This window comes from Saccopteryx bilineata, chromosome 2, assembly GCF_036850765.1.
Source record: "Saccopteryx bilineata isolate mSacBil1 chromosome 2, mSacBil1_pri_phased_curated, whole genome shotgun sequence".
NCBI classification, from domain to species: domain Eukaryota; kingdom Metazoa; phylum Chordata; class Mammalia; order Chiroptera; family Emballonuridae; genus Saccopteryx; species Saccopteryx bilineata.
Window position 1 is genome coordinate 346,913,591 of NC_089491.1, and position 121,896 is coordinate 347,035,486.

The 121,896-nt window shown below is 49.7% G+C and overlaps 5 protein-coding genes and 4 non-coding genes across 13 annotated transcripts; 2 read left to right on the forward strand and 7 right to left on the reverse strand.

Annotated features, from left to right (window-relative positions):
* Window positions 1–5,375: 5,375 nt before the first annotated feature.
* PDIA4 (protein disulfide isomerase family A member 4) lies at window positions 5,376–25,461 on the reverse strand. The gene is made up of 10 exons (XM_066262537.1): window positions 25,117–25,461; window positions 19,030–19,204; window positions 17,609–17,814; window positions 15,506–15,644; window positions 14,196–14,401; window positions 13,922–14,080; window positions 12,092–12,243; window positions 8,801–8,957; window positions 8,274–8,507; window positions 5,376–6,843 (listed from the first exon to the last, which is right to left on the reverse strand). Exons 1-10 carry the CDS (start codon window positions 25,202–25,204, stop codon window positions 6,428–6,430), a joined length of 1,932 nt encoding a protein of 643 aa, XP_066118634.1. The 5' UTR covers window positions 25,205–25,461; the 3' UTR covers window positions 5,376–6,427.
* Window positions 25,462–39,107: 13,646 nt separating this feature from the next.
* Window positions 39,108–52,084, reverse strand: ZNF786 (zinc finger protein 786). The gene is made up of 4 exons (XM_066262544.1): window positions 52,004–52,084; window positions 48,927–49,053; window positions 44,449–44,601; window positions 39,108–42,209 (listed from the first exon to the last, which is right to left on the reverse strand). The coding sequence occupies exons 1-4, from the start codon at window positions 52,019–52,021 to the stop codon at window positions 40,111–40,113; spliced, it is 2,397 nt and encodes a 798-aa protein (XP_066118641.1). The 5' UTR covers window positions 52,022–52,084; the 3' UTR covers window positions 39,108–40,110.
* Window positions 44,311–44,387, reverse strand: TRNAT-GGU (transfer RNA threonine (anticodon GGU)). Its single transcript has one exon. It is a non-coding gene; the product is annotated as a tRNA-Thr (tRNA).
* A 994-nt stretch (window positions 52,085–53,078) lies between the features above and the next one.
* Window positions 53,079–73,442, reverse strand: ZNF783 (zinc finger protein 783). Its single transcript, XM_066262550.1, has 7 exons — window positions 73,284–73,442; window positions 69,335–69,736; window positions 69,125–69,251; window positions 68,834–68,962; window positions 65,429–65,551; window positions 64,296–64,406; window positions 53,079–62,528 (listed from the first exon to the last, which is right to left on the reverse strand). Exons 1-7 carry the CDS (start codon window positions 73,305–73,307, stop codon window positions 61,666–61,668), a joined length of 1,779 nt encoding a protein of 592 aa, XP_066118647.1. The 5' UTR covers window positions 73,308–73,442; the 3' UTR covers window positions 53,079–61,665.
* On the forward strand, window positions 54,613–54,684 carry TRNAC-GCA (transfer RNA cysteine (anticodon GCA)). Its single transcript has one exon. It is a non-coding gene; the product is annotated as a tRNA-Cys (tRNA).
* On the forward strand, window positions 55,441–55,512 carry TRNAC-GCA (transfer RNA cysteine (anticodon GCA)). Its single transcript has one exon. It is a non-coding gene; the product is annotated as a tRNA-Cys (tRNA).
* LOC136327879 (U6 spliceosomal RNA) lies at window positions 72,141–72,247 on the reverse strand. Its single transcript, XR_010729938.1, has one exon. It is a non-coding gene; the product is annotated as a U6 spliceosomal RNA (small nuclear RNA).
* An 8,397-nt stretch (window positions 73,443–81,839) lies between the features above and the next one.
* On the reverse strand, window positions 81,840–92,126 carry ZNF212 (zinc finger protein 212). 4 transcript variants are annotated; one of them, XM_066262541.1, is made up of 6 exons: window positions 91,980–92,109; window positions 90,164–90,291; window positions 85,879–86,268; window positions 85,665–85,791; window positions 84,604–84,693; window positions 81,840–83,837 (listed from the first exon to the last, which is right to left on the reverse strand). In XM_066262541.1, the coding sequence occupies exons 3-6, from the start codon at window positions 86,128–86,130 to the stop codon at window positions 82,993–82,995; spliced, it is 1,314 nt and encodes a 437-aa protein (XP_066118638.1). In that variant the 5' UTR covers window positions 86,131–86,268; window positions 90,164–90,291; window positions 91,980–92,109; the 3' UTR covers window positions 81,840–82,992. The 4 variants fall into 4 exon arrangements, with proteins under 4 accessions (XP_066118638.1, XP_066118637.1, XP_066118635.1 ...); XM_066262540.1 differs by lacking the exon at window positions 90,164–90,291 and having other exon boundaries at window positions 91,980–92,126; XM_066262538.1 differs by lacking the exons at window positions 90,164–90,291; window positions 91,980–92,109 and adding an exon at window positions 91,261–91,447 and having other exon boundaries at window positions 85,879–86,312.
* Window positions 92,127–97,656: 5,530 nt separating this feature from the next.
* Window positions 97,657–119,030, reverse strand: ZNF282 (zinc finger protein 282). 2 transcript variants are annotated; one of them, XM_066262546.1, is made up of 8 exons: window positions 118,706–119,030; window positions 116,133–116,552; window positions 109,552–109,678; window positions 108,395–108,514; window positions 106,608–106,721; window positions 105,139–105,252; window positions 103,241–103,354; window positions 97,657–100,007 (listed from the first exon to the last, which is right to left on the reverse strand). In XM_066262546.1, exons 1-8 carry the CDS (start codon window positions 118,868–118,870, stop codon window positions 99,241–99,243), a joined length of 1,941 nt encoding a protein of 646 aa, XP_066118643.1. In that variant the 5' UTR covers window positions 118,871–119,030; the 3' UTR covers window positions 97,657–99,240. The 2 variants fall into 2 exon arrangements, with proteins under 2 accessions (XP_066118643.1, XP_066118642.1); XM_066262545.1 differs by having other exon boundaries at window positions 106,608–106,727; window positions 118,706–119,027.
* Window positions 119,031–121,896: the final 2,866 nt, after the last annotated feature.

Genomic DNA, 121,896 nt, shown 5'->3' on the forward strand with positions numbered 1-121,896 from the left:
CAGCACTCACAATGGGCCATGGAGCTGCAGTAGAGCACACTGACAGTACCTTCCAGCCCTGTGCCATTTGGAATAGTTGGACATGCCCGGGGCCAGCTCAGCAACTTTGGGCAAGCCCGTCTCTTCTCTGGGCCTCAGTTTCCTAAAAAAGGAGGGAATTGGAAGTGTCAAGGCTTTGGTAGGAACAGCAGGTTCAAGGGGACTAGAGCTCAGCTAGCCCTGTCCCCAGGGAACTGTTGCTGTTTCTATGACCCAAATTAACTCTAGGGTGGCCAACAGGCTGTGATAAAATGTGTAGCAGGTGTCCATGGGGTGTGGCCTGAGGCGATCAGAGAAGTCACAGCAATGATTGTGACAAGCCGGCCCCACCGCCGCTGTGTCAAGGTGTCCCATCACACAGAGCACTTCTGCAGGCCAAGCAGCCACCCGTGTTCAGATGTGATTCAAGCGTGGCCCACATTGGGGACCCAGCACCCCGTCCACGTAACCCGACTCAGTCCAGCCTCTGACACCAGGCTACATCGCCCACTTTCCTCAAGGAACTCAGTTTTTAAGACTTTGTCCCACTTGGGCAGCCTCCGTGCTGGTTCGTTTCTTGTCATAGATAACACAATCAGCAAAGAAAAGTGGGTTTCACTTAGGTCTATAGTTTCTAACCGAATCTGCCCTCAAATGTCATTTCTCTGGCCCACAAAATAGATGAAACAATTTGAAATAGATCAGGCGATGAAAAAGTGGGAGGATTTCACACAATGTCTGGCTTTTCTTGAACAATCTGAACAGCAACCGCAGGACCAGATTCCTATGGACGAGCACCATGCTCAGGCAGAATGCAGAATTTCAAGTGTGCCCTGGTCACCACCACTCCCTATCACCCCCATCAAGTCCTGGATGGTTAACTTAACTTCCGGGGTTCCCTGAACACTGGAATTTTTAATCTTAACCTTGAAGGCCTCTCGAGTCTCTAGCACCTCAATTCCCTATAATTTCTGAGGACACTTTTGTAGCAGGTGGGGTGAGGGGAGGATTTGATTCCTGTCTCACCCATGGTTGAGGCAGCGGTTTGCAATCTAACCTGAGCTGAGCCCACAAGAAAACCCAGAAAGACGGGAGGGCTCCTTTCCCACACAAGTCTTTCTTCAAGCCACTGCCACTGCCTTCTACAAGGCTCCCTTCTCAGTCCTTACAAGTGGTCCTTTGTCCTCTTTCTGCCAGTTATCTCTGCAATCTAAGGTGGGAACATGCTGAATTAGAGAACTGTGCTCGGTGCAAGGTGACAACTCTCCACAGTGCTCTGTTACTATGTGCTCGGCACCGGGGGGCTCCTGCCTGGCTTTGGCTTTCCCAGCCCTCCACTTGGCCTAGCCAACTGTCACGTGGGTAACAGGGTAGACTATCAGAAGGAGGGTTCTTAGTTACAGGTCCCACAGAGTGAATTTTAAATACCTCTGGTTCATTATAATAGGAACCAAGGAATTACATATAGTACTCATGCCCTCTCAGGGGTTAATCCTTTGCCCTGCCTGACAGTAGCTTTGACCCTCAAAACGAGCATTTCAGGCTCTGCAGAGGTTTGAGTTGGTGTCTGAGGATCTGTGTGCCAATTTCCTGTCACACACTGGGAATCACATCGTCACTCAGCACACCCTAGGTAAGAAGACGGCCACTCAGAAGATGGCTGTACCTTCTTTAGCCAGAACACCAAGCCTGGGACTCAGCTGTTCCCTGTGGCACCTGGAACAACATCCAACCAGCACCCATAATGACCACAGGCCAAGAACAAAGCTAAGCCCCGTGTCCACATTATCACATAGAATCCCTACAAGCACCCCGTGTGAAGAGGTCTGTGACTTTATCTTACACATGGGGAAATAAACTCCCAGAGTAAAGTAATTTGCTCACAGTCACACAGTAGAGTCAGCTTGGATGGAAGCTCTGATTAATAACCACACACACCAGGCCTGATTCCTGGCCTGGTCTTCACCCAGCAAATGCCATCTATTGTCAGTCTTCTAAGACCTGGTGCCATTTTCTATGCTCAGCTCTTTTCAGGTCTCTACCGCCTAGGCACACCAATGGGACAGCGACAACCGAACGTTCCGCACAGAACACAACTCAATGGATCCAAATGACCCTGTGTTGTTTCTGCAATGAGTTAGAGCTGTGGGGACAGAACTGCTCTAGAACAAGACTTAAGAGATAAAGGTGCAGATGCTATTTGCTGATGATTCAAATAGACCGATTGTAAAAAAGTGTTTCTGAGAGAATTAGGGAAATAAAGACGGGGGACTTGATGAATTATTGTTTATTTTGGTAGCTAAGGCACTGTAGCTCTGGAGGAAAATGTGTTCTCAAGAACAGGAGGGTGGGCCTGACCTGTGATGGCACAGTGGATAAAGCGTCGACCTGGAAATGCTGAGGTCGCCAGTTCGAAACCCTGGGCTTGCCTGGTCAAGGCACATATGGGAGTTGATGCTTCCAGCTCCTCCCCACCTTCTCTGTCTCTCTCTCCTCTCTCTCTCCCTGTCTCTCTCTCTCCCTTTCTCTCTCATCTCTAAAATGAATAAAAAACAAACAAACAAAACATGAGGGTGACAAGACATGTCTGAAAGTGTCATTAAGAAAAGGGGGAGAGGGCCCTGGCCGGTTGGCTCAGCAGTAGAGTGTCGGCCCAGCGTGTGGAAAGTTCTGGGTTCGATTCCTGGTCAGGGCACACAGGAGATGCACCCATCTGCTTCTCCACCCCTCCCCCTCTCCTTCCTCTCTGTCTCTCTCTTCCCCTCCCACAGCCAAGGCTCCATTGGAGCAAAGTTGGCCTGGGCACTGAGGATGGCTCCATGGCCTCTGCCTCAGGCGCTAGAATGGCTCCGATTGCAGCAGAGCATCGCCCCAGATGGGTATGCCGGGTGGATCCTGGTTGGGTGCATGCAGGAGTCTGACTGCCTCCCTGCTTCTAACTTTAGAAAAATACAAAAAACAAAAACAAAACAAAACAAAAAACAAAAAACAAAAAAACGGGGAGGGAGGAACATGAAAACGCAGCAGATGTTGGTAACCATCCGAAGCGGGTGAGGAGTAAAGGGGTTGCCTATACCAGGGGTCCCCAAACGTTTTACACAGGGGGCCAGTTCACTGTCCCTCAGACCGCTGGAGGGCCGGACTATAAAAAAAAAACTATAAAAAAATCCCTATGCACACTGCACATATCTTATTTTACTACACTTCATCTTAGCCAAAAGGCCGAGAAGCGATGCACATATCTTATTTTAAAGTAAAAAAACAAAACGGTAACAAATACAATATTTAAGATAAAGAACAATTTAAATCAACAAACTGACCAGTATTTCAATGGGAACTATGGACCTGCTTTTGGCTAATGAGATGGTCAATGTGCTCCTCTCACTGACCACCAATGAAATAGGTGCCCCTTCTGGAAGTGCAGCAGGGGCCGGATGAATGGCCTCAGGGGGCCGTAGTTTGGGGACCCCTGGCCTATACTATTTCCTGTTTTTGTGTAAGGATGAGTCCAGAAACCTGGCTGCAGGTCAGCTCTTCCCCGGGCCTCTCCCCCAGCCTCAACTTCCCATCAGCCCCAGTCCTGGAGCCCCTGTCTCTCCCTGCTAGGGCCCACCCACTTGCTAATGGAAACAGGAATCCTCAGTCACTGGTGCTCCCTCCCCACCAGAGCTGGGCTCTGCACTTGCAGATATGGGGGAAGGGGGGGGGGGCTACGTCTGCCCCTGCAGCTGTAATACGAGCACACAGAACCCACCTCAAAGATCACTCCAATGGAATAATCCAGCAAGCTGCTCAGTGTCTGGCTTTCGCTAAGTGCTCAGTACAAGTTAACTGTCACTCTCTTGATTAAAATCTGAACCAGATGTCACCCTCCCCACAAAGTTCTAGGACAAGGCCAGACTCCTCCCAGCAAAAGGACCTCCACCTCTGGGCCCCCCCTCATGGCCATTCTTCTATTGGGGGTTCTTCTCTCACCTCGCAGCTTGATGCCCCTCCCTTTGCACCTGCTATGCCTCCACATGGAAAGTCCACACCTCTCTCCTCTTAGCTCAGCACCCCCCCCCCCCCCAGGGCCACTCTACGCTCCGGGCTGGGAGTTTCCTCTGGGCGTCCTGCCTGCACTCCTCTCACACCAGACTAACATGGACTTGCTTGCCCATCCCCTCTACTGGCCCAGTGGCTCCCTAACCATCCGGGGCCTACATTCTGCAGTCAACACAGGGATTGCTCACTCTGGACACTCCCCGGTGAACTGGGTTTTCCCACTGTAATTAATTCAGGAGAGGATGTCTATTGACTTCTGCCTCAGACCCTTGCCAATGTGCCCATGAAATTGATCTCTGGGATATCCTTAAAATGCAGGTTCAGGTTCAGCAGGTCTGTGTGCCAGCCTGAGATTCCCCACTTCAGGAAGACCCTGGGGAGAGCTGTCGCAGGGGCCCGGGGCCACAGAGAAGCGAACCTCACTTGATCCTTTCCTGAGCCTATGCTGGCTCCACCCAGTCTCAGCTCAAATGTCACCTCAGACACAAGAGCTTTCCCAACACCTCATTTCAGTGAGATCCTGCTGCTCCTTGCTCCTGGCTGCCCCTTCCTCGTGGCCTCACGCACACTGTGTGGGACACTTCCCTGAAACGAGACTGGGAGTCCCAGGGGAGAGGAGCGACCTGCTCTCCTGGTGGTGCAGTGGAAGAAAGCCCTTGAGCCCCACACCCACATCTGTTCCTGTGAGCTTCTGGCATCAAGTCCCCGGGGAGAGAAGAGGGGCACTCAGATGAAAGAGGACATTGAGGAGGGTACAGATGACATCCTGTCACACTGGACTGAGAACTTCCAAGACAGGACTTCCCACAGCTCCCAGTCCACCTCAGCCAGACTCAACTATGGAGCAGCTCACCTAGAAAAGTCCCCGTTGGCTGCTCCCACCCAGCCTCCATGACACACAAACCAGTCCCTCTGAATACTGCCAGCTCAAGTGACTTCCACCTCACCACCTGTTTCAGTCAAATCGGGAGGTGACAGGGCAGGGGAGATGGCACACCTGGTGGGTCACATCCCGACTGCGCAACCCGAGGAAGGGCTAGTCCCATCCCTCTTCCCGGCCCCACAAGTCCTCGGTGGGTCCCTTGTCCCTCATCCTCATCCCCATCTTGACGAACAGGCCACTGCTCACCTCCATACAACCTAGCAGAGACCACAAAGCCCCTTGCCTGGGTTGCGATGACCCACCTGCGCCCTGGATGTTGTGTCAGGCAGGAGAGCCCCCCCCCCCCCCCAGCCCGCCCAGGCAGGGCCTGTCCATCTTCAACTCAACTAAGGCTCCAGGAGGGGCGGGTATCCTCTGATAGTCATGGAGGTTCACTTTCAGCATTTCCTTTATTCCATCACGACAGCCTCCCCTACCCTTCTATTCCCCTAGATAGAAAAGTGTCCTGGGTCATCTCTTCTCCAGCCAGGTCAATTCTGAAGAGGCGAGGCTGCACCTCAGACCGACCTTGAGGGGCGTGGGGACCTGGAGGAGGCTCCTTGTCACACAGTCCTCGGAGTAAGCACAGCAGCACCCAGCCCCTCAGATGTTGCTCCTGGCGGGACCAGGCGGCGGCTTGGTGTCAGGCTGACGTGGCATCCTCCGCAGGGTGCTAGCCAGAACAGGCTTTGTGCCAGCCAGAACAGGAAGAAGCAAAAATTCAGAGCCTGCCGGCCATCTACTCCTCCCCAACTAGTAAGTCCTCAGACAACAAGATAAATGGCAAAAATCAACATGATTTGGCAAAGGTTTTTAAATTTTTTTTTTTTTTTTGTGGCAGAGAGAGAGAGAGAGAGTCAGAGAGGGACAGATAGGGACAGACAGGAATGGAGAGAGATGAGAAACATCAATTCTTTGTTGCAGTTCCTTAGTTGTTCATTGATTGATTTCTCATATGTGCCTTGACCAGGGGGCTACAGCAGACCAAGTGACCCCTTGCTCAAACCAGATGAGCCTGCGCTCAAGCTGGCGACCTCGGGGTCTCGAACCTGGGTCCTCCACATCCCAGTCTGACACTCTATCTACTGCGCCATGGCCTGGTCAGGCTAAATTTTTAAATTAAAAAACATAATTCACACAGAAGAGATTCAACTTATCTGGTTTTAAGAAATATATTAAAGAATGCGGAGGGTTAAAAAAAAAATCAAACCCCAAATAATGATAAAAATAGATTTATCCTCTGTAAAAATCTGGACTATCTACTGGGTTATTCATATCTAGTCAGTACTCAGAGCGTGAGGTGAAAAACCAGAGTATAAAAAAATTAAAACAAAACCAAAAAATTGCAGACACTGCCTTTGTGCTGACTGGTGCCTCTGGAAGATGACCGGGGCTGCCGGAAGCTGCCGCGTCTGGTCCTCCTGCCCGTGCAGACCTCAGAGCTTACAGCTCTTCCCTGGTTCTGCTCGGTGTTGTGGCATGTTCTTCTACAAACTTGCTCAAATGTTCCAGATCTCTGTTTCCATCCTCAAACTTAACTGGGTTCTTTTTGTCCCCACTGGGTGCGAAGTAGATAGTAGGGAACCCCTCAACTTTGTAGCGGTCGTTGGTGATGTCGTTGGCGGTGGCATCCATTTTGGCGATGACCAGGTTCTTGTGGTTCTTGTACTTCTTGCCCAGGGCGGTGTACACGGGTTCCAGCTGCTTGCAGTGCCCGCACCAGGGCGCATAGAACTCGATTAGGACATCCTTCTTGGGGTCCATCACAATGGAGTCGAAGGTCTTTCCCACCACGACCCTGACTGGCCCCTTGTTATTCTTGGGCACTGGCTGGGATTTGATGACCGGCTTCAGTTTTCCTGTTGAGGAAAGCGAGGGGTGAGGGGTGTGAGTGATGGACAGGCCCCGGTGGGTCCGCCTGAACCAAGCAGTACCTTGTCTCCAAAAGCCCAGCCCTCAGCTTCCTGTTCTCCCCCAACCTTTCCCTCTCCCTGTCCCTGCAAAGCCACGGCCAGTGCAGGCAGTCCATGGCAGGCCTGCAGGGCACTGGGTCCTGCCCAGTTAGGCTGTCACAAGAGAAGTGTCCAGTGAAGAGGGCTCCAGGGAGCACCAGGCCTGCAAAGCCACATGGGAAGAAATACCGAGCAGACTCAAAGACAGCGATCCAGGAGGTCTGCCCACAATAGGCTGGTGCTGGGGAGCGGGCCATGTGCTTAACAGACCAATAAACACATGCGTCTAATGCCGTAAAGCGAGTTCCACAAGCACATAACTTAATACAATCACCAAGCGCCTATTTAAATTTTTTTTTAATTTTTAAAAAAATTTTATTTATTTATTTTTACAGAGACAGAGAGAGAGAGTCAGAGAGAGAGAGAAAGATAGGGACAGACAGGAATGGAGAGAGATGAGAAGCATCAATCATTAGTTTTTCTTGCAACACCTTACTTGTTCATGATTTCTTTCTCTTATGTGCCTTGACCATGGGCCTACAGCAGACCGAGTAACCCCTTGCTCAAGCCAGCGAGCTTGGGTCCAAGCTGGTGAGCTTTTGCTCAAACCAGATGAGCCCGCGCTCAAGCTGGCAACCTCAGGATCTCGAACCTGGGTCCTCAGCATCCCAGTCCAATGTTCTATCCACTGCACCACTGCATAGTCAGGCTAAAATATTTTAAAAAGTAGGCTTCTTGAAATTTCCAAGACACACCTGCTCTTTTTATATATTACCCGACCCCCCCTCCCCCCCGCCGCCAAAACCTGGCTAGATAGCTCAGTTAGAGCATCATCCTGATACACACAGGTTGCCGGCTGGATAACCCAGTCAGGCCACAAACAGCAATAGAGCAATGTTTCTATCCCTCTCTAAAATCAATGATTAAATAAATAAAATTTTAAAAAGCAAAAGAGGCCTGACCTATGGTGGCGCAGTGGATAAAGCGTCGACCTGGAAATGCTGAGGTCGCCAGTTCGAAACCTTGGCCTTGCCTGGTCAAGGCACATATGGGAGTTGATGCTTCCAGCTCCTCCCCCCTTCTCTCTCTCTCCGTCTCTCTCTCCTCTCTCTCCCTCTCTATCTCTATCTCTCTCTCCTCTCTAAAAATGAATAAGTAAAATAAAAATAAAAAATAAAAAAAAGCAAAAGAATGGGGACTCTCCATCTATCCTCCCCAAGGTCCTCGGGAGAAAAGCAGGATGAGGCTCAGGACAAGCGACGGGAAGGAAGAGGCACCCAGTGCACCCACGGCCCACCCAGACCCATGCAGAGGAGGACTGGCCACACGCTGCTCACCTTTTTTGAAAGCTGTGACAAACTGGCGGAGGGTGTCGGAGTCAAAGTCGTCGGGCTCCATGGCGAACCGCCGTCCGCCAGCGTCCAGGACGGCAGCGTTGACGTCCTCCCCACTCTCGCTGAGCCCCAGGTCCCTCACCTCCGAGGCAAAGTCGTCCTCATCGGCCACAGCGAAGGTGTACTCGGGGAAGTCCTTGGCCACCTCCAACACCTTGCTCCGCCAAAACTGAGTGGCTGCAACAAGAGGGTGTGAGCTGTGGAGGTGAGGTTCACAGTTCTCTCCCTCAGATCCTCTGCTCGGGCTCTGGCCTCAACTGAGAAGAAAAGCATTTCTGAAAACCCTCTCGGTGAGCGGGAGACCTCAGTCAAAAGCTCAGTGAGACCAAGAGGCCTGTGCCTGGTGTCCCTGCCTGCCTGAAGCGCAGAGGAAAATGACCCCGAAGCCGTAAAGGGACACCCAGCTGGCAACTGACCGCAAGGGCCTGGGGCTGGAGTCCTAGCCCACATGCCTGGCCAGGGTCCCTCACCTGCTCTGTAGTCAAAGCTGAAGTCCACGCTGTAGTAGACGACGACCAGAGGGCGCTGTGTGTAGCGCTTGGCATCGTTGGAGGGCTTGCGGTGACCCACCAGGGGCAGGGCATGCTCCAGCACGTAGTCCTTGACGGCCGAGCCCTCTGTAGACCCCTGCACACAACCAGGGACAGGTGAGGCCAGCCTGACAAACAGGCTCGGCAGACACGCCCACCATTTACTGACCGACTCAGTGAGTGAAGATGGAATGGGCGGGGGCAACAATGATAGACTCTGAGCTCGCCCCCAGTCAAGCAACCCCAGATTTTCTGTGATCTCTAGGACCCCCTTTCCTCCAGTGAACCTTAAGTGAGCTTGTTGAGCCACTGCAGGAGCCTGACAACTATTAACACGGTCCTATCAGGACAGCTCACAGACGACAGGAAAATGGCACGGAGAGAAGGGGCCCAAGTGCACACAACTGGTGAGTGGCCACGCTGGGCTGTGCGTGCTGCCCGAAGAACACCCCGTGACTGCCTGCCACGCTAAGCAGCATGGTCTCGGGCAAGAGTGTGGGTGTGTGCTGTCCAGAGAACACCCCATGACTGCCTGCTGTCCAGAGAGCACCCCGTGACTGCCGCCACACCAAAGCATCATGGCCTCGGGCAAGAGCGCGGGTGCGTGCTGCCCGGAGCGCACCCCGTGACTGCCCGCCACACCAAAGCATCATGGCCTCGGGCAAGAGCGCGGGTGCGTGCTGCCCGGAGCGCACCCCGTGACTGCCCGCCACACCAAAGTATCATGGCCTTGGGCAAGAGTGCGGGTGCGTGGTGCCTGGAGCGCACCCCGTGACTGCCCGCCACACCAAAGCAGCATGGCCTTGGGCAAGAGCACGGGTGCGTGCTGCCCGGAGCGCACCCCGTGACTGCCCGCCACACCAAAGCAGCATGGTCTTGGGCAAGAATGCGGGTGCGTGCTGCTCGGAGCGCACCCCGTGACTGCCCCCCACACCAAAGCAGCATGGTCTCGGGCAAGAGCGCGGGTTCACGCGGCCAGGAGAGCACCCCGTGACTGCCCGCCACACCAAAGCAGCATGGTCTCGGGCAAGAGCGCGGGTGCATGCTGCCCGGAGCGCACCCCGTGACTGCCCGCCACACCAAAGCAGCATGGTCTCGGGCAAGAGCGCGGGTTCACGCGGCCAGGAGAGCACCCTGTGACTGCCCACCACACCAAAGCAGCATGGTCTCGGGCAAGAATGCAGGTTGGAGCTGTACAGCGGGGCAGCAGCTTGAGACCGTGGCCAGAGACGGAGTGATATGCAGGCTCGGCTTCCTCTGGTACCCAGGTGGCTCCTGGGTGAGGGGGATCAAGTGAGACAAGCCCAGCTCTGAGTTATACAGCAGTCGTGACCAACCGGGCACAGTGCAGTGGACACTGAGACCTGGCTGTCAGAGGTGAGGTGACGGCCCTGAGGGACATGTAGCGTGCCCTGACGCAGGGGCTCCCACCAAGTATGAACTTGAGTTAGCCCTGCAGACGCCAGACTCATAACCACCCGAGGGTAGGCACTGCCAGCTCACATAGACGGAGACACTGAGGCTCAGCAAGGTTCAGCTGCTCTCCCAAGGCTGCACAGCAGGACGTGGTGGACAGACCCCACATTCCTCCCCTAGAGCCTGAGTCCCCTCTGGATGGGACAGTCAGGGAGGTGGCCCCATGCAGTGCTGGGGATGGGCAGGACTTGCCATGTGGGAGGAAGAGCTGGAGACAAAGCACTGAGGGTCTGGTCCAAGAGCACCAGGAGGGTGGGAGGAAAGTGCTGGCAAAGCGGCGAGGGGGGCGACTGGAACCGCACCCCGGAGGCAACCTCAGGAGTGAAGTGGCAGGAGCAGCGGGGAACCTGCGCTGGAACCGAGCGCACACCCCAGGGGCCTCGGCCCGACTCCATGCGGGGCTGCCTGCTCATCTGCCGGCTCACAGACAACCTGTCCTCTCTCAGCCACTCCAGGTGCTGACCCACACTTCGCTTTACTCACCTGTCCTGCCCTTGTCTTTCCTTTGTCCTGATTTCTAAAGCCACTTTAAAAACACTGCATGTTATTGTACTGTATGAGTTTTCACAAAGTAGCCTCATGTAGTTTATGGAATAAAGGTAGTATGTAAACAATATCAATCCATTTAAAATTTAAAATGTAGCTAAAGGAAACCCAACAAGTGGCACTAATAGATATGAGACTGGACAGCAAGGGTCTTAGCCTTTCTGAGGTCAAGGACCTCTTCAAGGATCTGTCAAAAGCTACAGACCCCCTTCTCGGGAATGTACACACCACACAGGGCTGTGCCTGACTCCCCAGGGCCACTGCCCCACATGCACAGGGCCCCTTTCTGGACAAGAGACTCTGAGAAGGAGAATGGGACTAAAGACCCCGGGAATCATAGGGCCGCCTCCAAGGCTGTCATGTTGCCAGTTCACAGAAACAGACCAGAAGGAGCATGGCTGCTCCCTGGCACACGCCCAAGGGACTCAGTGACACACACGTCCTGCAGGTCGTGTGAGAGCCCTTGGCCCAAGTGCCGAGGGTCATGGCCCGAGGGGGCACCCTAGCCCAGGAAGGACACCTGCATCCTTCCCTCCGTTACTTCTAACTGGCTGTGGGACCCTGGGTGCGAGAGTTCACTTCTCTGCATCCCAGTCTATGAAAAAAACAACAAAGCTTTGAATTCAAGATCTAGGGTCTTTTCCAAACCTGAAGAACTGCTCACTGAATTGTCTGGAACACTGAGTTGAGAAGTCCCTCTCCTTTCTAGAAGTGGCACACCCTTTAAGAAGGTGGGGCTGGGGAGTTGTGGAAAGAAAGGCCCCGTCCACGACCCACGCCGCTCAGCTTCACATGGCGGAGAGGCCTGCAATGCCCACAGCCCCCAGTGTCTGGGCCCGCTAGAAAATGAGGTTTAGCTCCCAGCAGCAGCACATTCTGGCCAGAACCAACAACAACCCAGGCCAGACCCACAGTGGGGGGCACCAAAGGGAGGCTGGTACCAGAAGGTACGAGTGGAAGCAACTCTTCTGGCAAAAGCAGGTGGAGCTCTGCCAGGGGCCAGGGCCCTGCAACTGCCCGATATGTGAGTTGCCCCAGTAAACCCAACCATGAACAGTCTGCTGGCTGTGCTCCAGGGCCCAGAGCCTGCAGGGACAGAAATCCCCATGCTCCAAAACCCCCGAGGTGGGAGCACCGGATCCTCATGACGGCTGGACACCCAGTAGCTGGCACTTCAGAAGGGCCAGAGACCCAAGCCACCTCACCCACCTGGATGTCCATCACATGGCTCCTCGGCTCGTATTTCGACTGGAACTTGTCAGGCTGCATCATGACCAACTTCCCAGGAGAGACTTTCAAGAACTTTGCTATTTCAGTGCTGAAAGTGTGATGGAATTTATAATCTTCTCTCAGGTTGTTAGCTGACAAACAGAATGATAAATACACAGTTTGTTCAATTGCTTCAACAATCTAGATTTAACTCATTACCAACATCAACCACAAGTGTCCAGAAAAATAGTGTAATGACCATTGTGAGTACTGTGTGGACCTGCTTCAAGCTTAAATGTTGGATTTCAAAACTTAGTACAGGCCTAATACCTTAAAATCTGTGTCCTGATGTTTGTAATTTTAACTGAATGTTCAGAGAAAAATTTAGAACTAATGTGTCAGGAGCTCCGGCAGACTGCTGTCTCTGAGGTCGGGGAGCACTTAGCCCCAGAGAGCCAACCTGTCCTGAGGAGCCAGCGAGTGGCACACCTGCTATGTGTGCAGGGCGAGTCTCCACATGTGCCCCTTCCCAGGGTCGAGCCTCTCCTCCTCAAGGTGGGGGGTGGCGTGCTGGTGGGCTGGGCCCCTAACTGTGATTCTTATACTATATATAGTGTATTAAAATCTTGTTAAACTCCCAATAAAACCCCACTGTCTGGAGATAATCGAGAACAGAGGCTGGCAGACTTTTTCCAGAGAGGACCAGACAGGAAACGCCCTTGGCTTTGCAGGCCACGCTGCCACAACCACTCCACTCCGTACTCAAGTGTGAAAGCAGCTGGACAGTGTGTGAACAAGTGAGTGTGGCTGCATTCCAACCACCACAAAACCAGATGGGGCAGGTCCGTTAGCCCCTGCCCTGGGCCTGGGGTGACCACACCTCAGGCCCTCCGCTCTGGTCCTGCTGAGGCACCCAGACCCCTGCAGGGCAGGCCACCCTGTTCAAGCCTCCAGGCGCCCCAGATATCAGCACCCGGCTATGGGTGAGGAGACAGAATTGCCTCGAGAACTCCGTTAGCCGCCTTGCATGCTCACAGACCCCCTTCTCCCGTTCTCTGTAGACCACCCTGCATCCCTGGGGCTCTCTGGCTATCCACGCAATCCAGTAAATGGGCTGGCACACCGGGCCCGGTGCCTCTCACCTCTGCCTGCAGCCTGCCCAGACTGAGCCACGTGAGGCACACGTGTCCGACTTGAAGTGTGGTGCCTGGACTGGCAGTGTTGCCACCACCCTGCCCCTGCCCCAGGCCTGGACTGTCACAGACCCCGACGCCAGGATGCGCATGCAACACAAACATGACTTGGGTCTGGCGGTCCCTCTGCAAGGTTCTTCCTGACTAGTTAGGAGTGGATGACAGGGTTACCTAATTGATAAAGACCAAGGACGCATGACAGGAATTTTGCTAATCTGCATTTGACATCTGCACAATTGTTACTGCGCAGCACAGAAGTTGGCTGATCAGGTCACTGCCTGTGGTTGGTCACAGTGCTAACAACTGGCAGGGCCAGGACTCAAACCCAGGTCGAAACCCTCACCTTCCGCTGAAGAGCCCCCCTTTCAGAGGGGCTTGGGAAGGGGACCCTAGAAGGTGAGGGAGATAGAAAACGAACTTGGAAGAACTTGACTGTGCCCCTCCCCAACTCTCCATGGGCAATTAAGGTAACAAGGAACTAACCTCCAACCACTGACCTGTGTGAAAGCAAGCCTGCTCCCACAGAGGCTACGGCAACACATGCAGTCGTCCCCTAAATGTTCACCCAGGGGTGTTATGCAAAAGCAGCAGGCTCCCCAGGGGGGCGTTCTGTCCAGTGCAGAGGACTACTACTCACCAGCATCCTGGTACAGCTGATAGGCCGGGTCACTCTCTGCCTTGAAGACCCCAACAATGATGACATCGTCCCCGTCCTTCAGGAACTCCTGAACCTGCTTCAGGGACGATATCTCCTTGGAGGGCGGCCCAGACTGCTCAATCATGTAGTCCACGATCCCTGGGAGCAGAGCACCCGCCTGAGGAGGGGCTGGGTTCCAGGGTACTCCACCCACACCCACATGTGCCAGGGAACCTCTCTGTCCCATTGAGCTGAGAGAAGGAAGCGGCCATACCGTACTTCTCCCGTGGGCCATTGTATTCAAAAGGCTTTCCCTTGCGAAAGATCTTCAGGGTGGGGTAGCCCGAGACATCGAACCTCTTGGCCAGGTCTGTTTCCGCGATGGCGTCGACCTTCGCCAGGGGGATTGGGGGAGAGCGCTTGCTCAGCTCCTTGGCAGCCTTCTCGTACTCGGGAGCCAGCTTCTTGCAGTGCCCACACCTGTCGGAGGAAGCCAGTGCTGTCAGTGACCTGTTCCAGTGTGGACACAGCCTTCCAGCTACACAAGGTGCCGAAGCCCAACCTGTGTTCTTGAGCAACTTGGTGAGACTCAGCCAACCTCTGAATGGCTCCCGGCCAAGGGCGCTGGGCCAGGGCCTCAGGAGAGCCAGCACGACCTGGCATTCACCCACTGGGGACACAATGAACAAACAGACACACACAGGGACACAGACCAGAGCATGACTATGACGTGGAATGAGATGTGGGAAAGGCCAAGACAGACAACATCCTGAGAAGGGGAATTTTCTTCACTGGAGAGTTGGGTCAGGTATGGAGACAGTCAGGGACAGCTTCATACAGGATGTGATAGCTGAGCTGGGCCATGAGGGATGGATAGGAAGTGGGCAGGAGCTTGAGAAGGCCAAGGGGAGGGACACAAGGCAGAAAAGCTGTAGGAGCCCTGAGGCTCCAGTGTGAGAAGGGGACACATCTCGAGTGTGGAGCAAGGCTGAGGGTCACCTTCTATTCACTCTGAAACAGCCAGAAGCATAGATGAAGGCAGCTGAAACCACGGTTCCAACACCTCGGAAGGGAGACAGCAGGGCTAGCGTGACAAGGCTGGGACAGGAGGAGCGAGGCCATCAGCTGCCACGTCCCCTTCACTGCTGGGGCCTGTCTGTGCTTTCCCCACCCCAGCCGGAGAACTCCCATAAACAGCATTTCCAGGCCTCCTACCGGAGGTGAAAGATGTCACCTCATTGCCTAGAGGGGCACGGCTGTCAGACAGCCCTCACATGTTTCCTCAGGGATGCGCCTAACCCCACACAGGACTCCAGCAGGCACAGGCCTGTGCTCAGCTGTGTCTTCCAGTCTTGGGGGGTCCCAGGTCACCCAGCAGACCTCCCATGGGGGTCATGTGGGCTTCCCCCCCTCACGTCTCAGCCCTGTGTTCTGCCCGATTACAGCCCTCAGGAACAGCCTGTAAAAGAACCCTGAGCAGCTCCACTTCACCCTTAGTGCAAGGGGGACACGCTGCACCCACCTGGCTCGTTGGTCACCTCTGCTACCCACCCAATGCCAGCAGGCTACCCAACACCATCTTACCACGGGGCATAAAACTCCACCAGAATGATGTCTGCATCGTTCACCACTTCATCGAAGTTATCTTTGTTTAGCACAAGTGTGACTTCTGGGGGGGGCATCCAGTTGGGCTGGGAGATCTCTTTGACTTTGGCAATAATTTCTGCAATAAACCCAAGAAGATTGAGCACAGGCAGACTTCTTGACAGCCCAAGACTGGCCGCTGAAGGAGAACCAGCCTAGGGTCCCAACGGCACATAAACCCCAAGAGGTCATCTCCCAGTGCTATGACCAGTGTGCTGATCAATGGTCCTGGCAGCTGTCCCTTCATGTGGACGTGTCTACCACCCGCATATCAGAGCATCATGCAACACAAGCAAGAACCGAGAAAAGGAAGAGAGCGGCAGCTCCCACTGCTCAGGCTGCACTGGCGTCACCTGTTATAAAATGGCCCGTTTGTGGCTTCAGTCCCCAGAGGTGGATTCAATGACAGGAATGGGACACAGAGCATATTCTCACAAAGCATTTTCCAAGTGGTTCTTAGGAACAATGGTAACAGACTTGTAACACTTCCTTTGCTTTTTTGACTATGGAACCCACGAAGAACCAGGTCTGAGAGCCACTCCTGCACAGCACAAGCTCGCAGACTGAAAGGTGAATCCACTGCGCAGGACACTGTCCCATCCCCACCTGGAGCCCCACGTCCATCACTGTGGAGGGCCCAGAGTCCACGTCAGTCACTGTGGGGGATGCCCATTTATGAAAATGCACTCAGAGGGCCAGTAGAAGACATGCTCTTGTGGAAGTCTACCACCATCTTCTTTGTTCATTCATGTAATAAAATGTATTTAGTGCCTAATGAGAGCCGGCAGGGATCCACGGGCCTGGTTCAAGACCTGCCTAGTTCCCCACACTACAGTGCTCAATGTCAAGTCTGGGCCTGAAGCCTCGGCACCCCAAGCATTTGTAAGAACTGCACTGAACCTGACCTGGAACTCACTTAACAAGCAACGTGGGGATGGGGCTCTGGGATCTGTCTTAATGACACCCCCCCACCCCCCATGATTCTGATGTAAGCTGAACATTAAGAACCACTGGTCCAGGCCCTGGCCGGTTGGCTCAGCGGTAGAGCGTTGGCCTGGCGTGTGGGGGACCCGGGTTCGATTCCCAGCCAGGGCACATAGGAGAAGCGCCCATTTGCTTCTCCACCCCCTCCCCCTCCTTCCTCTCTGTCTCTCTCTTCCCCTCCCGCAGCCAAGGCTCCATTGGAGCAAAGATGGCCCGGGCGCTGGGGATGGCTCTATGGCCTCTGCCCCAGGCACTAGAGTGGCTCTGGTCACGGCAGAGCGACACCCCGGAGGGGCAGAGCATCGCCCCCTGGTGGGCAGAGCGTAGCCCCTGGTGGGCGTGCCGGGTGGATCCTGGTCGGGCGCATGCGGGAGTCTGTCTGGCTGTCTCTCCCCGTTTCCAGCTTCAGAAAAATACAAAAAAAAAAAGAACCACTGGTCTAGAACAGCGATTTCCAACCATTTTCATCCCACGCATACATCAACTAATTGCTAAAATTCTGAGACACAGCCAAAAATATATTTTTGGCCAATCTGACAAAAGTAAAAACAGTATAATTAAGATTCATTCACACTGAATGGCTACTGTTGTGTTGGCTGTTGTCATTTTTTCATTTGACAATCTAAGGGAAGAGAGGTCAGTGCCCCTGACCCAACAGCCCAGCACCGCGTGTTTTCAATGCTCCTGTGGCACACTGCTGTGCCAAAGAATCACCGGCTGCAGACTGCTGCTCTAAAACGCCACCAAGAACCCCCACCTCCTGTATCACTTCTTTCTTTTTAAAATTTTCAATTACAGTTGACCATATGCCATTTTTTAACACATCCACCCCAGATCTTGTTTCATGGTCTGAAATGGGAAGATACCGCTCCCACCCAAGGACAAGTTTATTTTGATCTTGGTAACCTCGAACATTCCAGGAAGGAGCACTCCCAGAAACTGGTGCCCAGGGTCACTCCCAGTCCCCTCAACTTGTCTTCCTTCCTCTTATCGAAATTCCCCGTCCCAGGGGACAGAGCCCTGGTCTCAGCTTCCCCCAACAGCTCGAGCGCCGCTCACCATCCTGGGTCCTGGAGCCCTCGTAGTCAACAGCCTGTCCCTTCTTGAGAACCTTGATGGTGGGGTAGCCGCTCACATCAAACCTGCTGGCCAGCGCAGACTCCGTGGTCGCATCAATCTTAGCTACAGGAATGGGAGGGTCGTTCTCCTTCAAGGCACTGGCGATCTTTTCATATTCTGGAGCAAACTGCTTGCAATGTCCACACCTAAGGATTCGGTTTGGGGAAACAAAGGCTAACTGTCCCTGTGGAGGCTTAACTCCAAGACACACACAAATGGGCATCAGGACTGACCAGGCAATGGAGCAGTGACAGAGCGTCGACTTGGGATGCTGAGGTCTCAGGACAGAAACCTTGAGGTCGCTGGCTTGAGCGGAGGCTTGCCAGCTTGAGCGCCCCCCCCCAGTCAAGGTATACATAAGAGGCCATCAATGAACAACTAAGGTGCCTCAACTACAAGCTGATGCTTCTCATCTCTCTCCCTTTCTGTCTCTCTCTCCTCTAAAAAAAAAGGGGGGGGGGACATCAGGATAGGAAATATCTGCAGTTAAGAGGCAAGACACAACGGAACATCACAGGAGGTCAACGTGGCTGGAAGTCAGAGGTCAAGGTTCAATGTCCAGTTCTGCTTTGGACACATACAGAGTTTTCCAGAGGCTACCCTAAAAATGATGTTAACATGCAATGCATTACTGTTACTTTTCAATTTCCCAGTTCTAATGTGGTAAAGACTGAGAAACACGACCCACATGCGAGCTATTTGGGGCCCTCAAATTTTAAATGCTAAGGATCCCAAAACTAAAAAGTTGGCAAACTACTGATCTATAAAATAGAAATAGAACCTCAAAGACATGTTCAAAGTATTGTTGAAGTGTTTTATATAAAACAGCTCTAACTGTTCTTGAATATCAAGCACTGCGCACACATGAGTATCTGGACCATGACTCCAGAGTAAACAAGGGAGGGTGGAGCAAAAGGGAAAGAAGGCATTATAAGACAACAGGAGATGGGGGAGGAATACAGGCCCAGTTAGTACTGCATTGTGAGGGTGAAGGATGGTAAAGGGGGCGGACGGCAGCTTGCCCGACCACTGACAGGAGAAGGGACATGGGTGGCCTCGAGACGGGTCAGACATGTCTGACACCCACAGAGGTTTCTGTCATCATCACAGCTTGTTAAATACCACCCCCTTCCCAAGTGTAACTATCAGAGGACCTGTTCACATTTTAGACTACTGGGGACCGTGTTCTGAGAGCGCTGGCTCATGGGCTGCTCCGCACAAACTGGTGGAATGCTAAGCCCCAGGGATCCTGAACCAGGGGCTTGGGTTCCTGCGCCCCCCACTATCGCCCAGCCGGGGTCAAGCTCATGAGCAGAGGAACCCCTCGCCCACCGGAGAAGAACCGGAACATGGGTCCTCACCACGGAGCGTAGAACTCCAGCAGCACTGTGTCTTTGTCAGCCACAAAGTTATCAAAGTTGGCGTCACTTAGGACTAAGACACCATTTTCTTCCTTAACATCCAAGTCATCCTCCTCCTCCTCCTCATCTTCCTCTTCTTCGTCTTCATCCTCAATGGCCTCTTCTTTATTAGAATCTGAGTAGAAAATATGCAGACTGGTTAGAAAATTTGTGACTCTCCTCCTTAAAAATTTCCGAAGAACCTCCAACCCTTCAAAATGTGTTGTGAGTCCTGAGTAGTCCATGGGGGCCCCACTAGACAGGGTGGTGACATCAGAAGTTCCTACCTCGGCAATTCTGCTGTAACTATGCATGAGTGGCCACCTGAGATTTCACTTAAAGGGAGGTCATGGTTAAAAGATGTCTGAGGCCTGACCAGGCGGTGGTGCAGTGAATAGAGTGTCAGACTGGGATGTGGAGGACCCAGGTTCGAGACCCTGAGGTTGCCAGCTTGAGTGCAGGCTCATCTGGCTTGAGCCAAAAAAAAAACTCACCAGCTTGGACCCAAGGTTGCTGGCTCCAGCAAGGGGTTACTCGGTCTGCTGAAGGCCCGCGGTCAAGGCACATATGAGAAAGCAACCAATGAACAACTAAGAAGTCCCAACGAAAAACTGATGATTGATGCTTCTCATCTCTCTCCGTTCCTGTCTGTCTGTCCCTATCTATCCGTCTCTCTGACTCTCTCTGTCCCTGTAAAAAAAATTAAATTAAAAATAAAAAAGATGTCTGAAAACCACAGACCTAGAGTTTGAAGTCTAAATGCTCCCCAGAGGTAGCACCTCCTGTTCTTTCTCCCTGAGAAGAGATCCAACATCAGCTCTTCTCCCCCTCTGCACTGAGATCTGACCCATTATCCCTCAGAAACCCCTGCAGTCTTTCCAGGCCTTGCCCTGTAGCAAGACTCCTCTACCCACAGCCAGCACTTTGCATTTTAGGAATAATACCTCATTATATGGTTCCCACTGGTCTGTGCTCCAGGACAAGGTTAACTTTCAGTGATGTGCTTCCAGCCTGGAAGCAAATCTCTTCCCAGAACACAGAATCTCATTACATCTCATCTCAACACAGAATCTCATTACATCACAAGTACATCTCATTATCAAGATCCAGTTAATTTTTTGCCAATCTACAGACTGTGGAACTGCAGTTCTTATTAATCAGGTCCCTCAGCTTCAGTCACATCAGCAAGTGCATTTGAAGCAAGCGGGAGGATTTCATAACTCCAAAGCCAGAATGTTCCAAGGGGCCAATTATTCCTATTAGGACATGCTTCCCAGGAGATAAACCAAGACTGACTGACAGTTACTGCATTTGGGGCTGAGGATGAGGTCAGGGCATGAAAACCTGCCTTTGGGATCCTGCACCGCCTGGGACTTGCCCAGTCCCGGTCCCACCCCTAACTACTCCAGGCCTGGCCCTGCAGCTCTCAGAGGGGCCAGGAAACTGGTCTGGGTGGGGCGGGCAGTTTTGTTCATTATTGTTAACACTACCAATCTGAAAACAAATTAAAAAAGCAAACAAAAAACCTACCCCCCCCCCAACCCCACCAGCCGCTATCTTCAACCATGTCCCTTTAAACCCCTCACTGCTGTTTCCTGATTTCTACATTCCTTTGTCAGGGGAGGGAGAAACAGCTCTAAAATCCCAAGAGAAAACCTACCAATTTGAGAAGTACGAACTGAGCAGACTCCCATGCTTCTTGGGAGAAGTTCGCACCCCTGCCATCACCTTTCCTTCCGGTCCACTCCCTGCACTCCAGGCCACAGCTCCTCTGGGGGGTGGACATGCCCAGAGGCGGGCCTCAGGCCCTCAGCACTGTCACCGGGCAGCAACAGGAATGAGGCTTTCTGAATGTGAAGGGGCCAGGACGCAGGGGAAGACAACCTCACTTGCATGTCCTACCAAAATGACCTGCCCGAGGGCTGCAAACCTGAGGCTCTATGCGGGGTTCTCTGTTCCAGCTGGGGCACCCTGGCCCAGATCTGGAAGCCCACTTGGGCTGCACGGCCGCAGTGGGCAGCTGGGCAGGGCTTGCGGGCCACACATGTCCACTCGCCCCACCTTGCTAGTCAGGTGCACCAGCAGAACCAAATTTACCTGCAAACAGCTGGAAAGATTGGAGGAAGGCTAGAAAGAAAGCAAAGAGGAACTCCGTCTACTCTTCAAACTGGGAGACATAGCTGGGGCAGGAAGAGGGACTCTGTAATTTGCTCAGATTAAGGTGAATTTTACAAGGAAAAGAAAAGATGCTCCCTTATCTGCACTCAGCCTGAAGTGGCCCAGCAGCACTACTGGTGACAGGGCTCTCAAGATTAAATGGGTATCCATGAGTTACCAAGGACCAGAGCTAAGAGAACTCCTTGATTTAAAAAAATCTACACTTTCCATAGCCCTGGTCGGGTAGGTCAGTGGGTTAAAGCAGTGGTTTTCAACTGCCGGTCCATGGACTGGTATCATTATTGGGTCTATAATCTTCATACAACACAAGGGTGGTTAACTTTTTCGCAGGCTGGCACGAAATTTCTGGTGGACAGGCTGTTGAAAACCAATGGGCTAGAGCAGTGGTCGGTAAACTCATTAGTCAACAGAGCCAAATATCAACAGTCCAACAACTGAAATTTCTTTTGAAAGCCAATTTATTTATTTATTTATTCGTTTTTAGAGAAACAGGAGAGAGAGAAAGCGGGGAGGAGCAGGAAGCATCAACTCCCATATGTGCCTCAACCAGGCAAGCCCAGGGTTTCGAACCGGTGACCTCAGTGTTCCAGGTCAACATTTTATCCACTGCACCACCACAGGTCAGGCCGAGAGCCAAATTTTTTAAACTTAAACTATAATTATATAGGTAGGTACATGGTTATTAACTTAATTAGGGTTCTCCTAAGCTGGCCTTTGCTAAAAACATCTTCAATCTGATTGAGCCGCATGTGGCTTGCGAGTCACGGTTTGTCAACCACTGGACTAGCACCGAGCCCATATGCCAAGGTTGCAGGTTCTATCCCAGATCAGAGCACATACAACTATCAACCAATGAATGCATAAATAAGTGGAACAACAAATCAATATTTTTTTCCTCTCTTTAAAATCAATAAACTTACTACACAGACACACAGACACATTCCATTTCTCCTCCACTCACAGACAACCCAAGGGCTGATTTCTCTGAAATCTGAGAAGATGCTGGCTCTATATTCCCACCTACAAGAAACCCATATTTCAGTGAGGAGACCACTATTAAAGGAGACTTCACTTTAGAGTTGGATGTTTTGGGGTAGAAATACATCCACAGCCTTCCAGCACCTTCCAGACAGGTGCCATCCTCCTCACATGAGGCCTCTCGGATCCTCTCAACAGTGCTCAGCCCACATGGTAAGGCCACACTCCTGAAGTGGGGGGCCCTGCCCCTCCTCTAACCAGGTCAGTGCAGTCCCTGCCCACTCCCACCAGTACATCTGAAGAAAAGACTGGGCCCCTGTCCAGTCTGGATGCTGGCTGCTCCTTGCAGGATGTCCTCACCTACTTTCTTAGCTGGGCATTGGCAATCCCCACTAGAGATACCCCTATAACAGGTGGGTAAAGTCTACCATTAGGTCAAGCCCAAACAGTTTATATTAAAAGTGGAGAAGAGATACTTGTTATCAGAAATAACACTGCAGCTGATATGGTTGACAGGACTATACCAACTTTTAAACATTCTCTCATCCCTTGAGGGAAACACATCACATGCACTTTACAGGTGATGAAACTGAGGGGCAGAAAGCCTCAGTCCCCTGCCCAAGGGTCACACAAAGCTCCTCAGTGGTGGTTTCTGACCACTCAACTGCTATTCTATGCCGTTCTATCAGATTTTTTTTCCAATAGGCCCAAAGTTCTACATGGCGTCGTTTGACAATTACTTCTCAGGGATCAAAAGAGAGAGACAATTGGAGAGTTTTTTTGTTTTTTTTTAATTTTTTTTTATTTTATTTTTTATTCATTTTAGAGAGGAGAGAGACAGAGAGAGAGACAGAGAGAGAGAGGAGAGAGACAGGGGGGAGGAGCTGGAAGCATCAACTCCCATATGTGTCTTGACCAGGCAAGCCCAGGGTTTCGAACCGGCGACCTCAGCATTTCCAGGTCGACACTCCATCCACTGCACCACCACAGGTCAGGCCAGTTGGAGAGTTTTATTAGCACTAGATCCAAATGAATTTCCACTTACTTTACAATCTAAACCAATCCCCAATAAGAGCAGGCATCAAAATATCTTCCTTCACTGTTAACAGGAAAGATGCGTAGCATAGAAGTGACTTCTAACCAGAGACATGGAAAGCCCTACAAACTGAGGCTTTAGTCCTCAGAGCTCAAGTTCTATTTAGTAACCATATTCTTAAGATGGGGGGGGGGGGATTTAGAACCCAGACATCCCTGTACTGTTTGAATCTAGAACGTAAGGGGGAAAAAAAAGTAAAGAAAGCTAACAAAACTAAAAACCCTGCAGGTTTGGAATTTCTAGGGCAAAGTGGGACCCCACAATAAATCCACAAAACAAGTTATCTGTGATAGGCATTAAAAATGAAGGGCTAGGGATGCCCATGGAAATGGGAAAGAGTCAAGGTTCGAGCTAGAAGCCCACCCCACCCCAGAGGACGCCTTGGGAGACCTGTCTTGGCCATGACAACCTCAGAGGTTCCAGGGCTCACCCCAAAGGCAACTGCTTCCCAAGGCCTCCACTGCATTAGTGACCCAAATGATAAATGCACTGGTTATTAGTAGTCCTTGGTGTCCAGGCGATTTTGCTGTTTAGCTACTGTCCCCTCCATCCCCACTGATCCTCAACCTTTACTGTGCTCCCCGAAGTTTGTTCTGCCTATGAACCCATGAAGAACTTGTTTAAAGTACAGATCCCGGGGGGGGGGGTCCCCCCCATTAGCCCTACTTCTGCTTCGGTATATTTTTGGGACTCTGTATTTAAATAAGCACCAGGTGATGTGGCTAAAGTTCCCAGGTCACACTTGAGATCAAGTTCCTTTCGGCAGGTATTTTTTCCACTAGGTGCTTGGCTTTTGCTTCCTTTCCTATTCTGGTCAAGATTTTTGTCTCTGTGACCCCTGAGAAATTCCTCAATCTGTTTGAACGAGTATAAAGGTCACATTTCCCCCTACACATTAATATCAGAAAAGAAGTATTATTTATATTGGAACAAACTCACTGGGGGGAGGGCGACCCCCTAGTCGTCGGGAGAAAGGCCAGCGAGGAAGAAAGCAGAGACTCACTAAAAGGACGCCCGGTTCTCTAGGAGCGGCCTTCTTTCCTTGCCTTGTACTTTCTCATTTCCAAAGTTCTCTTAGCTTTTTGTTCTGAGCCAGCTGGTTGCAAAGTAAAATGCAGGACCCAGGACTAAGGAGCTGCCTAGCGTTCCTGGGAGAGCGGGTCCACGTCTCATCCTCCGCTCCCGGAACCCAGCGCGGTGACGGGCACGAATTAGGTGCTAAGTAAACGCTCGCCGAGGGACTGGCTTCTCCGAAAAGATGCAAACCAAGCCACCCCTTTCTCCCTCGAACCCTTGGGTCACTTACTTCCAAACCCACGGACATTTTGTTGTAAATGCTTGCTGCTCGCGGCTGCCCCGGGCTCCCACTCGGGCCTTCCCTGAATCCTGTTTGGAAAACAGGGTCCCCTCTCCCCATTCCTCGGGCGTGTTCGCCTGGAAATTTTAAGCAAATCTCAAACTCTCCTCCCCAGGAGCCTCGCCTGGAGGAAGATCTGAGCAGAACCGGGACGAAGGAGCCAACAGCAAAGGAGGCACTTGGCGCTCTCGCCGGTCCACGCCGCGGCGGCACGGGGCTTGCTACGCGCCGCAGCCCCGGCCCCTTCACCGCACTGCCGTCCCAGGAGCTGAGCGATGCTGGCCACCCGCCTCCGCCGCTCACACTCCAGCAGGTGGGCGCCGGCGTCAGTTCTAGAGCGGCTCCACGCGGAGCCCACCGGCCCAGGGTCGCACCCATCCCCGGCGCTGCGCGCGGCGCTCTCCAGCCCGCAGGCTCGGTCCGACGCCCGGCTGCTCACCTTCGTCCGGCTCCCCGGCGCTCGCCACGGCCAGCAGCTGCGTCAGCGCCAACAGCAGGACCAGCAGGCAGGCTTTGCGGGGCCTCATCGCGGCAGTAAGAACGCAGTTCCCTGGCGCCGGCGGCGGCTGAGCGATGCCGGACCTCCGGCTCTGGCCTGGCGGGCGAAACGTGAAGGGGGGGAGAAACCCCCCGCCAAAAAATCCTCGCTGGTGACTGGCTGGGCGCGAGAACTGCCGCGATCCCGCCAATCGAAGCTCGACTGGGGGCGCGAGGGGCGTTCGCTTCGCTACGCGTCCCAGCTACGCGGTACCGCCCTCCTCCCCAGCCTCCTCCGCGCGCCTCGCGGCTCTCGGGTTTAAAGATCCGAGCCCTAGCCTGAGGTGCCCCCTTCTGATTGGCTGCGCCGCGGCCACCAATTAGCAGCTGCCACTCGGTTTGCCCGGAGCGCACAGGCTGAGACGGAGACCCGGAGAACAAAGGCAGCGGGCCGAAACCGGAGGGGCGGGGACCGTGCTACGCACGCAGGCGCGATTGGCTGGAGGTGAGGGGCGGGGCTCCGGTAAGGCCACTGAGCTTGGCAGGAAGAACACGCGTTATTAGACGAGTGGTGGGGATAAGGGCTGTCTGCACACACTGCTGAAGTCCCAAGAAGCTGGGGACCAATTTGGGGGAGCCTTCTCTACCAGTTTACTGGTAATAAGAGGACAAGACTCCTGACTCGGGCTCAAGCTCGTGTTTTTGTTTTCTCTTTTCTCCTTGAGCAAATAAAAGTTTGCACTTCTTTCCTGGGTTACAACACGTGGGCTTGGAGAGAGCATGAGTATACCCTAAAGGGAATCCAGAACTAGGATCTGGGTCTCTCCATGGTTTTGCCTATGAATAGGCCAGCAGATTCGTGTCTAAACTTTGCCTCCAGGTATTTATTTCTCTCCTGATTTTCTGCAGGTAGACAATTATAGTGGTTTACAAGTGTCTAAATATATAACCTTGAGAATTTCCCTCTTTTTTTTTAATTTTTATTTTTTAATAAATTTTTATTAATGGTAATGGGATGACATTAATAAATCAGGGTACATATATTCAAAGAAAACATGTCTAGGTTATTTTGTCATTAAATTATGTTGCATACCCCTCGCCCAAAGTCAGATTGTCCTTCGCCACCCTCTATCTAGTTCTCTGTGCCCCTCCCCCTCCCCCTAACTCTCTCCCTCCCTCCCTCCCATGTCCTCCCTCCCCCCACCCCTGGTAACCACCACACTCTTGTCCATGTCTCTTAGTCTCGTTTTTATGTTCCGCCAATGTATGGAATCATGTAGTTCTTGTTTTTTTCTGATTTACTTATTTCACTCCTTATAATGTTATCAAGATCCCACCATTTTGCTGTAAATGATCTGATGTCATCATTTCTTATGGCTGAGTAGTATTCCATAGTGTATATGTGCCACATCTTCTTTATCCAGTCTTCTATTGAAGGGCTTTTTGGTTGTTTCCATGTCTTGGCCACTGTGAACAGTGCTGCAATGAACATGGGGCTACATGTGTCTTCACGTATAAATGTTTCTGAGGTTTTGGGGTATATACCCAGTAGAGGGATTGCTGGGTCATAAGGTAGTTCTATTTGCAGTTTTTTGAGGAACCACCATACTTTCCTCCATAATGGTTGTACTACTTTACAGTCCCACCAACAGTGAATGAGGGTTCCTTTTTCTCCACAGCCTCTCCAACATTTGCTATTACCCATCTTGTTGATAATAGCTAATCTAACAGGGGTGAGGTGGTATCTCATTGTAGTTTTGATTTGCATTTCTCTAATAACTAATGAAGCTGAGCATCTTTTCATATATCTGTTGGCCATTTGTATCTCTTCCTGGGAGAAGTGTCTGTTCGTGTCCTCTTCCATTTTTTTATTGGATTGTTTGTTTGTTTGTTGTTGAGTTTTATGAGTTCTTTGTAAATTATGGATATTAGGCCCTTATCTGAGCTGTTGTTTGAAAATATCATTTCCCATTTAGTTGGCTGTCTGTTTATTTTTATATCAGTTTCTCTTGCTGAGCAAAAACTTTTTATTCTGATGTAGTCCCATTCATTTATCTTTGCCTTCACTTCTCTTGCCATTGGAGTCAAGTTCATAAAATGTTCTTTAAAACTCAGGTCCATGATTTTAGTACCTATGTCTTCTTCTATGTACTTTATTGTTTCAGGTCTTATATTTAGGTCTTTGATCCATTTTGAATTAATTTTAGTACACGGAGAAAGGCTGTAGTCAAGTTTCATTCTTTTGCATGTGGCTTTCCAGTTTTCCCAACACCATTTCTTGAAGAGGCTTTCTTTTCTCCATTGTGTGTTGTTGGCCCCTTTATCAAAGATTATTTGACCATATATATGTGGTTTTATTTCTGGGCTTTCTATTCTGTTCCATTGGTCTGAGTGTCTATTTTTCTGCCAATACCATGCTGTTTTGATTATCATGGCCCTATAATATAGTTTAAAGTCAGGTATTGTAATGCCCCCAGCTTCATTCTTTTTCCTTAGGATTGTTTTGGATATTCGGGGTTTTTTATAGTTCCATATAAATCTGATGATTTTTTGTTCCATTTCTTTAAAAAATCTCATAGGAATTTTGATGGGAATTGCATTAAATTTGTATATTGCTTTGGGTAATATGGCCATTTTGATTATATTTATTCTTCCTATCCAAGAACAAGGAATATTTTTCCATCTCATTGTATCTTTTTCGATTTCCCTTAACAATGCTTTGTAATTTTCATTATATAGGTCCTTTACATTCTTTGTTATGTTTATTCCTAGGTATTTTATTTTTTTTGTTGCAATCGTGAAGGGGATTATTTTTTTTAGTTCATTTTCTAATATTTCATTGTTGGCATATAGAAAGGCTATGGACTTTTGTATGTTAATTTTGTATCCTGCGACCTTACTGTATTGGTTTATTGTTTCTAATAATCTTTTTGTGGAGTCCTTCGGGTTTTCGATGTATAGGATCATATCATCAGCAAAAAGTGATACCTTTACTTCTTCTTTTCCGATATGGATGCCTTTTATTTCTTTGTCTTGTCTGATTGCTCTGGCCAGAACTTCTAGCATCACGTTAAATAAGAGTGGAGAGAGTGGACAACCCTGTCGTGTTCCTGATTTAAGGTAGAAAGTCCTCAGTTTTATGCCGTTTAATATGATGTTGGCTGATGGTTTATCATATATGGCCTTTATCATGTTGAGATATTTTCCTTCTATACCCATTTTGTTGAGAGTCTTAAACATAAAATTGTGTTGTATTTTATCAAAAGCCTTTTCTGCATCTATTGATAAGATCATGTGGTTTTTGTTCTTTGTTTTGTTGATATGGTGTATTACGTTAACCGTTTTGCGTATGTTGAACCATCCTTGAGATTCTGGGATGAATCCCACTTGATCATGATGTATTATTTTTTTAATATGTTGTTGTATTCGGTTTGCCAGTATTTTGTTTAGTATTTTAGCATCTGTATTCATTAGAGATATTGGTCTGTAGTTTTCTTTCTTTGTGCCATCCTTGCCAGGTTTTGGTATGAGGGTTATGTTGGCCTCATAAAATGTGTTTGGAAGTCTTGCTTCTTCTTCAGTTTTTTGGAAGACTTTGAGTAGAATAGGAACCAAGTCTTCTTTGAATGTTTGATAGAATTCACTAGTATAACCGTCTGGGCCTGGACTTTTATTTTTGGGGAGGTTTTTTAATAGTTTTTTCTATTTCCTCCCTGCTGATTGGTCTGTTTAGGCTTTCTGCTTCTTCATGACTCAGTCTAGGAAGGTTGTATTGTTCTAGGAATTTATCCATTTCTTCTAGATTGTTGTATTTGGTGGCATATAATTTTTCATAGTATTCTACAATAATTCTTTGTATATCTATGATGTCTGTGGTGATCTCTCCTCTTTCATTTTGGATTTTATTTATTTGAGTCCTGTGCCTTTTTTCCTTGGTGAGTCTTGCCAAGGGTTTGTCGATTTTGTTGATCTTTTCAAAGAACCATCTCCTTGTTTTATTGATTTTTTTCTATAGTTTTTCTGTTCTCTATTTCATTTATTTCTGCTCTGATTTTTATTATCTCCTTTCTTCGGCTGGTTTTGGGTTGTCTTTGTTCTTCTTTTTCTAGTTCCTTAAGGTGTGAAGTTAAGTGGTTTACTTCGGCTCTCTCTTGTTTGTTCATATAGGCCTGAAGTGATATGAACTTTCCTCTTATTACTGCTTTTGCTGCATCCCAGGGATTCTGATATGTCGTATTTTCATTTTCATTTGTCTGTATATATCTTTTGATCTCTGCGCTTATTTCTTCTTTGACCCATTCATTTTTTAGAAGTATGTTGTTTAGTTTCCACATTTTTGTGGGTTTTTCCCCCTCTTTTTTGCAGTTGAATTCTAGTTTCAAGGCTTTATGATCAGAAAATATGCTTGGTACAATTTCAATTTTTCTAAATTTGCTGATATTGTCTTTGTGGCCCAACATATGGTCAATTCTTGAGAATGTTCCATGTACACTAGAGAAAAATGTATACTCTGTCGCTTTGGGATGAAGTGTCCTGTAGATGTCTATCATATCCAGGTGTTCTAGTATTTCGTTTAAGGCCACTATATCTTTATTGATTCTCTGTTTGGATGACCGATCTAGAGCCGTCAGCGGTGTATTGAGGTCTCCAAGTATGATTGTATTTTTGTTAGTTTTTGTTTTAAGGTCAATAAGTAGCTTTCTTATATATTTTGGTGCTCCTTGGTTTGGTGCATATATATTAAGGATTGTTATGTCTTCTTGATTCAACTTCCCCTTAATCATTATGAAATGACCATTTTTGTCTCTGAGTACTTTTTCTGTCTTGTAGTCAGCATTATTAGATATGAGTATTGCTACACCTGCTTTTTTTTGGGTGTTGTTTGCTTGGAGTATTGTTTTCCAGCCTTTCACTTTGAATTTGTTTTTATCCTTGTTGCTTAGATGTGTTTCTTGTAGGCAGCATATAGTTGGATTTTCTTTTTTAATCCATTCTGCTACTCTGTGTCTTTTTATTGGTAAGTTTAATCCATTTACATTTAGTGTAATTATTGACACTTGTGGGTTCCCTACTGCCATTTTATAAATTCCTTTCTGTTAGTTTTGTATCTAGTTTGATTCTTCTCTTTTCTTTTTCTATCATTTGTTTTTGTTTGTTTCTGTTCCATACTTCTTTCCTCTGTTGCTACCTTTTTTAAGTCAAGTGTTTTTGTGGTGGTTTTTTCAAGGGTGGTTACCATTAAGTAATGAAAAGGGTACCTACCATATTCATTGTAGTACCCTATCTTATGAGTATTTCTGCACTTCATCGTCCTTTGCTATTGTTAATCTCCATCCTCTCCCCCCTTTTTTTCCTTTGTTGTCACAGTTTAAGTTTGGTTTTATTGTGTTCTTGGTGGAGCTGTTACTTGTGGTGTTGTTTTCTTTTGTTCTTTGAATCTGGTTGGAAAACCCCCTTTAGTATTTCCTGGAGTGGGGGCTTTCTGTTGATAAATTCTCTCATCTTTTCTGTATTTGTGAATGTTTTTATATCTCCTTCATACTTGAAGGATAGCTTTGATGGGTATAGTATTCTTGGCTGAAAGTTCCTCTCTTTCAGGGCTTTAAATATTGGGGTCCACTCTCTTCTAGCTTGTAGAGTTTCTGCTGAGAAATCTGATGATAATCTAATAGGCCTTCCTTTATATGTTGTACTCTTTTTTTCCCTGGCTGCCTTGAGAATTTTTTCTTTGTCATTGGTTTGTGTCATCTTTATTATGATGTGCCTTGGAGTGGGTTTGTTGGGGTTAAGAAAACTCGGTGTTCTGTTTGCTTCTTTAATTTGACGCTTTAGTTCTTTCCACAGGCTTGGGAAGTTCTCGTCTATTATTTGTTTGAGTATATTCTCCATTCCATTTTCTTTCTCTTCTCCCTCTGATATACCTATTATTCTTATGTTATTCTTTCTGATGGAGTCAGACAATTCCTGTAGGGCTTTCTCATTTTTTATTATTTTTGAGTCTCTTTCTTCTTCTCTCTGTTGTGCCTCAAGTTGTTTGTCTTCTATTTCACTAATCCTATCTTCAATCTGGGCTGTTCTGTTAGCTAAGCTTGTTACCTCGTTTTTCAGCTCGTGAATTGAGTTTTTCATTTCTGTTTGATTTGTTTTTATAGTTTCAATTTCCTTGGTAATATATTCTTTGTGTTCATTGAGTTGTTTTCTGATCTCCCTATATTGCCTTTCTGTGTTTTCTTGTATATCTCTGAGTATTTTTAAGATTTCTATTTTAAGTTCTCTGTCATTTAGCTCCAAGGCTTCCAATATGTTAAGTCTTTTCTCCATAGGTTTTTCCACATCTATTTGTGTTACCTCTCTTTCTTTTGTATCCATAATATTCGATTTCCTCTTTCTTATTGGCATCTGAGGGTGGTCTTGTTGATAGCACTAATTAGAATTAATAAAGAGTAAAAAGAAAAGAAAAAAAAAGGTAAAACACCCCACAAAAAAAAAACAGTAATAATTTATTATTTTCCCCTTTTTTCTTTCTTCTCTTTCCCTCCTCTCCCCTCCTCAGGGAAATATCGTGCCTATAATGGAGGGCCTGATTTGGGGTGAAGAGTTCAAGGGGCAAAAAAAGGGAGTAGGGACCTACTAAATGCAAAAAAAAAAAAGGAAGAAAATCTTAGACAAGCATAAGAGGATTTGCTTGTAAGTGATGGTCGACTAAGAGATATAATGAGAGGGATAAGAGGGAACCAGAAAAAAGGACAAAAAAAAGAATAATAAAGAAGAAAAAAATAAAAATAATAAGTAAAAATCTGTTGTATTAAGTGGAGTGAAGACTAAATACAATGGAGACCTTGGGTTGGGAGGACCCAAAATGCCACAAAAATAAACAAACAAGAAAAAAACAAAAAGAAAAGCGAAAAAGAAAAATAAAGCCAAAAAAAGCCTTGAGTCCCAAATTAACTAATTTGTTCGTGATTGAGGATTAAATGGGAGGAAAGTAAAACGAGAAAAGAAAAAACGAATAGAAAGGAAAAAATAAAAAGAGAAAAACGAGGGAAGAAAAAAAAGGAAGAGAAAAAAACAAAATAAAGCAAAACAAAACAAAAAAAAACAAAAGAGGAGAGAGTGAGAGTTAAGTGTTTTGGAGTATAACCTTAAAGGAGGGTGAGGATGAAGAAGAGAAATAAAATGTAACACTCGCCTGACCAGGCGGTGGCGCAGTGGATAGAGCGTCGGACTGGGATGCGGAGGACCCAGGTTCGAGACCCTGAGGTCGCCAGTTTGAGCGCGGGCTCATCTGGTTTGAGCAAAAGCCCACCAGCTTGAACCCAAGATTGCTGGCTCCAGCAAGGGGTTACTCGGTCTGCTGAAAGCCCATGGTCAAGGCACATATGAGAAAGCAATTAATGAACAATTAAGGTGTTGCAACGCACAATGAAAAACTAATGATTGATGCTTCTCATCTCTCTCTGTTCCTGTCTGTCTGTCCCTGTCTATCCCTCTCTCTGACTCTCTCTCTGTCTCTGTAAAAAAAAAAAAATGTAACACTCACGGGTAGTGTAGTTCAAGAAAAGGGAAGCATAAGATGGGCAGAGAATAGAAGGACCGAGGTGGAGGAAATAAAGGCAATAAGATAGAAGAAACAAACAACAACAAAAAAATTAGTGGAACAAGTTGTAAAGTCTGTGGATTTTTCTTGATTTTGAGAGGTTAACTTCTTCCTTTTTCTTTTCTCTCCCTCTTCCTGGTCGGTGACTCTGTACCCCAGGCTCTGCCCCTGTGTCACACTTAGGTAGGGATTTGCAGTTGATGGGATTCTATGGCAATGTCATATAATTGGCTTTAGTCTTGCTGGTAGTCAAGGCTTGTTGGCGTTTGCAGGGTCCAACGATGAGAGAGTTTGCTTTCCTGGATTCTCTCTCCTAGTCCCCCCTTCCTGAATTAGCAGCCTGGTGATCCAGCTATAAGGCTGCAACTGCTTCTGCCTGGGGAGTAAGAGGCTCAAAGAGCTGGGAAATCCCCACTCTATCCCCACTCAGCGCAAGGCTTTGGGAAAGGCTCTGGCAGTCAGGGCCTCCAGTGTAATCAGGAGGGGGTGGGAGTCAATTGTTGTCAAGGTGACTGTTCAGCGCCTAGCATTCAGTTGGACCTCTCAACCCAGGCTTTCCACACTTTGTAGCCTGTTTTGGCTGGGAAGAAGAGGCACTAGTCTCTGCTTGCGACTAGTGTAGTATAGATCTTATTATCTGCCAAGTCCCTCTTTTTAGCGTTTATCCCTGAATATGGAGGCTCTATCAATCAGAAGTTGCCCCCGCCCCTTTAGCGAGAGGCACTAAAAAATATCATGCCTCTTGTCTTGGATCGCTGAACTGAGAGAGATCTTATCAATTAGAACCATGGGTGCGCAGATTTCATGGGTTAAGCTAATTTCAGTGATTGGGTCGCAGCTGTGCTCCCGAAGGTATTTCAGGCTGCCTGCGCGCGCCCCTCCCCCAACGCTTGATTGTTAGCTTGAATGGCTGGGTGAGGTGCCCCGCCCACAGAGAGAATCTCCCAAGTAGGGAAGACCGCCCTAGCGCCTCTCCCGCTAGCCCCGCTGCTGGCGGCTGGGGTGCACCGGGCGCAGGATAATGGGGCACCCTGGGTGTGCGGGCCAGTAGGGCGCTCTGGGGCGTGGAATGCCCAGGGCACGCGCGAATGGGGTGCTCCGGGGGTGGCTGGCGACTCTCACTCGCAGTGCGCGGGCCGCTGGGAACGTTAGCGGTGCTTGCTCTGCAACCGGACCGGGCACCCGCCTGCGGCTGCTCGCCGCTCCCAAGTGTGGGTGGTGCTCGCTCTGCGACCGGACCGGGCGCGCGCCTGCGGCTGCTCGCGGCTCCCCGAGTGTGGGCTGACTCACCACAGGCGCACTCCCTCTGCGGCTTGAATGAACGTCCCTGCGGTAGCTTCCTCCACACCCTCGTCTCTCAGATTCAAGTGATAACAGTCCTTTCGCTTTCAGTTTGTGTGGAACTCTGGAATGCTCCGAGGATAAATTTTTCTGTTTCTAGTTGATAAATTTGTTGTGATTTTGGGGAGATCTGTCAGACGCGCTGCTCATGGCGCCATTTCCGTGACGTCACCCGAGGATTTCCCTCTTGACAACTTAGAAGAAAACTAGGTAAGATAATGATTTTTGAATGTAGAGCCTGGCGTGTATTATTAGGGTTTGAGTTTTGTTTTTTGTTTTTTTTTGTATTTTTCTGAAGTTGGAAACAGGGAGGCAGACAGACTCCTGCATGCGCCCGACCGGGATCCACCCGGCATGCCCACCAGGGGGCGATGCTCTGCCCATCTGGGGCGTAGCTCTGTTGCAACCAAAGCCATTCTAGCACCCAAGGCAGAGGCCACAGAGCCATCCTCAGCGCCCGGGCCAACTGTGCTCCAATGGAGCCTTGGCTGCGGGAGGGGAAGAGAGAGACAGAGAGGAATGAGAGGGGGAGGGGTGGAGAAGCAGATGGGCGCTTCTCCTGTGTGCGTGCCCTGGCTGGGAATCAAACCTGGGATCCCTGCATGCCAGGCCTATGCTCTACCACTGAGCTAACCGGCCAGAAAAGGTTTGAGATTTCTTTAGCGCCCGAGGCTTAGTATCTTTGTACAGTAGTACCTTGAGATATGAGTGTAATTTGTTCTATAACCGAGCTTGTAAGTCAGTCAACTCGTACATCAAACAAATTTCTCCCATTTAAAATAATAGATTTAATCTGTTCCAGCCCTGTGAAACATCCCCAAACCACCCTAAATTATGAAAAAAGACATATTTTTCATTAAGAAACACACATGTATACTTTGCCAATGCGTAACAAAATATATGAAATAAAAGTGTTATTTAGTACTGTATTCTTACCTTGGAGACAGACGAGTCCAGCTAACGGAGGTAAATGGCGGAGGAGGAGGAGGGAGGGAAGAAGGGATGCAGGCACTGTAGACACATAAACTAAAACTGCACCGAGGCCCTGGCCGGTTGGCTCAGCGGTAGAGCGTCAGCCTGGTGTGCGGGGACCCGGGTTCGATTCCCGGCCAGGGCACACAGGAGAAGCGCGCATTTGCTTCTCCACACCCCCCTCCTTCCTCTCTGTCTCTCTCTTCCCCTCCCACAGCCGAGGCTCCATTGGAGCAAAGATGGCCCGGGCGCTGGGGATGGCTCCTTGGCCTCTGCCCCAGGCGCTAGAGTGGCTCTGGTCGCAGCAAAGCGATGCCCCGGCCCCCTGGTGGGCAGAGCTTCACCCCTGGTGGGCGTGCCGGGTGGATCTCGGTCGGGCGCATGCGGGAGTCTGTCTGACTGTCTCTCCCCGTTTCCAGCTTCAGAAAAATACAAAATAAATAAAAAAAAACCAAAAAAAAAAAACCCCTGCACCTAACACTAAATATAAACTAAAACTGCATTTTCTTTAAACAAAACTAAAACTGCACTTTCTTTACTTAAAATGAAACCATAAAAACTTAATTGTAAAAAATGCACTTTCTTAATTTTAAACTTAACCTAAGCTTAACATTATGTATTTTTCATTTAATCATCACCTGCTTTTGCCTTTTTGGCTGCACTTTCGGCACTCTCACTTGCAGGACTTTTGAATAAAAATCTATCCAAGGCCTGACCTGTGGTGGCGCAGTGGATAAAGCGTTGACCTGGGAATGCTGAGGTCGCCGGTTTGAAACCCTGGGCTTGCCTGGTCAAGGCACATATGGGAGTTGATGCTTCCAGCTCCTCCCCCCTGTCTCTCTCTCCTCTCTCTTTCTCCCTCTCTCTCTCCTCTCTAAAATGAATGAATAAAATTAAAAAAATAATAACAAAAATCTATCCTCTTAAAGAGGTTTGCTTTTGCCTGCCTTTTAAAATGTTACAGAAATGTGCCTGACCAGGCGGTAGTGCAGTGGATAGAGCAGGGGTCCCCAAACTACGGCCCACAGGCCACATGCGGCCCCCTGAGGCCATTTATCCGGCCCCCGCTGCACTTCCAGAAGGGGCACCTCTTTCATTGGTGGTCAGTGAGAGGAGCATAGTTCCCCTTGAAATACTGGTCAGTGTGTTGATTTAAATTTACTTGTTCGTTATTTTAAATACTGTATTTGTTCCCGTTTTGTGTTTTTACTTTTAAATATGTGCAGTGTGCATAGGGATTTGTTCATAGTATTTTTTATAGTCTGGCCCTCCAACGGTCTGAGGGACAGTGAACTGGCCCCCTGTGTAAAAAGTTTGGGGACCCCTGGGATAGAGCATAGGACTGCGATGCGGAGGACTCAGGTTAGAGACACCGAGGTCGCCAGCTTGAGCACGGGCTCATCTAGTTTGAGCAAAACTCAACAGCTTGAGCTCAAGGTCGCTGGCTCAAGCAAGGGATCACTCGGACTGCTATAGCCCCCACTCAAGACACATATGAGAAAGCAGTCAATGAACAACTAAGGAGCTGCAACAAAGAATTGATGTTTCTCATCTCTCTCCGTTCCTGTCTGTCTGTCCCTATCTGTCCCTCTCTCTGACTCTGTCTCTGTCACAAAATAAGAATTAAAAAAAATATAAAGTTACAGAAATGTGACAAATAAGTGTCATTAAAAAGTGCTGAAGCACGCCCAGTTGAAACTTTTTCTGGGTGTTTCTTTTCAATGAAGCTTGAAAGCTTCTCCCACATTGCCAGCATGTCTTTAATTTCACTTGTAGAAATCACTTCCTCTGACTCTACCTCCTCCTCACTACTAATCTCTTACAGAAGCTCTGTATGTTGCATCATCTGAAGCTCCTTCAACTTCTCAGTTGAGAGTTCCTCCTCATGTTCCTGGATGAGCTTGTTTACGTCACCCTCATCTACCTCCAGACCCATCGACTTTCTGAGGGACACAATCTCAACACTTCTACCTCTGTCTCGGTCTCTGGTTTGAATCCTTCCAAGTCCCTGTCTGCAACAACATCAGGTCATAACTTTTTCCATGCTGAGTTCAAGGTTCTTCTTGTAACCTCTTGCCATGCCAAGTCAATAATGCGTAAACATATCACAATGTTGTAGTGATCTTTACAAAACTCTCCAAGGGTTAGAATTGTATTCTCAGTCACCTCAAAGCAGCGGTGGAACAAGTGCTTTGTGTAAAGCTTTTTAAAGTTGGAAATGACCTGCTGATCCATAGGTTGCAAGATTAAAGTTGTGTTGGGTGGGAGGTAGAGGAGTTTCACGAATTTGAACTCGAGAATGTCATCTTCAAGGCCAGGTGGGTGGGCTGGAGCATTATCAAGGATTAGTAATGCTTTCATCAGGAGTTTATTTTCTTGAAGATATTTCTTCACTGCAGGACCAAAGACGAGATTTACCCATTCAATAAAAAACTGCCTTGTAACCCATGACCTAGCATTGGCATACCACATAACCTGCAGTTTTTCTTTAAGAATCTTATGAGTCTTGGCCCTGGCTGGTTGGCTCAGTGGTAGAGCGTTGGCCTGGCGTGCTGGAGTCACAGGTTTGATTCCCGGCCAGGGCACACAAGAGAAGCGCCCATCTGCTTCTCCACCCCTCCCCTTCTCATTCCTCTGTCTCTCTCTTCCCCTCCTGCAGCCAGGGCTCCATTGGAGCAAAGTTGGCCCAGGCGCTGAGGATGGCTCCATGGCCTCTGCCTCAGGCACTAGAATGGCTCTGGTTGCAACAGAGCGACGCCCCAGATGGGCAGAGCATTGCCCCCTGGTGGGCATGCTGGGTGGATCCCAGTCGGGCACATGCGGGAGTCTGTCTGACTTGCCTCCCTGTTTCCAACTTCAGAAAAATACAAAATAAATAAATAAATAAATAAATAAAATTTAAAAATAAAAGAATCTTATGAGTCTTAAAGGCTCAAGGATTTTCAGAATGATACACTAGCAGTGGCTTTACTTTACAGTTATCGCTAGCATTTGCACACAATACAAGGGTCAGATGGTCCTTCATGGGTTTATGGCCTGGCAGCTTCTTCTCTGCGGTGATGAAAATCCTCCAGGGCATTTTTTCCCAAACAATCCTGTTTCGTCACAGTTGAACACTTCTTGGGGGATGTAGCCTTCCTTTGTGATAAGCGCAGCAAAACATGTGATGTACTCCTCAGCTGCCTTAACGTCAGCACTCGCAGCTTCACCATGCCTCACCACCGAGTGGATGCCAGATTTCCTCTTGAAATTTTCAAACCAGCCCTGACTTGCCTTAAACATATCTTCTGCTGCCTCTTTTGAGGTTGATGGTTCTTTCTTCTTTAAGTCGCCATAAATAATACGTGCCTTTTCACATATCACAGTCTCCATCACTGTATCTCCTGCCAGCTCTTTCTCTTTCACCCACACCAGCAGAAGCTTCTCCATTTCTTCATGGATATTTGCCCTTAATTGGGACAGAATTGTAGTTCCTTTTGCTGGATTTGCATTTTGATGGCATCCTTTTGTTTAAGGATGGTACAAATTATAGATGTATTGCGGTCGTACAGCCTTGCCAGTTCAATCACTCTACACCACGCTCATGTTTTTCTATTATTTCTTGCTTTACTTCTATCGACATCATTCTCTTCTCACCACTGCCCTTTACATTCATTTTCTTCAGCCCCATGATAGCACACAAAAGTAGTAAAAAATGCAAAAATGATGTAAGAACAAGTACAGTGCATGAGATTCGACTTGATTCTGCGGGTAACAAGTGAGAAAGAACAAGATGCTGGTGTTGTGCTGCCGAAACTTGGCCCGTGCACGAAAGCGCCAACTAGCGGCAGCTTCCCGAATCACAACTCGTATCTGGGAATTTTGCTTGGATCTCGATCAAAAATACAGACCGAGTCGCAGCTCGTATCTTAAAAGATTTGTATGTGTCTGCTCGTATCACAAAGTAGTTACAGAAGACACAAATAGCGCAAAAATAGTTAAGTATTTTTCTGTGTATACAGATTATTAAGGAAGAAAGCCAGCCTCTGACAGGTTTTAGCAATTTGAAATTTTTAATTTAATATATTTTTATTGAGCTCCTGTGAACCTGATGATTTCCCCCCATTTGGGTAGGACAGAAAAACATTAACACTAGAATATATGTAGAATAACAAACAGTTCAATATCATTTTAAGCTTGAGTGCAGAGTCGCCAGCTTGAGTGTGGGATCATTGACATGATCCCATGGTCGCTGGCTTGAGCAAGGGGTTACTAGCTTGGCTGGAGCCCCCCAGTCAAGGCACATATGCGAAGCAATCAATGAACTGAAGTGCCTCAACTATGAGTCCATGCTTCTCATCTCTCTCTCTCTTCCTATCTGTCTCTGTCTTTCACAAAAGAAAGAAAAAAAGTCCAGCCAGGATTTGTTTTTCTTGGTAGTTTCCTATGAATCCTTGCTGAGAGGAATGTAAGCACCATTTACCCAGATGTCATACAAATACAACCAATTTCTCTAAGACACTGCTGATAAAAGGTATGGAAAGAAACCTCTCTATATATATACATCTGTACCTAAATCATCATCTTTTCCTTGGGAGAAACTATGCATAATTACTATGCATAATTAATCTGCTGTGAAACTTTAGCACTCACATAAACTCCAATTCAGAGAACGAATTTTAAAATAAGTCCATCTAAACCAAATCTAATGTCATATCAGGCATGCAACAAAACACAATGGATTTAAACCCCCAGTTTCAGATCATATTAAGAAAAAGACAAAAGGGGAATGGACATTTAACAATCAGTACTGAAGCAATTTCCTGTCTATAATCAAGCTGGGATTTCAAAGATGGTTGAGCATTTGGGGAATGCTACCACTTAAGATGGTAGGGAAAACAAATGCTTCTTTTTATCAGTGGATAAGAAATATACCTGGTGATGTTTTAAGGAATAAAACCCTTTGTGGTTTCTCATATTCCTAACTCATATTACATTCCTACGGGTTTGGCTGTGGATCCCCAGGCACGACCTGCCCACTGACTGCTTTGGACTGCCACCACCGTCTCAGCTCCAGTCGGCCTCAATCATTGCAAAAAGCTGGCTAAGACGTTTCTGAATGTCAGGCCCACTTGGAGCACGACAGGACTTCGTGTGCACTCGGAGGTGTTCAGCAAGTTTCGACTTATAAATGAAGCCCTTGCCACAGTCGCCACAGGCGAACGGCCTCTCTGGCCTATGTATGCGCTGGTGCCTCAGCATGTGCCCCTTCTCCCGGAAGTTTTTGTCGCACTCAGGGCAGTGGAAAGGCCTCTCCCCTGTGTGCAGGCCTTGGTGGCTAAGCAGCTGTGCCTTCAAGCGGAAACTCTTGTCACATTTCGGACATTGAAAAGGCTTCTCCCCCGTGTGTGTCCTGATGTGTTCGATGAGTTTCGACTGCTTTGCAAAGCCTTTGCCACACTCACAGGAGAATGGCATCTGGCCTCCGTGCAGCAGCTGGTGGGCCTTCATGTCGGCCTTCACGCGGTAGCGCTTGTCACACTGGGGACACTGGAAGGGCCTCTCTCCTGTGTGCAAGCGCCGGTGACTCCGCAGCTGCCCCTTGAGACGGAAACTGCGGTCGCAGTCAGGGCACTGGAAGGGCCGCTCCCCACTGTGCACGCGCAGGTGCTCGGTGAGCTTGGACTGTCTGGTGAAGCCCCTGCCACACTGCGCACACGAGAATGGCCTCTCCGTGCTGTGGGTGCGCTGGTGGGCCTTCAGGATGCCCTTCAGCCGGAAGCTCTTGTTGCACTCGAGGCACCGAAAGGGCCGCTCCCCACTGTGCACACGCAGGTGCTCCCGGAGCTTGCACTGGTGGGCGAAGCTGCGGTCACACTCGCCACAGGAGAATGGCCGCTCCCCGCTGTGCCGGAGCCGGTGGGCTCTCAGCATGCTCTCCAGGCGGAAGCTCAGCTCGCACTCGGGGCACTGGAAGGGCTTCTTGTTGCTGTGCAGGCGCTGGTGCCGCAGCAGCTGTCCCCTCTGGCGGAAGCTCCTGCCGCATACAGTACACCAGAAAGGCTTCTCCCCACTGTGCATACGGGCATGCTCGGTGAGTTTGCACTGTTTGTTGAACCCCCTGCCACACTTCCGGCAGGAAAAGGGTCTCTCTCCGTTGTGCACATGCTGGTGCACCTTCAGCGGGCCATTCAGCCGGAAACTCTTGTCACACTCCACGCACGGGAAGGGCTTTTCTCCTGCGTGGACTCTGACATGACTGGCAAGCTTGGCCCTACTAGAGAAACACTTGTGACACTCTGTGCAAGAGAACCATCTCTCCCCAGCAGGGCAGCGCTGGAGGATGACTTCCATGCCCCCCAATGGGCAAGAGCATTCCTCATGAGCTGGACACGGGCCTGGCCTCTCTCTTGAGTGCACACTGCTAAGCTCAGCCTTCTCACTGAAGGTCCCATTGTCTTCTCTGCAGGAGACTGGCCTGGCCCCGCCGGACTGGCCCTGGTGAGCCAGCACGCTGGTCTTCGGAAAAAAGCGCTTGTCACATCGGGGGCCGTGGGAAGGCCTTTCCCCCTGCTGCAGGAGGTGGTGGCTGAGGAGGGTCCACTTGTGATGGGAGCACATATTACAGTCAGGGCTCTGCAATGGGCACTTCCCTGCATGTGCAGCCAGGTGTCTAAGCCAGTCCTGCTTCCGGCAGAAGCTCCTCCCACATTCCTGACACTGGAAGTGCCTCTGTCCCCAAGAGAGGCCCTGCTGATGCTGCGGATTAGTGTGATTGCTGAATTTCTTCCAGGCCCCATGCAGCTGGTCCTTCGAGGGGCTCCTCTGGCGCTTCTCTGAGTGATTCATCTTCCAAAAGCTTTGCCCGCATTCATGGCAGGGGTGCTGGGTGCCCTCCCAGGAGGGCACTTCCTGTAAGCCTGGGGGACCCAGAATTCTGGGGTTTGCGATTCTGTCCCTTTGGGTGGGTCCCCCAGAATAGTGGACCACTGGGAGTTGGGCCCATGGGCTGTGTCTGTCTGTCTTCATGAGGGTGAAGCCTCGGTCAGGCCTGAAGGAGACATCCTCACTGTTTACTGAGAAGGGTTCAGAGGAACAATGACTCTCACGCAGATCTACCAGACAACAGCAGTCAGGTGCTCCTGACCCCACAGCTTGCTGGCTTCCTGAAAATGCAAACAAAAATTCAGTCAGAACTCCTTCCATGGCATGACTCAGGCTTATGTCACCAGTAAAGCGATCTGTGACAGTGACCTATGCTGGACTGGGCACACAGCTTCCACTGAGCTGTACACAGGCATTATTTCAGTTGGTTCTATGTCATGAGCAGGAGTGTGGTGGGGTCTACTGACACTAAACTGAACAGACATTCTTAGAATAATACTGAAAAGAGGAAAATACAGGACACAAATGTGGGGCCTAAGCTCTGGAACCAGACAGTATGGGTTCCAATCCCGGGTGCCCACTGCGACTGTCGTCCAGCTAATCTCTCTGGGCTTCAGATCCCTCTCCGGCAGAAACGGGAGAACAATGAGACCACTGTGAGAATTACATGAGTTAATGTGTGCAAAATGCTTAGGGTGGGCCCGCGTACTGCACAAGCTCTGAATACGTGCCCTGCTATTATGACTGCAGGGCTGTCAGACTCGCCCTGTTTTGCTGTGCAGACATTCCTGGAGTCAGGAAGGGGTGACGATGGTATTACTGACGGAGCACCAACTGACACATGGCTCTGTGTGATCCACCAGCTGTCCCTAAGCCAGGCAGCAAGGCCTGTCTCTGTTCCTCCCTCTGCACACTATTCCTTCCAACCTGTTAAAAAAGGTTTCTGGAAAGAATAACAGGTGACAAAAAGTGAAATAATTTGTGGAGAAAAACTTGTACTCTCCAGAAAGCAGCAGCTAAAAGCTACACAAACTTCTCGGAACAATGCGCCCACTTGACTTTTTTTTTTTTTTTTAATTTTTTTTATTTTATTTATTCATTTTAGAGAGGAGACAGAGAGGGACAGAGAGAGACAGAGAGAGACAGAGACAGGAGGGAGGAGCTGGAAGCATCAACTCCCATATGTGCCTTGACCAGGCAAGCCCAGGGTTTCGAACCAGCGACCTCAGCATTTCCAGGTCGATGCTTTATCCACTGGGCTACCACAGGTCAGGCTACGCCCACTTGACTTTTCTCATTCCATACCTCATGCTGACTTTGAGGAACCCAAGAGTCCCACTCTCCATCAGAGTAAGAAACAAGGGCGGAGGGCCAGGCTTTAGCCATTCAGACAGAGACGACAGTCTCCAAGGGAAAGGAGTCATGCCCCCCCACCCACTATTAAGAGATGACGCTTACTGAGCTCTTAACTCAGGAAGCATTTTAACTTTCAGCCTATAACACAGGTACTCTTATTAGCTTCATTTCATAGGTTAGGAAATGAAACACTGAGAGGTTGATTAACTTGCCAAAGGTCACCCAGAAAAGGAAGGTCCAGACTCAGGGTCCAGAACCCATAATCCTAAGCACTATGTTTAACTGCTTTTCTCTAGAATGCACATGTCAAGGCTCAGCCCAGACAAACAAGGAGATGACAGGGTCCTCGGGTTATGACACAGTTCCATTCCTACGACAGTGACGTAACTCGAATTTTGATGGAAGTCGAAACATACCTTAACCTAACACAAATGGAACCCTTGAGCTTTAAATAGTCCAAAATGGTATAGGTAAGTGTACTGGGGGACACCAACCCCCTCACTCATATGTTCATTGCAATGTATTCCTATGCCACATGCAATGAAACTAATTCATCCATGTAGTTAGTCTATAAGTACGATGCTAACGGCATAAACCAAAACACTCACATTTCAATTTTTTAAAGTTTTTATGGGAGTGAGCATTGTAAACTCAAAACATCATATGTCAAGACTGTTGTAACATGAGGACCCCCCTGTAGATCACAGAATTAGAACTAAGAAATCTTTTTTTTTTTTTTTTTTTGTATTTTTCTGAAGCTGGAAACGGGGAGAGACAGTCAGACAGACTCCCGCATGCACCCGACCGGGATCCACCCGGCACACCCACCATGGGCGACGCTCTGCCCCTCCGGGGCATCGCTCTGTTGGGACCAGAGCCACTCTAGCGCCTGGGGCAGAGGCCAAGGAGCCATCCCCAGCACCCGGGCCATCTTTGCTCCAATGGAGCCTTGGCTGCGGGAGGGGAAGAGAGAGACAGAGAGGAAGGAGGGGGGGGATGGAGAAGCAAATGGGCGCTTCTCCTATGTGCCCTGGCCGGGAATCGAACCCGGGTCCCCCCGCACACCAGGCCGACGCTCTACCACTGAGCCAACCGGCCAGGGCCAGAACTAAGAAATCTTAATGTAACATCTTAAGGACTGGGCCCTAGTTTCTTCATACTCACCCCAAAGCTGCTGTTTCTCTGTAAATGGATCAAAATGCAAATCAGCAGGGTTGCAAATTATGTTTCCTGGTTTCTGTGGTTCTCCTAAATTCCTGAAGAGCTCTCTCCCTTGTTCAATCCAGGATATCAGTTCCGGTTTGGGAAGTCCACCATCTGTACAGAAAAGTCAGATGAGAGTTTGGTTTCTTTGGATATGAAATTGAAAGCACACTCAGTTCTTTTTTTTTTTTTCTTCAGAGACAGAGCGAGTCAGAGAGACGGATAGACAGGGACAGACAGACAGGAACGGAGAGAGATGAGAAGCATCAATCATTAATTTTTCGTTGCGACACCTTAGTTGTTCATTGATTGCTTTCTCATATGTGCCTTGACCACAGGCTTTCAGCAGACCGAATAACCCCTTGCTTGAGCCAGCGACCTTGGGTCCAAGATGGTGAGCTTTTGCTCAAACCAGATGAGCCCACACTCAAGCTGGCGACCTCGGGGTCTCAAACCTGGGTCTTCGGCATCCCAGTCTGATGCTCCTTCCACTGCGCCACTGCCTGGTCAGGCACACTTGGTTTTTTAAATTTCTCACACCGTATACAGAAACTAATTCAAAATGGATCAAAGACCTAAATGTAAGTGCTAAAACTATAAAAGTCTTAGAAGTGAAAGCTTTTGTGCTTCAAAGGACACTGTGAAGTAAGTGAACAGAAAACCCATAGAATGGAAAAACTATTGCAAATCATGTGTCTAATAAGGTCCAGTATACAGACCAAATGAGAACATTTAAAATTTAACCATAAAAAGACAAACAGCCCCATTTAAAAATGGGCCAAAGATTTGAATAGACATTTCTCCAAAGGAGGTAAAAAAAAAGATGCTTGACCCAATGAGCCATTAGGGAAATGCAGACCACAACCACAATGACTTCACAGATACTTGATTTTGTTGCTTGGAACATTCTTTTTGGGTGGTACAGGGTTAATGGCATAGGAGTGTATTTCTTTCTTCATAGACTCAATTACTTTCATTGGTTCTTCGGTAATAATGAAAATAGTATGCATCTTGGATTATATGTCTCAGAAAGACTCTATAAATAGAGCTTGGAAAAATTATGGTAATGAAACAAAATATGACTTTCAAACCTTGTAAGAGAAATGGTGTGGCCATCAGGAACTGGCAGGAGAGGCAGAAGGAAGTACAGGAGGACTGCCTATCTTATCTTCAGATGCTAAAGGAGTCAAGAGATGTAATGCAAAGTTGGTGGAACACAATCTAGAAATTTATTATTTAAATTATAAAGGCAGCCAACAGAGGCATAAAAAAGCTATCAAAATCTGAGAGGGAAAAAGGAGACACAAGAGTGGGAGCTTAAGTGAGCGAATGCCTCATTTTTCAGAGTGATGAGTTCACTAATGCTGCCTACTCTTGATAAATCAACAGAGGCGTAAGCATAACAGTTATAAAGCTTTAAGGACACCACAGTAAGAACTAAAATATAAATGGCTAAAAGTGGTTGCCTTGCCCTGGCCGGTTGGCTCAGCGGTAGAGCGTCGGCCTAGCGTGCGGAGGACCCGGGTTCGATTCCCGGCCAGGGCACACAGGAGAAGCGCCCATTTGCTTCTCCACCCCTCTGCCGCGCTTTCCTCTCTGTCTCTCTCTTCCCCTCCCGCAGCCAAGGCTCCATTGGAGCAAAGATGGCCCGGGCGCTAGGGATGGCTCTGTGGCCTCTGCCTCAAGCGCTAGAGTGGCTCTGGTCGCAACATGGCGACGCCCAGGATGGGCAGAGCATCGCCCCTGGTGGGCGTGCCGGGTGGATCCCGGTCGGGCGCATGCGGGAGTCTGTCTGACTGTCTCTCCCTGTTTCCAGCTTCAGAAAAATGAAAAAAAAAATAAAATAAAATAAAAATAAAAGTGGTTGCCTTTGGGGAATGAACTGAGTGAAGGAATGAAGGGGTGAGAACAAAACAAGAGACTTCTATCATTTGACACTTCTCTAAAATGCCTGATTTGTTATAAAAATAATTGAGCCTGCCTGACCAGGCGGTGGCGCAGTAGATAGAGCATTGGACTGGGATGCGGAAGGATCCAGGTTCGAGACCCCAAGGTCGCCAGCTTGAGTGCGGGCTCATCTGGTTTGAGCAAAAAGCTCACCGGCTTGGACCCAAGGTCGCTGGCTCCAGCAAGGGGTTACTCGGTCTGCTGAAGGCCCACGGTCAAGGCACATATGAGAAAGCAATCAATGAACAACTAAGAAGTCGCAACGCGCAATGAGAAACTAATGATTGATGCTTCTCATCTCTCTCCGTTCCTGTCTGTCTGTCCCCGTCTATCTCTGCCTCTGTAAAAAAATAAAATAAAATAAAAAAATAATTGAGCCTGACCAGGTGGTGGTGCAGGGTATAGAACATTGGCCTGGGATGCTGAGGACCCAGGTCTGAAAGCCCAAGGTCGCTGGTTATAGTGCAGGCTCATAGGATGAGCACAGGGTTGCTGAGCACAGGGCTTGAGCACAGGGTTGCTTGCTTGAGCATGGAGTCACCGGCCTGTGCCTGGGATCAAAGACACAACCCCATGGTTGCTGTCTTAAAGCCTAAGATCACTGGTTTGAGCAAGGGGTCACTGGTTTGGCTGGAGCTCCCCCCCATTAAGGCATGTATGAAAAAACAATCAATGAACAACTAAGGTGCTATAACTATGAGTAGATGCTTCTCATCTCTCTCCCTCTTCCTATCTGTCTGTCCCTGTCTCTCGCTTAAAAAATAAACAAATAAAATAAAAAAAAAAAAAATATATATATTTTTTTGTATTTTTCCGAAGCTGGAAACGAGGAGAGATAGTCAGACAGACTCCCGCATGCGCCCGACCGGGATCCACCTGGCACGCCCACCAGGGGGCGATGCTCTGCCCACCAGGGGGCGATGCTCTGCCCCTCCAGGGCTTCGCTCAGTTGCAACCAGAGCCACTCTAGCGCCTGGGGCAGAGGCCAAGGAGCCATCCCCAGCGCCCGGCCATCCTTGCTCCAATGGGGCCTCGCTGCGGGAGGGAAAGAGAGAGACAGAGAGGAAGGAGAGGGGGAGGAGTGGAGAAGCAGATGGGCGCTTCTCCTGTGTGCCCTGTCCGGGAATGGAACCCGGGACCCCTTGCACGCCAGGCCAACGCTCTACTACTGAGCGAACCGGCCAGGGCCTATATATATTTTTGTATTTTCTAAAGTTGGAAACGGGGAGGCAGTCAGACTCCTGCATGCGCCCAACCGGGATCCACCCAGCATGCCCACCAGGGGGCGATGCTCTGCCCCTCTGGGGCGTTGCTCTGTTGCGACCAGAGCCATTCCAGCGCCTGAGGCAAAGGCCATGGAGCCATCCCCAGCACCCGGGGCCAACTTTGCTCCAATGGAGCCTTGGCTGCGGGAGGGGAAGAGAGAGACAGAGAGGAAGGAGAGGGGGAAGGGTGGAGAAGCAGATGGGCGCCTCTCCTGTGTGCCCTGGCCGGGAATCGAACCAGGGACTCCTGCACGCCAGGCTGATGCTCTACCGCTGAGCCAACCGGCCAGGGCCAAAATAAATAAAATATTTGATACTAAAAAGAAATATAGGCCCTGGCCGGTTGGCTCAGCGGTAGAGCGTCCACCTGGCGTGCGGGGGACCCGGGTTCGATTCCCGGCCAGGGCACATAGGAGAGGCGCCCATCTGCTTCTCCACCCCCCACCCCCCTCCTTCCTCTCTGTCTCTCTCTTCCCCTCCTGCAGCCAAGGCTCCATTGGAGCAAAGAAGGCCTGGGAGCTGGGGATGGCTCCTTGGCCGCTGCCCCAGGCGCTAGAGTGGCTCTGGTCACAGCAGAGCGACGCTCCGAGGGGCAGAGCATCGCCCCTGGTGGGCGTGCCGGGTGGATCCCGGCCGGGCGCATGCGGGAGTCTGTTTGACTGTCCCTCCCCATTTCCAGCTCCAGAAAAAATAAAAAAATAAAAAGAAATATAAAGACCCAGCAAGCAACAAGACTAAAAAGAATATCCACTACCATAGCCACGCAGAGAGAGATGCTGGTCAACTCAGTGGAAAGCCTTGCCAAATTCCATCGCAGGTAAAAGTAATGTCAGCTTTTTGGAGGCACATGGATACCGCTGGAAAAGTTGACAGACACGAACACCCTAGGTTAGAAATTACTGGTACTTTATGGATATGATCTAGGCATGTGCCAATGTGGAAAATCCTGGAATGTGAGTATAAGTAGTGACCAAATACCCTGAAATATACTTAGTTAGTCACCTTGACCACCTCACCATTACATGCTGTCTCAAATAATTCTCACATAACAATGTCTACCCTTGAGTAAGGGTTAGCAATGCTGAGAGAAGTAATAACAGAAGAACACGGAGTAAAAAGTGCCTTTTGGAGTTATCTGAGAAATCTGGCTGACAAACAGGAACATCACGTGACTGAACCCTGTCACAGTACGCAGGTCCATGACTTAGCCAGTCAAACGCTTCTTACCTAGAGAAAGCAGCATCTCGTAATTGGTTCTCATCACATGCTTGTACAGCTCCTTCTGCCAGACCTCCAGATCCCGCCATTCTTGCTCCGAGAAGTAAATGGCAATATCCTCAAAGGTCAGAGGTATCTGAAATTATATATGTAACACACACAGTCATGATTGCTTCAGAATGACTCCCCGGCTCCTTCTCATTGATTTAAAACACTTTTCGAGTGGACATTGTTTTTTGTCTGTTTGCCAGCTTCTTCCTTGGGAACAGCTCCTTCCCCTGCTCCAATTATGTGGTGGTGATGTCAACCACAACAACCATTTCCACAGTCCAAAAAGAATCCAGCACTTTTACCTTTGCTAAGAAGATGAAATATTTTACACCTTTGCCAGCACATCTTGAACCTTATTATTAAATTTTGCTAATGTGATGGGTAAAACAATTGTATTTCATTGTTTTAATATTCATTAACTTGTGATCTTTAGCATCTTTTTCTTTTCTTTTTTATTTTAGTGAGAGGAGGGGAGGCAGAGACAGACTACCGCATGGGCCCCCACCAGGATCCAACTGGCATATCCACTAGGGGGTGATGCTCTGCCCATCTGGAGCCTTTGCTCTATTGCTTAGCAACCAAGCCATCCTCAGTGCCTGAGGCCAACTCACTAGAACCAATCACCAATTGAGCCATGGCTGCAGGAAAGGGAGAGAGGGAGAGGGGAGAGAGGAGAGAGGGGAGAGGGGAGAGGAGAGAGGGGAGAGGGGAGAGGAGAAAGGGGGGAGGGGGAAGAGGAGAGGGGGGAGGGAGAGGGGAGAGAGAGAAAGAGAGAGAGAGAGAAAGAAAGGGGAAAGGAGGGTGGAGAAGCAGATGGATGGGCACCTCTCCTGTGTGCCCTGACTAGGAATCAAACCCAGGACATCCACATGCCAGGCTGATGCTCTACCACTGAGCCAACTAACAAGGGAAGCATCCTTTTCATACTTTTGGGGGGGGGTCCACCTATCTTTGTGCATGCCTATTCATATCTTTTGTTCAACATTCTAGTGGGCTCTTATAATTTGAATGAACTTTCTTATATTAGGGTTAATAACTCTTAGACTGACTAGCAAATGTTTTCTCCCAGTATATCATTTGTATTTGGACTTTATCTTCTGCCAAACATTTTGACCTTTTCATTTAGTTAAAAATTCGAGTCTTTTCCTATTGTTTCCAGCTTTTTCTTTCACTTTGTTTCCCACATGAAAAAGTTAAATATTCTATTTTCTTTCAACATTTAGATTTGCAGTTTAATTCTACAGATGCAACTGACATCTTTATTTACACATATATGAACAGCCAATCACAACACTATTAAATACACCAATCTTTCTCCTTAGACTGAAATATTAACTTTTGGCCTTTGCACCTATAGTTAACCCCTGAAACACCGATTCAATTCAGGAGTGCCAACTCCGGAGCAGTGAAAATGCTGCATGTAACTTTTGACTTCCCCAAAACTTTACAGTCATCCCTTGGTATCCATGTGAGACTGGTTCAGGACCAGCTTGGATACCAAAATCCAGGGATGAGTAAGTCCCTTATGTAAAATGGCGCAGAACAAGGGGTGAGTCAGCCCCCTGCATCTGCAGATTTCCAACTGTAAATCAAATATACTGTTTTCCTTTGCATGGGGCATGGAGGGCACCATGCGGTGTGCAGGCGGTGTTATAATGAGTGGAACACTTGAAAACATGTCAATAGGGTATTGATATAGTATACAATCAATAATATATCTATATGATTGCTAGTGCACCATATGTAACCTATTTCTTAGATTTTCTTTAGCACCCCCATCCAGGAATGCAGGAGAATGAGTGAAGCTGGACATTACCATAGCCCAGAGGAGAACTACTGAAGCAGGACATTCCCATAACCCTGAGGACATGACTGGCACCCAAGAAGCAATAAAGACTGTGATTAGATTGCAAAGCCATAGAGAAGAAATTACGATTCCTGGAACTGGGCATTCTGCTTGATGACTCTTACAATGCTGGGACCAGCTATCCTATTTTATGACTAACTGCATGCCCTCCATTGTACTAACTTCACCTGAAAAAGTATGTATATAATCAGACCTCACAACTGAGACTGTAAGGCAGGTTTTGGGATAGGATGTGCCGCCTGTCTTCTCAAGTGGCTCACAGTCATGATTAAAGGCACCTGTTAACCCTTTCACACCCACTCTGCTTATTGGTTAGTGCGGCAGAGAATGACCTGAACCCGGGACCAGTTTTAGTCTGGTAACAACATCAACACAATAAATTTAAAAATTAAAATAGATACTGCTCAGAAAAATTAGAAAATATTTCAAAATGAATATGAAGTGATAAAGTATCCCCTAATTTTTTGTATATATATATATATACTGCACATACATGCACACATGTATATATGCTGCACACATGTGTACATGTGCGCACACTGCATATATTGCACACACACTTATGTACGCACATGTATGTACTGCATATATCCAAACATGCGCACGTGTGTACATATACTGTATATTACTGCACATACATGTACATGTGTACATATATGTGTGTATACTGGATATATATGCTGCATATATATACTCATATGTGTGTACATACATGTACATATGGATATATACTGCATATATTATATATGTATATATACTGCATATATGCATACATATATGTATACTGTGTGTATATACTGTACATATATACTGCATATATATACATATGTATATGTATATATATACTATATATGTACATATATGATATATAGTATATATATAAACAGTATATGTATACTGTTTTCTATTGCAATTAATTGAACTGTTGTCCGCCCCTCGCGCGTCTGCCCGGGAGCCCGACCAGGCTTGGCCCGCTCCTGGATCTGCCCGGTCCACGCTGGGCTTCGTTCAGGTGTTTGGCCACATAGGAGCCCCAAGTGTGGTGGTCACCGGCTCCATCCAGGGCTGGATCCCACACGCAGAGCCTAGCGCGGCCACAGGCTGCGCCCAACCTGTCCGCCGCAGACCTGCCCCGAAACTGGGTTCCCGCGTCCCGAACCCCGCTTACCGGAACCGGCCCGGGCATGGCCCTGACAGCTCCACCCGAACCCCGCGGGCGTACTCCACAGACTCCGCCGCCTCCGGCTGCCCAACGCCTCCCGCCTCCCGCTCCGGCCCGCCCCCACGCGCAGGCCCCGCCCCGGTGCGGTGCACGCTGGGACTTGCGGCCGGCCGACACTCCGCCCTCCACAGCGCCCCCTGCAGTCGGGAGGAGCGAACGCCGCCTGCAGGATCCACCGGAGTTGCGAGTACCTGAGGAAGAGCCCGAGCCTGACTGCCAGGTAGCTGTTGCCTATTATGGACGGATCCTTGCACTCCCTTGGGGGATCAAGGGTGGGAGACAGAACAAAGCGAATTGAAAGAGCTGGAGAGGGGCGGAGATAGAGGTGGAAACGCAGAGTGAGCTGGAAATGGATGGAGAGAGGACAGGGAAGGGGGCACTCTACTGAGACGGAGAGAGAGGGAGGTGCGGGGGTTTGGTTTCTCTCCAAAGCCGACCCCAATCATCGATTAGGTTCAAGGGTCATCTGCGAGCTGAATCCAAAAATCTTGCCAATCTAGCAAAAATGCATTGCCAGGTCACAGAAGCAATTGAGTGTTCCCAATGGAGGCCTCGGAGGAATCCCATGGAAACGCCCCAGGAGTAACTTCAAACACCGGTGCAGACAAAGCAAATCTATCTTACTACAGTACTCATCCTAGTAAGACCTTCCTTATTCTTCTTTCCCTCTCCTCCTTCCCTTCCTTCTCCCCACCCTAAACGCTAGGAGCACATATAGGTGGGTGGAGGAAGAGAGACAAAGAACCACGTCCCAACTCACTCACTTCTAGAGGAGAAAAGAAGTTGAAATCAATTTCTGAGTATTAATTATTGCATGAGATTGGCTTTCTGTCACCTCAGAACGATCATTAAAGTCACTTGGACAAAAGAAATATGTCACCAACAGAATATGAAGGGACAGCGATGAGAGGCAAAGATGAGGTTGCTTTTATTTCCTCGAGTCCTACGAGTCCAATGTACCAGATGCAAAAGTGGCACAGACAGCTTTCAAAGACATGATGTCATGTGCAGAAGAATTTTATTTTTCCATGTGCAGAAGAATTTAAGATGCAGAACTATACATTCAGCCATTCGGGTTTTAAAAACATATACAGAATACTGAATATTGTTTATGGATACTTAGACATGAACATAAAAGAATTTAGGGGAACTTGTACCTAGAATATATAAAGTTATCCAAATTCAACAAAAGAGTCCAATTAGAAAATGGAACAAAGACATGAGCACATATTTTTCACCAAAGAGGATATCCGGATGGGAAAATAAGCACTCGAAAAGATGTCAACATGATTACCATCAGGGAGGTGCAGACTGAAACTACAGTGAGATGTCACCACATACCTATCAGCAGGACTGAAATACAAAAGGTGAAACATCAAGTGCTGGTGAGGATGCAGAAAAAGACGGGTCACTCATATATAGCAATAAGGATGTAAAATGGTACAGCCACTCTGGAAAAAGAGTCTGGCAAGTTCTTAACCAAACTAAATACACACTTACTATATATGATGGTTTTACATGTTAATTTGGGCCATGTGGTGCTCAGATATTTGGTCAAACTCTCCTCTGGGTGTGTCTGTGAGGGTTTTTTTAAAGAGATTAACACTGGGAAAGGCCAGTTGCCATGTCACGAGGATACAAGCAGCCCTGTGAAGAGGCTCATGTGACAAGGAATGACAGCCTTCTGCCAACAGCCAGTGAGGAACTGAGTCCTCTTTCCAACAGCATGTGAGTGTTCCTCCAGCCCCAGTCAAACCTTCAGATGAACAGCTCCAGCTGATGTCTTATCTGCAACCTCATGAGAAACCCTGAACCAGAATTGCCCAGCTAAATCAATCCCAGATTCCTGAGCCTCTGAAACTGGAGGATACAGTACCTATCAGTTGAAGCTGCTAGTTGTTGGGGTATTTTGTTATGCAGTAGTATCTAATTAATAGAGTCCTTCGGCCATCGATCCTGACATACCTCTCCTAGAATCTACCAAGCCTCTGGACCTCTTGGGGAAGCACAAGAAAGACACTGATTTGGTGATAAGATAGAAAGCCAAAGAAACAAAGTTTCAAGATGTAGGTCATCATGGATGGGAGGGGATGGCTTAAGACAGGAAGAAGTGAGCATGAGGGCAGGATACCCGAGACAAAACGCTGAAATAAGAACTGTTGTTCAAATGTATTAAACATACGCAGAATTTGAAGTGGAGGTGGGGGAGGTTGTTTTGGAACCACACTGTGGATACTTGAAAGTAATCTCAATTGAAAAGGAAGTGAAGAACAGTCTAGTAGTTGCTTATGAAGTATCAATTTCCTTTTGGATTTCATCTTCTGCCTGATATACAAAACAAGGTCCAGACTTTGTTGCCTCAAAAGCAGCCTTCAGTTGCTTTCTAAGCTGATGCCAACAAGAGAGGTTGCCTTTCTGGGAAAAAAGAATAGTTATGGTGTAAGAATTGCAAGTACAGTTGAGCAGGGCTAATAACAGCTCTCTGGTGAATTGAAATCAACAGCCCACGTATGAGAGAAATAAAGAACTTTATTAGCTACATACTATTGGCAAAAGGGGGTATAGCTCAGGGGTAGAGCATTTGACTGCAGATCAAGAGGTCCCTGGTTCAAATCCGGGTGCCCCCTTTGAGAGTCCTCTTTTCCTTCTTTAACCGGATTGACAAAATCAATTCTATGACAACCATACTCTAGTCTCCTTACAGGCGGTGGCTGGCTAGAGCCTATGAAATGACACCTTTATGGCCATCCTTCTGTTAGGCTCCAGGTAGGCAATGCACAATCTTCCATGTCCTTCTGGAACCCTATTGGCAGGATCAACCAGGAAGCCACCTGGCAAAGGAGAAGCCTGGTTTACAGAAGCCCAGACCAGCACCGCAGAGCAGAGGACAGAAAGGTGGACCTGGAGACAATCATTTCTTCAAATGTTTCCTCTCCCCCAGCAGTTAAAGGGTTGACTATACGGAGATTTGGGGCACAGGAGAGTGGTCAGCCCGCATGCTCACGTGTGGCTTTGTGCAGAGCTCTGATCCGTGTCCAGTCGATGGGTGTTCTGTCTCTGAGGTGCCCCATACGTGGTCAGGCCATCGGGCATTCTGAGTCTGGTCTCAGATGCTCAACATCAAAACTACAACAGAGACATGACTGCAGCTCCTTCCAGCTGTCAGGGGTGCTCCCCAGGTTATGCCCTCCTCCAGGGACTAGGGGTGAGAGGCTGTGGAACTGTGGGAGGAGGGCACCTGTTGCTCCCTTTGATGTGGGGACAAGTTTGCAGTAAAGCAGGTCTGGCAGCTCAGCCAAGCCATGAGGAAGGGGCACCTGGGACAGAAGCTCTGGGTGTGGCTACACAGTAAAAGGTGTTCATTGAGCCTTAATGGTATGGCAGGGGGTATAGCTCAGTGGTAGAGCATTTGACTGCAGATCAAGAGGTCCCCAGTTCAAATCTGGGTGCCCCCTAGCATTTTAGTCCCTAAAAGTTGGAAAGGAGTTCCAGTTTCCTTCTTCTTTCTGAATCTGATCTCTGAGTCTTCCTGCAAAGGGTGAAGAAGCTGAGGAGGCCCTTCCCGCCCAGAGCAGGGCAGCTCTGCTCAAGTGATGAGTTTGTCCCCTTTCTCTGATCTTCCCACTCTCCCCTCACCGGGTCACCTTTCTCCAGTGTGGACTTGATCTCCTGGATGAGGTTGAGGACTTTGACTTTTGAAGGTAGCCAGAGAGAAATCTGAGATCACTTACAAATGAACACCAGTTGGATGCTAGTCAGCCTCTCAACAGGTGCAAGAGAAACCAGAAGACAGTGCAATGCACATTTCATAGGTTGAGAGGAAATAAGTCAGCTCTGAATTCTATTCCCAGCTAAACTATTCTTCAAGAACAGACAAAAGCTGAGAGTCTACTACTCACAGACTCTCACTAAAGAAAATTTTAAATAAATAATATACTTAAAAGAAAAATTTTAATATACACTTTTAGAAAAAAGAAAAATGATCCCAGATGGGAGGTCTGAGGTACAAGGAATGTTGAACAAGGAAATTGTAAGATATGTAAGAAATTTAAAATTCATTGCCTGGCCCTAGTGCTGATCTGGAACACTGAGGTTGCGGGTTCAAAGCCCTGAGTTTGCCCAGTCAGGGCACATGCAATGATGCAATCAATAAAAAGCTAGAATGAAACAACTACTTCTTGTCTCCCTGCTTCTGTAAAAATCAATAAACTCTTAAAAAATTAAATAAAATTCATTGACCAGGTTCTGGCTGGGTGGCTCAGTGGATCCAGCACTGTCCCAGTGCACCCCAGTCAGGGTACATTTGAGAAGCAACCAATGAGTGCATAATTAATGAAACGAGTTGATGTTTCTCTCTCCCTTCTTCCCCCATCCTCTCTCCCTCACTCTCTTTGAAATCAATGGGGAAAAATTATTTTAATCATTGAACATATAATACAACATTAATGTCCATAAAGTTTTTTAAAAGATAAAACTAAAATACTGGTAAATAATATAAAATACTGGTTAACAATCATATATAAGGAATGGGGTCATAAGAATTAAAGTGTTTATGTAATTTGGGAGGAAGATAAAGATATTAACTTAAGATTTAAGAATTTGCATGCAAGATATTTTTAGCATGCAAATTTTTATGGTATTATTTTGTTATTTTTAACTGATTGATTTTAGAGACAGAGAGAGAGACTCATTGATCTGTTGTTCCACTTACGCACTGATTGGTTGATTCTTGTATGTGCCCTGACCAGGGATCAAACACATGCCCCACCATGGGATGAATGGGGCAGACCTGAGCCTCCCACCCTCACCAAGCCGGCAGTGCAGGTGACGAGGCCAGATGGAAGGCTCCCATCCTGCTGCCCTCACAGGGGAAGAAGTGGAAACCAGGAAAGATGAGGAACCCTTAGTCCAACCACTTCATTTGATAGATGTTGAAACTGAGGCCCAGAAGTAGGTTTCCCTGTGCTGATGTTACAGCCACTTCAGGCAAATGTGGAAGTCAGCTGTCAGTGTGGTCCACTGTTTATTCTGCAGCACGGGCCTACCTTCCTGTCCTCCCTTCCATGTGTCCCCCCACTCCCGTCTCCTAAGGCCCAGCACACTGGGACCCTCTTCTGGAAGAGGAACCTTCGTGGCCAGGCGAAGGGAAGTCGAGGACTCTGTTCTGGGCCGCAGCCTCCTGAGGAGGGGAAGATGGACAGAAATCCCGCTGCACCTGCTCACAGCAGTGGAAGAGCTCGGGTATGAAAGCTGGGGTCACAGGGAGTGGGGTCACTGCCAACAGCAAGTCTAACCATGTCTTGTACAAGCATGCACGTGCACACACCTGTGCTATATCTTCAGCCTGACAAACTTCACACTGCAGGACTGGACCTCGTTTTTTGGGCCTGGGGCACCCTTAAAGTTATGTCCACACTCAGCTGGAGTGTCTGAGAACTCACAGCATGCAGAGTACAACTCCAGGAGCCCTATGGCTGCAAGTGTAAATTAGGGGTGGCCCCAGCTCCCCAGAAACAAATGGGCTAGCAAGTGAGAGATGTGTGAGTCAGAGCTGCCCCTGGTGCCCCGAGAGGGGTGGGCCAGGAGGAGCAGAGGCCAATTCATAGTCCCCATGAGACCTTGGCAGTCATTTAACCTCTTTGTCTTTCATTCCATGATATCTAAAAATGTTAAAAATACTTCTACATGCCTGAAGACAGAGAGCTGATCAAATGATCTCAAAGTGCTTGCAGCCCTCAGATTGACAAAGCTCATTTGATTCATGAAAGGAATAAAACCAAGGACTTAGGGCCCACCTCCTGCTGAAGGACACAGGTGTCTCATGGTTCCCTTCATGACAAGCTTGTGGAGCTCCTTCCCCCAGTGTTCTGGGCTCTGAGAAATCATGGCTACACCTTCAACAGTCATAGGCACCTGGAGGTACAGGGCGCCCGGGCCAGTGTGAGTTACAGCCATTTCAGAAAATAGCTCAAATCAGCTCGTCTCTACTCCCCATTCCCAAAACAGAGGACACTGCTGGTCAAATGCTGAGCAAACACAAAAGCATCTCCATTGCGTTTGCTTCAGATAAACGGCAGGGATCAGCGGCTGAAAGGACCCAGGGTCAGGGCTCCTGGGTCATCCCCTCGCCTAGATCCATACACATCTTCTGTGATGGTCCCTACTTGAGCCAGTCCTCACACTCAGAGGTCATTCGGAGTAATGGGCAGTCACACTCCTCCTAGCCAATCTCACTCCACCTGCCACAGAAGACATTTCTGCTGTGTCATACTTTTCTTCTGACATTTTTCAAGCCCTTTAAAGTCACCTGTTTACTGGCATTAGAAGCCGAGGTCAGGCTTTCATAGCCACATGCCATTTCTCCGCTGAGTCTATGGCCCCCGCTGAATCCAAGTAGGACCCTCCACCTCCATCCAGTTCCTGTACTTAGGGGGCCTCCCCCATGCTGCCTGGGAGCAGCTGCAGGACCCAGAAGTTCCTGTTCCTCAGCAGGTTCTTCGTGTTCTCCAGTCGCCTCTGCAGCAGCCCGTACTCCTGCAGCAGGGTCCCCAGCACGGCCCACTTGCCCTCCAGCTGGTTCCTGAGATCAGCCACTGTCTTTTCACAGCTGGCCAGCTTCTTCTCTGTCTCTGTCTGTCTCTCCAAGCTCTTTAGTCAGCCTGGGAATGCCATCTTCACTCCGTGGTCTGCATGGCAGCCAAGATGGCCAGAGGGAAGTCTCTGCGAACTGTATTTGGGCTCCCCATAGACCATTCCTGTGACTAGACATAAAGAGGTGAGTCAGCCACAAGGAGAGGGGTCCAGGCTGCCCGTTCCCAGCTACAGGAAGGTCAGAATGCTCTAGAATGGGGCAAACTTCCTCCAAGGCATCACTGGTCAGACCTCCAAACAGACACCTCCTGGAAGAATGTCAAGACAGCAGACACTTGACCCCACAAGGCCCCCACGAGAAGAACCTTGAAGCAATAGAAGAGGAACAAAGCATTATAATAAGCAATATTAAATGAACAGAATGTAAAGGATTTGAATCCCAGCTCCACCACAGAACAGCAATATGAGTTTCATCAATTTCTTAACCAACCACTTCACCCAGGAACACAGCCTAGCAGGAGACAGGAAGTGAGAAACCTTGGCCCAGACTTTCCAGGACACTAATGCGCTCGCAAACTACTATTTCAGCCTAGGAGTTTTCCAGAAAACCCCTTCCCCTCAGTGTGCTCTTGGGCACCCGGTCCCATTCCCAAGCAGCGCTCCCTTGGGACTGGGGCAAGCACCCTGGGCCAGTGCGTAGCAGCCCACCCAGAAGAGCCGGAACCAGGTCATGTGCACACTCAAAGTTCAACTTATTTATTGAGCCCTGACATGGTCAAGGCCTGCCACCGCCTCAGTACTTGAGGGCCTTTAACACCAGCACCTTAACCCTTCTCTGTTTTACAAATGAGGAGACCAAGACCCAGAGCTGGGAGCGAGTCTCAGGCCATACCAGGTTCCAGCCTCCCGAGTCTCAGAGGTCGGCTCTGCTTCTGCACCATGTGGGCTCCCAACTCATTTCAGGGTCAAGAACTTTCTTTGAACATCTATTGATGTCAGAACTCACAAGGCCTCACCTGGGGCTTGGCACATTTAATGCTTTGGAGAAGAAAAGGGGGTGCTAGCGCCTTGCAATTTCTCGTGTTTGGCTTTTAAGAGTGCCTGTCTTGACACAGGACATTTCGCATTAGCAAAACAGGCCTAGGACTCTGAGCCCTGAGGCATCCCCAGGAAACCCCAGACCACTCTTGCAGTGGAGGGCTAAGCTCAGAGCAGCTCCCCTTGCACCATATCCTGTTTGAGGACCTGCTGACAGCCATACCTTGTGGGGCTCCTGGAGGGGCCGGGGAAGGGGCAGGGAGGCCGGAGCAGACTAGCACAATCCACAGTAGACGGGTGGCACTTCTCCCCACACCCAGGGGAGCTCAGCTGAGCTGTCACTGGATCACATACACACTCATGCCCGAGAAGACGGCAATGTTACTACCTGCTCCAAGCGACATTCAGGACTTTGGGAGAGGTGTGAAGGTCAGAGGGGCAACAGGAAGCAGCACAGCCAGGGGCCGGGGCACCTGGGTGCAGGCCTGAATGCGGTCCACTTCACATAGTGCCGGCCAGACAAGACGATCAAGACAGCGAGGAACCATCGCTCCAGCTTCAAAATCCCTCAACCTGAAGGCTGGTCTGTAGTCGGCAGCCACAGTGGTGTGATGGAAGAAGCACAAGGAGCTAGCTGCTGTCAGGACTTCGTGAGGCCCGTTGTGATCACCTGAACTTCCAGTGTGAATCTCACTGCTTTGGGAAGGGCTGTCCCACTGAAAAGACAAAAGACTCCCGGGGTTACAGCCCAATGGGAAAGTATCCTCACTGTGCACTCATGGGACCTTCCCCTCACTCCAGAAAATAAAGGTCCTTCCTGACGGAGTCTAACTAAGGGAATGCCTGGAGATCCACCTGGAAGAGAGGGGGCCCTGAACTTGAAAGGATGGATGAAACCAGGCTTCCTAATTTGTCCGGTTGCCTCTTCATCTCTTATGATCCTGACGACCCTAAGGTGAGGTAGGGAGCACTGGGCTCATTCCCTCACTTTGACAAACAAGGAACGGAATGTGAGGCTGGAGGAGGCTAAAAGATTTACCCAGATCTCCCAGTCTAACAGCCGACGCTCTGGGAGACAGCCCTCTCCTTTAACATGACAAACCATCCAGCTGGCTGACCAGCCTCACCCAAACCAGATTCTTCTCTCAGGAGCTTCCTGAGGCAGCCCCCCTGGGGTGACCTACAGGCATGGAGCCCACACACCCTTGAACACTGAGACTCTGGGCTTCAGTTTCCCCTTCTCTACTGATAACCAAAGTCAATCAATACCCGCCCAGCGGGCAGGACCGGGAACACTGGGAATCGCTCTGGGCCAAGGCACACACACCTGGGAAGACACCAGGGCAGCAGCCAAGACATCCCCATCAGCGCCCAGGCTGGTCCGGGCTGCCTCTCTACCATCCCCACACATAAGTGGGCATCAAAACAATCCTGCCCCTCAGGAGCTCTTGGTCCCCTTTGCACAAACACATACAACTTAAAAAAGCACCAGAAAAGCTCTAACAGGAGAGAATAAAGAGTTTCAAAATAACGAAGTAGAAAAGTCCAATTTCCAGTGCCCTCTCTTCAGGCCCCCTATCCACGCTGCTGTTTCTCCCACTGCAGCAGGTACCAGACCCCTGTGCACCAGAGCGACACCCCAGGGAGGAGTGCTCCCACTGACCCTGCTGCAGGAACCAAGTCTCTGGTCCACTTGCCTGTCCACGGAACCTGCCAAGGCATCCACCCAAAACCTAGCATTTCCTAAGCCTTAAGGATCTTTTATAAGTCAGGAATGTAGAAAAGGCAGCAAAGAGTGACACAGGGAGGAAACTGTCACACTCCTACACTGTCACCAAAAAAAGCTGCTGTTTCCCGTTTGAATGAAGAAAAAAAAATCTCTCCAAAGCCATCCCAGAATGAGGACCCAGCATCAGGCCTGAGTGGAAGGGCCCGCAGGTGGAGAGAAGGTCCTGCCGGTGCCCGGGACTCCTACCCGGTCAGCCCTCCTCGGAGAGGCTGGGCCGGGGCCGGGGCCGAGGCCGCGGCCGGGTTGGACTCCCCGTGTGGGCGGAGGAAGCAGCGAAGTGCGGGCTGGCCTGGCCTCGCGCATGGGTCTGCATGTGGATGGCCAGATGGTGGTTTCGGTTGAAGGCGCGGCCGCATTGGGGGCACTGGTAAGGCCGCTCGCCCGTGTGGATGCGCTGGTGGCGGAAGAGGTCTGAGGGCCGGCGGAAGGCCTTGCCGCAGTAGGGGCAGGCTGGCCAGCCCTGGCTGTTACCCGTGTGCAGGCGCTGGTGCAGCAGCAGGCTCTTACGCCGCTGGAAGAAGCGCAGGCACTCGCTGCAGTGGTACACCTTGGTGGCCGCTGGCCTCCGCCCCACGAAGGACCTGACGGCCAGGGAGCGGTGGTCCTCGGGCTCCTCTGGGAGCCAGCGGATGACGGGCCCAGGCACCACCACCTCCCCGGGTTCCAGCGTGGAGTGAGCCTCCTCCCACCCGGTGGGCGAGCTGTCCCGCGCCTCCCGCTGCTCCTCCTCCACGTGCGTCCGCTGGTGAATGGTCAGGTTGATCTTCAAGCGGAAGCTCTGGCCACAGTCAGGGCAGGGGAAGGTCCGCTCACGCCGCCGGGGTAGGATGCGGGGTGCCTCCCCCACTACCCCTGCCGGCCTAGCGTCCCCGGCCTGCACCCGGGGCACTCCCTGGGGATGAAGCCGGCGGCGAGGGCCTCCAGGCCTGCTCTTGGGCCCTTTGGGGATTGTACTCTGGGTCGGGCTGGGGGTCTTCCCCAGGAAGAGCTGCTCCGGCATCATCTCGTCCTCAGACTGTTCTTCAGTCTTGATGACCACACCACCAGGACCGCCTGCGGAAGGGAATCCCCGTGGATTTCTTGAGGGCCATGGCCCACCCAGGGCCCCTACCCAGATCTGGCCTTCCAGCCACCGCCCACTCCTGCCTTCACTGAACCCTGTCTCCTGCAGGGCTCACGGCTGGGGGCAGGTGACCTTTTCACTCAGCCCCATCCACAGGCACTGCCTCCCAATGTCACTCAGTCTGTTTGTCAGGTAGCCTATGGCTATAAGCCAAGCTAAAGACAAAGCTGCAAAACACTGAGCCCCGGAGCCCAGAGGTCAGGGGTCAGACCAGCGGGAGACATACAGGTGGGAAAATGAAGGGGCCAAGGATAAGCAGAACCCTGGACCCTCAGGAGTTCTGATGACTTTAGTTCTGCTATCTGGATGACAGTGAACCCTGTGGGCCCCGACTGCCTCCAGACAGATAAGAGACAGCCACACTCAGAGCTGCTCATCCAGCTAACAAATCCACACTGAGCGCCTACCACTGTGATCTCTGTGACACGCAGGAACCAGGAGGGCCTGAGCTTCCCAGCTGGGACTCAGTGGGGGCTGCACTTGACCCTGAGATGGGACTGAGTCAAAGGAGCTGTCAGAACACAGCAGCGAAAAGGGAGGGGGGTGCTGAGGCAACAGGCCCCAGGAACCCCTCACGCTGGGAAGGGGTGTCCTGACTATGAGCCCCACCTGGAGCTCTCCGACCTGACTTACTTCTGGTCTCAGCAGTCAGCCCCCCACCTCTCTCTTCTCTGACCATCCCCCCAGCACCCGGTGCCTTTAGCTGCTAGACCACAAGGTCTCGTCAACGGGTGACCATGCACCCTGCCCTCTGCATATTAAAATGAAAATCTTCAGCCCTTTATGAGCAACTTCCAAAGTCTCGAGCCAGAGTAATTTCTGTTCTCGCTGAAGCTTGAACTTAAAGCACGAGCTGGGAGGCCGGAGCAAGGAGAGCCCTTCACTGGTGACCTGCGGGGCAGCTCCACGGCAGGTCTTGGGTTTTCCACTCCCTGCAGCTCACGGATATCTCAGGAGAGAACTTTATTTCTATTAGAAATGGCCCACTGGTATTTAGTCCCATAGGTACAGAAGTATTAAGACTTTATAAGATTCATTTAAACTTGGGAGTAAAACGATGTATTTCATGGATGACCATGGTAATCCTGAATTTAGGGATTAGGGAAAGTCTCAGGCTCTATTCTCTGCGAAGGCCAAGGCCCCCAGATCTGTTCATGAGAGCCCCTCTGCACGTGGGACCACGCTACGACCCCACGGGGGACCCAAATCTCACCTTTGCTCTAACACAGCTGAACCAGGGGAGAGTTGGGCCCTCTCTATTGGGACAGAAAACCTGCCCCGAGGCCAGCACAGGCAATAATCACATTCTTTTTCTTGCTCATCAGTATCAGCCCAGTTTACAGAAAAGGCAAATATTCTAAGTGGCAACTAAATTTAAATTGCAGGCCACCACATACAAGCTGTGTGACACTGGAGGCCGTGAGCCTGGGCCACTCCATGGCGGCCAGGAGGCTTTTCTGTCACCAGACCACAAATCCCACGGCAGCAGACAGCTTGCTTCTCAACAGTAGCCATGCTGGACCACGGCGAGGGCAGACCAGGACCACAAAGGATCTGGGTCCCCAGAGTCCCAGGGAAATAATACCTAGGGGGTGAGGAAGGGACCCCTTAGGAGGAAACCCCCAGTCCAGTCCCAAAGAGACCCCAAGCCCCTCTGAGACTCTGCTGTGGTCACAGGGGTTTTCCCCTGCACTCACCTGGCCCCATGCTGGGCAGGATGTCCCTGGGAGGGGAGGCTGGGGAATCCCCATCTGAGGACTCTCCCTCCTGTTTAACTGAGGACAGAGTGCTGGTGCTGGCTGGGGGTCCTGCGGGAGAGAAGCTGGTGAGTGCGACCCCTTCCCAACACCGGCCCCTGCAGGGGAACAGGGGGATGCAGCCACTTCCCAGCAGGCCCTGAACATGCTCCAGAACCTCCCAGGAAGAGGGGCTGCTCTGTCCAGAGGCTGCAGCCCTGCCTCAGAGGCCACGCCCCCCAGTACCCACAACTGGTCCTTTGCACCCACGTGTCAGTCTGATGGGTTTCAAAAGGACAGAGGGTTTGGGGAGGTCCTTGGGGCACAGTGCCAGGTCTGTGACAGAACAGGGACAAGAGGGTCCTCTCTCTCCCTACACAGTGGCTGGGAAGGAGGAACACGGGAAAGGGTGGGGGTGTCACCTCCCAGCTCAGGGAGCCCATATTCAGTGGGAGATGCATGGAAATAAGTGGAGAGAAAGATCCCTGAGTCTGGAAAGTCAGGCCTGTGGGAAGGCCCCAAGGGAGGCTGAGGCAGCAGGGTGCAGTGTGAAGACAGAAAGCAAGGCTCTGGATTAGCTGCCAAACTCTAGGCTAGTGCTCTCTGACTCAGACTGCGTGCTTATGGAAGGCTGGGCAGCAATTTCCTTCCAATGGAAGCACACGGAGAACACTGGGAAGGGTGACTGACGCCACCAAGCTCACAGGCTTCAGAAAGAGGACCCTGCTGAGGAGCACACAGGCCGGCCTCGCACCACGTGTGTGACATGTGTGTCCTTGTTAGTGTACCCACTGTGAGAAGCCTGGCCCCTGCCTTCATGTGCTCTTCCCCTCACTCTCGCCAGACCAGTATGCCTCCCTTCAATACACTGAGGAATCTACACCTTTGCTCAGACTATTTCCTCCCGCTGAAATGCCTTATGTTCCCTGCAAAATCGACTCTTGTTCTATGCCTGTCTGTGTGACCTCTTTCCCGGGAAGCCTGTTCCACTCAGCCCAGCTGGTCCCAGCCTCCTCCCCCACCCTCGTCTCAGAACCGCTACTGGTACTGCGGCCAGGAGCCCAGTCCCGCTGCCGCCATTGGCCCTCACTCACCTGTGCCCGTGCCAGTGCCCGTGCCAGGAGGGGTTCCTTCCACTCCCGAGTCTCTCTCACGCTCGGGGGCCTGATTTTCCTTCGGTCCCTCTGGGTCAGCCCTAACCGAGCTCGGAATGTGCTCTGATAGGGGGGAGAGTGGGGATGTACAAGTCAGTGACCCTGAGGACAACATAGCGTTCCCCCGGGTAGCCACAAGCCTGTGGGAAATGGCTGAATGCAGGCACAGGGACCTGGGACATCAGGTCAAACACAAGGTATGACAATTAAGTGGACTTCACAGGTCATCCAGTGACTATATTCTAGGCTAAAGCTTCCACGTCTGAGAGAAGGAGACAGAGCAGCATGGTGACTTATCGAATAGCACCAGACAGGTCACACGATAGGGCCAACCAACCAAAGAACTAGCTTTTTCAGGACTCCTGGCTCAGAACACTACAACCATGACTCCCAACCCCAAGTCCTCCAACCAGCTGGTGTATAAGGCCCCTCAGGGAAGCACCCCCAAGATTCTTTTCAGTAGCTCTGGGCGGGCCAAGGGAGTCTTATTTTTATAAAGCTTTCTTGGACAAAAGAGGTGAACCAACATCTCAAAGAATAAGTTAAAATGGTAGACTAATAAAAAGATATGCAACCACTCTCATAATAAGAAAGGTACCAAGGTACCATTAGGCCCTGGCCGGTTGGCTCAGCGGTAGAGCGTCGGCCTGGCGTGCGGGGGACCCGGGTTCGATTCCCGACCAGGGCACATAGGAGAAGCACCCATTTGCTTCTCCACCCCCCCCCCCTCCTTCCTCTCTCTCTCTTCCCCTCCTGCAGCCGAGGTTCCATTGGAGCAAAGATGGCCCGGGCGCTGGGGATGGCTCCTTGGCCTCTGCCCCAGGCGCTAGAGTGGCTCTGGTCACGGCAGAGCGACGCCTCGGAGGGGCAGAGCATCGCCCCCTGGTGGGCAGAGCGTCACCCCTGGTGGGCGTGCCAGGTGGATCCCGGTCAGGCGCATGCGGGAGTCTGTCTGACTGTCTCTCCCCGTTTCCAGCTTCAGAAAAAAAAAAAAGAAAGGTACCATTAGAACCACACTGCTACCACAGCCAGGCAGACACTCCAAGGAAACTCCAGATCAGTCTCCTTTACGAACATCAAAGCAAAAAATCCTCAACAGAATACCAGCAAACCAAAACAGCAGCATGTTAAAAGGATTAAACACCATGACCAAATGGAGTATATTCCTGAAATGCAAAGACGGTTCAACATATAAAACTAGATCCATGGATTACACCATATTAACAGAATGAAGAGGGAAAAAAACCCAAGATTATCTCAACTGATGTAGAAAAAGCTTCTGACAAAATTAAACACTTTCACTTAATAAAACCACTCAACAAAGGAAGCATAGAAGGAAACTACCTCAACATAATAGCCATATATTTAAAACCCACAGTGGGCACCATATTTAATGGGGAAGCTTTTCCTCTGAGAGTAGGAAAAAGGCGAGGATGTCCTCCTTTACCACTTTTATTCAACAAAGTGATGGAAGTTCTAGCCAGAGCAATTAGGCAAGACAAGGAAATCAAAGGCATTCAAATTGGAAAAGAAGAAAATCATTTGTTTACAGATGATCTAATATACCTAGAAAACCACAAAAATTCCACAAAACAACTGTTAGAACTAATAATAAGTAAATATGTATAATATAATACAACATATATATTTTGCAGTGCTCCAGAATTTTTTTTTAATTAAGTCAGAGGAGGGGAGGCAGAGACAGACTCCTGCATGTGCTCTAACCAGGATCCACCCAGCAAGTACCCCCTACCAGGTGATGTTCTGACCTTCTGGGTCACTGCTCCATTGCTCAGCAACTGGAGCTATTTTAGCGCCTGAGGTGAGGCCATGGAGCCATCCTCAATGCCTGAGGCCAATTTTGCTAGAACCATTCCAGCCAAGGCTGTTGGAGGGGAAGAGAGAGAAGAGGGAGGGGTGGAGAAGCAGATGGGCACTTCTCCTGTGTGCCCTGACCCAATATCAAACCCAGGGTTTCCACACGCCGGGTTGATGTTCTATCACTGAGCCAACTGGCTCCAGGGCCAGAATTTTAGTAATTAGTTTATGTACGCCATGAGATGAAAAAGGTTGAAAATTGCTGGGACAGAATTTCAGTTTTACAAGATGAAAAAAAGTTCTGGGGATGCATGGTGGTGAGGGTTGTAAACATGAATGTATATAAGATCTCTGAACTGCACCCTTAAAAATGGTTAAGAAGGTAAATTTTCTGTTATGTGTATTTGACCACAATAAAAAAAGAAACAAAGTATCAATATGCAGTACGACCTGGATAAACCTTGAAAGCATTATGCTAAGCAGAAGCAGCCAGAGACAGAAGTTCTTCAGTTACATTTAAGGGGGAAAAGAGATGGATAAAGCCAACGTGGTGAACTCCTAATCACTGGGAAATTGGGGTGATATTCTGGAGGTTTGCTGTACTATCCTCTCTACTCTCATTTATTTTTAAATTTTTTATTAAACAAAGAAAAGCTCCCAAGCAAAGAATAGCTCTGCTATGTAGTCAGATTTGGAACCAATGTCCTATACACACCAGCTATGGGGACAAAGTCGGCCCCAGGCTCCTCCTGTGAGAGACTCCATTTCCTCAAAGGGAAGCCCGTATGTTCCTTCTGAGCCTTGGAGCTGCAGGTTACAGTGGGGAGAGTGGGGAGCAGAGGTGGAGGGGAACCAGGAGGTGGTGGCAACGCTGCCTATTACTGTTTGTTTGTTTTTAAAAGTTATTTTTATTACTAACAAGAGACTAATCACTTATGTTTTTTACAGAAACAGAGAGAGAGTCAGAGACAGGGATAGACAGACAGGAACGAAGAGATGAAAACATCAATCATTAGTTTTTTGTTGTGCGTTGAGACACCTTAGTTGTTCATTGATTGCTTTCTCATATGTGCCTTGACCGCGGGCCTTCAGCATATCGAGTAACCCCTTGCTCGAGCTGCGACCTCGGGTCCAAGCTGGTGAGCTTTTTGCTCAAACCAGATGAGCCCGCGCTCAAGCTGGTGACCTCGGGGTCTCGAACCCGGGTCCTCCGCATCCCAAGCCGACGCTCTACCCACTGCACTGCACCACCACCTGGTCAGGCAGCCTATTACTGTTAGTAGTAAGTCCCCGCTTACTACAAAACGCTCAGCTTTACAAAGCTGGCCACAGCATTCAGTCCTCGCAACCACCTGGTGAGAGGAGTACTGCTGTTCCTGCACAGAGACAGAAACTGTATGGCTCTTACGGCAAAGATCCTGGCCTCATGCTTGACCAACCAGCCTGGACAGGGCTTGCTTCGGGGGCCAGGGAGCCCAGGAGAACGGGGACGGTTCAGTTTGCCCGAGCCCCCTTGCTCCCACTCACCAGCTCCCAACCTCGCTGGGTGAGCTGCCTCGCTCTCTCTTCCCTCTTCCTGGCCCCACAGGCCTTCAGGACAGGGCTCCTCTCCCCTCTCCATCCGGGTCAGGATGTCCGGCTTGGAGATGGCATAATCTGTACAGAACGGAGAGAGGGAGAGTGAGGCCAGGACCGGATACCTGTAACCCAGTTAACCATGGCGGTGCAGAGACACCAGAGGAACAGAAGCCGGGGCAAAGACAGGCTGCAGGAGGCCGATCTGTGGGCAGGCGTCCAGGTGCTACCATGCGGCCTTACCCAGGGACACCAGCATCTCGTAGTTGCCCCTCATCACGTGCTTGTACAGCTCCTTCTGCCAAGTGTCCAACTTGTCCCACTCCAGCTCGGAAAAATACACGGCCACGTCATCAAAGGTCACGGGCACCTGGAACCACAGGTATCATGCACACTTACTTGCACTTACAGGCACAGCCCCTCGGGCTGTCCCACCCCAGGTGCCCAGGTTACCTTGGGGACTTCCCCCTTGCTGCCCGGGGGCAGCCGCAGGACCCAGAAGTTCCTGTTCCTCAGCAGGTTCTCCATGTTCTCCAGCCGCCTCTGCAGCAGCCCGTACTCCTGCAGCAGGGTCCCCAGCACGGCCCACTTGCCCTCCAGCTGGTTCCCGAACTCCAAGGTCGTCTTCTCGAAGTCAGCCAGCTTCTTCTCGGCTGTCCCTGTCCGTCCCTCCAGAGTCAGCAAGCGGGCCAGACAGGAGTCTACTTTCTTCTCCAGGGCCTGGATGGCGGCCACCACGGTCCACAAGGTGATCTCTGTGGAGTAGAGGTATGAGCTCTTCTCGGCAGCTGGCTGGGGTGATGGAGAAGGTGTCGAAGGCCTTTTGTCCCCAGTTTGCTTGTCCCTTTCTGGAGCCTGTCCACAAGAAGAGAAAAGAGAAACGTTATCCAAATTATATCATTGAAATGTCCATCTCCAAAGGAAACCTCTGAATGGCACCAGCCCAGGTAAAGCCCCATCTGAGACCCGGAAGGCCAGTTTGGCAGCCACGTGGTGGATAGGGAGGTGGAGACGTCAGATACAAGTCCAGCCTCAGGAACAGGAGACACTGGCTGGACCAATGTATTAGCAAGTGGGAAACAGAAGAAAAACATGGCCAGAGAGTATCTGTGGTCTCAAGACAGGCACCTCCTACCTGGATCTTAGTGTCCTCCTCTAAAATGAAGGGACACCCTGGCCTGTGGAGGTACAGTGGATAGCACTGTCGACCTGGAATGCTAAGGTTGCTGGTTCAAAACCCTGGGCTTTCCCAGTCAAGGCACATATGAGAATCAACTTATGATGCTTCCTGCTCCTCCCCTGCCTTTGAACCCAACCCCCCCACACACACACCTTTCTCTCTCTTTCTCCTTTTTCTTTCTTTTTTTTTTTAAAGAGAGAGAAGAGGAGATACAGACACAGACTCCTTCATGAGCAGGATCCACCGGCAACCTCCATCTGGGGCCGATGCTCGAACCAACTGAGCTATCCTCACTCAGTGCCCAGGGCCAACCTTGAACCAATCGAGCCACTGGCTGCAAGAGGAGAAGTGAGAGAGAGAAGGGCGAGAGGGTTGGGGAGAGAAGCAGATGGTTGCTTCTCATGTGTGCCCTGACTGCGGATCAAACCCAGGATGTCTGCATGCCGGGCTGATGCTCTATCCACCAAACCAACCTTTCTCCTTTTTCTTAAAATCAATAAATAAAATCTTAAAAAAAAAAATGAGGTGATGGTATTGTTGCAGAATAACAAACAAACTAACTAAAATGAAGAAACAGGCTCTGAATGAGGCACAGAGAACATGAGCTCTGCACTCAGCCAGCCTGGGTGCAACTAGCAACCCCACCACTCACAAGCTGGCTCACTTTGGGCAAGGTGTCTTAAACCTCTTTCAACACCCCTTCCGCACAGGGAAAATGGAAAGAATGAGAGTACTTACACAACATGGCTGTGAGAATTAACTACACAATTTGGTAAAAAGCACTCAGCACCATGTCCAGCCTGTGCTACTCAGTGAATGTGAGCCCTGTGTGGACACCGCTAAGATGATCGTGATGATCGTGTTGCGGATGCTGACTGGCTCAGGGATGTACTGATAGTATGTATAGTGCAGGTGGTCAATTGTTCCACTTCTTTTATTCCACGGTCCTTCAGCATCCTGGAAAGAGCTTCTGCAGGGCCTTGGCTTACCCTGGTGCCCCATGACAAGCGTCCCTGAGCATGTATGACGGCCTCAGTCCCATTTCATCTTGCTAAAAGCCTTGTTGGAGTGACGGATTGACATTTCACACATCCATCTGGGTCTGACCATCATTAAATCCTACCCTTTGACCTCTGAAATCATCTCAAATCCAAATCCATCCTCTTTTCTCCCCTCACCCCTGCCATTACCTAGTCCGAGCCACCTCATCTGTCACCTGAGCTGCTGCAACTCCACCCAACTGGCTTCCCCCCTTCCTCCTCCTCCCCCGCTATACACTTTGCTCAGCTCCCCAGGGTACCCAGAATAAAACCTGAACTTCTCTCCAGACTGCAGCCCACCTCCCTGACCTTGTCTCCTCCTCCTGGGCACAGACAGCTCTCCAGCTGCCCTGGAGTCCTCAGGCTTCTAGAGCACAGCCCGCTCTCCTTCATCTTGGCATGGGCTCTCCTTGCACCTGTACACACTCCTGGCTTCCGCTCATACAAACCTCCAGCTTGGACATCACCTCACAAGGACCCTCACAGACCCACACATCTAAAATAGGGCTGTTAGTCCCTTCCTTTATGGCACCAATAACCTGTCACAGCTCTGTGTGTCTGCCTGGATTTTGGCTTCCTTATAAGAACATAAGCTCCATGAGTGTAGGTCCTCATCACTGTTGTATCCCCAGCTCTGTTTCCCACTCACAGTAGATGCTCAATTAATACCTGTTGAATGAATGAATGACTAAACAATTCAACAACACATTCACTCAGTAACAATTATGGAACATCTGTCATTACTAAGGTACAATGGGGATGCATAGAAATTACATGCTTCTCATTTCCTTCTCCAGGAGAAAATTTCTGTATAGAAATAGTCACAATAAACAAGAGTGATACCCATGGGCTAACAAAAGTGGAGGGCAAGTCAGTCCTGTTTGGGAGTTTTTCTTTCTTTTCTTTTTAAAATTTATATTTACTAACTTTATTTTTTTTAACTTATTGATTTCAGAGAGAGAGAGGAAGTTAGAAACATCAATTTGTTGTTCCACTCATTTATCCATTCATTGGTTGATTCTTTTTTTTTTTTTTTTTTTTAAATATGGAACACTTCACGAAGTTGCGTGTCATCCTTGCACAGGGGCCATGCTAATCTTCTCTGTATCGTTCCAATTCTAGTATATGTGCTGCCAAAGCGAGCACTATTGGTTGATTCTTAAATGTGCCCTGACCAAGGATCAAACCTGTAACCTTGGTGTATCTGCAGGATGTTCTAACCAGCTTAGCTATCCAGCCAGGGCCTGAGAGCTCTTCTTGAATCTCAGGTGATGCTGGAAAAAAAGCGGGTGGGTAGGAAAGGTCAGAAAGAGCGCTGAGGGAGGGGTCCTGTGCTAGGCCGGAGCTGAAGATGTCACCTGTACAGTTACAGAAAAGCCATTCCCCCCCACCTCCGCCCCAGCAAACAGGATCGTAAACCTACAGAACTGCCACCCCTATCTCTCCCTGGCACTCAGGGAGACTTAAAGCAAGGGGAGGGTGAGGGAATTCCTCCTTAAGAACCATGCAGAAAAATCGATGTTCCAAAAACTTCATTGATATGCACTGGTAATAGTAGACACCATTTACAGAGCTCTCTTTACAAGTGTGTCTCTATTGTGTCCGAACAGGCAAAGAGGACTTGCTTTCTCCAGTCGGTACATAGAGCACCTTACCAACCAACATGTGCTAAAGTAATCTTTAAAACAACACCACCACCAACAAAAAACATCCTTCAATCACGCTTGTAAACAGTTTGCATTCAATACCTTAGTTCTAGGTAAAAGTAGAATACTGGGTACCTAAAAAGGGGGTGTCATTCCAAAGCCCTGGCCTGGCCTCACTGCATGAGTCACCCTGGGCCGGTCCCTTCCCTGAGCCTCAGACTTGGGTTGTCAAAACCCAACGAAGCTGGGGACCCAGCCCGGCCCGCCCGCCTCGGGGCCGCTGGGCCTCCAATGAGACAATGGATGGGGGGCTGGCCGCTCTGCTCCAGTGCAAGACCTGTCACCTGAAGAGTTCCTGGAAAGCGGGCCGGGCGCGTTGGGGCCGCTCGCCGCGCCCCGCTGCCCGGCCTGGCGTTTGGGCCGCCCGCTGCTCGGCCTGAGCGTGGCGCGGGCGCGGGCAAATGGCCCGGCGCGGCGAGCGAGTCCAGGCGGCAGCGGCCTGGCCGGTCCGCGCGTCCGCGCGCTGGGGCGCTTACCCGGTCGGGCGCCGCCTCAGCCATGGCTGCCCGCGTCCCTCTCTCTGCTGCTCCACTCGTGCCGGCCTGTCGGGCCCGGCGCGGCGCAGGCGGCGGCGGCGGCGGAGGCGGAGCGGAGCCGCCCAGCCTCGGAGCTTCTGCCCGCGGCCGCGAGCTGCGTCCGAGCCACGTGCCTCGCCGGCCCTTTAAACAAGAGCTGCGCTCGCGGCCGGGCCCGAGGGTGCGCACAGCGCCCCCTGCAGCCCGAAGGACCGCACGCCTGTACGCTCGCGGCCCGCGGCCCTGAGTCCCCGCGGCCGCGAGGGCCACCCGGAGGGGGAGGGGCGGCCACCAGCCTCGCCTGGGCCGCAAGAGTCGACGCCGCCGGGCGGGCGCGGGCCACGCGCAGATGCAGCTGCGTGGGCCCAGGCCGGCTGAACCCTCTGCAAGATGGTGGCGCCGGGGGACCCCAGCGTCCCACTCCGGGGAACCAGGCGAAGGACCTGATGGAGGAAACGCGCCGACTTTCCGAAACTTTGGGAGCCCCACTCCCACCCCAGCGCCGGATGGGTAAAAGGGCAGTCCCTGCCGGGAATCTCAGGTGTATGTCGAGTCCACGTTTTAACATCTCTAATGGACCCAATGGGACTATCAGTTTGAGTGTAGTATACTGCTCACAAACATTAGGGGATATTTCAAAATGAATATGAAGCGATTAAGAAAAAGCATTTGATTTTGGATTAAACAGGAACATCAGAAAAACAGACAAGTCAAAGAAAGTTCAATTATGCAAATGAGATGCAAAGCCAACTTTTATTTCGTTGGTGGAAATGCACTATACAAAAAAGGCTGAAAGTACTGGAGTATCTGCAGGTTCCCTGATCTCAGAAAGTGCATTTTGAAATATCCTCTAATTTTTGTGAGCAGTGTACTTTTTTTTTTTTTAAATTTTTATTAATGTTAATGGGATGACATTAATAATTCAGGGTACATATATTCAAAGAAAACATGTCTAGGTTATCTTGTCTTTAAATTATGTTGCATACCCCTCGCCCAGAGTCAGATTGTCCTCTGTCACCCTCTATCTAGTTTTCTCTGTGCCCCTCCCCCTCCCCCTAAATCTCTCCCTCCCTCCCTCCTGCGTCCTCCCTCCCTCCACCCCTGGTAACCACCACACTCTTGTCCATGTCTCTTAGTCTCGTTTTTATGTTCCACCAATGTATGGAATCATGTAGTTCTTGTTTTTTTCTGATTTACTTATTGCACTCCGTATAATGTTATCAAGATCCCACCATTTGAGCAGTGCACTTCATGCCCAGAAAAAGACGTGGGGGATAGATAAATGTTTTAAAACTTATTTATTTTTATTTCTATTTTTCCAGAACATACAGAAAGACCGCAGGAAAAAATTTAATTCATTTAAAAATAAAATAGAAAAAGCCCTTTCTCCCCCAAACTGCTTTGGGTATCCTGGGTCTCCCACTCCTGCCCTGTTGCCTCCCACCGGAACAGAGCCTTGAAGACCTCTGTGCCACACTGTGGAGGAAAAAGGGGGCACATACTAAAAGTCACCAGCTCAGGGAGGCTTGTGTGGCAGGCCTTATAAACTCAGAGACCCAAAGTAACCATGGGATGAAATTAAAACTGACTAAAAGTGGATCGTGGTGATAGTCATGTCCTAGGGCCAGTAACTTCTCTAACAAAGGCCAATCTTCACTTTAACTGAGCCTGGCTGCTTTTTGCATCTGTGATAATATTCCTTTAGAATGTTAGCAAATTTCCTTTTTTCTGGACCCCTGACTGCACCAGAGCAGAGGCCACAAGACCCCTCATGGTTAACTGTTATGTTAAACTGCTAACTCAACTTTTACAATGTATAAAAGAAGTATGTGTCTCTTCACTTTACTTTGAAATCCTACAGATTCCGGGCTTTGCTTTCTCCCACCTCCCTAATCTATCATGTCTACTTTCATGAAATTCATATAACCGCTTATGCCTCCTTTGATAGTAATGTATAAAATAAGGTGAAAAACTGCTATCCTCTGGAGAATTTTCTTAATCTTTTGAGATTTTGCTTCCTGGCAGTTGTCGTTAGTTTAGCTTAAAATTTTTCTACAGGTCTTTTGTTTTTAGATTGATAATTTTAGAGAAGGAAGAGAGAGAAAGAAAAGAACCATTCATGCAGTCATTGGATTCATTTTTTAAATTTTTTTATTATTATTAATTTTTAATTTTTTAATTTTAATTATTTTATTTTATTTATTCATTTTTAGAGAGGAGAGAGGGAGAGAGAGGAGAGAGAGAAGGGGGGAGGAGCAGGAAGCATCAACTCCCATACGTGCCTTGACCAGACAAGCCCAGGATTTCGAACCGGCGACATCAACTTTTCCAAGTCAACACTTTATCTGCTGCTCCACCACAGGTCAGGCTCTTTGGTGGATTCTTGTATGTGCCCTGACCAGGGATCAAACCTTTAACTTTGTCATGTCGGGATGACACTACAACCAACAGAGCTACCAGGCCAGGGCCTCTCTACAGGTTTAAATGTTTTTTACGTTGACAACATCCAGTCTTCCTTTGCACATCAGCCACCATCTGGGATCCTTGCAGTTTGGGCTCCCAGCAAGAGTAAATCCACTGCTACTGATTCAGGCCATAAGGCATTTTGAATAAACCACTCAATTTAGGACCCATTCCCCTCATTTGTAAGAGCATTACTGAGGAAACCAGTTAATCCCTGAATATAAGGCAAAATGTGCTGTATGCAGTATAAATTTTCCGCCTTTTCGGCATTTCCCATTCATCTTTGTCCAACAAGCCCACAAACTCTTGTTCACATGGGGCATTAATTTTTTTTTATTTTCCAAGACCACAATTTACCAATATTTTATAATCCTCAATATATTGGTATGACCAGTTTCTGATGAGCTCCTAGTGTTAACCGAAATTAATTTTAGACTGTAATAAAGAAAAAAAGGCAGTTATTTGAGCAAAAAGGAGCTCCACCCCTGGAGACACAGACTAAGTAGCAACCCAAACTGTGTTCCACCAAGACAAAGGGGCAGCCATTTTTTATGAAAAAATTCTCAATTAGGCCCAGGTTCTCAATTAGATCCTTAAAAAAAAGTTTTTTTAATGTATTTATCTTAGTAAAAGAAGAAAGGAAAGAGAGACAGGAACACTATTTCAGTATGTGCCCTAACTGGGGATCGAACCAGCAGCCTCTGTACTTTGGGACAATGTTCTAAGGAACACATTAAATGAATCTTTTTTCTCAGGGTCCACACTAGGGATCCTCCCAATGCCTTTAGCATTCATTTGCAAATTGTCTGTTAGGTTGCATTACTTCAACAAGGAATTTCATAATGAACAATTCCATGTATTGATTTGACCCCTTGTTACCTTAGAGCAGTGGTAGTCAACCTGGTCCCTACCACCCACTAGTGGGCATTCCAGCTTTCATGGTGGGCGGTAGCAGAGCAACTAAAGTATAAATAAAAAGATAGATTTAACTATAGTAAGTTGTTTTATAAAGATTTATTCTGCCAAACTTAGTGAAATCCGACATAAAGTACTTGGTAAGTAATTATTATTATATGCTTTAACTTGCTGTAACTCTGCTTTATAAATTTTATAAAGTAAAATTACTTCCCTACTTTATAAATCACCATTACTATGGAACCCGTGGGCGGTTAGAAAATTTTACTACTAACAGAGATACAAAAGTGGGCGGTAGGTCTAAAAAGGTTGACTACCCCTACCTTAGAGTAACACTCCCTAACTTTGCCCCAAATTCCAGGGGTGCACCTCATTTGGAGAGGTATCAATTTCAAGTGGACCCACCATGTGTGTGAAACTTAGGAGGGGACGTATTAGTCCAGGGAGACTGGAAGTATAGCCAAGGCCCCCTTTCTCCTGGAAGCAGACAATGCTGAGCTCCCTATGCTGTGACTTCCCTTTATACCTGTTCATTCAATAAACATGGTGAGCACCAATGTGCAAAGCCCCTGTGCTGGGAGCTGTGGAGTCTGGACGCAGTTAAGACATGGTCTATCCCTGCCTTCAAAAAGCATCACATCCTATTGGCTCTACCATGTTAATCTTGTCCATGGCTCCTGTCCACTGTTCTCTTCCCACTGCCACTGGACTCTGTCAGGTTCTCATTGGCTCTTGTTGGCGTCATTCAAAAACCTTCTAATGCCTGACCAGGTGGTGGCGCAGTGGATAGAGCGTCGGACTGGGATGTGGAAGGACCCAGGTTCGAGACCCCGAGGTCGCCAGCTTGAGTGCGGGCTCATCTGGCTTGAGCAGAGAGCTCACCAGCGTGGACCCAGGGTCGCTGGCTCCAGCAGGGGGTTGCTCAGTCTGCTGAAGGCCCACGGTCAAGGCACATGTGAGAAAGCAATCAATGAACAACTAAGAAGTCGCAACGCGCAATGAGAAACTGATGATTGATGCTTCTCATCTCTCTCCGTTCCTGTCTGTCTGTCCCTGTCTATCTCTGCCTCTGTAAAAAAAAAAAACAAAAACAAAAAAACCAAACAAACAAAAACCTTCTAATATATCCCTTCACCCCAACAACAAACAACCATGATATCACTCTTGTTAGGTTAATATTCCCAAATCACACATAGATTCAGGTCACCTTTTTGCTCAAAACTCTCAGCTCCCCATTACTAATTCAATAAAATCCAAACCCCTTGGCCTAACCTGAACCTCTCTTTCCAACCACATTCCCCAATACTCTACTCCTCACACCCCACCCTCTACCCAAATGAAATGAATGGGTATTTATTTATACATGCTCATGTCTCCTGTTTTGGACCTTTCGCTCCATTTAGGATGTCCTCTTCCCATCATTAGAGGTCCAGTTCAAAAATCACATCCAAGCCTGACCAGGTGGTGGCGCAGTGGATAGAGTGTCAGACTGGGATGTGGAGGACCCAGGTTCGAGCCCCGAGATCACCAGCTTGAGCGCGAGCTCATCTGGTTTGAGCAAAAAGCTCACCAGCTTGAGCCCAAGGTCACTCAAACAAGGGGTTACTTGGCCTGCTGAAGGCCTGCGGTCAAGGCACATATGAGAAAGCAATCAATGAACAACTAAGGTGTATGTCGCAATGAAAAACTAATGATTGATGCTTCTCATCTCTCTCCACTCCTGTCTGTCCCTATCTGACAAAAAAAAAAAAAAAAATCACGTCCAACAAAGCCTTCCCCAGTGTCCCACAACTAAATGTAATTATTCCCTGAATTCTTGCAGACCTTTGGCTTCATGTAGGACATACATAAATATTTTAACTTGCATTACATTCGCTTAACAGCCTGTAAACCCAAGAGCAGGATCTCTGGTTTCCCATTGCATCCCTCTGCAGACTTTGCACACGGAGGCCACTTCTGTTTGTGAGGGAACAAACTCTAAGACAGACCGGAATAGTGAGCCGTTCTGGGCAAGGACTGTGCAAACGTGCACTACAGCAAGAAACGGATTTTGACAGGATGTCACTAGGCCAAAGAGCTTTGTATACTAACGTATTCTAAGTATTTGAAACAGTGCCTGGAGCCCAACCTGTCGTGATGCAGTAGAAAAAGCATCAACCTAAAACATTAAGGTCATCTGTTTGAAACCCTGGGCTTGCCGGGTCAAGGCACATATGGGAGTTGATGCTTCCTGCTCCTCCTCCCTTCTCTCTCTCTCTCTCTCTCTCCCCTCCACTCTAAAATGAATAAAAAATAAAACGGTGCTGGCTGGCCCTGGCCAGTTGGCTCAGCAGTAGAGCATTGGCCCAGTGTGTGGAAGTCCTGGGTTTGATTCCTAGATAGGGCACACAGGAAAAGTGCCCATCTGCTTCTCCACCCTTCTCCCTCGCCTTTCTCTCTCTCTCTTCTTCCTCAACCAAGGCTCCACTGGAGCAAAGTTGGCCCAGGCACTAAGGATGGCTCCATGGCCTCCGCCTCAGGTGCTAGAATGGCTCCAGTCTCAATAGAGCAACGACCCAGATGGGCAAAGCATAGCCCCCTGGTGGACATGCCGGGTGGATTCTGGCTGGGCGCACGCAGGAGTCTGTCTGACTGCCTCCCTGCTTCTAACTTCGGAAAAATACAAAAAATAATATAAAATAAAATAAAACAGTGCCTGCTCAACTACTCAATCTATAGTTGTTGGCTAAGAGAAACTGGGAAGGGAAACTTTCATGGAAGAAGATGATGAACCAACTCAGTGCAAACAGAATTTGGTTCATAGAGAAGGCGTGCCTGGGAGGAAAAGCAGGGACTGTGTGTGGCGGTAGCAAAGTATGGCTTTTGCACTAAATGACAGGAGCCCAGTGTGGTGGCAGCCTAGGGAACTGAGAGTGAGAACTGAAGAAACTCAGATTAGGTTGTAGGAGTCTTGAGTTCTACACTCAGAAGCTGGCCCTTCAGTGGGACCAGTTGAACACGTGCAAGGCTCTGAGGAAAGCCCGCATCCAGTCTGTGTTCTAGGAAAATAACTCTGGTGGCAAACAGATGTGATTACAGGGAGGGTGCCAGTTAGGTTGAATGGATCAGGTAGGTAGACAGAATCTTACCTGTACAAACAGGAGAAAGAAGATAGGGCAGATTAGTCACTCAAGGTCTGGCATTTAACTCTTCCCTGTGTGTTGCTTCACGTCTTCCTATTTTGATCACACCTAGTCTGCAGACAGTCCTATTTCCTGTTTTCTCCTGAGCACTGGGAAGAGCAGGCCTTCCGAGGACAACAGAGAGGCAAGAGCCTGGGTTTTTTCTGCCACTCAAGACAGCGCCTGTGTGTGCAGTGACCCAAGATCCTGTTACCATGCAGATTCTGGTTCAGTCGGTCCAAGTCTGCAATGCCACCAAGTGCCCAGGGGATGCCACTGCTGCTGGGGCAGAGACCACACTCCGGGTAACAAGGACTTTGACACCAACCTGGATACCAGGTACTTAATGGTGGGCAACCAGAAGCAACAGAGCCCGTGGTCAAGTGAAACAAGCCACCTAGGGTTCACGGCCACCTCTGCCTGCTATAATGCCTCACAAGTTTCTTCCTACATCTCACGTTTAAAATAGGGTAATAATAATAGCCACTGCATCGGGCCATGTGAGGATTAAGTTAGTTTGTATGTAAAGAACTTAGAACAGTGACTAGTACATGAGTGCTCAGTAAATATTAGCTATTATCACAGTAATTCGATTGCTGACAACAATTACAGCCCTGTGTCAGGGAGGACTTATACTTGCTGGAGAAGCGGGACTCTGTCTTGTCCTTTGCTTTTACACCCACAATACAGGGCAAAGGCTGGTCACATTACAACGCTCAACAAAGACATGGGAGGTGAGAATAATCAAGGAAGAGATCCGGGGGATCTAGGAGGCAAAAGCTGGGGCTAGGAGACTATAGAGGGATTTAGGAGAGACATTCCCAGAGTTTCTCCTGTACACAGTGGGGTGAGCCCCTTGCCAGTGCCTGTTCTATGCCACTTCCCTCCACGTTATTGCTACACAAAGACAATCCCATACCTTCCAGTGACCCAAGTTTATTATTTTTTTTATTTTTATTTTTATTGCATTTTTCCGAAGCTGGAAATGGGGAGGCAGTCAGACAGATTCCCACATGTGCCCGATCGGGATCCATCCGGCATGCCCACCAGTTGGCGATGCTCTGCCCATCTGGGGCATCGCTCTGTTGCATCCAGAGCCATCCTAGCGCCTGAGGCAGAGGCCACAGAGCCATCCTCAGCACCTGGGCCAACTTTGCTCCAATGGAGTCTCGGCTGCGGGAGGAAAAGAGACAGACAGAGAGGAAGGAGAGGGGGAGTGGTGGAGAAGCAGATGGGTGCTTCTCCTGTGTGCCCTGGCCGGGAATCGAACCTGGGACTCCTGCACGCCAGGCCGACGCTCTACCACTGAGCCAACCGGCCAGGGCCCAAGTTTATTTTTATCTACTTATTTCTTCCTTTATTTCCTTGTAGCCAACTCACTCCTCTCGTGGATGAATGTAAAGCCTTTACTGTGTAATATTTCGTTTCTATGTGTTCTTACAAAATGTTTTGCTTATGTGCATTTTAAATTTGCATAAATGGCACTGTTGTAAATCTCATTCAATTTCTTACATTTTCCACCCAGCCTTGTATAAGATCTGTATGTTTAAGATCTAACCATGTGACTATATGTATATTGAAGCCCCTATTCCCAACTGCTACCCAGCACTCCCTGGTGCATCTGCCCTCTCTACCTACTGCCTTCCAACAACAGGCTCCCAGACTATCTGCAGCCCTCAACCACTGCAACCCACATGCCCTCTTCTCATCTGTCCTAGATTTAAGTCAGGCCTCTGTTGGAGATTTAAGTCAGGAACCTCCCTATCATGGTCCCAAGAGGGTTGTTTGCTTGATTTACTGATTTTAGAGAGAGGACAGGAGAGAGAGATAGAACATCAATCTGTTCCTGTATGTGTCCTGATCAGGAATCAAATCGGCAACCTCTGCACTTCGAAATGATGCTCTAACCAACCGAACTATCTGACCAGGGCCCAGGAGTGTAATTTTGACAACTGGAGAAAAACATCTGACATGAGCACTTTTTTTTTTTTTTTTTTTTGCCAGTAGCAAGTTTTATTCTAAGCAACTGCAAGTCATCAAAGGGGACACTCACACAGGACCCAGGAGCCCACTCCCAAACAGTGCAGCAGGCATTCAACACCCCTGGGAAACAAGCACTGTGCACCTTTTTTCCATCATCGCTGGGACAGGCAATTCCAGAACACTAATTTGGAAAGTGTGTCATCTGAACAACCTCAAGGAACTGTTGGTCTAACAAGAACAAACTCAAATATCCAAGGATACAAGCTGAACAACCTTAAGTAACAAAGGAGTTGTCTACCCTGTGCGGCTGTGGAACCAGGCACGGACCCGGATGGAAGGGAAGCGAGCTGTGGGGAGATACCTGAGCTCCGAACTCCCAGGAGGAAGCAGCTCCGTGCTCTTGGCTCCTGTACCAGACTCCTTGTTCTCAGCCGGGCTTTGGGGTCCATCCTTACTGCTCTCTCCCTCTTGGTCCTTTTGAGTTGGTGAGCCCCATCTGAGAGTGCTAAGACCCCCACAATAGGGAGCCCGCGCTATGCACCCTGATCTATGACCTAACTAAGTGTGGGCGGGCTATAAGAGCCCCAGAAATGATTCCCTCCCAGAGGGCAGGCCCAGTCCCCATGTTAGGAACAACTTCTACAACTTTGGAAATTAAAAAACAAATGTCGGGCTGTATTTTTTTTTAAGTCAACTAAAATCTAATTCCAAAAAGGTTGTTCAGAGCAGGGTGAGCAGTTCTTTTAAGTTATTTCTTCTACTTGTTATTAACATGAAGACTACAAAAGAGGAAATAGAGGGATACGCTTCCCAGACTCTCTGTACACCTGTTCACACCTTTGGCCCAACGCCACCCTGTGGGAAGACCTGAAATGCTGTGACAGGCCCTCAACCCAACCCTGGTCCACAAGCATCAGCGTGGATGGGAACACCCGAGACTCGAAGGTGCCGCAGACACGGCAGACCCAGCAGCAGGGCAGAGAGCAGGTAAACAGCAGGTAGACAGCCCACCCCGCTGCTCAGCTGAGGGAGGGCCAGTCAGAGCGCCCTCCTCTGGAAGAAGTCAGTCCCTGGCTCTGCACAGTGTCTCTTTGGGGGACCAATGCCAGCCTCCTTGGGGCCCCCAGATGGGCAAAGGGCTGGCTCCCTTAAAGCAGGCCATTGGGCCTGCCGGGCTCCAGCACCAGCCCTCCGCGCTCCCGCTGGTGGATCTTCTGGTGCTGCAGGAGGTGCTGCTTCTGCACAAAGCTCTTCTCACACTCAGAGCAGCTGTAGGGCCGCTCACCTGTGTGGATGCGCTGGTGGCGCACCAGGTCTGACGGGTGGCTGAAGCTCTTGCCGCAGTACCCACAGATGAGCGAGCTCCGGCTCTTCCTCCAGGGGATGCGGCCGGGCAGGGCCACCAGGCTATTGGGGGAAAACCTCTCCTGGACACGGGGGCCACCGCTGGGCCCCTCCTGCAGGTGGCAGCGCTGGTGGGTCACCAGGCTCACCCTGCAGCTGAAGCTCCTCATGCACACGTCACACTGATGCAGCTTGGTCTTCCGGGATGGGGGCTTCAGCCGTGGCCTGGGCCTCAGGCTCTCCTCAGGCTCGGAGGCAGTGGCAGACTCCCACCCGGAGTGGGCCCGCAGGTAGGAGGCCAGCTGCTGCTCGCAGCGGAAGCTGAGCTCGCACTCAGAACACCCGAAGGGGCCGGACGTGTCCCTCGGCAGTGCCAGGCCCGGTCCGTATTCCGGACCCAGCTGCATCTGCCTGTTCAAGTTCTGCTTTGGGGGGCAGCTGCGACCTCGGCCACTGCCCTCAGTGGGCTCGAGACTAGTGTCCCCGGGATCCGACTCCAAGAGGACAGAGCCACCCTGGCCATCCCAGAGCACGGTCTGCTCTGGGCTCAGGAAGGCCTGCTCCTCCACGATGCCCTGGAACTCCCCGGGAAGACCCTCGGAGCTCTCCTGTGGGTACTCTATCTCCTGCTTGATCACAACCCCTTCTGCTGCCAAAACAAAGAAAAGCAATAAGAAGATCACATTCTAACCCCTTTGGTTACTTTGGAGCTAAACAGATACCTACGAATTCCAGATGGGATCAAATCAAAGAATTCAGAACAATTTGGAGAAGGGTGATACTGACGGGGCCCTAAAACCTGAGCAATGAAACCTATGCTCAGGTCGAGACATGCTGGTTGGAAATCCAACTATATTATTCTCATAGAACAACATTACAAATGATAGTCCTCCAAGAGTGTCCACAAATTTGTATCCCATCTCTGAAAAATGGCTAACTATACTGAAAAACTATACTAATTTAGGAGAGTGTAAAAATAATAACATTTTAAAAACCCACCCAATCCTATAGCTCAAACATTCATGTATCCAGCTGTGTTCTTCCTGCATATTCTCCCCAAATTCCCTGGCTTACAAACGCTTTTCCCTCACCCATCCGCCAGCTCCAGCTCCACCTCCGTAGCCGGGACCAGCCTGATTGCCAATGCTCTGAGGCTTCTGACTACGGCCTGGTAAGAACACTCCCCTGTAGGGTATGAAGAAGTCTGACTCTGTAGGTCATGAATCTCAAGGACTCCACAGAGTGGTAAGGGGTTAAGACACACACATAAGAGGTGAACTGATGATAATCATAAAAGAGCCTAGAATAAATAAATGAGGCTACTGATAATCAGCCTTTGGCAATTTAGTAGTGTGAAAACTCATTATACGCTGTGGGGAGTCGGGAGGGGAATGGAATATTCTGGAGCCACTCACCTGGGTGGACACCACCAAGGCCTTCCTCCTCCAAGTCACCCAGCATCCCTGTACCCAGCTCTGCCTCTCCTTCTGGCTGGCCAAGGACCTCTGGGTTGGAAATGACACAGTGTGAGCCCAGGAGAGAGTAAAAATCTCTTGGCACTCGGGTCATATGCCAATGAGCAGGGTGACCAATGTCAAGGAATTGATATTAAAACTTCCTAAGGTTCAAAGTCTTGTTCTTGTCACTTTCCCCTAGCAGTTGGGGACAATTAGAAAATTATAGCCCATTGGAATAATGGATTCTGCTAACCACCGCCGTTGAACCCCCGCCCTTAGCCAGCGGTGGGTCAGGCAGTCAGCGGCAGGGAACACCACTCATCTGCCCACCACCACGACCCCACAAGTGTGTCGTTTCAGTTGTTGCTTCCCTTCCGGTAGCTGATTTCACCCGTGCTAAAGTACTGCAACTTAAGCCAGGTAGTCATCCTCCACCTGGGATGGACAAGGCAACAGCCACTGGCAGAACACTGGGCCTAGCCGAGGTCACAGTGGCCTCTCTGACCTGTTTGCCACTTTCCTACCCACGCCACTCTGCTCATCACGGCGTCCTATGCTACAAACCTCCATGGACCGAGGTTGTAAAATATCTGTCTACCAAACAAAGCACATGTATAATGTCATAACTAATATTTTGCATATGAAGATATGTATCTGTGAAGCAGTACTTCTGATCACCACAAAATAAACACTGAGACTAGGAAAGGCTGTAATTCCTGCCAAGTGCCAAGGACAAGTTTTGGTTAGCCTGTGCTGCCTGTCTCATCCTGAGTGACAAGGGATTTCTTATCAAACAGATTTAAGTACTAAAAACAGCATGGGGACCCCTGGCCATGTTACAGTATAAAGCACATGATGACATCTACTAGGAAATATTATCAAGATCTGACTATGTGACCATGACCACAGGGAAGAGAGGCACAACACTGTGACCATTCCCCATGCCCTGGTCCACGGAGGCCCTGGAGATGCCCCCCACACACACACACTGTCTGAGCACCGCAGGTGGGACCGCTTACTCAGGGAGACCAGCGTCTCGTAGTTGCTCATCATAACGTTCCGGTACAGCTCTTTTTGCCAGTCCTCCAAGTTCTCCCACTCCTGCTCTGAGAAACAGACTCCATCGTTCTCCAGTGACCGGGACACCTGGAATCACAAACGTCATAATGAGCGCCTCTGGTCTCAGCCACGAGGGAAGAACCAGCAATTCCCAATCTAAAATAAAAGGACTACCCTGGGGGCCTCGCCAGTACTGCCCGGGGGCAGCCGCAGGACCCAGAAGTTCCTGTTCCTCAGCAGGTTCTCCATGTTCTCCAGCCGCCTCTGCAGCAGCCCGTACTCCTGCAGCAGGGTCCCCAGCACGGCCCATTTGCCCTCCAGCTGGTTCCCAAACTCCACAGCCGTCTTCTCGAAGTCGGCCAGCTTCTTCTCAGCTGTCCCCATGCGCCGCTCCAGGCTCTGCAGCTGGGCGGCCTGGGACTCCATCTTCTTTTCCACGGTCTCGATGGCGGCCAGCACAGTCAAGAGCGAGAGCTCTGTGCTCTGCAGACAAGAATTCTTCTCCGTCTCTTCAGGGCACAGCGTGGAGGAGGGCAATGGTGTGGAGCGGCGCTTCCTCCTGTTCTGAAGCACGAGACACAGCGTCAGTCTGTCAGTCAGTGTCATCTCTGAATATCAAGAAAAACAGACATGTCCATTGGGCCCAGCAGCCCTTAGAGCTAGTACCTAGCCTCTCCATGTTTTTAAAATGTTTATTGTGCCTGACTGGGCAGTAGCGCAGTGGATAGAGCGTTGGACTGGGATGCGGAGGACCCAGGTATGAGACCCCGAGGTCGCCAGCTTGAGCGCAGGCTCATCTGGCTTGAGCAAAAGCTCACCAGCTTGGACCCAAGGTCGCTGGCTCGAGCAAGGGGTTACTCAGTCTGCTGAAGGCCCGCAGTCAAGGCACATATGAGAAAGCAATCAATGAATAACTAAGGTGTCGCAACGAAGAACTAATGATTGATGCTTCTCATCTCTCTCCGTTCCTGTCTGTCTGTCCCTAGCTATCCCTCTCTCTGATTCTCTCTGTCCCTGTAAAAAATAAAAAGAAAAAATAAATAAATAAAATGTTTATTGTAACTTCTGCGCTCGGAAACAATGCTCCAACCAACAAAGCAGGGCTAGCCTCTATACTTCTTTAAACTTTTTTAACTTAAAATGTACGTTATTTTGTATTCTGATACTGCCAATTATACAGGTACATTATAACAAAAAATACTGAGAATAAGAAGGAAGGAAAGAGGGAGGATCATGTAAATTACCACTCTCCGGAAATAAGTTGTTAGAATTTTGGTGTATTTCCCATCTTTTAACTTACTTCTTTTTCAACAAAATTGAAATTGTACTGTACATATGTTGTGTTAACCGTGTTTCACATGCACCATATTTTCTGACTTTTCTGTGTCAGGATTCATTTTTTAAACCAATTCTTTCTATTTGATATTTTGGGCTATTAGTGATATTTTGCCCTGACATACAATATAATTTACACCTACCCTTTTTTTTTTTAATATTTTATTTATTGACTTTTAGAGAGAGGGGAGAGAGAGAGAGAGAGAGAGAAAGGGGAGGAGCAGGAAGCATCAACTCCCATATGTGCCTTGACCAGGTAAGCCCAGGGTTTCGAACCAGCAACCTCAGTGTTCCAGGTCGATGCTTTATCCGACTGCGCCACCATAGGTCAGGCCACACTTACCCTTTTATAAAAGATTTTATTTGTTAATTTTAGAGAGAGGAGAGAGAGAAAAGGGGGAGGAGCAGGATGCAGCAACTCACAGTAGTTGCTTCTCTTATGTGCCCTGACTGGGCAAGTCCTGGGTTTCGAACCGGTGACCTCAGCATTTGATCCTTTATCCACTGAGCCACCACAGGTCAGGCACCAATCTTTTTTTGATTAGCATTAACCTGGTATGTTTTTATATTCAACCATTTCTACAGCTTTACCCTTTAGTTGTATCTGTTATAAACCATATGGTTTAATTACCTCCATCCTACCCATTTTTTCCTTTTTCATTTAACCCATTTACATGTATTCTAATTGTGGACCTATGTTTTTTTTTAACCTTTTCTGTGTGATTCAACCCATCTTTCATTTTCATCCTTGCCTTTAGATTTTTTTCCCCCCGTTGTGGCACTTTAGTTGTTCACTGATTGCTTTCTCATATGTGCCTTGACCGAGGGGCTACAGCAGACCAAGTGACCCCTTACTCAAGCCAGTGACCTTGGGTCCAAGCTGGTGAGCTTTGCTCAAACCAAATGAACCCACGCTCAAGGTCGCCAGCTGGTGACCTTGGGGTCTTGAACCTGGGTCTTCTGCATCCCAGTCCTACGCTCTATTCACTGCACCAACGCCTGGTCAGGCTAGATTTATTTTTCTTATTTTATTACCCCCCCCCCTTTAAGTTATATACTCCATTTCTAGTCTTTTAGCAATGATCCTAGAAATTACAGGGGACATACCTGGAGACCTGAAACATCTGAATTCTGATCACTTCTTCCTAACCTTTACATCAATGATGCCATGGATTTTGATTCTGCCTTTGTTTTTTACTGTGCAAGTGATACTGTTTCAGTCCATCGATACTTGTTTAGACTGACCCACTTTTATGCATCATTATACCTTCTCCGTTTTAGACTTTCCAATTGGGATGATCTTCCTTCTATCTGACTTATATCCTTTAGAATTTTCTTTAATGATAGTGTACTGGTGGCAAACTATCAGTTTTAATTTGTCTACAAATATCTTTTCTTTACTCGTTATTTTTTTTAAATAAATTAGTGTTATGAATTAAAGTGCTTATTTTTTTTCTTTTGAGAGAGACAGGAACAAAGAGAGATGAGAAGCTTCAATCAATTTTTCGTTGCGACACCTTAGTTGTTCATTGATTATTTTCTCATATGTGCCTTGCTTGACAGAGGGGGGTAAAGGGGGCTCAAGCTGAGCCAGTGACCCCTTGCTCAGGCCAGCGACCTTGGGATACTTTTGATGATCCTATGCTCAAGCTGGATCAATGTACCTACCTATATAGTTTTAAAAATTTGGCTCTCAAAAGAAAATTCAATCTCTGTACTATTGATATTTGGCTTTGTTGACTAATGAGTTTGCTGACCACTGCTCTAGCCAACTGAGCTACCTGGCCAGGGCTTAGGTAGAGATTTCTTTTCGTTTATCCTGATTGGGATCTACTGGGTTTCTGTGTATTAGTATTTGCACCTGTCCAACAGTACCCTCAGCTATTAGCTACTCATCAATTATAGCCTCCAGTGGGGGGGAGGGAGGGTTCCTCCTGGATTTTCAATATGTTTTTCTTCTGGAATTTCAATATCTGAAATCTTTGAAGGTTTCATTTTGTTGCCCATTATTTTTACTGACTTTCCCTCATAGTTTTTGGGTAGGTAATTTTTTAAATTGAGAATTCATTTTTTAAAAATTTATCTATGAGAATTATTTGAAGTCTGAGTTAAACGGAGACTCTCCCTCCACCCTATAAGTTTCACATTTATTTTTGATAGCTGGAAGCTCTACTTTAAATTCCCTGTGTGAGGCTTCTTGGACCATCCAGGGCATACAAAATCAGGCAATAAACCCACCTGAGAGCCACCATGAATGTTCATGGGGCACCTTGCACCCATCTCCTGGCACCAAGGTCTGACATGTGTACTTTTCTCTGCAATCACACACAGGGTAAGAGTTTCCAGTCAGTTCACCCTGAATATTGATTGCCCTTTGAAGTCTCAGCTTTACGAGATTCAGGCAGGTTTCCTGGACTTCTACCTCAGGCTCTGAGCTTTGCCTTCTGTTTTCTAAGCTCCCTGAGGTCATAAACACCACAGATGAAGGCTCAGCAAAAGCCTTCAAAGTTCGTTTCAGAATCTTATTTACTTCTTAAGAGCTCTCTCTTTCATTTCGTTTTTGAGCTCCAAGAACCTTTTTTTTTTTTTTTTTTTTGGTTTTTATTTATTCGTTTTTAGAGGGAGGAGAAAAAGAGAGAAAGAGAGAAAAAAAAGGGGGGAGGAGCAGGAAGCACCAACTCCCATATATGCCTTGACCTGGCGAGCCTGGGGTTTTGGCCCGGTGACCTCAGCATTCCAGGTCGATGCTTTTATCCACCAAGCCACCACAGGTCAGGCCCAAGTACTCTACTAACATACATTTCAAATATATTTGTGTCCTCTTCCCAGCATTTTTAGTTGATTTCATCATGGTACCTACTTGAGCACACTGTGTCTGAGAATAGAAATACAACCAAGGGCAATTTAAATACATTCTACAATGACAGATCCATAAGTTACTTAAAGCATAGTTTTGAATGTGGGAGGATCTTTAAGGGTTCCTTTTAACAAGATCTGTTTATGACATGTAAGTAACTGCACTGACCAGGCAGGAAGAAGCCTTCTGGAAGTCAGTAAACTTGTCCTCCTGCCCCACTTTAATACTAATTTGGTCTTGAGGAAGAGCCAAGTCTTTGACTATCACCTTAGCTAAAGGAGTCGGAGGAGGTAAATACTGTAAACATCTGTATCTTGTCTTCACAGTTCAACTGTCAGAGAGCAAACACTGTGTTCTTCTCCAAGTCTTCCAGTCCTTCCCTTAGTTCTTACTCACTTCCTACAAGAATCAAATACAAGTGCATCTTAGCACCACTGAACTCCATAGCCCTCAATTCTCACAAGACCTCCTATGATTCTGAAAGTGTTTCCAGACCAGGAAATGCTGCATTAAAAATCAATTAGCAGCCCCAGCCTGGGAGCTCGGTTGGTTAGAATGTCTGTCCTCTGAATGCGCCAAGGTTGCAAGTTCGATCCCCCGTCAGGGCACACACAAGAATCAACCAATGACTGCAAAAATAAATGGAACAACAAATCGATGTTCCTCTCTTTCTCCCTTCCTCTCTCTCTAAAAATCAATAAATACCGATCCCTGGTCGGGGCACATATTCTCTCCCTTCCTCTCTCTCTCTCAAAATCAATAAATATTGATCCCTGGTCAGGGCACACACTCTCTCCCCCTTCTTCTCTCTCTCAAAATCAATAAATATCGATCCCTGGTCAGGGCACACACAAGAATCAACCAACGAATGTATAAATAAGTGGAACAACAAATCGATGCTTCTCTCTCTCTCTCCCCCTTCCCGTCTCCCTCTAAAAAGTCAATAAATTTAAAAAAGAAAAACCAATTAGAGAGCTGGCCGGGCTCACTTGGTTAGAGCGTCCTCCCAATATGCCAAGGTTGCGGGTTCCATCCTCGGTCAATGAATGCATACATAAGTGGAACCATCAGTCGATGTTTCTCTTTCTCTTCCTTCCTCTCTCTCTAAAAATCTATATATAAAAATTTAAAAATATAAAATAAAAACCCTGGCCCGGTAGCTCAATGAATGCATAAATAAGTAGAACAGCAAATAATGTTTCTCTCTCTCTAAAAATCAATTAAAAAACAAACAAAAAACAAATTCCAACTGCCCTTTCCATAGCATATCCTCTTGTATTATCAAATTAATCACTACTTTCGAATAACGTGAGCATGTCCGACAGAGCCCGCAGAAACCCTAAAGAGACTAGGTAGCAACTAACCCAACACGCGCAATGTGCAGCGAAGAACACAGAGGCCCCGGGCCGGACGGCCGAGAGCGGAGTGACGGCTGAAACCCGGTTTCCTGCCTCCACGCCCAGCATTTTCCCGACCCCCTGCTCCGCGTCCTGACATCCCGGAATGCGGATGGACGGGGCAGGACCCGACAGCTTCCCGAACAAAACCCGGCAACTACGCGGAGAGATAACACCTGCCCCCCCGCCCCGCCCCGGGGCGACCAGCCCAGCCCGACGCCAGCCTTGCGGTGGCCACCCCGGGACACAAGTCCGGAGCGGGACAATGTGCGAAACACAATGGCCGAGGATGAGCTGACTGGCTGCGGGGAAGCCACGAGCCCCCCGAGGTCTCCGGAGCTTCCCCGGGCGGGCTCCGGGGGCAGCGACGGGGAAACCCAGACTTTCCGATCCGCGCCACCTTCTTCGCCAAGCCTAGAAACGCGCTTTTTCCGGGGTCGCTCCCAAGCCCGACCCCACGGAACGAGCCTCCGAGAAGTTTCCCGGCGGAGGCGCGTGGAGCTGGGGCTCCGCCCGACGCGGAAGGCACGAACCGGACAGTGGAGGGCAGAGCCCCCTCTGGGTCGCGGGGACAGCTCCGCGCTCGCTGGCGCCAGCGGCAGCCCAGGGGGCACCCAGCCTCGCGGCAGGGTCCCGCCGTCCCGAACGCGCCCTCCCACCCTGAGCCGTGCCAGGAGCACTCTTACCCGAGCCGGCGCCGATTCCGCCATGGCTGCCAGTCGCCCGTCAACAGCGCAGCCCCGCCTGGTAGCCCTCGGACAGCGCGCCGCTCCACTGGGCGCCCCCTGCCGCTCCTCGTAGCGACCACCAGCGCCGTGTTGACACAAGGTGCATTGTGGGAGTGCCGCCCTCCTGGGCCAAGGCCGGCTCCAGACGCTCGTACTTAGCGCGCCGGATTTCCATTGCACCCCCGTGCGGCCGGAGGGCGAAGAGCAGCACCGCATTTAGGGCCCCAGGGTTGCTGGGTTCGGAATTTGAGGCAAACCCACCGCAGTTAGTGTGTGTGTGTTTGTTTTTTAGGTGCCCATCGCTCTGCTGGGTGCTTTGAAAGATTACAAAATATATAACACTCAAAGTTGGCTCTGAGGGAAGAATAGGTCATCTAGTTGGGGAAAAGAGCCATGGTCCCAAATGGCAAGGGTTGTATTTCAAAATTTTGCTTTTTAGAAACCAGATACACACTTCCCATCTTTCAAGTGCCCAGGCTAACCCATTGTAGCCTATTCATTATATACCGCTCACAAAAATTAGGGGATATTTCAAAATGAATATGAAGCAATAAAAAAAAGCATTTGATATTTTTTTATTAAATAACATCAGAAAAGCAAACATAAGTCAAAGAAAGTTGTTTGATTATGCAAATGAGATGCAAAACCAACTTTTGTTTCATTGACTAAAACACACTGTACAAAAGGCTGAAAGTCCTAGAGTATCTGCACATTCCCTGATCCTCTAATTTTTGTGAGCAGTGTAATAATCACATTCCTTGGAAACCCCAAGATAGCCATGATTTCAAATATTTAATCCAGTGCACAGGCTACATGATACAGGTGGAGTTTTGCATACACAGTTGCCTAGTTTGTAACATATTGTCTCTATAGAGACTTGCAATGAACTTCCACTTCCAACGGTAGAGGTAAAGTGCTTCCCCTGAGAACCAAACTCATGTTTACATGACTGAGTCCTTCTTAGCATGCAGGACTCAGGTCAGACGTTACCTCCTCAGAGAGACATTCCCTGTCCACCCTATCTACAGCCAAACCTCTCCCTCCATCCCAATCCTCAGTCTAGTTAGTGACCTTCCTTGAAAACTTTTCCATAGCATTTACCACGGTCTGAAATCACCTCATTTTTTCATCTGTGTACATGATCATTATATCTTTTTCCCTAAAATGTCCCTCCACAGTACTTCTATTTCTTGCACACAGAAGAAATATTTTAGGATGATTGAAGAGCAAATCAGAGAGCAAGAAAAAGTCACCTCCAAGAGAAGGCATGATGCCCAGGGAGACTGGTTGGATCACTGATGTATCTAAAAAATGGGCCAGGTGGAAGAAACTAGTCAGCCATGGAAAGACCTCCAGGGTCTGACCTACTCTCTCTGGCCAACAAAAGCTTACTGCAGGGACAGAAAATAATATATCAAGCCTGTGGAGACAGCCCTGGCCCAGTGCCTCAAAGGATAAAGCATCATCCAGGCGCACTGAGGTCACGGGTTCGATCCTTGGTCAGGGCACATACGGGAAGCAATCAATGAGTGCACAACTAAATGGAACAATTAAGTGAAACAAGTTGATGCATCTCTCTCTCTCTCCCTTCCCCGCCCCTTCTGTGCTCTCTCTCAATCAATGGGGGGAAAAAAAGATTGTGGAGACAGACTTATCAGAACATAAGATACTGAGCCTGTTAAATGGTTCAGATATAGAACTCACACACACTATTTCATTTTTCTATGTTCACCAGACAACCTTATGCTGATGCAGGCCCCCACGTAGCTATTGAGAGACAACATGCAGGTCAGGCTGATGCAACTGCCCACCCCACCCCTGGAAATTATTAAATTGATACTCTGGCTTATCTGTCAGTCAGTGTCTTGAGAGTCAGCATGATTCAGCATCCCTGACTGTGAGTCTGAAACTCTATTAGAATATTTAGATCAAATTTCCAATGTGCAAGGGAGGCAGCGCCAGGCACTGTTTTGCAGGGTCATGGGCTTTTGAAGATGGTTTCTTAGTGAGTTAGAAAGTGGGGCCTGACCTGTGGTGGCACAGTGGATAAAGTGTTGATCTAGAATGCTGAGGTCATTGGTTCAAAACCCTGGTCAAGGCACATATAGGAGTTGATGCTTCCCACTCCTCCCCTTATCTCTCTCTCTCTCTTTCTCTCTCTCCTCTCTAAAATGAATAAATAAATAAAAATTATTTTTAAAAAGGGGAGGGCAAGGAGTGAGACCATCCGGGTCCCTAGTCCAGCACAGCAACTCACTAGATGTGAACTTTGGGCAAGTCATTCACTTATTTCAGTTTCTCATTATTAGTGGAACATAATAGCATCTCATAGAGTCGTTGTGCAGACTAAATGAGTTAGTTCAAGTGCTTAACACAGTGCCTGCCATCCTAAGAGCTCAAGACACACTCATGATTGCTATTATTCTTTGTGTCCTGACTCCTTCACTAAGTGGTGTGGTACATGCTCACTGTGCCCCAGTGTCTTCCCACTGGGAACATGAACTCCATATTGAAGAGCTGTTGATGGAATGAAAAGAAATGACATTGTGTGAATAAAATGCAGATGTAGCTCAGTGCCTGGCGCATAGCAAGCACTTGATAACAGGCGGTTTTCCTGTTTGGGCTGCCTTTGCTTTGGCAAGGTCTCAGCCTTGAGCGACAATGAACTCACCAAGATAAATGTTTCCTTGTTGTCTCTGAGAAGGCACCCGTTTGTCCTTTCCCAATGACACTCAGATCTTGACCCACGCCTTTGAATAAACTTGTATGTTTTGGGGAGTTCCAATGGCCATGGCAAGATTTATTAAAGTGGAAAGTACACTTTCAGAGGGAGAGAGAGAGCGCGGGCAGGCTCGAAGAGCAACTGCCAAACATACTTTTAAATATTCCCCTTGGCCCTGGCCGGTTGACTCAGCGGTAGAGCATCAACCTGGCATGCGGGGGACCCGGGTTCGATTCCCGGCCAGGGCACACAGGAGAAGCGCCCATTTGCTTCTCCACCCCGCCCCCCCTCCTTCCTCTCTGTCTCTCTCTTCCCCTCCCGCAGCCAAGGCTCCATTGGAGCAAAGATGGCCTGGGCGCTGGGGATGGCTCCTTGGCCTCTGCCCCAGGCGCTGGAGTGGCTCTGGTCGCGGCAGAGCGACGCCCCGGAGGGGCAAAGCATCGCCCCCTGGTGGGCAAAGCGTCGCCCCTGGTGGGTGTGCCGGGTGGATCCTGGTCGGGCGCATGTGGGAGTCTGTCTGACTGTCTCTCCCCGTTTCTGGCTTCAGAATAAAAAAAATAAAAAAAAAAGGAAAAAAAATAATTATTCTCCTTGGTGCTGGCAGTATCAGAGAAGTCAATATATGTACTTTTAGGACCTACATCCTGTCATTGGTGGGATGATTGAAACATGCAGAGCTGAATGTGACCTTGGATATGTTCTCACCCACCTCCTCATTTTTAGGGACAGAAATGTAGTCTTTGAATCACAAATGACAGTTTAAAATGCTTTAAAATATTTACCTGGACCTTTAAATTTTCTGTTGGACGATTCATAGCATATACAGTGTGTCTGTAAAGTTAGGGCACACTTTTAACTGTTACAGGAAAGCAACAAAAGACGATAGAAATGCGAAATCTGCACCAAATAAAACGAACCCCCCCCCCCAAGTTTCTGTAGAATGATGTGGCAGCATGTGCACGTGCGCATGCGCAGGTGATGATATAACACTGTGTAGACAGTGGAGCAGCCCATGGCCATGCCAGTCAAGATGTGGACAGTACAGAGGAAAGTTCAGTGTGTTCTGTAGCTCACTAAATTCGAATCCGTGACCAAAGTGCAACGTGAATATTGGCACGTTTATAACGAAGCACCACCACATAGGAATAACATTACTCATGGGATAAGCAGTTGAAGGAAACCAGCAGTTTGGTGGAGAAACCCCGTTCTGGTAGGCCATCAGTCAGTGAAGAGTCTGTCGAGGCTATACGGGATAGCTACCTAAGGAGCCCTAAAAAAATCTGTGCGTGAGCCCACATCAAACTGCACTGAATAGGTATGAAACTGGGAGTTTTCCTTTTATTTGGTGCAGATTTCACATTTCTATCGTCTTTTGTTGCTTTCCTGTGACCGGTCAAAAGTGCGCCATGACTTTACGGACACACTGTATATTGGCATATACATGCTTGAACATATTTTATTCTACTTAGTAGAGACCCTCTATTGTGTTCCCCTTATGGTCCTGCAAGTCTTTAGAGAGCAGAGGACATGTCCTTTGTGTACCTTCTCTAAAAACCCCCCACTAATAACACCCTCAAAACAAAAGCACCTGGTGAGGTGCACTAGGCTTGTAGATCAGTGAGAATCCACCCTAGCATGTACACGCTTGCTTCACCCCCCCCTGTACATGTGTGAAGTGGACATCTGATAACTATGTCAGCTTAGCATGTTTCCTTTACTCTGGACATATCACCTTGTTCCCTTTGGGGACTTCTCCAGTATGGAAGGACATATAAGAAGCTCTTAGCAGTGGATACTTCTCAACAGGGAGTCAGGCAGGAAAGAGCTTTACCCTTCAATGTCATATATTTTTTAAAGCATTTGAATTTTTACTGTGTGCATTTACTTTTAAATTAAAGGATAATTTTAATTAACACTATCAGAAGGAAAATTAAAACCTACTCCAAAATAGGCCCTTCAGGAAATGGACTTGCAAGGGTCCACACTTGGGATCCATGTTGCCTGGCAGAGGCCCACCTCGATTGTCACCTTTGGTAAGTACCAGGGTAGCGACCACTCCAGGACTCCCCAGGGGTCAGCGCTGAAGGTTGGGGTGACTCCTGGCACAGCTGACAGGCTCTTGACACAAAGGGTCCACCAGAGTAGGATGCAGGAACCAGGTACTAAGCATCAGCACTCTAACTCGCTCAGTCACTAAAACTCTTTGGGAATCACTCCTTGTGGGCAAAATAGATACAATTGAACTATGTGCCCAAATGTTTCAAACCCATGTCTCAATCCTGATTTCTCATCTTTATACTTTTTTTTTTTTGTGGGAGAGACAGAGAGAGGGACAGACAGACAGGAAGGAAGAAACATCAATTCTTTGTTGGGGTTTCTTAGTTGTTCATTGATTGATTTCTCATATGTGCCTTGACGGGGGGGGGGGGGGCTATAGCAGACCGAGTGACTCCTTGCTCGAGCCAGCGACCTTGGGCTCAAGCTGGTGAGCTTTGCTCAAACCAGATGAGCTTGCGCTCAAGCTGGCAACCTCAGGGTCTTGAACCTGGGTCCTCCGCATCCCAGTCCGACCCTCTATCCACTGTGCCACCAACTGGTCAGGCTGTCTTTATACTTTTAACAATCTCCCAAATCTGTTGCTCTTATTTTCTATTTTTAAATTATGAAAAGTTTGATTTTATTTGCCTTTGAAAAGCTGAATACTACCCCCTTTCCCCAAAAATACAGGACTAGAGTCCCTTCTGTTCTAACAAAATTCCATTGAACTTGTCTAATTTCTCAACTTGTTTTCTTAAAATTTGCCTCTGTCCAGAAGAATGAAGGGGGTAAAAACATCCCAGTTAGCATAGTTCCACAGAGGCTTTCCTGTACAAAGCCAAGCTGCAGAACCCTTGGCCTCGTGAACATACAGTCTGCAATCTGGACACCTTTTATTTAATTTCAAGAATCCCCTTTGCATGGCAAAAAAGGGTCTGAGGAAAGCAGAGCGGCGCAAACGAGGGAGGAAGCAGAGCGCTCACAAATGTGGTGCTGGGTGCTGGCTACCCACCGTCCTCCTGGCTAGGAGAGGAGCCGGGTGGGTGGGCGGAGCAGGAAAAGTCATTCTCGACACAAACAAGGGTCCTGGGGCATGCCACCCCACCCCAGTGCCTAGCCATGCAAGACGTAGAAATGGAGACTGAGGCCCGTCAGGACCATGGAGCATTGCACCAACACAAGGGAGTCCTTTAGGTGCCTCCCGAGGCACCTGCAGGGTCTGAAGCAGAGGAGGTCTGTGTCCATGTCCATGAGCATGGTCAGTGAACAGATAGCACCGGTTGGGAGGCTCAGGGCAGGAGAGAGACTGGGGCTCTCGGCCTCTAGCACCCACATGCCTGGCCGTTCTGGGAAGAGACTTCCTCTGTGGCGGCTCCTGCAGCACGAGCCTTGCACTCACCCCATTGCCCTGGGGAAACTGAAATAAGTCGTCAGGGTGAGGTCTGACCCAGGGCACCAGCTGCCTCTGGAGGGCCAGGTCACTACTGTGTAGTGAAAAGATGTGCTGCACCAGATTGAGGGACTGGAGGTGGGAGGGACAGGCGGGAGACCAGGCCCTACGGCCCCAAAGTGCCCACCTAGGAAGAGCCTTTTGGAAGCACCACTTGGCGCGTTCTGTAGGCAAGCTGTTCCCCATTCCCGGGAACTCCAGAAGTTGTCTCTGGGTTGTTTCTGATTATTTTTGGTGGGTCAGGGGCAAGGGAGAGAGATCAGACCAGAGAGGTCTGTCTCAAACAGCGGAGGTAGGCAGTGTGTGTGGTGGGGGACACTGTGCTGGGGGGGTCAGGAGCCCTGGTCCCAGCTCTGCCGTGGTCTTCTGTGTGATCTGGGCTACACCATCTGACCTGCACCTCCTTTCCCCCCGTGACCAAGTCTAGCAAAGCCTACCCCCACCTACTGCAGAGGGATAGGCTAAGGGTGAAAATAGGTAACGGAGAGAAAATACGTTTAAAAAAGTAGAAAGCGCTATTCAAACGCGAGGCAGTGTTGTCATAGAGGTGGTAACCCTTAGCACATCCCTTCGCTTGGTCACAACCTCAGGACCTGATTTCCTAATCTCAGGCTTCCAAAACTCCCTGGCTGCTTCCCCTAATCACAATCTGTGACCTCAGTGGCCAAATGGGCACTCTAGGTGTCTGAGGGGTGTGCCCGAAGCCTCTGTCGCCTCATCACTGTCCCTCTGGCACCTTCCTTGTAGGAAGCCGCTTGGCCAGCCTCTTGGTCCACCCTATGAGATGAGCTGGGCTGTCCATTCAGGCTGGAGAGATCTAAGGGACCCCTGCCCAACCCCAGGGGACCCTGTATAGAGTGCAATTTGTGTTCCCGATTTCCAGCGGGTGGCAGGTGGAGGGAGGGAAGGCGCACTGGGAGCCACAGGGCAGGATTGAGGGTCCTCAGGCGGCCCCCAGGCCCGCCGCACCTCTGCTCCTGCTGCACGGCCCTCCCTCCCCCAGCCCAGCCCTAGTCTCGTTCGGGTGGCGCCTGCAGGGGCCGCGGGGCACCTAGACCCGGGCCACCGCTGTGCACGCGCAGGTGGTCCTTGAGCGACTCCTTGTAGCGGAAGCTCTTGCCGCACTCGCCGCACGTGTAGGGCCTCTCGCCTGTGTGGATGCGCTGATGCTTGAGCAGGTTCTGCTTGCGGATGAAGCTCTTGCCGCACAGCGCGCACTGGAAGGGCCGCTCACCCGTGTGCAGGCGCTGGTGGTTCTGCAGGTGCTCCTTGCGGCTGTATGTCTTCTCGCACTCGGAGCACTTGTAGGGCCGCTCGCCGCGGTGTGTCATCTGGTGGCGGATGAGGCCCGAGTGGCAGTTGAAGCTCTTCTCGCACTCGGTGCACTCATACGGCCGCTCCTTGGTGTGGCTGCGGTGGTGGATGATGAGGCTCTTGCGCACGCCGAAGCTCTTGCCGCACTCTGGACACGAGTAGGGTTTGCTGCGCGCGCCGTGCAGAAGGCCCCGCCGGAGCCCGCCGCCTGGGCAGCAACTGCCGCAGCCCCCGCCGCCTCCAGGGCCCGCGCCCTGGCCCGTGCCCCCGCCGCTGGCCTGCGCCCCGCCTTCTGTGCCCCGCTCTCCGGCCAGCGCCGGGAGGCCGTCCTCCAGGACCCCGGCTGCGCTCCGGCTTGGGGGTCCAGCCGCATTCTCGGCCGCAGGAGGTGGGGGCAGGCTTGGCGGGGCAGGCTGCGGTGGCGGTGCCGGGGCTGGGTTCTTCACCAGCAGCAGATTGTCACCTAGGGAGGAAGACACACGGGGAGATGACATCCTGACAGAGCTCTGCCAAGACCCCACACGCCCCCTGAGAGGGCCATTAACTAATTTGCTCTGTGGCTTCGTGTGAGTCACAGGCAGTCTGGGCTTCAGTTCCTTTTATTTGTTTATTTTTTTGTTGTTGTTGTTTTGTTTTTGGTATTTTTCTGAAGCTGGAAATGGGAAGGCAGTCAGACTCCCGCATGCGCCCAACCGGGATCCACCCGGCATGCCCACCAGGGGGCGATGCTCTGCCCATCTGGGGCATTGCTCTGTTGCAACCAGAGCCATTCTAGAGCCTGAGGCAGAGGCCATGGAGCCATCCCCAGCGCCCGGGGCCAACTCTGCTCCAATGGAGCCTTTGCTGCGGGAGGGGAAGAGAGAGACAGAGAGAAAAGAGAGGGGGAGGGGTGGAGAAGCAGATGGGTGCTTCTCCTGTGTGCCCTGGCCGGGAATTGAACCCGGGCCTCCTGCACGCCAGGCCGGCGCTCTACCACTGAGCCAACCGGCCAGGGCTTGTTTATTATTATTATTTTTTAATTTTGTTTATTCATTTTAGAGAGGTTGGGGGAAAGAGAGAGAACGCATGCATGGAGAGAGAGAGAGAGAGAGAGAGAGAGAGATAAGGGTAGGGGGAAAAGCAGGAAGCATCAACTCCCATATGTGCCTTGACCAGGCAAGCCCAGGGTTTGAACCAGCAACCTCAGCATTCCAAGTCAACACACCATCCACTGCACCACCACAGGTCAGGCTTCAGTTTCTTTTAAATAAAATTATTGAACTAGGCCAACGGTCACTTTCCATTTGGCTCTAGGGCTCCCTGACTTGCCCCAAGCCACCTACTGGATAGCAGGTGGCTCACAAGTACAACAGGAAAACCACCCAGAATGCTGGGGGCAGAGGCGGGGGCGCTATACATAAGTCACCTTCCAAGCCAGCACTGCCTGGAAATAATAAAACAGACTTAATTATATTCTGATGTTTAAGGCTAATGTATCTAAGGAGACCCTCTCAACTGGAGGGAATATACCAGAACTTATCCAAGGTGAAAAGCTTGTCTAGAGACCCAGAGGAGTGGGCTACAGGGAGCGGGGCCCATGACGGCCCCTCCCACCAGCAGTCATCTATTCACGAGGCAAGCAGCCTTTTGACTTGCAGCAGGTGTTTGGCTGGATTGGTGTGAGCCCCACTCTTGACCACGTGTAACTGGGAATAAGTACCCATGTTTGTGCCTGGCCAGCCTCCTGCTCCTGAAACGGTGCCCTCTTCATTGCACCCCTGAGCCTCCAGGCCAATCTCCCCAATACCGGGGGAGTCAGTGAGGCTGCACATCCAGGCTCTGAGCATCAGACCAGTGACATTGGGCCCAGGACTCCGACTGAGGAGCCACTCCCTTACTGACTATATTGATGGGTTTTCTCATCCCTCTACGCTCCCCAACACCTCCCCAGCCCCCAGCAGTCCTTTCTCCCTGCAGGACCTCCTCCCCAGTTTAGGGACAGCTCCTGGAGGAATAATGAAGGTGAAGCTTGTGCTCTGTCCCCCACCTCTTGTGGGCATCCCATTCTCTCCTCTGCCCAGGATGTATTGGCTCCCTGGAGGCCACTTCCTTAGGCCACACCCACCACGCTCTCACCCACCCAACCCCCCTGCTCGTGAGCATCTGACTGAGGCCTGTCCTCCTCCTATGTCCCTCCTAAACAGACTGGGCCCAGCCTGCCCCTCCCACCTCAATCACAACTGACCAGCAAAGAACCATCTCTGTGACATGGGCCAGGGCAGAGGCAAGGTGATGTTCAGGCTGAAATCCAGAATATCCAGGGCAGGGCCTTCAATCCTGTGGCATTGGCTATGGTCATGCTGCCCCCTCTACCCCCACCTGTCCCCTTCGCTTCTTCACGGGGGACCCTGACGAAACCCCTCACACTTAAAGCTCCATCTCAGGGACTGTTTCCCTGGAAACCCAACCCAGAACCATCCTAATGCTACTTGGATAGATCTGCAAAACCTGGCGTGGCCTGACCAGGCAGTGGCGCAGTGGATAGAGCGTCAGACTGGGATGCAGAGGACCCAGGTTCGAGACCCCAAGCTCATTAGCTTGAGCGTGGGCTCATCTGGTTTGAGCAAAAAAAAAAAAAAAAAAGCTCACCAGCTTCAACCCAATGTTGCTAGCTCGAGCAAGGGGTTACTTGGTTGCTGAAGGCCCGCAGTCAAGGCACATATGAGAAAGCAATCAATGAACAACTAAGGTGTTGCAACGAAAAACTAATGATTGATGCTTCTCATCTCTCCGTTCCTGTCTGTCTGTCCCTGTCTATCCCTCTCTCTCACTCTCTGTCTCTGTAAAAAAAAAAACAACAAAAAAAACAAAAACCGGCGTGAGCACCAGTCTGCTTTTGTCTCCTTTGTTCCCCCCTCCTGAGCCAGCTTAGCTCTGTGGTCAGTGCTGCGGTCACTCACGGTGAAACCCCCTTCCCCTCTGTCCTCTGTTCTGCTTGCTTGGGGAACCCCAGTGTTGCCATGGCCCTCAAGCAGCTGAAGTCAGCTGGAAAAAGCCGCTCACATGTCAGCAGGGGCCTCTACACTAAATTAAGTTTGACTCACACAGAGTGGGATCCACTTGCCCAAGTTTGCAATGGCCTTTCAGATCAGAAATGCCCTGTGTCTTCAGCTCTTACATAAATGTCAAGCTCTTAGCGGGTGTCAGGAATATGGAGTCAACACTCCAATCAACCAGAAGACACAAAATCAGCTGTTTTGAGGTAGATGAGTCTGGTAAGGAAGGCTAGCTTGATGCTAAGAGTGTTAAAAATCCATGAACATATGCCTGAGGTCACTGGCTAATAAGTGGAATTTCAGAAAACACCCAGGAGACCTAAGCTGGGTGAGACATTTGGTCAGACACCTGCTGGGGAGGGAACCACCCCACTTGAGCTTTCAAAGAGGGCATGTCCCTGACTTCAGACTCTGGGCCTCTTGAACTGTAAGAAGATACATTTCTGTCCTTTAAAGCCACCTAGTATATGGGACTTTGCTAAGACAACCCCAGGAAACAAACACCTGCCATCCTCCAAAAGGGAAGGGGACAGTTTTCTGGTACAGACCGTGGGACAGCGGCCACAAGAGAACACCGCGCTATCAGGGGGTAGGCTGGGGGAGCAGCCATCCCTCTGGACAGACACCCATGGGCCCCAGGGGCGCCGCACACCGTACTCACTGGGGCCAGAGTCTAATCCAAGCTCTCCTTCCATTGAGTCGCGCGGGCCCCACGGGTACGGCTGCTCCTCCTGCTTGATCCATGACAGAATGTCGTGTGCTGAGATCAGAGACTCTGTTCGTGGGAAGAAGGCAGTCTTAGACTCTGCTCATGTCCGGTGAGCATCCCACCAAAGATCTGAAAACCGTTACGTGCAAAGGCTGCTGCTCTGGCTCGTGGGGCATGTGGCGGTTTTGGTATCTGCATTTCACTTCCTGGTGGCCCACCCTCCTCAGGCCTTCACAAATGGGACAGCACTGGTGCTCACTACACGGCCAGGTGGTCAGGGAGGAGAAGGCTTATCCCAAAGGCTGTGTGGTGGCAGAGCCAAGACTAGAACCCAGGTCTCTTGACTCTGTCCACAGAGCCCCAGAGCAGCCTGTCGGTCCAGGACAAGCCAGAGGGCAGCCTGGGTCACCGACAGCCCACAGGACCAAGGGATTAGAGGTAGGACTTCAAAACCAGCAACGGCAGAAGCAGTGGGCGAAGGTCATTATAAGAATCGCTCTTGCCTGACCAGGTGGTGGCACAGTGGATAGAGCATCAGACTGGGATGCGGAGGACCCAGATTCGAGACCCTGAGGTCACCAGCTTGAGCGCGAGCTCATCTGGTTTGAGCAGAGCTCACCAGCTTGGACCCAAGGTCGCTGGCTTGAGCAAGGGGTTACTCGGTCTGCTGTAGCCCCATGGTCAAGGCACATATGAGAAAGCAATCAGTGAACAACTAAAGCACCACAATGAAAAACTGATGATTGATGCTTCTCATTTCTCTCCATTCCTGTCTGTCTCTCCCTATCTGTTCCTCTCTCTGACTCTCTGTCTTTGTAAAAAAAAAAAAAGAAGAATCGCCCTTTACCAGGAAGGCGTGGCTTTCCCTTCTGCCCTGGAGCCTGTCAACCTCCCCATGGGCAAGCTGTCGAGTTGACAAACTGAAGGTACACTAGACTTTACACCTGATCTTCTCTTCCTGGTATGGGGGTATGATAAGACTTGGGGGTCATAACTACTAAACCAGGTGACACTACAGTTCTCCAGCTCCGCAAGCGTATGTGAATCTCACACATACACACGCGTGCGGTGGGTAGAGCATCCCTATTATTCTTTTACATTTTCCCTTTATGCCTGGACCCTCCCCAGACATTTTCCTGGGAGACATTTAACTAATATACACTCAAAGAAAATTCCAGAAAATTTTAAGTAAACATGCACAACTTTTAAAAGCCTTTTTGGTCAAATATATTGTTTTTAAAAAATCAGTGCTGCCTGACCAGGTGGTGGTGCAGTGGATAGGGCATTGGACTGGGATGCAAAGGACCCAGGTTCGAGACCCCGAGGTTGCCAGCTTGAGCGTGGGCTCATCTGGTTTGAGCAAAAGCCCACCAGCTTGAACCCAAGGTCACTGGCTCCAGCAAGGGGTTACTCGGTCTGCTGAAGGCCCGCGGTCAAGGCACATATGATAAAACAATCAATGAATAACTAAGGTATTACAACGCGCAACGAAAAACTAATGATTGATGCTTCTCATCTCTCTCCGTTCCTGTCTGTCTGTCCCTGTCTATCCCTCTCTCTGACTCGCTATCTCTGTAATAAATAAATAAATAAATAAATAAAATAAAAAAAAAATCGGTGCTGAAGTAATTTTAGTCTTAGTTACACTGACACAGTCAATTATCCATTAAGGACTCCTTTAGACAAACCTTCTCCACTTCATTCACAGCGCTATTCTAAATTCACTAAGGAACATGCCATATTTTATGCCCTCAGCCCTCCCTGTCTTGGACCAAAAGTGACTCAACCAGATGGATGTGCCAGCAATTACAAGTTCAGCCTGTCCTGATATTCCAGAGGACGGTGCTCACCTGAATTGGGGTCTGTTGGGATGTCTCTCTCCGCCAAGTCCTGCTGATCCCACACACACGGGTGCTCCTCCTGTTTGATCCGGGACAGGAGGTCCTGGGCAGAGGCTGGAGAGTCTGCATGTGGGAACAGGCCAGCAAAGGTGTCAGGGGACATGAAGATGCACATGAGTCTGCGCTTTGAGTAAATCGTTCCCTTTATGCAGTGTGGCTTTTCCCTACACATCAGGTCTAATCAACTTATGCTGATCAATAATGAGGCTTTTGCTGCAAATAAGGGGATGCTATTGGGGAGTGATGCAACAGTGACTTCAGAGAGTCCTCTGTGCTCTGGGGACTAAACTCCTGAGAGGCAGTTCATGCTCGAGTCCTGAGTCCCGAGTCCTGAGCACCACCGTGGAAACAAGTACTCCTTCTGTGGGGATTTTCCGGGAAAGTGATGCCTTTCAGGAAGCCTTTTATCTTAATCATTTTCATGGGTCTTCTCTAAGACCTAGTCTATATCTCCTTTCTCTTGCAGGGGCCATTAGACCTCATTTATCCTTTATACCCTCTCATCTCTGAGAGATCCCTTTGAAGACAGGCTGGATGATGAGGGCTTGCCTTCATCTAGCGGGTGTTATCACTTAGTAATGCCTGTGAGGTTCTAAGGTGAATAAGGTTTGTGGCGCTCTGACGTGTGGATAAGAGCTACAGTATGAGCACCTATCTGCTGATGGCCAATTTTATATGTCCACCTGACTGGGCCACAGTACTCAGACATTCTAGAGGTTGCTGAGTAGGTGGGCCTTATCTAACCAGTTGAAGACCTTAAAGGAAATGCTGGCCTCCCCCAGGGAAAATGGAAGGATGTCTGCCTGCAAACTGTGTCTCCAGCCTGCTGGCCTGTCCTGCAGATTCTGGACGTGCTAGCCTCACAATCACGGAAGCCAATGCCTTTACACAATCAATCACTCCGTCTCAACACACACACATGCACACGTATGAACACACATGCACACACATGAACACATGCACACACACCCTTTTGGTTCTCTGGAGAGCACTAACACACATCTGTTCTAATATAGTTCTTATGCAGAGACCAGCTTCAATGCTATCTGGGAGGAACTCTATGGATCCCCCCCCCCACAGAACTGCAGCCGTGCTGGAGCCCGGAGGCTGCAGCCCATAAATACTTGCATCATACAGTGAACACTCTCTTCTCGGTCCAGTCGTATGGACGGACACATCCCCCTGCCAACAGAGCTGCGTAAAGTGCTGCCCTGATATCACTTGTCAAAAGGAATTGTTAAAACCTGACATCACAAAATACAGAGGGAACTGGACAAACCGAGCCCAGATGTGCCGGCAGGTTGTCGTGCCAGCTCAGGCACCCCCTTGTCTGGCACACAAGACAGCCAATGCCGGGACCTGCTGACCCTGCAGAACGTCCCCTCTCCCTGGCTTGGGCAGCAATGTGGCTCACTCACCAGTAATGGACTCCGTGGGGATGGCCCTATCCTCCAGGCCCCGCTGACCACGGATGCACAGGGCCTCCTCCCGCTTCACCTGAGAGGATGCGTCCTGGGCAGGCACCAGGGGCTCTGCTCCTGGGGACAGAGAATCACATTATTTGGTGTCTTTTTTTCCTCTGAATGATGGTCACCCGGATGCTCTTGGGGTCAGGAGCACGGCTGATAGCCCTTGTCAAGAAAGAGCACAGGATGGCCCTGGCCGGTTGGCTCAGCAGTAGAGCGTCGGCCTGGCGTGCGGGGGACCCGGGTTCGATTTCCGGCCAGGGCACATAGGAGAAGCGCCCATTTGCTTCTCCACCCCCACCCCCTCCTTCCTCTCTGTCTCTCTCTTCCCATGCCCCGGAGGGGCGGAGCATCGCCCCCTGGTGGGCAGAGCATCGCCCCTGGTGGGCGTGCTGGGTGGATCCCGGTCGGGCGCATGCGGGAGTCTGTCTGACTGTCTCTCCCCGTTTCCAGCTTCAGAAAAATACAAAAACAAAAAAAAAAAAAAAAAAAGAAAAAAAAAGAAAGAAAGAGCACAGGGCTCTTGGATTCCTGAGGGCGATCACGGGGACCCTGACAAGCAGAAGGTCCTGAGAGGGAGCAGAGAAGCAATCAACATTCAGGACGATGGTGACAACAATTCCAGTGCCATGCAGACTTTTCCTGGATGTGGACTTTTCCTGGACTCCTGCTCCCTGTGACAGCACCTAACAGACTGAACTATGGTTGGGTTGCATTTTTCAGGGATTTGACATGGTGATGGGGCCAACTTGGATTTGGTGAACATGTTAAAGACACTACTCTTTTATGGATTCTTGCTGTATTGGCCAAGGGTTTGCTTAAAGGCTTTTAATCACTGTAAAAAAAATAGAAGACTGGATAAAGAAGATGGGACACATATACACCATGGTATACTATTCAGCTAGGAGAAATGATGACATCGATCACTTACAGCAGAATGGTGGAATCTTGATAACATTATGCGGAGTGAAAAAAGTGAATCAGAAAAAAACAAGAACTGCAGGATTCCATACATTGGTGGGACATAAAAGCGAGACTAAGAGACATGGACAGGAGGGTGGTGGTTACGGGGGGTGAGAGGAGGGAGGAGGGAGAGGGGGAGGGGTACAAAAAAAACTGGATAGAGGGTGACGGAGGACGATCTCTCTTTGGGTGATGGGTATGCAACAAAACTAAATGACAAGATAACCTGGAAATGTTTTCTTTGAATATATGTACCCTGATTTATTGATGTTACCCCATTAAAATAAAATTTATTTATAAAAAAAAAACAAAAACCCATTCAGGACGAAGGGGAGAGAGCCTTGAGGGGCAGGTCTGCCTGTGACGTGGGGGTCTGTGTGAGAAGGGGGTGACAATGCTGGAGAGAACCCCCGAGAAAGAAGCAACAGGCACAGCAGAACCTTGTGTCCCCTTCCGCTCTCCCCTGGGGCTGCTCCCAGGTCTCGGGCCTCTCACTGTGGGTCACCGCCAGGCCTGGGATGCCGCAAGCCTGCCCGGCCTTCTTTCTCCCCAGGTCACCTGGACATCCAGAGCTGCGCAGCTCTGACACAGTGCCCTGCTGGGCTTCAGGCCCTGAAATCTCTTCCTCTAAGTGACCACCAACTTTCAATGGTGGCGGAACTGGCCCCGCAAGCAACTTGAGAGAAGCCCCTATTGAGCTCAGGCAAGGGGGCAGGGGTGGCGGGGCCTCTCTCCAGCCCTGCCCCAGACCTGGGGGGTCTTTCAGCTGCCATCACCTGCTTCTGGCTCCATCAGGATTTCTCTCTCTTCCGGGTCACGCTGTTCCCACACGCAAGGCTCTTCCCTGGGCTCCACCTGCGAGGGGGCCTCTGGCTTGGGCCCTGGACCCTCGGCATCTGGAATAAGTTGGAAGGAAGGAAGCACTGAGTAAAGCTGACCAAGAAGTCCCCTGCCCCACACCTCCCTCCCTACCACTCGGTGGTAGCCGTTATGTGAGCAGGTTACATAATCGCTCATGAGGATCCTGAAATCGAGTCCTGAGATTCCCCGATTTCTGGTCTCAGAAAGCCAACAGCAGGCCAACTGGCTTATCGAGGTCGTTGGGAGGGAGTGTGCGGGGAGTGCAGATGACGCTCGGTGACTATGTTCCAAAACAGCGGTGCCGTTCCATCCTATGGCAGCAGGCCCTGCTCCTGGGCTTTTCCTTGTCATCCTGTTAGGAGCCATCCTATCTTCCTAGCATTACAGGGGGTCCTCGGGTTACAACAGTCTCAACATACAATGTTTCGAGTTGACGACACTCACTCCCATAAAAACTTAAAAAAATTGAGCCGTGAGTGTTTCAGCTTATGCCCTTAGCATGTACTTACAGACTGTGTGGGTGAACTAGTTTGGTTGTGTGTGGTAGAAGAATACGTAGCAACTCAGCATATGAGCGAGGGAGTTGGTGTTCACCAGTATGCTTACCTACGCCATTTTGGACTGTGAAAAACTCAAGGGTTCTGTTTGTATTAGGCAAGGGCCCTGGTCGGCAAACTGCAGCTTGCGAGCCACATGTGGCTCTTTGGTCCCTTGAGAGTGGCTCTTCCACAAAATACCACGTGCAGGCACTACCTCGATAAGAAATGTACCTACCTATATAGTTTAAGTTTAAAAAATTTGGCTCTCAAAAGAAATTTCAATTGTTGTACTGTTGATATTTGGCTCTGTTAACTAACGAGTTTACCGAACACTGGGCTAGGGTATGTTTCAACTTACACCAAAATTCGAGTTACATCACTGTTGTAGGAACAGAACTGTGTCGTAACCCAAGGACCCTCTGTATGAGCAAAATCGTTTCTTGGGTTTCTATAAACAGGAAACACCCTGCCGAGGTGGAGGGGTGTTGGGCTGGGAGCACGCCACGCCCTTCTGTGGAAGAAGGTGTCCTTACCCAGGGACATAAGTGTTTTGTAGTTCTCCTTCACGAGGTTGTTGTAAAGCTCCTTCTGCCACTCGTCCAGGTTCTTCCACTCGTCCTCAGAAAAGTACACAGCAATATCCACAAAAGTCACCGGAACCTGGGCCAACAAAAGTTTTAATCCAGCCCTGACCAGTTGGCTCAGTGGTAGAGCATCGGCCTGGCGTGTGGAAGTCCTGGATTCAATTTCCAATCAGGGCACACAGAGAAGCACCCATCTGCCTCTCCACCCTTCCCCCTCTCCTTTCTCTCTATCTCTCTCTTCCCCTCCTGCAGCCAAGGCTCCATTGGAGCAAAGTTGGCCCAGGTGCTGATGATGGCTCCATGGCCTCCACTTCAGGCGCTAGAATGGCTCCGATTGCAACAGAACAACACCCCAGATGGGCAGAGCATCGCCCCCTGGTGGGCATGTTGGGTGGATCCTGGTCAGGCACGTGTGGGAGTCTGTCTGTTTGCCTCCCTGCTTCTAACTAAAGAAAAAAACAAAAAACAAAAACAACAAAAAAAGAGTTTTAGTCCAGTACCTCCCTCCAGCTCCCTTTCTTGGAACCCGGGGTCTGTGTAACCCCCGGAGCCTGACCTTTGCTCTCCAGGACTCCCTGTCCTCCTGAGCCAGCCCAGTCCATTTCAAGGTGGTCAGTCCACTCTATTCCTGACTTCCTCATGCTTCCAGAACCATGGTGGTCAACATGGCCTTTTTATTTTTAAAGCATTCACCATAGCCTTTGCGATTTCAGTTTTTGGTAACTGGGTTCCTACACGTGGAGCCTCATGAAGTCAGTGTGCTGATTTTGGCGCTCACGGTTTGGAGTTTGGTAGGCACTAAGTGGGTATCTGTGAGCCAAGTACAGTACTGCCTTGTTATAAAACCTGTATTTCTGGTCAGGTCAGCTCCAGGTACACAGTGACATTTCTGTCACTACCCACGTAAAAGCTAAAAGCACGTGCTAACGCTCTGGAATCTGCGGCCGCGTTGTTCATCACCATGTCCCTTCAAGCATCGAGAAGCACACACTTTGAAGTCAAGACATTTGTTTGTTTGTTTTTTTACAGAGACAGCGAGAGTCAGAGAGAGGGATAGATAGGGACAGACAGACAGGAACGGAGAGAGATGAGAAGCATCAATCATTAGTTTTTCGTTGCAACATCTTAGTTCATTGATTGCTTTCTCATATGTGCCTTAACCGTGGGGCCACAGCAGACCAAGTAACCTCTTGCTCAAGCCAGCGACCTTGGGTCCAAGCTGGTGAGCTTTTTTGCTCAAACCAGAGGAGCCCACGCTCAAACTGGAGACGTCGGGGTCTCAAACCTGGGTCCTCGGCATCCTGAACCTGACCTCGGCGAAGTCAAGACATTTGTTGAGTTTGCTGAATTGTGTGCAGTTGTGTGGCCACTGTCGCCTGAGCCATCCACCCTCTAATGTGGGTCTCTCTCATTATTATTTGAGGCGATCTGATCTGCTACTTAAGTCATTACTTCGGTTTGACGAAGAGCTGATAAGGGTGCTCACCAGCACGGCCTTATCTGGCACTGAGTCGTGCAAAATGGTTTCACCTCTATGACTTGAATAAAAGAACTTCCCTACTCTGACCAAGGAGCCTGACCTCCCATCTCTTTCACATCCTTCATGGACCAGCCAGCCCTTCACCCTCACTCTGAAATCCAACCCCTCAATTCTCCCTTAGGCCCTAACCCTGGTCTATCAGTCTCCAACTGAAACATCCAGGGCCACGGCAGGCCCATGTGGCATTTGGCACCTTTGTGCAAATGGGAAAGAGACAGCCTTCTAGGTGGGCAATGCCCTTCTACAATAAATTAGTAATGTCAGCCTTAGCATCATGTGCTCATAACCTTAAGGACATCCTACACAGGTGCAATGTATACCAGCCGTCTTTAGAAACAGACTGCCTGGACCCTCCTACAGACTTAGGTGAGTCCCTGACCTGGGAAAACTCATCCAGACCACTTTCTTCATTTTACTTCCCTGCTGCTTAGAGAAAAGTCACAGAACTCTGCAGATGACACCCACCACCCATTCATATCATTTGTTGCAAGGCTGCTCTGGACACCCTTCGCCAATCTTGGTAACCTCGCCTTGCTATGTTCCCTGGGAGGCTTCTTCCAGACTCTTCACACGCTGCATTCCCTGGTCTATCCTGGATCATGCAGAAGTGTGGGCCAGCTCCCTGACCCGCCCTTCTCCTTCATGCCAAGCCAAACCCCTTGCTTTGTGCCCTTCATTTCTCCTCCACTTCATTCCCGGGAAACCCAACCCACACGATCACTCAGTCTCTCCTTCTCCACTGGCTTCTCACCCAAGAGGAACCCCACTCAACTCTACTCCCTTAACCAACTCCCCTTGCTCTCTGGACCTGAAACACCCCAAGAGACACACTCTGGGATTTCTTCCTCACAATCTGAGCATCCTCTGACCCCCTTGTGTCTGAGAACCCCCACTCTCTGGGACCTCACACCAAAAGGTCTCTGGAAGCCTCCTGCTATTAAACTCACACTTTCAGACCTTTTTGAAAGGTCACCCCACCTTTGTGGGATTTCTCTCTTGCTTGGTTTCCACAACGATGCTGCCTCCTGCCTGTAGGGCTCACTTCCTTCCGGCTTCCTTTTCCTTCCCCTAAGACCCAAGGTCCTGCCCCTTGCCCTTCCCTGTTTCTTCACTCCTCCCTTATAATTTCATTCCTTCCACAACTTCAGCAGTGACGTCTTTGCAGATGAGACATGCTTCAACCTTCCTCGCCCCCTTCAGAGTTCACATTTCGATAGCCTTCTGAGTGGCTCCATTTTAATAATCGCCTCTTAAGTATCTCAAACTAAATGTATCCAAAACCAAGTCCATGATCTTTTCCGACATCCCAACTCCTCTTCCTTACTCTACCATTCCTGTGGACGGTCACCATTCTGAAATCATATTCTCACAGCTGGAAACAGACGTCACTCTGTGAAAACTTCACCACACCAGGACAAAGCAGAAGTCTGAGACATGGCCCAAGCCTACAGTCTAGATGGATAGGAAAAAAAATAACTACCCACAAATGATCTGCAAACCAATTGACAGACACAATAGCATCGGAGAGGCACAGAGGACCTGAGCGCCAACAGAGTCCTTGAATTGAACCTGACAAAGAGCATCCATCCAGCACGGCCAAAAGTCCACAATGAATGATAACTACTGCTAGCAACATGAATTTACATTCTCATGGTGCTCTATGGTGGCGGCGGTTTAAAAATGTACACAAATTCTTTGACAGTCCCTCTGAAAAGCAGAGCCCACTTCTCTCCCCTCTTTGAGCACGGGCAGGATTTGAGGACTTGCTTCTGAGAAATAAAAAGGAAATGACCACATATGACTTCTGAGACTAGGTCACAAGAGGCACTGCAGCTTCCATTCTGGCTCCATCATTATTCGCTTACTCTGGGGGAAGCCAGCTGCCATGTTGGGAGGCCCACATGGCCAGGAAGTCGGGCTTCCTACCAACAGCCAAGTGAGTGAGCCATGTTGGGGGGGTGGGTAGAACCTCCCACCTCGGTCAGGCCTTCAGATGACTGGAGCCCCAGTGGGTAGCTTGATAACAACTTCATGAGACTCTGAGCCAGAACCACTCAGCTAAGCTGCTCCCAAATTCCTAACCCACAGGAACTGCAAGTCGATAATTACATTTTTTAGGCAGCTACATTTGGGGGTAACTTGCTACACAGCAATAGGTAACTAAGACACAGTGTTGTCCATCAGCAAAGTCAATGAATCCTCATAACTCCACATACTAAGCATGTTGTCACCGTCGTTTTCCAGATGAGAACACTGGAGCTCAGAGACCAGCTGGGAATTTCCTAAATTATTATTGACTTATACTTTACTTCTTCTTTTAATTTTTTGTGATAGAGAAAAAGAGGGGAAAGAAAAGGGGCAAAAGAGAAGCATCAACTCATTGACAGAGATGAAAGAGAAACCTACAGATTAAAAAAAAAAGACCTTCGGCCTAGCATGCGGAGGACCCGGGTTCAATTCCCGGCCAGGGCACACAGGAGAAGCGCCCATTTGCTTCTCCACCCCTCTGCCGTGCTTTCCTCTCTGTCTCTCTCTTCCCTTCCCGCAGCCAAGGCTCCATTGGAGCAAAGATGGCCCGGGCGCTGGGGATGGCTCCTTGGCCTCTGCCCCAGGCGCTAGAGTGGCTCTGGTCGCAACATGGTGACGCCCAGGATGGGCAGAGCATCGCCCCCTGGTGGGCAGAGCGTCGCCCCTGGTGGGCGTGCCGGGTGGATCCCGGTCGGGCGCATGCGGGAGTCTGTCTGACTGTCTCTCCCTGTTTCCAGCTTCAGAAAAATGAAAAAAACAAACAAAAAAACTTAGAAGACAAAGTAATCACAATGGAGACCTTAAGTTCTGATTCAAACAAACAAATGGAAAATAAAAAATTACAGAGCCTGGCCGGGTAGCTCAGTTGGTTGGAGGATCCTCCCGATGTGCCAAAGTTGAGGGTTCGATCCCCAGTTGAGGCACATACAAGAATCAATCAATGAGACCTGGCTGGTTACCTCAGTGGTAGAGTGTTGGCCCAGTGTGTGGAAGTCCTAGGCTCAATTCCTGGCCAGGGCACACAGGAGAAGCGCCCATCTGCTTCTTCACCCTTCCCCCTCTCCTTTCTCTCATCTCTCTCTTCCCCTGGATCCAAGGCTCCAAGGGAGCAAAGTTGACCCTGGAGCGGAGGATGGCTCAATGGTCTCTGCCTCAGGCGCTAGAATGGCTCAGGTTGCAGTGGAGCAGCGCCCCAGATGGGCTGAGCATCGCCCCTGGTGGGCATGCCTGGTGGATCCCGGTTGGGCACATGTGGGAGTCTGTCTAACTGCCTCCCTGCTTCAAACTTCAGAAAAATACAAAGCTCACCAGCTTGGACCCAAGGTAGCTGGCTTGAGCAAGGGGTTACTTGGTCTGCTGAAGGCTCCTGGTCAAGGCACATATGAGAAAGCAATCAATGAACAACTAAGGTGCCACACGAAAAAAAAAATTGATGCTTCTCATCTTTCTTCCCTTCCTGTCTGTCTGTCCCTCTCTCTGATTCTCTCTCTGTCTCTGTAAAAAAAAAAAAAAAAGAGTCTTTACCCTTTGGAGTTACATGCTGAAATATTTATAAACACAATAATTAACATCTGAGATTTGCTTCAACATAAAATGGGAGGTTGCCATGGGTAGGAGTTTAGAATAAACAAGATTGGCCAAGAGCTGGTCATTGCTACAGCTAGATAATGATTTCATGAGGGTTCGTGACACTTGTCTATCCACTCTGATATACATTTGAGTTTTATTTATTTATTTAAATTTTTTTTGTATTTTTCCAAACAGAGAAGTGGGGGGGAGGCACGACCCAGACAGACAGACTCCCGCCTCCCGTATGCACCTGACAGGAATCCACCCGGCATGCCCACTAGGGGGTGATGCTCTGCCCATCTGGGGTGTTGCTCCGTCGCAACCGGAGCCATTCTAGCACCTGAGGCAGAGGCCATGGAACCATCCTCAGCGCCCGGGCCAACTTTGCTCCCATGGAGCCTTGGCTGTGGGAGGGGAAGAGAGATAGAATAAAAGGAGAGGGGAAGGGTGGAGAAGCAGATGGGCACTTCTCCTGTTTGCCCTGGCCGGGAATCGAACCTGGGACTTCCACATGCTGGGCCAACACTCTACTGCTGAGCCAACCGGCCAGGGCCATGTTTGAGTTTTCTATAGTGAACAGGTTAAAAAGGGAAGGAGAGAAAAAGGGGAAGCAAGGATTAGAGGCATACAGATGAGTCATTGATGGAATTCTGCTCTATGGAAGAACAGAGATCCAAGGCACTAACTGGAGGGAGATGAAGGCGTCAGGGGTCTTTTCTGTCGCACAGGTGGCCAGTCCCATAGACAGGAAGAGCTGATGATCCAGAGGAGAAAGGGGACATGCTGGAGTGACTTCCTAGAGAGTAAGGGCACTGTGAGCCCACAGGAACGAACAGGCAGAGTGCACAAGGCAGACGGACGGACGGATGGATGGACGCAGGCCATGGCTGACTGTTTTCTCAGTGAACTAGAAAGTGGGATCATGGACCGAAAATGCAGTGCTGATATGTCAGGGAACCACGAACAGAATAGGAACCGGGGCATGAATTCTGAACTGCGAGCAGGGACTCAGGAGGCTAGTGGCCATGACTTCCGAGGGATTCCAGTCCCGTTCAGACAAGCATAAATAAAGATAACCAATGACAAGTGGTCACTTGTCAGTGCCAAGTGGAAAACCCAAGCATGAGAACTTCAGGAATTTGTGACACTCAGACATCCTAGGGCGAGTAAAGGCTCAAAGACAGAAATATGCAGACTCCACGGGGACCTTACGGAGGCTAACACACGAAGGGAGAATGTTCCAGACTAGGCTGCTTAGAAGAGACAGGCATTAAGAAGACATTTTAAATTAGACAACGGGGAGCCAGAAAAGTTTGTGAGAATGACAACATTAAGGGTTGGTTTATCCGTACTGGTCCCCGCTTCCATCCCTGCCCCTGGGGCCATCACATACCTTGGGGACCTCCCCCTTGCTGCCCGGGGGCAGCCGCAGGACCCAGAAGTTCCTGTTCCTCAGCAGGTTCTCCATGTTCTCCAGCCGCCTCTGCAGCAGCCCGTACTCCTGCAGCAGGGTCCCCAGCACGGCCCACTTGCTCTCCATGTGGTTCCCGAACTCCACGGCCGTCTTCTCATAGTCGGCCAGCTTCTTCTCGGCCGTCCCTGTCCGTCCCTCCAGGTTTAACAGCTGGCTGGCCTGGGCGTCCACTTTCCTCTCCACAGCCTGGATGGCGGCCACCACCGTCCAGAGGGAGATCTCGGCAGTGGGCAGCTGGGGTTCTCTCATCACACGGTCGGGGAAGACAGGCGCCCTATCTGGGAAGGGCGGGAACTGAAAGGGCATCGGTCGCCGGGCATCCATGTCCCATTCTTGAGCCTGGGTGCAGAGGAAGAAAGTGACAGCCCCGGATGAAATCCTGTGTGAAGTGGGGGAGGGGGACGGCGGCCTAACAACACAGGGAATCAATTCCAAAGATTCTCATCCTTCTGCCAAGCCCCTGCTGCTCAGGCAACGGTGTTCATGAATGTCCCCAGCAATACCTCCAGCGGCCTCCCCTTCAACCTCCCCAATTCCTGCCTGCAGGAGTCAGGCTGGTCACTAGAATGTCACATATGACTTTTTCTGACTAGAACAGCTACTGTCCTTCAGGGTTAGACGTAAGGATGAACCCTTTTGTATGGCCTAGTGTTTTCTTTTTCAAAGTAAGAATTTACATGGAAGTCGCATGACCCTAACTGATCTTCCCAGCAAACCCTAGGCAGGTTAGGGTACTGATGGTGAATCTCTGCCTTAAGGAGGATGGGATCGAGGCGCAGAGCTACCCAGGTAGCTGGTCATTCGACAGCCCCTTGCTTCACAGCCTCCTGGAGCGGCTCTAGGTGCCACCACAGGTAACAAAAAACATGGTTCAGGTCAGCACTGCTCACACCTCCCCAGCAGGGCCGCGCTGAGGGGGGATACCAGGGAGCCCAAGCAAGAGAACAGACAAGCAGCCCTTTTTCCATATAGAACTGTTGATTCGTTTTTCCAAAAGGCAAATAGGTTTGCCAGAAAATGTAACTCACTGAGGAGGGGACATCCCTAAGAGAAAAGGAAGAAAGACCCTCTAGCCCCCTACCTGTCTCCTGGGGAGGGGACCCTGCTAGGCGAGGTCCCATGGTGCAGGCTGAGTCCTATGACCAAGTGAGGGTGGTGACCATTCACTGGTGACCTGGGAACTGGCCCCATACCTTACCAGCACCCAGGGCTTACTGGGCAATGGCAGGTTTAATAACGGCTTCTACTTGCCACCAGGGACCGGAGGAGGTGTCATTTTCTGTTCTCCCTGTTGCTGCTTAAGAGGCCCTCAGGCTGGGCAAAGCAGAGAACTGCTGCTTAGAGGTGACCTGGGCAGGCCTGGGACAGGCAAGCCAACTGCCCTCTAGCTTGGACAGCTGTGACAGCCACAGAGGAACAGCCCACAGCTTCCAGGGAATCATGGACATGGGAGAAAGCGCACCAGGGCTCTGGGCCCTGGACTCTGCTGAGGAAGAGGTGGTGGTGGCATTTCCATCAGAGCTATGCCACTGGGCCCCTTTAGGTTTCATTCCTGTCTGGCCCGCAGAAGGGGGCAAGGGCTGACAGTCCAAGTCCAGGAAGTCAGCAGGCCCAGCTAAATTTTCTGAGGTTTGGAGACCTAAAGCTGAAGAAGGATCAAACACAATTCCTGGCTGCCTGGTCAGAACCAGCTGAGAGCCAGGCCATCAGCAAAGGGGCTCTGGGGGTCCAGCCCCGGGCCTGCTCCCACAGTCCCCTCCAGGCCTCCCTCGGGACCACGGTTTTTGTACACAATCCTGGAGCACTGGCTCCCAGACTCCTCTGCACATCTGCACACTGAGGTCCTTGTGGAGCTTTAAGAAATGACCTGCGCCTACTTGCAGCCTGAGACCTGATTTAACTGGTTTGGGATGAGGCTTGGGGAGCAGGAGTTGCCCAGGTGATTATAATGTGCAGCCAAGTTTGCCAACCGCTGGGTAGAAGGCAAAGTCACCTCTCAGTGGCCCCGTCACATCGGTGCAAAGGAAAAGTGAATTATACTCGTTATACTTGGTGATAGGTGGTAATACATTTAAAACGGCTTTTCATCAAAGTGGTTCTAGTGTAAACCTGCGGAGGCGGCCCGGATGCTGCCAGCAAACCCTTCTGACTCGCAGAGGTGAGGCCAGCCAGGGTGGGGACAGGGAACCACTCGTTCCGGGCCCTTCGCCCAGCGGAACCTACTCTCGGCACCGGCACTGGGCCCGGCCAGCACGCGGCCTCGGGAGCCTGCGGCTCAACGGCGCGCGGGCCCGACCGGCCAGGGCAGCGGGGATCGGGGCAGGGCCCGCCTCTGGGCCCGCGGCGCCCGCTTGCCACGCGAGCCCGCCCGCGCCCCGGCCCACCCGGGGCCTCCGCTCCCGCGCCCACACGCCCGGAGCCGTCCGGTGCCCGCAGCCCCGCCCCCACGGCCAGGCGGCGCAGCCATGGCGCTGGGCTGGGGCTGCACCCACCTGCATGGGCGGCATTCCCTCGGCCATTTCCCCGCGCAGCGCCGGCTCCTGGTGGCAGACCTCCTCCGGGGGCAGAGCCTGGGCCCAGCTCCAGCTCCCGCTGTCCAGCCCCAGGCCCTGAATGCCCAGCTGCTGAGGCTGCGGCCGTGTTGACACAAACTGCATCCTGGGAGTGCTGTTCCCCGCTCGGGCCGGCCAGGGAGAAGAAGAACGTTTTCCAGGCGCCTTCCCCCTCGCCGGGGCCGGACAGCTCCATCTACAGCCCGTAGGAGCAAACAGTCCCCTTTAGCGGCGCTCCCCGCCCCTCCGCCGCCAGCGCGTCAGCCAATGGCTTCCCAGCTTCTGCCCGCCTCGCAGGACCGACGGGACCACTCCCGGGCCGGGGCCACCGCCACCCAAAGTGGCCCTGGGCGGATGTGCTCGTTAGTGTCCTTCAGTCGGGGATGGTCTGCCCTAACGTCCTAAACAATGCATGGTACTGATTTCTGCTAATTCTACAAATATGTTGGGCATCCCAAGAAAAATGGTGTCTAAGCCTTTTGAAAATGTTGCAAAGAATTGCCTCCAGACTCTTTCTTTTGGCCTTTCCCTTTCCATCCCTCCTTTGCAGGTTTAATTTACCCAATCTCAGGTTTCCCAATCCAAGTTTATCTGGACTGGTCCCAGGCCTGTGCATTGGTCTGAATGATGTCGAAGTAATAGGCTAATGTGTCAGGAGAAGGCTGAACTCTTCCTGGGAAACGCACACTGCATTTCAGCAACAGCCTCTTCCTAAACCTTGAAGTGCTGTTCAATGCCAATTGGAAATGTCAGGCCAAGGCAGAGGAGAAATGAGGGAGAGGCCAGCGTAGGCAAATGCAGAAGGGAGAAGAGAAATTCATTCCTTCCTTCCACAAATATTTACTGAGCACTTACTATGCACCATGTACTGCTTAGGCAGAGTTTCATTTGGTCTCTTCATACACAAATGAAAACAATAAAAAAATGTCAACTCCAAAGTTATAAAATCAAATAAGATCAGAACAGTGCTTAGCACATAGGAAGTACTCAACAAAGGCAGTCACCACCAAAAGGTAAGTCCTTGAAATTATCCTCAAAATAGTGTCAACTCTGTATTCCTACATGATGTGTCCCTACCTTGTTAACTTGGAGATCTCCAAGGCTTATTATTGCCTTATTATTGTATGGAAACAGACCTGCTGCAGAAGTACCCCCCAATAAATAAATGAATAAATAATAAAAAGAGCTACCTCAGACTGGCACCCTTTTGTTCCACTGTACTACTCATTAAACAAAGGGCATTATTGGCCCAAATGAGACATGTCCTCAGAGCCCCATATTCAGAAGAACAATTATCAAATACTTCCTCTGTTAGACACGCCCCCAGGATACAGCATGAGTACCCCCGTGGACTTAGTTCTATCCTCAAGGGGCATGCAGGCTAGCAAAGGCTATGTTCCCAGACGTCAGTGTTTCCTTCCCTCTGTTCCCTGGCCAGAGGCTGCCCCCAGTTTTAAACATCATGTCCAGCATTAGCAGGAGAACCAGGCAAGTATAGTCTGGAAAGCTCCGGGTGAATTCATTTCCACCAGTGAGACACATTTCAGAGCACACACTCTGACCTGTGGACTATCAGCTGCCTTCCCCAGCCTTCAGGTGGAAGGGAGAGGCTAGGTTAATCCCAAGGGTTTAATGCAGTTTATTAATTACTTCCCTTCTTAAACAATAAGACACCATGGGGAGGGTACATCCGCTTCCTGTTTCCCCTTCCCAGTGGCCAGTGGGTGGGTTTTCACACAGCCATCCACACCTTCACCCCTTGCAGTGTCAGGGGTAGGGGTGAGGGTGGGGGGTTGGGGGGGCTGTGGCTGCCCAGGGCTGAACATTCAGTTCACCATCATGAGCAAAGCTATCAACTCCAACAGAATTTTTTTTTAATTTTTTATTTATTCATTTTAGAGAGGAGAGGGAGAGACAGAGAGAGAGAGAGAGAGAGAGAGAGAGAGAGAGAAGGGGGGAGGAGCTGGAAGCATCAACTCCCATATGTGCCTTGACCAGGCAAGCCCAGGGTTTCAAACCGGCGACCTCAGCATTTCCAGGTCGACGCTTTATCCACTGCGCCACCACAAGTCAGGCAACTCCAACAGAATTGAACTGGCTTCATTGTACTAGCATTATTTTACAATCCCCAACCTAGCAACCACAGGCCACAAAATGTGGAAGTGGACCCAGCGGGAGAGTGGTGAGCCCCTAAACTACTGCTCTGGACAGGGCATCTAACGTGATAGGTGCTGACCCCTAGGATGTAGGAGAGGTCAAAGGAGAGGGAATTCTTTTTCTTTTTTTTTTTTTTTTTTCTTTTTTTTTCTTTTTTCATTTTTCTGAAGCTGGAAACAGGGAGAGACAGTCAGACAGACTCCCGCATGCGCCCGACCGGGATCCACCCGGCACGCCCACCAGGGGCGACGCTCTGCCCACCAGGGGGCGATGCTCTGCCCATCCTGGGCGTCACCATGTTGCGACCAGAGCCACTCTAGCGCCTGGGGCAGAGGCCACAGAGCCATCCCCAGCACCCGGGCCATCTCTGCTCCAATGGAGCCTTGGCTGCGGGAGGGGAAGAGAGAGACAGAGAGGAAAGCGCGGCGGAGGGGTGGAGAAGCAAATGGGCGCTTCTCCTGTGTGCCCTGGCCGGGAATCAAACCCGGGTCCTCCGCACGCTAGGCCGACGCTCTACCGCTGAGCCAACCGGCCAGGGCGGGAATTCTTAAATGCCAGAACATTTATGTGTCATGAGGGCTCATTTTTAAAAAAAAATTTTTTTTTTAATTTTTATTTATTCATTTTAGAGAGGAGAGAAAGAGGGGGAGAGAGAGAGAGAGGAAAGAGAGACAGGGGGGAGGAGCTGGAAGCATCAACTCCCATATGTGCCTTGACCAGGTAAGCCCAGGGTTTCGAACCGGCAACCTCGGCATTTCCAGGTCAACGGTTTATCCACTGCGCCACCACAGGTCAGGCATGAGGGCTCATTTTATGTATCAACTCGACTGGGCCAAGGGGTGCCCAGACTGTTGGGAAAACATTTCTGGGTGTGCCTGTGAGGGTATTTCCAGAAAACCTTAGCATTTGAATCAGTAGTCAAGTAAAAATCACCCTTACCAAGGGGGATGGGCATTGTCCAATCCACTGAGGGC

What these genes read in the sequence shown, in the direction of transcription:
- PDIA4 (XM_066262537.1), bottom strand. Translation starts at nt 25,204, where the DNA reads ATGAGGCCCCGCAAAGCCTGCCTGCTGGTCCTGCTGTTGGCGCTGACG. An exon ending in CTGGAGTTCTACGCTCCGTG is followed by an intron (nt 17,815 to 19,029) that starts GTGAGGACCCAT and finishes CCGAATCCTTAG; the next exon opens with GTGTGGACATTGCAAGCAGT. An exon ending in GCCATGTGATGGACATCCAG is followed by an intron (nt 8,958 to 12,091) that starts GTGGGTGAGGTG and finishes GGTTGTGTGCAG; the next exon opens with GGGTCTACAGAGGGCTCGGC.
- ZNF786 (XM_066262544.1), bottom strand. An exon ending in CGAGATGCTGCTTTCTCTAG is followed by an intron (nt 44,602 to 48,926) that starts GTAAGAAGCGTT and finishes TTTTCTGTACAG; the next exon opens with ATGGTGGACTTCCCAAACCG. An exon ending in AGAGAAACAGCAGCTTTGGG is followed by an intron (nt 42,210 to 44,448) that starts GTGAGTATGAAG and finishes TTGCATTTTCAG; the next exon opens with GAAGCCAGCAAGCTGTGGGG.
- ZNF783 (XM_066262550.1), bottom strand. Translation starts at nt 73,307, where the DNA reads ATGGCTGAGGCGGCGCCCGACCGG. An exon ending in CCCAGCGAGGTTGGGAGCTG is followed by an intron (nt 65,552 to 68,833) that starts GTGAGTGGGAGC and finishes CCCCCCTATCAG; the next exon opens with AGCACATTCCGAGCTCGGTT. An exon ending in CCTGCCCAGCATGGGGCCAG is followed by an intron (nt 62,529 to 64,295) that starts GTGAGTGCAGGG and finishes TCCCTTCCGCAG; the next exon opens with GCGGTCCTGGTGGTGTGGTC.
- ZNF212 (XM_066262538.1), bottom strand. Translation starts at nt 91,393, where the DNA reads ATGTCAGGACGCGGAGCAGGGGGTCGGGAAAATGCTGGGCGTGGAGGC. An exon ending in GTACTGGCGAGGCCCCCAGG is followed by an intron (nt 85,792 to 85,878) that starts GTAGTCCTTTTA and finishes TTGTGATTCCAG; the next exon opens with GTGTCCCGGTCACTGGAGAA. An exon ending in CGAGACGCTGGTCTCCCTGA is followed by an intron (nt 84,694 to 85,664) that starts GTAAGCGGTCCC and finishes TTTCCAACCCAG; the next exon opens with AGGTCCTTGGCCAGCCAGAA.
- ZNF282 (XM_066262545.1), bottom strand. Translation starts at nt 118,870, where the DNA reads ATGCAGTTTGTGTCAACACGGCCGCAGCCTCAGCAGCTGGGCATTCAG. An exon ending in AGGGAATGCCGCCCATGCAG is followed by an intron (nt 116,553 to 118,705) that starts GTGGGTGCAGCC and finishes CTCTGCACCCAG; the next exon opens with GCTCAAGAATGGGACATGGA. An exon ending in CAAAACACTTATGTCCCTGG is followed by an intron (nt 108,515 to 109,551) that starts GTAAGGACACCT and finishes AACTTATTCCAG; the next exon opens with ATGCCGAGGGTCCAGGGCCC.